Source organism: Calliopsis andreniformis, chromosome 3, assembly GCF_051401765.1.
Source record: "Calliopsis andreniformis isolate RMS-2024a chromosome 3, iyCalAndr_principal, whole genome shotgun sequence".
NCBI lineage: Eukaryota > Metazoa > Arthropoda > Insecta > Hymenoptera > Andrenidae > Calliopsis > Calliopsis andreniformis.
Window position 1 is genome coordinate 7,820,773 of NC_135064.1, and position 121,711 is coordinate 7,942,483.

Sequence of the window (121,711 nt, forward strand, 5' to 3'; positions counted from 1 at the left end):
GAGAAAAATGGTGGGATGTATAAAGGGAGTGGGAGACGGGGGCGGGAAATCAGGGGAAGTGATGCAGCTGGGGACAGGCTTTGTTTTTCTGGTAATTTGCGGAGATTTATCTCGACTATACGAAAATTGCTTTCGTCTTTTTTATTTCCTGCTCGAAAGCCTTCAGGTATAACCAATCAGAATACTCCTCTGGTAAAGGGAGCACCTTACAGATCGAAATTTCAGATCGCGGTGAAAGAATAATTTCCATCGACAATTTGCAATTTTCTACTTTCATTATCAGATTCGGATATCGAACGCGTCCCATGATATAATACCATTTCCGGTTAGTATTCAATCGGATGGTAGGCTTGCATGGTAAATGGACGAATGAAGCGTTCGGAGCAATAAAGTTAGAAGTCACATTTTAACAAAAATCTATGTAGAAAATATTTACATAAAAACATGTTCCAAGATGATTACAAGCCACCTAAGAGACTAATAATTAAAAAATAATGAAGTTAGCGACATTGTACTTAAAACTCTTGGTTTGCCTCATTTAGATATTTATATTTTCTGACTCAATAACGTTCGAAGTGAAACATGATTCAACATGGCAGATGAGTATGAAGCTGCTTGTACACAGATTCTATGAAAATGCGTTATATGGCACAAGTATAATCAATTTTTACCTGATTTCAGAATTCAATGAAAACTTTTGAAGTTGATTTTCTCAATATAAGTCCAATATGGTTTATGTTCTTATTGCCCCGAACGCTTCAAATCTTGTACATAGGAGTGCAATTTCCGATTAAGGAAATTTAACTTGGTTCATTAAGACAATGAAATTTCTCGCTTCGTTCTCGCAGAAGATTGTAGTAACTTCGCGCTGTTGTTCCACTTTTCTGTTCCCCGAGAGAAGACAGGTGCTGAAGCAGCAAATAGAAATAGGTAAACGTGAAAACGACGAAAGGCGCTCTCAGGAAGTATCAAGCCACGCGTTCTCTCATTTCTGCATTCACAGGCAGCAGTGTTTGCGTTTTCTGGTGCTATCGATTCAGTTCAGCGTGTCGTGTGCCTTCTTTTCGGCCCGTATATCGCGATATTGTCCTCTTGAGGCTTTAAAACCACCCACGCTTCGCTATTAAAGTTTTAGAAACATTTCGTTGACGCCAAAATCATACATATTCTAAATTCAATAATTAATACGTAATGTGAAATTTTGAAGAACAATTCTTTTCTTCTAATTTATGGTATCAAGACATAGGACTGAATTTTTCACTTGCATGTAAAAAAAAGTTCATTCTCGTCATGTTTTACCTTTTTTTTTCTTTCATTTTAAAGCTTTCAAAGAGACTAATTAAGTATCATGCAAATTTCCTCAATGGTGAATTGTATGTATTTAAAAGATGTAACTAATGTTTGGATAATCTCATTGTTTCAGCTTCCTCTATAGCGTGTTGCTCTTATTACTCGTTGGGGAATTTCATTGTAAATTATGTGCACATTTAAAAATGCAACGTTGTATGTTGGTTTAATTACGTAATTTGCATTGTACGAAACACATTTTTTAGCATTTGAAAACATGAAGTTTTGATTTGATAGCATATCTACTTATATGTATGCAATTATTTTTCTATAATATTTTAACACATGGATTAGCAATTTTAAAATGTTATATTACTTTTCAGAGATATTTAGGATTTAATATCTAACAGTTGTAATTATATAAAATGTTTAAAAAAGTTGTACCAAAGTTCAGGGACATTATACATAGTATCTACTTATTAAGGTAACTCTGTAGTTTAGTAACTTTTCCCGAATTTTGATTATTTGACTTCAATTTTTAGTTTAAAAACTTTATTTATCACTAAAATAAAAAATTAATCGAAGAGCCCCAAAACATGAGTATATATTTTATCAAAAAAAAGTCGTCAAAAGAAAACATTCAGTAATTATAGATGAGTCCACACTAGAGGTGCCCAAATAGCTTGAGAATACAATCTGAACTAAGCTTACTTAGTATGAATCGTTCAAACTAAGTCAAATACTTGAATGCTCAAGTAAAATTAATCATTTAAGCAAACTTCATTATCCAAGCTAACTGATTATGTTCTTACTTAATTTAACCTACTTAACTTGATATATTCTTGCTTAATTATAATATTGAACTTTAATAATAAAGTTTGCTTGAATAAGACTTGGAAAAGTTTGGATAAAATCAAAAATGATCAAGATTATTCTAAAAATTAGAAAAAAATATCAATCAAACTAAGCTTGAATGCAGTTCTAACAACTTGAATGCAACCAAGCTGTTCAAACATTCGAACAGATTGAACTTTTTCACGTTTGTTCAAATATTCATGCTATTTAGATAATCAAATACTTGGTTTGATTTCAAAGAATGAGTTTTGTTTTGCTTTGAATCTCAAATACTTTATTATTTTAACTACTTGTACAGGACTAGTACACACCTCACCCATTTCAATGACATTTGAAATATGTTGTCAAGATTAACATTTTACACAACTTTTCTTCATACACTTGACTGTCGTTTGACTTCAATTTCTGAGATATTCGCAAAAAACTTTGCTGGATGTGTATTGGATGTTGTTAACAGTGGGTTAACACTGGATGGTGTGTGTTGGATGTTGGGTGTGTTGTTAACACTAATATGAATGGATATGGGGTATCTGTCCACATATCACGAAGTGGTAACCACACACCAAATATCCCTCATGAACCACCTATGTTAACCACTTCATATTATTTCAAAGTCATCAAATATAGTATTTTTGCGAATTCCTCCGACTGATTTCTTGAGAAGTCACTAAACTACAGAATTAGCCTTATTGAAACGGTCAACGTATTTGTTAACACTAGCATGATCGATAGATGTTTTCCAACTCAATTGCAGAAAAATGTAAAACATTTATGATATTCAAATTCCTGATTTCTTGATATTATATTAAAAGCTCTTTCAGCACATTCATAATGACGTATTGGTAACAAATATTGTTTAAGCATGGATCTAGAACTATCTGCTTCTGAATTGTAAGAGATTCTTTCGTCCCTGCTGTTTAACTTATTTACAAAATTTGTATTCAATAGTATATAATTTAATTTCCTATTAAACTGAGTAACAAATAATTTCTGAACCTACATATACGCTTTAATAGCTTTTTTACTTAACGTTTAATATTTCCACGAATTACAGAAGCATGCGTTATACATGTGATGTATGTATATAAAACGCTGAGCGTGGTCCTTCATATCTCGATTAAAAAACAAAATCAAAATTATTATACTGCACGTTTCCCCTGATTCAATACAATTTTTCTTTAAACTCTGTTTTCATACAACATATTGTTTTCAATTAATTAAACCTTTATACATTGTTCAAAGAACTATTACATATAATCTATAATAGAATCTATTTCTATCTCATAAAATAATATAAATTGTACTTCCATATAAGAACTTTTACCTTAAACACTGTTATTAAAAGTTAATGAATTTTACGAAAATTTAATTCTTATTAAAAAGACAATCAGATCAAAATTAAAATTCAGATTAAATTGACTCGAACACTGCACAAGGATTAAGGTAATCAAGTTAAGTTACTCAATCTCTATACATAGGTGACATTCTATTAATATGGTAATATAGTAACATCTATAAAAATATGTTTACATATAAACAATTTCATAAACATCCACAGCCCACTCATAATAAAATTAGACTCTCCTTTGTTAGCTTGGCGCAGTTCTGTCACTTAACGTTGATTTATCGTGCATTCTTTGGTATAGGTATCCCGGAAGCATTGAAATGAATCATGATACATGGACATACTTAGCAAGCTTTTCGCGGTTATCCGTAAGCTTGGCTGAATTTACGAGACAGCAGGCGAACATCCATGGAATACGAAACCCGTCGCGATACAGTCCCAGTGTTCTCAGAAACTTGTAAGGACGGATAGAAAAGCATAACAATGGGGTGGGCTGCTGAACTAGCGCCCCCAGAGTCGGTCTCTTGGCTCTAGTTCATAGCTTAATCCTGGAGGATACCTTTATCCTCTGCTATGCCAGGAACGTATGAGGAAGGGACTCATAAAACTTTCCATTGGGAACGAATGTAGTTGTTAGTAGAGAATACTATTCTGAAATTGCGTGGAAAGACAGGACAGGTTTTTGTGCGCTTGGAAGGGTTATCATCATTAATTAACCTGACAATTTTAAAATAGAGTTTAGTGATTCTATGGTATGTCAGAAATGTTTTTTTTAAATTTTTACTTGTCGTAATATTATTTTATTTTTTTAATTTTGCCACCTCTCATATTTTCTTTTTCTGTCTTGATATCTTTAGTTATTTTAGACCTACTGCAGCTTTAATTTTATGTCTTTTACCAATTGTTCTGTTCTTAATTTTACTATTGGTAGTGTTTTATTTTTTTATTTCTCGTGTTCCATGTCTTAGTCTTTTTATTTTTTATATAGTGGTCTTCGTTTTATTTCTTTCTGCAATAGTATCCTTTTATTTTTCATATGTGCTTATCCTTAGTTTTTCATGATGTATACCTCTTATAATTTAATTGTTTTTTATTTAGCTTTAAAGCTGCGTTATATACTTTGTATTCCTTCTATTTTTGTCTTTGAACATCTTAGTTACTTTTTCTAGTTTTCTATAGTTTTATTTGCAATCATGATGTCTTGGATATCTTCCATTTTTATCTGTACATATTTCCATTCTTTTCTTTTTCTGCTCCTGGGATACCATTGGTTTTTATTCTTCGAACAATAACAGTTACCTTATCTTTTCTACTTGTTTATTCTTGATTTTCTCTGACTTCCATTTCTTGTAATTTTTATTAGCTCGTGTACTTTTATCATTCCAGATTTTTTATTTCTCGCTTTGGTATCAGTAGATTCTGTGAATCTACATTTTTGATTTTATTTCTTCCTCTAATTTTACTATCTTAATTATACTATCTTAAGTCCTACTTTTTCTTATAGTTTTATTAGCTATTTTGATTCATCGATTCATTCAACTTTTTTTAATCCTATTCTTATACATTCCTTCTTCCAAACTCCTTGCAAATCTCTTCTTTTTCTTCTTTTTCTTCAGACGATGCCATTAACCTTATCTTTTCTACTTGCTTATTTTCGTTTTCTGCTCAACACTTCTATCTTCTTTCTTTTGCTTGCCTTCAACTACAGCTGTCGTCATTCTTTGTATCCTTGAATCTTTTCTTATGCAAGTATTTCACTTTTACTTTTTCAAAGCTTGTATCTTTTACTTTATATTTTTTTTTCGCTTGCAACTTTTCTCTCTGATTTTGTGTAATTGCTAACGTAACATCAGAGAGCATCATTACAAAAATACATTGAAAACTCTGTTATAAAGGCGAATTCGGTCAGTTTAAAAAATACCTAGAAAATGGTTCAAAGCATTCCAGATATCGAGCACGTTTCGAACTAAAAATTTTATGGGATACGAGAGAGCATTCCGCGTTTGCAACGACATTTTCGAAAGCCTGTTATAAAGTCGTATAATTTTGCTGTGGTGTACATTACTATTCGGAAGAAAAACGAGATATTTATCATCCGATACGTGACATCTTAAAAAAGGGAGAAGCATCGAACATTCATCATTTCGTATTGAAGGAGCGAAAATATGGAACATCTAATATATTCGCTTTAAACTTAAGAAATAAGAATTACTTTATTGTGATATTAAAGAATGTAAATAAATATTCACTTGAATATCTAAAAATCAGTAATAACCAACAAAAACGATTGCTAAATTTCATAATTTACATTGAAGTTTTGATATTTACCAGGGGCAACTAAATTTTTACTGAAGTATACTTTGAAGTAGGAAATGATAAATCTTGTATATTCAATGAGTGATAACAGGAAACATGGCTGTACAAGTAGCAGAGTGGATATCCCTCAGATCCCAGAATTTACTTTACGAAGTGAACTCGAAAGCCCCTCCAATTTAACACGACACCCATCTGGATATTTCGCTCGTAGAAATATGCAGGGAATACTGAAATATCAGGATAAATAGTGAGCTGTCCTCCACGTCTGTCCGTGAAATACATTTTTAAAATATGTCCCCGTATCTACTCTGCGTGTTTTTACATCCTTCGCAGAGTGATCAGATGATGAAATATGGAGGAAAGCTAAGGTGAACTTCTGTTAAAGTTCTTGTTTCTAAAGTTTCATACACATCGTCGTGGAACGAGCAAATTCATACCAGGCTTGAGCATTATCGAAATAACCTCTTTGAAAACTGATCACTAATATAATTAATAATAATAATTTTTCGTTAGATTATTTCGTCACTCGTTTTTTGTGCGATTATGTGGACTTTTATTTTTCACCTAAAACTAACTATGTATAAAATTATCAATTATCCTTCAGTTCAGAGTGATTTTAGTTTGATGAAGCGATATTAGGTGTCTTTCCTCTAGTGATGTAAGATATTCCTCTAACATGTCAGGAGCATAAACGGAAATTAAGAATTTTTTATTTCACCGACGTATCCCGAGAGCCAAACCGAATTTACGCAGCAATATGATCCTTTTATTAATAGCTAGATCGATTCTTCTCGATTGGATATGCATAGTATGGGGCCCCTGTGTACATATAATCAAAGTAGAAATCATCTTGTGCGTCACGTCGTATCCCCTGACGTAAAACTGAACAGATTCGTATTATCCCTTTATAACGTGTACATTCAATGAACTAAATGCTCAGAATTCCTTCAGGATAGATCGATCTATTTATGGTCTCGTGCCCTTTGACTGAGTTCAACCGAGTAATCCATTCAATTATCACTGCCTTACTTCATCGATGTGCATAATTTATTAATTTATGTCGAATCAAAGGATAATCTTGTGCTACACGGTAACTGGAAAGAGATAGATATAAGGTGCACCCTTGCGTTGACAATTTCTCACCTCTGATTGTTAAAATTAGCTCATTCAAACTTTAATAGTACAGTCAGCATGATTTCCCTATTCAGCAGTACATTCAACAGTCAACAATTTACGTGCGTGGTCAGTACAATTCGGTGTTACAATTGACATGTGAGAGCTGTACTGTCCAACTATAGAGGAAGTTAGTAACTATAGAAAAATGTAACATTCAGTTTTCTGCATTTTTGGATATTTTTGAATATTTTAGGTTTTGTTTTAGTGCAAAATAGGAGTAAAATAATGGAGTAAAAATAGAGGTAAAATATTTTTAATACATTACTGCTTTTCCCATAGTTGGGCAGTATAACAGCTATTACAATATTTGCCATCTCGCAATTCAACAGTTTAAGAATTTGTTCTTAGATTTTCAATTTACCTCTTATGATTTTCTCTTTTATCTCTCATAAGTAGTTCTCTTTCTTTATTTTTTGAAAATTAGATCAGTTGCTAGGTGACTAGCGATAAATTTGTCTGCAGTGGTGACCAAATTACTATGATTAGATGAAAGAATTAATAATATTTTATTTTACCAATGGTACTATCTTTACTAAAATACTGGTTTACAAAATTAAAGAATCACTAAATTCGTCGAAAAATGATCGATCTTTGACCCATGTAACTGCGTGAATAGAAATAGTATTGCAGTCTATTAAGTCTCCTTTTAAAGGGTGAAGTACTTTCACATCCCTGAATTAAATTTTTTTAGAAAAAGCCTCATATTTCTGATTAATCATATATAATCATATATAATTATAAAATACATTACATTAAATCAATATTTCTTCCAATTCTGTGCAAATCATACTATCTTAAGTATGAGGGCTATTCCCACTTTGAAAATTCGATTTTAGGAGGATTTTAAAATAAAAAATTCTTAGGTAATTGCTAGCTAAAGATTTTTGCCCTATATATAGAGAGATAATACAATATATATTTTATAAGATCATCTTTATCATTCCCAAAGCTATCGCACAGTTTCTATACTATGTCATTTTAGATGGCTGCCATGATTTATGCTGTTATATTCATCCGAAATGGACAAACCAAACAAAATTTTAATCAGTATTAATATACTTATCTTCCGAACTAGAATTACGTAAATATCTATAGTAGTTCCTTTTTTTATCGCTCACAAAAATAAAAAATTTTATGATAAGAAAAATTGACTTTATATAACTGTCATTTTCTTAAAATACATTCTTCTTTTTATACTAGTCCAGAGGATAATTACATTTATACTGATTAAAATTATTTTTTGTTTGTCTATTTCACAAAAATACAACGACATGAATCATGGCACCCACCTAATGTCATAAAATGATGTATTACAGAAACTGTGCAATAATTTTGGTAATATATTATAAAAATCACCCAAAATCGAATCTTCGAATTGAGAAAATCCTTTTCACAGAATCAGCAAAAATTGCGTCTTTAAGATCAAAGTTTCGCAAGTATCAACTCATAGAGTATCATAAATGTTTCACGGGCAACATCTCTTAACCACGTACAATTCGCTAACTTTAACCCTTTCCTGTTGCGCAGACCCGCTGGAGGAAACCCCGTGGAGGTTCCTGTAAGGGGTGGAAACTGAATCGGCCGAAGCAGCAGAAGGAAATCGAGTTTAACGTAGTCCTGAAGCTGTGGCGTCCAGAGGAGAGGACCAATTTCTCACAACGATGATTGCTCGAAATTCAAAGCCACCGCGACTTGAGCTGATCGAAGGAAATCACGATTTATTGGCCAGACCGCTTGACACGGAGCGAAATGAACGTTTCAGCATCTGATAATTCGATTCCCCGGCCGCAGAACAAAATTAATTATGGCCTGGAGCAGTCGCCCGGGCCTGGACGTGCGAGTCAGCCATCTAACGAGCGCGAAAAAAGCTTGCCGAGAGAAGAAAGAGGCCATGCACAGATCGAAATAAGTTTAGTATTTGAACGCCAGTGATTCAGAGGTATTAAGACTCTAGTGACGTTCGATGGAATGGTTCGATAATAGAATCACGTTCGAGTAATCTATTAAATAGCTGGGATCAATGTTCTGATAGTATGTAAATTACTTGGACCACGTGTTGAAACAACGAGGGACCATCGGTAACAAGCACATCGAAATGAAGCTGGGAGACAACATAACTATGGAAGGTTAGTAGAAGCATGCTTGCTTTAGAGACAAGTAGATTTATGATCTGTGGACTTTGAAGTCGGTACTTCAGAGTTAGCCGAACATAAATCCAGCGTGGACTTAACCCAGACTTAATCTAGATCTGATTCAGACTCAATCTGGATCTAATTGAGATACAACTGGATTTCAAATCTAGATTTGATCAAGGAGTATCTTAGTTGACGTGACGACATGTTGTTCATAAAGATGCTTAATAATCTGTTGACGTGCTATCTCGTTTTCTATAAAGCTTTCAACTTTTTGGAAGCCTGAGTCAGTATGAGAAGAGAACTGGAAACTAATTGGAAACTAGCTATATATTTTTGTGAGTAACAGTAGCAACAAAGGAATCAGATGTAATAGTGCTAATCGATTCTAAGCTGTTAATCACTATCACTTTTTACTAATCAGAATTGACTAATTAAGAGTTAATTAAAACCTTACCTTATCTATATTCAGACATAATTTCGAATTGATAGAGTCTTATGTAATAGATCTCATTTAGATTTCATCAAAACCTATCCTATAGCAAGTATAGACGTAATTTAGACCTAACTAAAATTTAGTTCAAATCAATTGAAAGCCTAAGCCAGACCTAGTCCATACCAAATTGAGACTCAAACTAAACATTTCAATGCCTGAAGTTAAATCTAATATAGACTAAATCCAGAGTTAGTGGTTCTGATTTTAGTTAAAATAAAGATGGGGTATGAGAAATTCAACATCAGTTGGTGACAACGCTCACATGACGTGTCATTCGTAAGGAAACAAAATTTCATAACCAGACAAAATTCTGTTTCGTTTCTTAAGCAGGCTAAAGTTCCTTTTTCAAATTATCATCGAAAGTGAAAGAAGAATAAAATTCTTAGACGCAAAAGGGCTTATAGTAACAAGTTGTCAATATTACCGATTACATTGACTTCTTTTTACTGATAAGGATCTACTAATTGACTGCTAACCCAGACTTAATTTTATCCGTAGTTAGATTTCATTTAGGGCTAATGGTGTTTTACATAATAAATCTTACTTAGACTTCATCTATACAGATACAGACCCAATTAAAGTATAATCCATACTAAACGATTCTACAGATTACAGAAGTATCAGGGACCACCTATACAGATCACGTTGATATATTATGTAGTATTAATCCAATATATTCTGTGTAATAATCAAAGCAAATAATAGCTATGGATACTAAAAATATGTCATATGCTGTTAATACTTTTATGTAAGTATCCATGAAATTAAAAACCAAGAGAGTTATGAAAGTAGCGAAAGGAATATCCTACATTTTGTATAATAATGTGATTAGAGGAAATAACAATATCCAAGTATTACTTTTTTTGGTATAAAATATGAAATACAACAAAATATTCGTTACCAAAAAATGAATGAAAAATGCAGTTTCGTATTGTAACTTCATTAATACATTTCAAGAACGGGAGAGTTCAAGAAATTTCAACAAATTTTGAAAGGAGACAAATTATCAAAGAGTAAATTCATTTGAATACTTCAGAAGAGAAAACCAGGCACTTTAAAAGAGACCTATTTCCTGGTTTCATTAATTTCGAGCAAAAACGTTTCTTCTTTAGTGACGATCCGCAAATTCCGTCGTTTGCCTCATCAGAACTTGGTTAACACGTTCTCTTGCTTGGTAACTAAATATCTTAGGCAAATACTAATGAAACAAACTTCGATGTTTGCGAAATGTTGCCAAGGCTATTGAAAATCAGACTATTACTTGACAACGAGCTTCAGAAGCTTGAAAATCTAGTCATCAACGTACCTTTGCCAAAGGTAGTCAGTAGCTTTTAACTTACTTGCAGATTAGTATTTAATATTTAACTATCGACATTTCTCAGTGTCATCAATTCACTAAATAAGAAAATACTTAGAATAAAAGTTGTATTGATTGAATAAACAGATCTGCATCTGGGAGAAGGAAGACTGTTTTCGATCTCGCGAAGGGCGCTGAAAACGCCGTCGATTCTCGTAGCCCTGGATTAATTAATATCATTTAATTGGCGTGCTAGGGAGCAATGCGTGCTGCTGATTGGGTTGCCGATAATCAATAACGTCGTTTCATTACGTTTGAATGTGCGTGTGCATAGTCAGAAGGGTGCTACTTGTATCCGGACCGAACCGGCTGTAGTTGATCATCTCGCGATAATTTCGGCATGACGATACGTTGAAACAGACGAGCCAGCCAGTTCCAGAACGGCGGTTTGCCTTTGTGGAAATAATATCATCGATTCTTCTGATCGAAACTTGTTTAGGATCGGTTGGATAACGAAGTAGAATTAATTTGGCTTTGAGCTCAGAATTAACACAAACTCCACGTGCTTTTGCGTGGGATACAATTTGCAGTGAGATCTCGTTGAACGTTGTCCTGCGATCTGCTCTCCACGCGGAGCACGTTCGATCATAATCGGTTAAACCGATGAGAACATGGGTACCGAATCGTCATCGATGCCACTGTTTACCGCTGACGCGCGTGCTCAGTGGGAAGAAGGATCGAGGCTTCTGGGATCGACAGGTAGAGCTATTAATCAATGTAAAGTCGATTAAGAGTCACCAAACAGCTCTCCCTTTTGCCCCGTTCCAGCTGAGCTTGAGGAACGAACGAGTGGATGGCAGTAAGCATGCGTGATGTATGTATTGGGGAGTTAAGAACAGAGGAGTAGCGAGCTTAATTAAGCTCTAAAACTTTCTGAGTGTCCGGTGTACGTTTTTGCTACTCTATCCTGTAGCAGAATTAATTGCCATGATTAAGTTCTATCTAAATGATGGTAAGGTTGGTATGGTTTTATACCTATAGTTATGAGGGAAGTTAGTTGGATGCTGGAAGTCATTGTCAATGAGAAGTTGTACTCCCACATATCTGTCATGGCACGTATATCCTTACTAGGAAGCTTAATTGTTTTAGTTAAGGGATGATAGTTGCTTTTTATGATTGTTTACATTTGTGATTCAAATTATGTCTGGAAATATTGATGCAGATGGTATAGCAGCGTCGATCTTGGTGAAAATAGAGAAATTATAGAGTCTTTGAGTAGTTGATGGTTGTTAATTTGAAGCTAGTTTTAAATAGATTTTGGCACATATATATTTCTTTTATTTAACCCTTTGAGAACATTTGTGTGTTAATATTTTCATCTTCTTGTATCATTAAATTACACATAGTATGCACTGTGTTACGGTTCTGTTTAAGAGAATTTCTAAATGATTTTTCAGTAATTCTGAAGTTCGTAACCTTTTAGTTAGGAAACTCAAGCTTTCTAATAATATAACTTTCATTTTGTATAGTCCTTTTGAAAATAATAATGCTCTACTCTTGAAAGATTAAATTAACTTGACTATGCTAAAACATTTTTAATTCTTTGATGTCATACAGGATATTCGATTACAAATGGGAGGGAATTTCAGAAGTCTCTCTGAACATAAAAATTTATAGAAAATCACGGATAATGAAATTGTGGTTGTGCCTTCAGTTGTTGATTGTAAATGCTAAAAAAAGCAGTTGTCATAACCACTGACAGAAGAAAATATTTTCCTCACACTTCTATGCTAATATGCTATGACACTTGACCCAGGCAGTGTACGTGGACAATCACTACATTTCTATGACCTGAACTTTACTATGATAGTGGTTCAGGCAATGGTATTAAATGGTTTGTTAAGTTGCAGGCAGATTTTACTAATTTTTAAAAGCTTTTAACTCATAAACAAAGATTCAATCACAATTTTCTTATCTTACATTTTTGACATCTAGATCCACTACTTAAATTTTATTCCACCTGTAGCTGAACAAGCTGCATTAAAAATTCATTAATATGGAAGTATAGCTTCATACCAGATTATCAAGAAAAACATAGCAGTTATTAAAGACGATATTTCTACCCAGTAGAATTGACATTTTGAGTAATTCTCTATGATAATGTCATCCCTCAAAAAACCTATGAGTTTACCGATAAAAGCCTTCGTTTTATTCTTCTCTTTTGTATTTTTAATGAATAACGTTCCAGAACTAGTTTTCACTTGGCAAGCTTCCAAATATTCACTAAATTTCTCGCAAATAAGGAGAGGATAAACAGGTCTGGTGGAAAGAGTAAAGGGCGGAAACAGATGTTGTGAAAGAGGCCAATTATTGGAGTACGTCTAGTCCACGCGTTGAATAGAATGATCACAATCTCGGCAATTATTTTTCCATCCGTCGTTCCATGGATCGATAACCGCGTGTCACTGGAACGATTCCAGCATCCAAAGTTAGTCACTAGTGCATGTGGACTGGAAAGAGGATATGACCGAGATTACGCGGTACGCGGGTCTGGTATCAAACGATTCGTGGTCCCTTGGCGATTTAGCAATTGACTTGTGGCTAGGAGTCGTCTGCAGAATAATTGGAACTGACCTGTAGTCAGTAAACCACTGAGAAGTTGATCGTAGTTCTTTCATTTTTCAAGGAAAAGTTTGTGGACTCCAAGAAGGTCAACAAGATTTGGCGGTCTTAAATTGACTAGAAACTTGTGTGGCGTTATATCTGAGAAATGTGAAATCGGAACTTTTAGGTTCTATAGGTTTTTGATTCCTCATAGTTCTTCATAAAGTTTATAACTTTTATTTAGTAGGTATTTATACGAACTACATAAAATTGTTTTATGTATTTTTTATTACTGATGGAGAATTACTGCATTATAAATTCCTAAAATTTATTGCTTAGAATTCTCAGCTAAGGTACCCCTATTTTATATCTATATTACTTTTACTATGGAACCGATAACTTTCATCACTCTTAATGGTTTCAACTTCCAAGATCTCCGCCCTCTATCTGGGTCGTCGTTTTTAGTATCAGTTAATATCATCTGTACCTTTCCTAAAATACAATCTGTTTTTGAGGTATTTGATGATTATAAAAGCAAAACATTACATTAGTGAAATGGTGATTTTCGAACTTTGAAAAACTATTTTACAACTTAAGATTGAAAATACGAATTTCTTAGATTTTTATACTTAACAACAATATGTTAAAAGGAGAAAAGAATCAGCGCCAGACACTTCGATAGTGTCCCTTATAAAAAAACTTATGTATTATTTACATCGCCTTTTTTAATATTTAGCGGAGGATAAGCATATCAATTTATCTAACTTACTTCAGAGACATTCTTAAACTATTAATAGTAGTAAAATGTGACAAATAAATCTTCAATTTTCATTCAGCTGCATCTTGGAGTACCTTGTAAAACGTAGATTATTATAACTTATTATTTTAAACAATACAGTTTTGAATCAATTCTAGTTGACGTACATATATTTTATAATACTTTAATTAAATAATTCTGCAAATTTTTCGAAATTTCAAAATTTTCTTTTAGCTCCATTCAAAAATTTTGTGCTTCTGGATGTTGAATTAGCTTTTTGCGATTCTGTAATATGCCTCTATATTACTTGTGGATATTTAAGAACTTAGGAGTAGAATTTATAATCGTCTTCAGGTTTTGATCTCAGGATTTCAAAGTTAATTTGCTTTCAATCTCAGTGCTGCAAAATGTGGAATTGCGCACAAATAGTTTCTGGTTGCCGAGTAGTAGCATTTTTTTACTTCTCTGAATAAAGCGCATCAATTTGTATGGATGTGGACTCACACAGATTATTTTACTGGAGTGATTAAAAAACCCAACCAATTTTATCATGATCATAAGGCAGCTACTGTTATATCAAATCGAACAAATGCTATCAATTCAATCTGATGAACCAAGTAAAAAAGGCTCGTGCGCTCTGGTGCTTATTCTCATTCACAATCAACATTACTTGCTACAGTATTAACTTTTGTTCGGAACGAGGTCTCTTATAATAGTAGTTCTTATTTGCTGAACGACCACCTACACTCGTTAGTGATTTCCTGGTGATAGACGTTCTGGGTAACGAAAGTTAATTCTGTGGAAAAAGAAGTTAAGCAATTTAGATGTCATCAAAGGATTTATATATATCATGAACCAAAAATTCTTGAATCATTCTCTAAATTAGAAAAATAGAGAAAATTCTCTATTCTAGAGAAAATTTCTTTATTAAAAAATATCAACACAATTTAAATTACTATACAAAATAATTATATTCGTTTATTACATTATGTTGCTGTAAACAATATTATAATTATTCCTGAAAGCATTATCTTCGAACCAAAGGTACTACATCGTACAACATAACTTTAATGAGAATTGATATCTCCCTCGTTAGCTGCAACAATGGCATACACAACTAAAAAATCATTACTTTCCCAAAACTGAAGCAAATAACTTGATTTCTTATATTTCCAATTTGTGAAATCCCCAAAACTCTTGAATTTGAAAATAATAGTAGCATCAACTTTTCAAGCTACAAATTCATTTTCGACTGCACACATCCCTTGTTCACGATGTAGCTACTCAAGCGTCACGTGATACAGAAAGGTAATTCAGAGGATGGGAGTCGATTTTCCTTCCATTTCTGTTGGCAAGCTTCCTTGAGCAGCCAAAACTTGCGAACTCTATGTAAACTACAATTTATGCATACAACACCTTTAAAATATCGTATAAAATAATAATATTTAGAATTTTAAGAATACATAAATAAAGCAAACAACTCAAAATACTTCCTGCAAGTTGCAAAACAAATAGTCCTTCAAACTGAACCGTTTATTAAAATCGAATTTAAACTGGCTTACTGTGGGCCTCGATGGGGAGTCGAAACAAGGATGCGACGTACAATCACTGTTGGCTAGGACGAGAGCTCTATCTCGAGAGACGGTGGCAAAAATTATCGACGGATGAAAGCACCCTGGTGGGGAGACGTTAAAAAGCTTTGTTGAACGTAGAGGATAGCAAAATTGAGGGATGAAAGGATCCATTTTAAAAATTGAATTCTGTGGAATGAAAGAAGGGCTTTTCCGTTGAGATAACATGGCGCGGTCCACTCAGTTACAATGGTAACTAGGTTTTAAATCAGGGCGAAGGCAATTATTCATTAAAATATTCATGCAGAACGTGGGATGTAAATTTCTTCACGCGGCATACTGCTTTTGGGGAAATTAATTCAAAAAGGTAGATCAAATTTGCGTATTTGGGTGGTACGTGGAATCCATAATTCTGAAAATTTGTAATGAACTTGTAAACAATATATAGAAATGATTATTTATAATACAGTAATATCCCGACTTGTGTTCTCTCGACTTATATTAATTCACACTTATGATCTACTAATTTTGTTATTTTGATTAATGATTAATTTTCTCCTCAAATTATGATCTCATTATTTTGTATTTTTCTTTAGGTTTTATCGGTACATATGTAAAGACAACATTAATAATTTTGTTAATCATAGGAAGTACACTTATGTACTATGAAGCAATAATTTTCGTGTTCATATACATTCTAAATAAAAGAAATAGAAAAAAGTTTTCAATATTAAATCGTTCTGGTTGGATAAGTGTAAATAATTCAATTATTTACGGTAGTTGTTAACCAACTTTGTTGGTCAAATGGAAGTTCGTTACTAAATGATGAATATAAAATTGGTATAATACCATGTAAATTATAGTACTAATTTTTAACACTATTTAGATTTATTGAAATACTGAAAGTATGGTATAATGCTTGCAAAGTGCAATATAAAAATAAGATATTCAATTGACTAGTGTTTAGCTACAATTGATTGGCTTTATTGCAATTGACAGACAAATTTTTGTATGAATCTTTTTCCATTAGCAACTACGAAAAAACTGTACGAACACTTTTATTGAAATTAATACATTCGCTTCACAACATTTTAATATAACTTCATTTCAATTTTAGTAATATGCTCGAATACATTTTTTCTGTTTTAGACATAAAAAGTGTCTGAGAAGCAGTTTTTTTTATTCTACAATTATTACGATATTAAAATGCATCACTTTGATTAAGTTCTCGATAATTATACGGTAAATCTATTCCATATTTTGCACAAGGATTTGCTGTAATCCAAATTAGTTTTGCTCAAGATTTGAACGAAGGCTTTAACATTTGCGTTTAGCTGAGAAATTTCTTTTTAGCTTAAATTCTATAACTTGTTTAAATCTATAGAGCGTTTCTTTTCTCTATTCAGTTCTGATATTTCCAGACAATTTCTAAAAATTTCAAGAAATTCAATAGAATATAACATCTAACACAATACAAAATTAATAGCCAAGATGTTCAAAATTGTAAAGGTAATGGTAAAAATACGATGTGGATATAGAATTCCTACAGATGGAAGAAAAGTATTACTTAATGTGAAATATTGAATGAATTTTTTATTCAATACAAAGGACTCCCATGTACAAACCGAATAACTTGTGTGTCATACTATTATATTTGATAAAACATTTTGAATTGAAAAGGTCATATATGTACAATGTCAGTTTTGATACATTCGTTATTGATTTATTTCAAATAATAACCATTATAATCTCACTAAATAAAAAGCTTAAACTTTTTTTATAATCAAACGAAACAGTTTATAAATCATAAGATCTACAAAGAAAACTTTAATTGAATGTTTTATATTTATTCTTTAATATGCAATTACTTTCATTTATTGTTTGTTTCTAAAATCAAGAAGAGGAATTTTTATTATAACAAGCACATGAAAACTTCGCTTTGAGATAGGTTAATAGAAAATGCGATAGCGATGGGCGTCGCTGATCCCCCTAGGGATTAATTATTGTTTAATTATCGTCTAACGAGTGCGTCATCACGCCTAACCAAATTTCACGCGACGTGAAATGAGGCAAAGGCTATTTTCTAATCGTCGGGAATCGGAGCGAACATCTTTAACTCAATTAGTTGATAAATCTCGTAAAACGACGAGGTAATGAAAATGGCCGTTCTAGAATTATATTATTAGACAGCAGGCTACATTCTAAATTCCTGTTTAGATTTATTTTATATTGACTTTCAAGTATGCTCGATGTACGAAGCAAGTTTTTCACTGTTCAAAATTTTATTCAAATTTTTCTCACTACTTCGTTTCAATTTCAATTTTTAATGGAGTACGTAACTTCGAAGTTAGGGTTAGTAGCATTTTGTCTTTACGTGTTTCGTGCACGCCTGTCTGTAATGTACTCGTGATTTTCTTTTATCTAACAGACACGTTAAAGTAGCATATTTTGTGGCTGTGGCCTTGTCACTAATATTACCAACAAATACCTGGAAATATCATTTATAGGAATGCGGACGAAAGCGTGTCAGATACAATTCGATACGGTTGATTAATTATAATTGAGAATTTCGCAACGCGGGTATTTCATCGTTACGTTCTCTTAATTAATTATTCTAAAACATGACACGATAATGACGTACTAAATGTTTCTTTTGAAATAATAATTGCAGTCTCTCGAATTTTGAGAACGCCAAGGGTAGATATTTGCACTTTTTCTGTGATAAAATTAATGACCTCAACTTTTCCACGTGTTTTTTTTGTGATACATACTATCTTTTTTCACGAATACTTGAAAAGTTATATTAATTTCAGTTTCACAGAAATTTGTGGAATTTTCTCTTTCATAGCGAGAAATACGAATTTTTTAAATATATTTTCCTTCATGTACCATATATGAAATTATTCCAGAACTAGTGGTACAAGAGGAAAGGTAGTTATTTTACATGGCAAAATAAGTAAAAAGTATAGAATGATATTTTTGATATCATGCTTCGTTTACGGGAGAATCGACGAGGTGATTTTGACAATCGATTGAGGTGATTCTATACAAGATATTCGACGATAGGTGTCAGAAATGATAAGGGATGACATTCTGAAATAAAACGAAAATAAGGATAGACAGAATTGCGTTTCAAGCTTCATTTCTGATTTATTAATTGTTGAAAAAACATTTAAAATTCATGTCAAATATATCTGACTTCGGACTGATTCTACTGACTTTATTGTATCTGACCTGATTAATGCACGTCCGCAGTAAAATTAGGCCTAAGTCAGATATATTGCACACGAATTTTAAACGATTTTGCAACAATGAATAACTCTGAAACGCAATTTCGTTATAGATGATTTTCATCCTATTTTGACACATAGAATCACACCTTAAAATTTTTAACACCTGTTGTTGAACATCCTGGCTATTGCAATGAGACGAAAAATAAGAATGATAAAATTGCGTTTATACATAAATGTATACGTATACTGCATTAGTTTAATCTAATTTAGTTAGACATTCTCCTATTTCTAGAAGGAAATGTTTCTGATTTGAAGCGTACCAATATGTTTCAGCGACCTAATCTTATACCCGTTAGTTTGAGCTTTCGTTAACACCGTGTGGATCTAAAGAAACGAGAGACCATCTAGCTTTGATCGACGACCTTTCAATCGATTATCGCTTAGCGTACAGAATAACGCTGCAACGAAATCTATCGATGCGCAGTAGGAGCAACGAACTTATGTATTCTTGATAGCCGTAATAGATACAATCGTAAAAACGAGGAAAGCAAATGATTAAGCAATTCTGCAAAATTGCTTAATCTACCAATCATAACTAATCTTCTTTTTTATTACGAGCTTGATTTTTTTTTATGATTTAATTATATCCATCGAATGTGATTGCATAGCTTGAGAATTGGTTGAGCTTTGATTGCTAATCCATCGAATATAGATTTCTGATAAACAGAGTGATTATTTAATCTGTGCGAAACATCTGAAGATAATCTAGTACTCCTTTTATAAACATTCTAGTAAGATTATTAATAGTAGAAATTACAGTTTTGTGTAGGAACATTATTAACACTCCTCCTTAATTATTTTCATCGAAGTAACATAGTAGTTGTAATAGGATTAGAAGGCGTGGTGTTCCCGTCAATAGACCTTTTAATCAATTATCTCTTAACGTGTGCAATAACGTAGTAATCAAGTTTCTCTGGCCTTTGATGGAATCGATATAGAAGAAGGTATGATGCAGAATGTAGACGGATGGCGCTGAGAAGTGTTATTGGGAGGATGACTGCAATCAGACTGTCTTTTCCATTCAGTAATATTATAGTACTCACACACTATACCTACCGTGTTCTTTTTGAGGAACAAGGTACATAACATTGTTTAAAATATCCTCATACACAGGTATCCTGATATTTTTACCTTTTGCATTCATATAGATCTTAAATAAATCTTGAACTTTATCTTGAATATTTGTATACGTGATACATTTAATTATTTACTAAACCTGAATTGAATATTATGTACTTTGGGTATCATGCATTTTAGTCGCTCAAAGTCGTCTCGTGGAAAGAAGATCAACTTCTACTCTTTGAGCTGGTGAGGATTACTACTCAAAGGCCTTTACCAACTAAAACTTGTGAACCTCTGTATAGTTCAATCGGTTATGGTCTAATTATGTCGATTGCAGATAATATGGTTCATTAACATTTTAGTATAGTTAATATTTCTGTGCTTGGATTAGATTTGAAATAACTTGAATCAGATCTACTTTAAGTCCTGGGTATGCCTAAAAATCTACAGTAGATCGTTATTAAGTTTAAACTCTGGCTATACTTCTGTTAATACTGATAGCGAGTTAAATCCTATATTACATTGAGGATAGGTTTGGTCTGCTAAATACTGACTCTCTCACTACTATATTCACTTATGTTCCACGAAATATTTTGCTTCTTTATTTCGCTTCTTCGTACTTGACGTACAAAAAAGTTTCAATAAGCTGCTAGTAATTCTTATTCCAAACTTAGATCGGAAAGTTTTTGTTATTGCATGCTAAGTGATACAGAAGTAACACGAAGAATTAACTAAGTCCACTTTCCATTCTTTTGCAGCGTATAATATATGGGGAGATGTTCCTTCACGAAAATGTCGGCCACCAAAAATCGGTGACATTCCAAAGTGAGTATTATATGTTTATTTTTTTTACATAATAACTTTCTTTAAATATTCGATATTTACCTATTCTGGGCCCAAAATACACAATCTAACAAAGAGTACTCTCCATGTGTCCCCCAATCTCTACCCAGTGAAAATACCCTATTTGAAATTACTTGACCAATAGTTCACAAGATATTAATAATTCTTATGTTTTCAAATTTGCAAATTTTTAACTTCTCAGACGTACACAGCAACTTTAATTATTAATAGCACGTAACTAGTGAAAATATCTACGAAAAGTACATATTGGCGTATTATAGTTAACAAGTTGTACAAAGTGGTAAAGATTCATTAAAAAGTGAGCGTTATACTCAGGCAGATCTCGTAAGTGCCAAAAGTCTAAATTACCCTTTGCATGTTCTGTTCAAAGTCGTTAGCTTTCACATATGTATGTGTAAGGCAATCTGAGTCCTGCCTGTGTAATTGTACCAACGACCAGACATTCGTTGGAAATTCCGGCTTTGATTTCTGGGACAGACAACTGTTGCCTTGTTTGTAAGTTGGTCGAAAGACACGGAGAATCGGAGTCCGATAACGTTGGACTTACAAAGCAGACGTCGAAGCAGGGCATTCCGTCGTCCTGGACAGGAACATCAGATTTTCGACCCATGTCGAGGTTGTCGTGGACTTATTTTGTCTAGTTCTTAGCATACAAAAGTGGGATCACTCAGAGATACCAATAGTATTTCTACAATACGAATGATTTAAAATGTTTAAATTTAAAGTTTCTAAATTTTTTAAACTTTCGAATAATTACAATACAAATCTTCAATTTCTCTTTCTACTTTTGAATTTTCAAACATTTAGAGTCTTAAAACTTTCAGAGTATTACATTCTATATATTTAATCTCTCAAATTTTACACTTTTAAGCTTTCAAATATTCAAAGCCTTGAAAGTTTCAAATTTTCAAGCAACAAAATTCCAACCTTTCATTTTTTAGATTTTCTATTTTTGAACTTACAAATCTTCAAAGATTCAAAGCATTGAAATTTTCGAATACTCCAACCTGTCATCGCTGAAGGTGCACTCTACAAACGGATAGAATTTTTCAGTATTAGTATAGGTACATGTGCATCATAGACAGTATACGAAAGTAGTTCACAGGTTATAAACATTATTAGAAAAAACGTTTACAATTTTGCAGGAATATAACATAATTCAGTCTCACAAGTCAACATAATCAGCACAAATATCGAGATACACAAGAACATTCAGAATCGCATACATAACTCATGCCCGTTATGGACTGACTTTGATTATGTCGTATGCACGACATAACCGCTTAAAGGGTTATTGAAAAATCTTCCAAGTCTTTTTATGTATTTATTTCCATTTTTAGTTTATAATTCCTAGAATTCTGCATCTGAATTCTCAAAGCTCAACCAAAGTGATTCTTTGGTACGATGAGTTAATGAGGATAGTTTGAGATAAAGTTTCGAAAAGACTGCAGAGTTCACAAACTCTTTCTTGAAATCTTATTTCTAGTCCAGCTGCATATTGCACTCACGGTGCCACGCCATCCCATTAAAAATTCAGCTTCCCAGAATGAAATTCCCTTGGCATCAGAGGATCGGGAACCTAGAAAAGTCTGTCTGACGCTAAATTTCACTTAGACCAACCCCGACCTTCGGCCTCTATCGTCTCGCTCTAGCCACCACGCGTGAAAAAAGGGGGTGGAAGCAAGAACCACTGCCTAATATGCCATAATGCAGGCCAACATGCAAATAGATATTTTTAACCTTGTCTTGAAGACGATCGATAGACACGAAGGCGGCATAGAGCTCGTCTAAATAATTGCTCCTCTCCGACGTCAGACACAGGGAACGGTCTTTTCGTGTTCTTTCCCACAGTTTGCATTCAGATCTCGAATGTTTTTCCATAGATTGTGCGAGCTGTCGAAGCGAGGGTAGAGGGCGTAAAAGAAATGGTAGAGTTTCGTTCATGAATAATGATTACTTGTCAATCGCCCCAATCATCTACTTGCTTCTCTTACCAATAATGAAAAGGAAATTAGGAGACTTAAGAGAACGAATTCATTAGATCCTTTGAATTTTTAATTGCCAATTGTTAACCCTGCATTATGTAATACCGAAGGAACATTGCTGGGTGTTCCTTCACGCATGATACATTAGTTTACAACAAATGTGTTGTTTGGATTGAAAAGGGCCGTATACTTGTAGATCTACTACTAAATAATAAAAAAAAATAAGGATTATTTTTTTTGAGAGACTTAGTATTCATTTCTCTCTTTGATGAATATAATAGTCTTGTATTGTTGTTGATGACAGGGTGTGTAATTGGTAAGTTAAATTATTTTTAGAGGAGCAATATTAAGTCCAAATAAATGGTTTATCCACACTAAGATTAAGTATAATATTGTTGTGATACAAGCTCGATGGTGCACTCATGTTTTCTTAGAGGTATTGCTTTACGTTACCTAGTCATGAGTTTTAAGGCAAATTTGAATAAATTCGTTTCTCGATGAATTTTATACGATGTGTACGGTTCTAACTGATTCCAAGTCACACACTTGTATCGAAATAATACTGCACTAGTTTTGGAGAACTATGGGACTACAAGTTTGGATATTAAACTTGAGGTGGGCGAAATATGAAATTCGTATGTAGATTGAGAAACGTCTCTCAATGGAGCATAGTTCTACTGGACATTATTATTGAGAATTCGTGAAATCCCAAAAGCATACTACTGTATTATAAATACTGTATTTATAATAGGGGCTTTGACGTATTAGCTTAAGATCAATTTCAAAACTGAAGAGTGTTCTTTTGACGCTTAATTCTAAACTTTTTTATACTGTCATTAAATTATAGTTTGAGTTCTGTTCTTAATTATATTGTATCCTTATCGTCAGTGTATTAACTTTTATTTTTATAGCAAAGGTGTTTAGTAGGTATAAAAGTATCTGCGAGAGTATCAGCTTTTCGTGATTATACCTTGACTACTAAACATAACTCAGAAGACGCAGTGTTTAAAACAAATAGCATAATGCATGATGTACTTCACTATAGCTATACACATATCTGAATTTTGTTTGGTTAGAAGTTTTTTAGGAAAACTATCTGATCCTAAATAGCAACTTTTTCCCTGGCATACTGCCAAGTTTACGTATTATAAGATTCGAGTGATTATGGTCAGTACATTGAATAATCGAAACCTTGAATAACAGAGAATCTACATAATTAAGGTCTGCATAATTATGGATCTACTGTACTGCAAATGTATAATCTCCTTGATTACGAGTTAATCTACATTAAACCAAAATACTATCTACAAATAATCTCTAATCTCTTAACACGTTGAATGCAGCAAAAGTCACTAGTGATCGATACATTAAATATTCATACAGTATTCGTGTGAATAAGAACAATGATAAATAAATACCTACTAAATGCATCATTGTATTCCGAAATTTCGTTCTTCTTGAAAATATATACTTGATTAAATAAACGGGTGTGAAGAATGTTGAAATATTGCATAGTGTTGAACGTATTAAACAGCCAAGGAGTAGATACATCAATGTCATCAGTAACTCAAAGTCTTGATGCAGAAGAAACGTTCAATTACGAAATCGAAATGCACGCGTAGGCGTTGAATTATTATCTGCAAATGCGATACATCACGGAAGGCGGTGCTTGGAACTTCTACCCTCCTGAAATTCATGGTGTACGTATGATGTACGAGGGGATGTACATGACAGAGAATTTTGTCCCAGCTAAACCGTGTGAATTACTGCACTGTTAATGATTAATGCGCCTCTAACTTACGCCTAATCTGGCTCCTGTTCCAGAAAATTGGCAAATTTTGGCCCAGAGCCAAAACGACTCGTTCACGACTAGCCTCCAAAGGATAATACGCTTGAGAATTTTCGCCCGTGGGTCCAGATTCTAGGTCATCGAGAATGAAATTCCGCGATATCGCAATACGAAATTTGATTTCACTGTTAGCTGGCTCTGTAATCACCTACATCGCCTCCTCGTCACGAAAGACAGGAGCTGCTTGTGACAGGTTCTCGGAACAATAACGCGAGCCAGAAATAAGAGGACCCATCGGTGTAGCGCGGATGAAGGCCACATTCGGTGTATAGACGGGTACGTCAATGAAAAACTCGCTTTTCCACGCTCCACCAAGCTGGAAGCTTCGCGAGCCCAATGCAAGCTCAGCGAAGCAGAGACTGACGATCCAGCGCGTACACGCGGTTAATCTCGATGTATTTCGTCCTCTTTTCTATTTGTCCTCTCTAACCGAGCACGTCTCCTTTTCCCTCTGCGCCTCCAATAATCTTTCCGTTTCGTGATTAAAACCATCAGACGGTTAGCTTCAATGTATTCCTAGATCGCGCAACGTAAACGTGATGCTATCTTGAGGCTGCGCACAACTCAGCACGTAAGAAAGGAACCCTTGAAATGGAAACAAGAATATATATATATATGATGGCAGAACCACTATGATATTCTTATATATACGATATATATAAGAATATATATATAATCTATATATGTGTATATATATATATATATATATATATATATATATATATATATATATATATTTTGGTTTAAATAGTTAGGTACCGAAAGTAAGTCGATTCGAAACCGGGTCGAACAAAGAAAGTCGTTTGGGTTAATTAATGTGGTCTCAACTGACTCTGAAGGTGACCACTGTTTAGATAAGTCTAAAGATGTAATGAAGATTAGGATCTAAACTTGGCCACCTTCCGACCCAGAAACTTTGTTTTGTCGTCGCTTCTGGAAGAGTTAGCTCTTAGCTTAATTTGACGTCTTTATTTTAGGCATATTATTAACATCGCTTTTGAACAGACTAAGGTGTAGTTTACAAAGTTTGATGTGAGTGCTTTGCTTGATTAATATTATAAAGTAGGCTTCAGAGAGTAGTTCTGATCTGATCGTGTATTGGGCGAGTGCAGGTTCTGTCAGTTGTATACATACAATGAAGTCATATTAAGCGTTTTTAGTAACTTTATTAATTTTCTTAGTGGTTCTGCCATCGTTTTTTCGATTAATAAATATTTCTTGCGAGAAATTTTTAATCCTTAAAATTTGCAAAATTCCTAAGTTTTTGCTTAACTAGTTTAATTATATTTGAGTGTTTGAGGGTTTACAAGATTCTGTAATGAGTTAAATAAATAAATATTTGTTTCGACGATATCCGATGAATGTAGAAGGTAAATACCATTTCTCATAAGAAACACCTAATTGTTTGTTGAACATTCATCCCAATATAAAATAGCTTAGTCAAAGTTAAACAATACTTTTTTCTGGTTTCTTTAGACCATTATTTAATTTTCAATCTTTTTTTAGATTGGTATGCTATAAACGTCTATTACCACTGCAATTTCTTAGATAATTTCATGCTTATTTAATTGAATTACAGTCAATTACTCGCTCCTGTCATACTTTACAAACGAAAGATCCACGAAAAAGAGTGAATATCAATTTTAACGAATTTTGATTTTAATATTTTTTCGTATGATTCTGTGTGTGCTCTTTATCACTAGCTATGCTATATTGTAAATTAAATTTGATATTCTTCCTTTTTGACGAAGACCTTTTATTGCTACTTTTTATAAAGCTCTTCAATTCACAGTGACATAGATAAAGTTTATACACTCACCATTTCTCGTTTTGATTTCCTGCATAAAATAAACAGGAACTTGATATTTTGGTATTTCTTCTTAAAATAGGACACATCTACAGTTATATAGAACTATTACGAGTCTATCTACCCAAATTTGCTTGAAAGAAATGGAGCTATTTGTCGATAGTAAAAGAAACGAACAGAACTTTAGCGCTCGCTAAATATTTCGTCAAAGAGGTCAGCCGTCTTTAGCCACGTTCTCTCAGAGAATGAGCAGGAGGGTTGTAAGTGCAAAGGGGAACGTTTCAAGTACGTAGTTTTTCTCTTTCGGCAGCTTGAAAAGTGGCCTACAGAGAAAACTTCAAAGAACTATGATGCACGTATCGTGAATTAAAGATTTTGCCAGTTTTCCGCGAGAAGGTTCGCCTTCTACCGTGTTACTTAAGCGTCGTTGTCCCTGTACTGGGATATGACGCACTTTAAAAGTTTTCTCTTTGCAATATCTCTAGCAGAGAGTAATTTCAGAACTTGAGAACTACTGGAAGTTATTATTTCACTTTAGAATTTTTTTTAATTGAAAAGTTGTTATCAGACAGATTTCAATGTTTTCTAACGCGCGAGGCTAACTCACCCAAGTAAGTGATATGAATGGTATAAATTCATTAAGATTTACGGTCTATTGCATTTATAAACCCTGTTAGATTAAGATACGTGTCAAGATTGCGCGAAACGCATGGAATTTTATAAATTTACATGTTGCGTGACAATCATGCAAATCCCCTACAATTTCCTTTTGAGCTTACACAGTTACGTATACACAGTTAGAAAATATATGTCATCTTTAGCTACCCCAGTCCCAGATATCAAGATCATCTAAACGGCTATAAAATTTGTTATTCGACTGGCGTGATTTTTTAATTATGTCGCATGCATCAATAATGAAACGTATGCTAGTGTTTGTTAAGTAGTTTCACGTCTGTAAACCTGAAAAATTGATGAATGTTTAACTTTTGAATATTATTCAGATCATAGGATTCAGATTATAGGAAAATACAATTTATATTATTTTATGGAATAGAAATTAATTTGATGATGCTTATGTGTAATAATTATTTGAGCAGTGTATAAAAATTAAAGGGAAAAGAAGCTTATTATTCTTCCTCGATCTAAACCATATTTACTCACGCCTAAAATAAGACGAAGCACAGAACTTACGCGTAGGTTCATTTAAGATACATTTTGATTAAGAACAAGTTTGATTATGTTTAATTTCAAAACTGATTGAAATTTACTTATATTGTAATTTAATGTAACTACATCTTACCCTGAATTAACCTTGACTAATGTTGCCCTAATCAGTTGTAGCATTGACTAATATCTAATCTTAATACGTTTCTGAGTTATTAATTCTTGAGGAAACACCTGAACTACGTATGAATTGTGTCTCACTTGTGCTTATTCTACTGAATGTGCTGTGTCTGGCCTAATTCACATCGACAGTAGATTAAATCTTAAGTCAGACACATTTTACACGAATTTTAGACGTTTCTGCAATAATTAATAGCCGTTAAATGAAGGTCCAAATCATCACTTTCAATTTTCATCCTATTTTAATGTGTACAATCACCTCTTAAATTTTCTCATATCTGTTGTCGAACGCCTTACATAAACAGAGAGTGTCACCTAACGTTTGCACCTCAAATATCTTTGTTGTTTTTAAAGATACGTCAAATATTCAGGACAAAGTTGAATGGCACAATGGAGCTCACACAATGCCAAAAAAATTTTTATTTTTTGTCATTCTTTTTAGAGATATTAAAGTGACAAAACCAACAAAAACTGAAAGTAACGTATGCACTAGAAGTATACCTAGTATTGACCTGGACAGATCTACTACTGGTCAACTATATTTAGTATTCATTAAACTACATGCAATACTAATCTAATAATATATCAATCAAGACCAACTTAAACTCCCCAACGCTGATTTACCTAGCACAATTTAATTAGATGTGAGTACAGCTACTTGGCCTTGTCCATGCCTAAATATGACCTAGCTTATACTTTATCAAAATCTGATTCAAACATACATACCTTAATTCTTAAATGCCAACACCTGAACCACAGGACTAGCGAGAATTGCCAAGTCAGTGTTTACCTATTTTTCATGCATCAAGAAAGGATTCTGTACTTCCATAAATATTGTTATTAGAAAACAAAATTTTGCCCATATACCAACAAATCCTTCTAGAGTCAATCAAAGAAAGTTAAAAATAAAAAAAGTTAGAAGTTAGTACTGTGTCCTAATACTGATACATCGGTGACTTAGTACTAAAAGGGTTAAAATTGTTTAATTGTAAAATAGCAGTGTGTTGGAATATTTGAACAATAATTTACCACGTTCGTTTGCCTGCATGTACTTTTTACAATTGCAAATCCTCGTTCGCGCAACAGTATCGCCCTCTGTCAAGAAAGAGAGGATGACTGGCGGATCGAGAAATAAATGACCAGTTCGCATTACGGATTGTAAATTACGCAAAGCCCTTTCCATTAAGCAAATTGTGTGGAATCCTTCGTATGAGACGCGAGCTTCGTATGGAACGGCCTCCAGAGATATGAATAAGCATTAACCATATCTCAAGGACGAGGACATTTCGTACAGAACGTGCAACATCCCCTTTATCTTCATCTTCATTGCTGCTTTGAAGCCTGATAAGTCCTTGAATCTAATCCTACCTTGAGTGAAGAAAATTGTCATTGTTAGGCATCGGCGCCAGCTGAGAAGTCGCACACTCATCAAGAGTACTCGATTACTGTTCTACCCGTTTTTGCGAGACGTCTAGTCACTGACTAACGAGAATTTGAAGATATCCGGGTACAAGCGTTTTTTCGATTCATCGACGATCAATTTGCGGGATTGATGGGCAGTAATTCGGCCGAGATCAGCTCGAGGAATCTGCCTCAACCTCTTTTTTCAGGAAACTCGATCCTCGTAATATCTTGTGATTACCCATCACTTTGGGCAACTGGAACCCCGACGTCTATCGATTATCGGCGATGTAAAACTCGTAAACGTACATTATCGAGATTCTGACATTAATCACTTTTCCGCATATTAAAAATTCATCTATTTGTTCGTGGAACTTCTATCAATTATTTCTAACCGTGTATTTAGTGGCACAATTTATTTACGAAGAGTGCATCAATCTCTCTGTCTCTGCCCTCATTGATGGTTAATTATAATTAGACTATCGACACTTCTGGCAGGAGTAACGGATGTACTATTTCCAGGTTTGTACACTTGCGGCCATACAGAACACGGAATTTATTAATCTGGATAATAATCAGTCGATAATTAGCATCGTTGATGTTATCTGCTACTAGTAGCTACAGAGCAGTACGTAAATAAGTAATAATCGATCAGGTAATGATGATTAGAATGGAGTTCATGAATTTTGATCGCTCAAGGTCGTTCCGCGAACAATAAATAAGAGGAAACGAACTCTCACCTAATATTACCCTCCGAGACTTCAGTCACACGATTTCCAAAATATAAGAGATATTTCTTCATAAATGCTTCATACATGTTTCTTTAACCCTGAACAATTTTTCGAATTATCTGTATAAAATAATGTTTACATTTGTTATATTAATATTGATCAGACATAGGGAAAGGTTCCCGAATTTGGACCACCAAAATATGTTTTACTCCAGTAATAAAATATGTTTAATATTTCCCAAGTATCAGACTAAAAATGCTACTACTTATGTCTTCAACATAATGTAATTGATTTTTCTAAAACATAATATTCAAAAAGTTAGACAAGTGGCTTTCTATAATTAAGACGTTAGTCCACTCAAAATAACAGGTGTCTGAGAATGGACCTTCAGTTTCCTAGATTAGGTCGCTGGGTTAAAGTGTAAAAATGATTAAGTTTTCTTAACAACAAGTTTACAAAATATATTACATGTCAGCATACCTAATTTGAAAAATCTTATACTACAAGTCAACAATCTAAGCAATAATATTTTTGTAATTTCATATCTACTCCCATACATAGTGTATTTTCAATTTATATCATTAGATTTATACATCATATATAAATCCAACTATAACATTTTATGCACTTTATCATATCTTATTTCTTGATTTTTTTACATAAGGTACAAAAGCTGTCAGAGTCCTTTTTTGCCTTTAAAAGTGATATTGCTTTTGTAAAATTTTACTATGCCTATATTAAACTGGTCCAACATAGACAACTATTTTTGATCTAATACGCATATTATTGAGATACATTGCTAGACCAACTTAGACATCAATCCAAATTCGGTAATCTTCTCCTAAATGAACATAATAATTGTTCCAAATTACAAAGTAATTGAAAACTACAGATAAGTCGAGGCTATTGCTTAAATTTCTTTCTTTCTTCGACGTCAAAGAAGGTAGCACGTTCGTAAGCAATTTGTAACAAAGGAATCCAATGCAAAGCGATCACACGACACAAGATTTCCTCGAGACAAGGTTTCAGAGCAAAATTCGTGCAAGCGGAATACGAATGAGCGCATGTATCGGCAGATATCAAAAGAACTTTCCTCTGGTATTTCCTTGTTTGTGGGTTAGGATACAGTGATCCGTGAACAGAACATTTCGCAACGTGCACTATTTTTTAACGTCACTGACTGAAAGCAAATGAAGCATGATATTGAGGATTCATTGATTAGTGGCTTCGTGAACTTTAACAGGAAGAGCAGAAAATTTGCTTTCCTAGAAGATGGAGTTTAACGGGTTGAACTGAAAATTAAGGGAGACGTAGACTCAGCCTAACTACAGACAGAACACAGTTAAGTGGCTGCTCAAGCTTACTCTCCACTAATTTGTATTCTCTTTCGAATATGAGGGCGGAATGAAGAAAATTGAGGTTAACTAGTGGGCGTAAGTAAAAAGTGTGACAGGAGAAATAACTGTTAAGTGAATCTATGCAGTTGCTGGTTTTACAGGTATTAGTAAGGTTCGTTATCGACATTTATGTTCAACTGACCAAGTTTGTTTAAAATAATCAATATCTGAAGAATATTTCAGCTCCAGAAAAAATTAACCGTTACTTCAAGCTGATTTTCTCCTCTGTGAATCCAAAACAAAATAGAAAATAAGAACAAAATTATGTAATAAGAGTACAAAATATGGGTTTGTAAAAAATACGATACAACATATCATTTTTAATGATTAAGGAAGTTTAATTATAAACTATACATGAAACTCTATAAAACAATTTGTAATTGTTGTAAAACAAATATACAGGGTTTTCCAGATCGAAAGCAACAAACTTTTTTTAGCCAGCGTATTTAGATCATTTTGAACAAAAAATGTTATGTAGGTATACCATGGGTGGATTTGATTTTATTTTCGAGATATAGACAGGAATACTATTCCCATATTTATTAAGATTGTACAGAAACACGAGGTGGTCATTTTGAACAATTTGTGTAAATCAATTTAAATCAGAGTGAATCAATGTAAAACATACTTTCAAATAAATAATAATTATTAAAAGTTGAGTAGCTTGGATACATCTAATTATTTGTGGTTTATGTCACTTCACTTTTCATATCTCGATAATGAATATAATATATTATATACTATAGTATGAATATAATATATTACATACTATAGTATGAATATAACGCAATAATTAATGATCATTTAAAGGTATTTTTTTTCGCGACATCAAGCTAGTAATTTATTGACAACTCAAAGTTTTTTATTCTCGATCTTCGAAGAGGTACATAATACAAAAATTTGTTACCAATATTGTTTCTACTTGAGCCAAAAACTCGATAGAATAAAATTTATTGTAACTTTAGTCCGCTTTGAGATGTAGTATCCCGTACCCCGCATCCCTCCGGCCCTTGACAAAATTTTTTGAAAATTGAAGAACATCAATGGTCCATACACAGAAGCTACCATATCAAACTTCGTAAAATTCCGATAACTGATAACCCAGGCCAGAGATATAAAATAAACAGACGCAACATACGTATACATATACACAAACATACATGCATAGATACGTATATATACATACACACGTAAACACACATGCATACAGACTTTAATTACTGGTTTTTTGGTATTTTAGACTCAGAGGATTTCAAAATTCCAAAAAACAAAAAATCGGAGGGGAAAAAATTTGACTAATAGTAATACTTTTCCTCTATTATATTTTAACATGAAGGAAAGTAACAGCTGGTATATATCATGTACCTATTTATGCACTGAATGGGATTAAGAGGTTAACAAAATGGGTGGAGCAAAGGGGTATCAGGTAAAGTGGTAGGAATAGCTAAATAACCTGATGATGAATATTGCCTCGCTGAGCTTCTTCAGCCAATTAATTTGTCTCCGACTATAGAAATCATGGCACTAAGGAAGCAAGCTTTCGTGTAACATGAAACTTCAATAAAATTTTGTCAATAGAAAGTCTCTGATTACTCTCTCTTCAGTGGACGTATGAATGAATGAGTTCGACATGATATTCAAATATACATCCAATAGCAATCGCGCTTCCTCTATTTCATTTTTCGCACGATTGATCGGTGCACCGAAAACAATGCTGAATAGAATTCAATAGAATAGGAATATATGTGACAGTCAAATAGCTTTACAGATAGATTCTAGGTGGTATGTGGTGGCATGTAGCCAACGGGGTCAAAGTTGTAAATTCCTTCCCCTTTTTTATCTACCGAAAGAGAAACTCTGTAGGTGAATTCACTAATTTACAGTCTCTCCGAGACATTTAATTTCCCTGGCACACCGCTAATTTTGTGTAAATCCTGGAAACTAAGAGTAACAAAGACAGAGTTATACAGGGTGTCCCAGCATCGATGATACAACCGAGGAGGGGGTGATTCTACATGAAAAAACAAATCCAAAATAATGAATAAAATTTTTTCATTTGAGGTTTGTTATCGAGAAAATCAACTTTGAATGTTCACCGAGTACACGTGCATTTAAGTATGGCTTAGATGAATGAATATCGATACAAGTCATATGTCATTTATAAATAGCATCAATATCATTAGTATCGACATGCTTTACTGTGTTATCTCTGTTTTTTGATTGAGAGTAAATTTAAATGAAAATAAGGCATGTAATTTACTTAATAAACTTACTTTATTAATGCAAACATTGTTGAAAGTGTTGCCCATTGTGCTGCATGAACAACTGTACTTTCCGAATTAGATTTGTATGAACGCATTCTAATGCATTCTCTACCCTTAATTCTTTAAATGCTAAAATAATCTTCGCTTTTAATTGAGCAAGGTTTAAAATATTTTCCCCATACACTTTTGTTTTAACACATAGATAAAAATCAAAGGGTGTCAAATCAGGAGGTAATGTCAACACGAGTGTACAGAAGTGGAAACATAAATAAAAGTCTGTATTAAGATCGACCATCTAAGTTAAGTACACACGTACTCAATGAACATTCAAAGTCGATTTTCTCGAAGGCCTCAATTATTCTTTATTTTCAATTTGTTTTTTCACGTAAAATTCACTTCCTCTCTCGTTGTGCCACCGATGCTGGGACACTCTGTATACATAAAAGGAAAATGAAGTTAACATCTACGATTCGTTGAATTTTTGACGAAGCTAAAAGCTTCAAGCCTTTCACCAGCATATTATTAATTTAATGAGACTTTCAGTGCATGGAATAATTCATTATTTTCTGGCACTATTTTCGCTAGAAACCTTAGCTACGTTTCCAGGACAATGGAGGATCATGAAATTAACGTGAAAACGATTTTGTGTAACTCTTGCCAAAACAGTTTTACAAGGCTATATAATAAAATCGTTTTATAGCTCCTTGCCTTTCTTTATGTAAGGTATTTTCTGTAAGCTTTCTATGAAAAATTTCATAATTCGTGAGTCCTGAATTTTAGAAGCTTAAACCACGATTGGAGCCGTAAACCCTGAAATTTTCTAGATTCAAATCTTCAGCTATAAGAGTCCTTCATGGTTTAATCTTTAATCTCGACATCTAAATTGCTTTGTACATATGTACATACACAATAAACATACACGTATATTGTGTATGTATATTTTCGTTGATGCCAGCGACAGTCTGTGGTTCTATGTATACATAAATACCTATACATATGCTATATTCAACGTTTACATCGCAATAAGAACAACATTCAAACCAGTTAATAGTTTTTCTAGTAAAAATTCTGGCAATGGTCATTTTCATTGCAATATCAATAAAAGTTCATAGAAATTGTTAGAAATGGGATTGCTTTAAAAATGAATAGAAAAATAAAATACCTATAAAAAGGCAGAAGTAGATGAAAATGAATATATGTATGCATACGTGTATTAATACCCACGCTACAAAAATTTGAAGATGTAGACTCATTTATATTAGTGAACACTTTGGGTGTAACCAATGTCCTAGTGGAATTATTTTCCCACCGTTTCGCAAGCATTGCTGCTAGCTTCATCAGGAAGTCAAAAGACACACTGATACTGGTGTGTGCCTTGTGGTGTTCTATTATTATACCGAAGCTTGTTCCTGTTCCGGATCACTGCTTACCTATCAAAAGACATTTTATTTGGTCAGCTGAACAATTAAAAGCCTGGGAGGAGGGAGCTCCAGATTGGGTTCAGGTGGTAGCCTGTATCTCTATTGAAGTTGTTAGGGCGTTTCATTAAGTATCCTTTAGTTTTAGCTGTAACCTTAGCTTGGTCGAAGAGTATTCTATTTCCTGTTGTCTTCTGGTGTTCGGCAGCAGCTGATTAAATGTAGCCCAACTTGGTGCATCGCTCGTGTTCCTTGAGTCGTGTACTCACTCTCCTAGTTTCGCTTTTTCGCTTGAGCAGGGTATTTTGTAAACCTTCGCCGATGACAGCTGCGCACTTGTTTGATTTTGGTGTCTGTGATGAAAATGGTCCTTATTTTGTGTTTTTTGAGGAGTCTGCTAATGCTGTCAGTAGTGCCTTGTATGTATGTAAAATAGGAAAGTGGTCTTCTGTTTGTTCTTATTGTCGGAGGTGGATGGTCTATCTACTGGATGCAGGACTCTGTCTGTTGTGTGATTTATCTTACTTTTGGAGAAACTGTTTTGTTGTGAAATACTCTTGATACGAGTGAGTTTCTGAGGAAGCTGTTCCTTTTCACTGATGTTAATAGGTTGATGTATTAGGGAGCTGACCACCGAGTTCTTTTGGGCTGGATGGTGATGGGAGGAGGCGTGCAAATATCTATTGGTGTGAGTGGGCTTCCGGTATATTTGGTGTCCTAGGAACCCGTCTGGTTTCCTTGTGACTAGTACGTCGAGGAAAACTACCTTCCAGCTATAAATCTATGTGAAAGCCACAGAGAGCTGCTTTATATTGATAAGACTAACCATATTATCATGCTTTCATATTTGAATAGAGTGTAAAAACTTGCAAAAGTATATACATATATATATGTGTATACACAAATTGAAGGGTCTTACAATTGAATTAAGCTTTTTTTAAGTTTAAATCTAGTAAATATTTTTTCAAAAGTGCATATTATGATTACGAGTAATTTAAGCAAGTACCAATCTTGTCCAAACATTATGAACGTATACTTAACACAAATAAATAAATTCATAATTATCATGATTTATGCTTATTACAAACTTGTTTAATTTTATCAAAAAATAATAAAATAAGCTCTCTTGTTGTTATATTATATTTATGATGTCGAAGACTCATTTTTTAAATTGTAATGTTTGTTTATTTTAATGCACCCCCATTCTCTTATGATTGATAAATCTACCTTGTTTATATTATCTGTTGTGGGTGTCTGTATTCCCTAACATGTTTTATGTGTATTTATTGTTCAATAAAACTCTTCCATGAAATGGAATATAATGATTAATAAAACTTAAGTAATTTGTTTTACCATTAATTTTGAATAAATTTACTTCGTTATATGATTTTTAACTAAGGTTGTATAAAAGTAATTAAAACTTCCTGACTTGTTGATTTTAGTTATAACAAAATTCATGTGCACATATTGTGTGTTTCTAGGGAAAAAACTGTTCGGAAATTGTAAATTTTTCGGAAAGTACGAAGTTAAAATAATACATTAATTATTACACTAGTATTAGCTAATTATTACTATTAAGTAATTACAGTACAAGTACATTAACCAGCGGTACATAGTTACGCACAGATGCATAGATTAGAGGTATAGTACTATATACATTAAAAGCATTTGTAACGAGTACACTAACTGAGACAAAACCATTCAGTTTTACCTTAATTTTTGGTTTAAAAATTTTTCTTAGATTACTTGCATTTTAGTTCATGCAAGCAAAAGAAAAATACATAAATTAGTTAGTTACTCAAAATAATTCATTCAACCTAACTTTGAATTAAATGGCATTAGCTATGCAAAAATTCTATAATTTTTTCATTTTCGATAATATTGACGATGTAACAACGTCTGCCCCAATATTTGTATTATAATTCATGTTAGAGTTATCTACAACTCATTGTTAAAAGGCAGTAAATTAAGCACTTACAAAATGGTCGACACATTTGTACCATTCTTTGGTAAAATTAATGGTCAGTAGCTTCAAACACAAATATAAGATAAGATGTCCCAAGTTACATATTTTTGTTTTCGAGATATTGGCGTTCAAAATTATCAACTACAATACTGTGTTATGGAGTCCTGTTTTTGTGAACCTTTATTTTTAAGTGAAAAAAATCATTTTAATGTTCTTTCTTCCTTCTGAAAATAATATATATTATATATTCCAGGTTTCAATTAAGACCTTAGCTCAACCTTTTTGAAAATGTGACAGATCGTTTTGGTTTACAGTCAGAGATATAATCATTTACATATTTACTAATAATTAACTTTTCCAACTAGTGCCAATTTCCTATTTACAGCATAGCGTCGTGGTTAAATGGCTAAAATTTTTTGCAGAAAGTTCTAATTCAATAACCAGGTATTATAAAGTCACAGAATTATTCATTCATTCACTAGTCCTTCATAAACAAACAGGTTGCCTTGATGGTACATTACTAGGTACCAATACCGAGAGTACTTATTCCTTCATACATAACTAAAATGCTTAAATGAACTGTACATGGAACTTCTTTTCCATCAGAACAGCATCAACAGTCGATTACCCTCAAACTGATCACAAAAATTGCACCCTCCACCATGTTCCATAAGCTCAGTCGCCTGATCTTTCGAAACTGATTCGCTTGGAGCGCAGAGTTCAAGTGTCCTCTATGCGCCAATTACTCGACCTGCTGATTGAACGGCCGTTTCGCGGTTCAATAGAGAAACGGAGCGAGGCCTAACGCAACTGGCCTTCTGTCGTCGAGGAGAAAGATCATCGACGCCGTATCATCCATTCTTTCCTTTCCATCGTTACGCAATGGGCCTGTAGGAGGTTCGGTCAGAGGCTACGATAGGCCGACGCCGCGATACATATTGCTGACGGCAATGATCGAATGCTCGTGGTGGGAAGAGCACGCGGTCGCTACGAACACCGCAACACGTAGTCGACAGGAGAACACCACGAGTCTGCCTCCAGTGCGGCTGCTGGCCGGAAGTGTTCGGTGCGTCTCGACTATAAAGCGTCGCGGTATCGAAACACCAGAAGTCTTTGACTAGGTTTACTTGGGAAAGCTGAATATTGAACCTGAATCAATGATCGATTCTTCATATTTAGCCAGTTTTAATAATACTATCGGGTTTTCCTTGGAACTAGTCAGCACTGTATTTGGACAAGTGATCTTTGAACTCCATGATCCAGTTTTTCGTGATGCTGTCAGATTTGATTGGATAGTAGCGAATGCTGAGACTTAACCAGTGATAACTGATCTGTTCATTTTTTATTGTTTGGTTTGAAGTGACAGGATGACTAGTAGTGGACTGAGACAAGTGGTTTTTGATCTGTGGTTTCTGGTTCGGATGAAGACTGTTTTGGCATGGAAACAGTAAATACAGAGCGCAAAACACTTGTGATTGATCTGTGTCCTTCGATTATGGTGATGTTGACTTTCTGAACTTGGTTATTGTGCATTGTAGACCTCTTCGAGTGATTTCTTGTCAGTTTTCTGGAACTGCTTGTAAGGTGTGCAGACTGAGTATCAAGATACTTTGATTGTTTGAGTTTGGTGAAAGGAAATACTAAATGTCGATAAAAAAGTGATGAATTAATGTATAATATTAGTTGAATAGAGGAAACGTTGAATATAAGCAAGAGATTTATTAATGAACTTTCAAAACTAATCATTAATTCAGAGAATTTATTTGAAGATCCTCGATATCTGATAGCTTTTTGCCCACTTCGATGCGGCGAATACTCCTGTGGCACTGATTCTCGTTTACGAACTTCTCGATGCTCATTAAGTGAGTATTTCTATAATTTAAATGTTAATTTGTAAAACTACTATTAGCATCCTAAAGCAAATCATATTATTTTAAAATTCGCACTGAAATGAATTTTCAAAATTCATTGAAAAATTTCTTTTTTTTACATATTTTAAATATTCTTCTGACTTCTATTGAAATAATTAATTATGCTTCAAAAGGACTGTAGCAACGAAAGATATATTGCATAAATGTCAAGATTGCACTGAGATATAAAACATTTCTAGTATCTCTCATAGCATTTCCTTGCATACATATCTCATTTCTGTAGGTTATTTTTGTTTTTGAGACCAGCTATCCCGTAACTCAAACAGACATTATTGGTAACATATGTCTGTTTACATTAATATCAATTCCGCAAAATAAAATGATATGTAAAATATTGTTTTGCTGGTTAAACACTTCTTCATGAAGGACTTTATGTTTGCTGTATTTTCTGTTTTCTCCTTCTTCTTGGTATAATGCTTCTTCGGAAAAACTTGCTGCAAATTCATAGCGTGGGACTCATTATGGTAATTAATTCATGCTTATAGAATCCCATTTTAGTCTTTTCAAAAATGGTGAACGACAGTGCTCGTAAATAAAGTTCGTCCATTCTAAATAATTTCAATGTTAGGGAATGTAACAACGAGACTATAGCTAGGAAATACTGAGAAGTCTTGAAAAATTTAATAATATTAATTAAATAACGGTTACCTCCATATCTATTATTTATTAAAAATATGTAAAAAAATGTACACTATGCTCCTAAAAAATAGTAATAAAATTCAATATGTATATATTTTCCGAGCGCTATCGATTTTCCATACAATCCATGAACAACCACCAAATATTTGTATACATAATGAAGTCGGAAGCTTCACGATATAAAGTATAAAATATTTCAATTACGTCACATTCGAGAGTCTGTTTAATCTTTTTTTTGAGATTCCCAAAAATACGCCATCGCGTGTGCGATATCTGCAATGCAAGTGTCCTATGTCACAGAGTAACGCCAAAGCTTTAGCTCAATTATGTGTACTATTTGTTACGCGTAGCGTATCATGATATTAAAAATAAATTAAATATGTGATAGTTTCCATCAATTAAATAAACCACGAGCGTCACCGAACTGATACCGCGACGTTAACAGTTTGTTTAGTTTTCCCAACTGTGTTTGACGTATTCCGTATACATTTGCACACGTGCTGCAGATACTCGCGGTGAAACGATGCAAGAATTCAAATTCTAAAGCGGTACAGCCCTATCTCGCTCTCATTTCTCCAAAATAATTCAATTCCCCTGGTCCATGACGCTACAACTCCTGAAAGACTATACTTCGTTGAGCACCAATCTGAAGTGGAATCGATAATTGGATTTCACCATCTTCCGAACCCCGAGCATCTCGAGCCTCTTCCTTTCTCTCCCGTCCTTGCATACTTTCCCTTTAAAATATTTTATCAGAATGTTTCCCTCCAGTATAACAGACTTTGCTGTCGTCGAGTTTTCTAAAGGAAACAAGAACGGTTGGTATTATACTTTTCATGGGACTCAAAGGAAACGTTAACCATTTTTTCCCTATTTTTAGGCTGTTTCATCTGTTTCAAAAACACTCGCGAAAGCAATCGTGGAATAAAATTTCTTTTCTGAAGTGGAAACATTGGTTGTTTATTGACCTCACAGTATATCCAAGTTACGTTTGCGTGAACATCGACTTTCGAATGAAAAAATGGCAGTATGTTTTTTAGAACGTTTTTTGCTTTCATAGTAGAATATTTATCAGAAAATGTTGCGCTAATGGAAGGGTTAAAGAAAAGTATTTTCAGCGAGCAAATATTTTGAGAAGATATCCATTATCTCACGATTACAGTTTCGTAGCCTGCATTAATTAAACTTGAAAAGCCGTATGAAGTTTCCGCAGCCTCTGGCGTCGCCAATACATATTAACTTATCTATGTGAATACAGTCCCATTTATATGCAAAAATATTTTCTGTTTTTGCTGAACGTTGAAACTTGCAGGTGTAGAAATTTTGATGAGCGTTTTCAGATAATGTACAGAACATCCAACTTCCACGAGTACGCTTCTTTGAAACTTTCTTTTAGAAGTTTATAAGGCACGCTTCGAGAGAGATAAACTCTCTTGTTGGTGGGATGCTTGTCGAGAAGGACATCATGAGTAATTCATTAAACCGACGAGGACATTAGTATCGATTTGATCGGTGTATCTACAGAGCGTTATTAAATCTGTCCAGCAGCAGGAAGGACACTACGAGGAAAGACAAACGGTGGCATATGCAATCAATACTCGTCGTTCTACCTGTGCAAGTTGCTGGCTTTCATAACGTATTACAGACCCGATAGATTCCGTTGCATTAGACGTGACGATTGATCGATTAACAGTTACTGAATCGTGTGTAATCCCATTGAGATTCAATCTTGTGCGTGTAAAACAATTTGCTGATAGCTCCAGCAAGAAGTAGGTGAGGTTCGAGATAAACATCTTTTTTCTTCGACTGGGAGCAAGTTGATGTAGCTCCGAAGGATGTCGTGAAATGAAAGAAACATCTGTCAACTTTGCAGAAGGCGTTTTTGTGTACAGTCACAAAGTATCAGACCATAATTGTATTTTTTAAATTATTACGTGTTTCAAATTTTTAAGGCCTGAATTCTATTAGCATTATTTATTACTGAAACTTGTGTTTCAAATACTTGGAAAGTGTTTAAATAACACATATGAGTTTCATATAACTGAAGATTGCGCTGTATCGAACTTTTTTCCTTCGAATGAACTCATTCACAGCTCAAAATCTTCTCATGTAAGGACGAAAAGTCGCAAGGCGTAAATCCATATTTTTATCTAATTTTGTTGGTAATATCGCCGTACCTTCCAAAATCCATAAGCTTAAGTCAGTTCTGTGTTTACCAGTACGCCATAAACGTTAATTTCGTGCCCTTAACAACCCAGCTAGTCTGTGGCGTTAATCTTTTCGAAAGACAATTTTAATTTTGTTGGTTTGTTCATAATTTTTAAATTATTTATTAATAGAATAAACTCTTCTAACATGGAGAAAGTATTCTTCACATTAATAGTAATAAATATTAATAATTATTGATAATAAATAAATTTATTACTAATAAATTTATTGCTAATATTACTAATAAATTTATTACTAATAAATATTAACATTTATTATTAGCATAAATTGTTAATATTCTATATGTATTGTACTACAAAGAAACAGGATTTTTAAATATCATCAGGGTTTTAAATATACTTTGTTTATAATAGGATTTTCATGCAAGTGTGTACTGCAAAAAGCCGTCAGTTCATAAAAAGTTAAAAACGAAATTGTATGAACAATTTGTTATTACACAACGTGTATTCGGTAATAACATATTAATACATAAAGATAACAAATCTTTAAGAATTTGCAAAAGCATTGAGCCAACACTAGTTTTCAATATAAATCATAAATAATTTTAAATGCAAGCAAAATCAGAAACTAAAACTGAGGAAAATCATTAATAAAAAGTTGTTAAATAGTTGAGGATAATAATTGTGAAGACTAAAGCACATTTTTCATAAAGTAATATGATTAAAAAATTTTGACAAGGAAAAATATTAAAACAGTCCGAAAAATTTGTGTCAATAATTGTTGATGAGGAAAATTTATTTAGGTTACTTATAACTGTTATCGATGAAGGAAATTCACTTGGATTGCTCAGAATCGTTATCAATTCCAGAAAATGTTTTACGGTTGTACTCGATCAACAAAACTTTGTGCTTTTCCTTGAAGTTTATGTTTTATCATTGATAATAGTATACAACTTTCCATTAACATAACAAATAATAATCAGTAAAGTAAAATAAATAAAAGTAAGGAAAAGTCGTGAAGTTAACATTAACTGCTTCGTATAGTACCCAATGCACCATTTTACTTGTTGTCATTACATGCCTACTTGCAATTCTCATTGATATTCTGAAACTTTAATTATTATAGAATAACTCACTGTTGTCATTTCTTTGGAAATTACAAAATAAATCGATGTAAATTCCTTTTTAATAATTATTGAAGAATATTATAATCTTCGTAACACCTAACTTCCAAACATTGTTAATGATGTCAGTATAAGTAATGTTTAGATTTTATATCACATTCCTACTTTCTTTTTTATCCTTTATTTGTCTATTTATACAGATAGAAATTTTAAAAAGTTTGGATTTTGGGATAATGCAGTTTCATCACTTTTGGCTCAAAGAGCTCTATGTTTTCTAAATTTCAAACTCTTGAAATGCAAGGTTTATAATTTTCTTATAATAGATAAACTTCTAATAAGAATCTTAAGCTTTTGATATGGACTATTAGAGATCCTATTCCTAAACATTGCAGACCTCCAACTTTCCAAATCTCAAGTATTAAGCTCGTAGAATTTTAGATTAATTGGATACCAGCATTACAAACTCCTAATCTCGTAGAACTTTTGACTAACGGAGTTGTAGAATTTCAATGTACTAAATTTCTACAACACTGGACAACTAATTCTCGACTAAAAGTCCTAAGCTTCTAATAATCTAGGTTTCCAAAGTCCAAAATTATTAGAGGTCTAGACTACCGATGTTACAAGCTCGTACAATGTTAAACTTGCAGAACACTAATACAGGGTGTTTGATAATAAATGTCAAAAAGTTTCAGATGTAATTCTACATGACAAAATACGACGAAAAAATGATGAAACTTCATTTGGGGCTTTATCTCGGAATTATTAATTCTTGGAAAATTGCTTAAAATACAAAAGAAATATGTCTGACTTGAAACTTATTCTACTAACGACGCGATGTGCACTAGCCACGTCAGACACAGCGAAGTTAGTAGACTAAGTACCAAGTTAGACACATTTCTTGCGAATTTTAGGCGTTTTCTTAACAATCAATAACTCTGAAATGAAGCTTTAAGCGCAATTTCGTTATTCCTGATTTTCGTCTTGGCTTAGCATGTAGAATCACCTCTTAAAATTTCTGTACATATAGATTCTAGGCATCCAATACTCCGAAACTTCATTGATATCAGCTATCACACAATTTACCATAACCATTAAACTCAAGAAATCGATGACCCGCAATTAAACCACGACTTGGATTAATTAACGAAACCAATTATAATAATATAGAACAGCTGTCGGATCGATAAGTCATTAGGAAGGTGTGAGGGCAAACTTGTCGCTGTTCAACCTTTCCCTCACGTTATTTTCATCTTCAACCATCGCGCGAGCGGATCAATTAACGAAACCAATTAACGTCGATGTCTACGCTCGTTGCGAGCATTGACGCGTTCTTTTCGAAACCAGACAGAGATTGGCATCGTCATAGGTTTCCCAAGAGGAACTTTATTTGATGTGACAAGAAGGTTATTTGGGAAAGATACCCTTCATACTGAGCAACATTTTTTGTGAAATTGTTGTCATGATAATAGCGTCAAAAATTAATCTTGGATAAGATTAAAATATTCATTTGTTTTTCTTTTAACCTATAGATTGTGAAAAAAATATTCTTAACGAGCCTCGCCTGTAGAAATTCTTGAACTACGTAGCTACATAGGGTACAAAACCATAAAAAGCAGTTTTTCTCGAAACTATTGCGAATATTTGCACGATTCTTTTCTTTTTTTATGTAAGTGAAACATGGTGGCTAATCCTTTAGATGGTAACACACTTTTAACATAGGTACTTAAGGGGCCAAAGAAAGCATTATTTATATTTTTTACGTGTAATAGTATGCAGATAATGTTTAAGAAGCCAATCTTTCAAAATACGTAAAAACATGTTGCATAGAACATATGCTGTAGCAAGAAATATTTCATAGATTAATTTTTTCGATATTCTACTCTTACAATTTTATACGTAGAATTTTTCGCAAATTCAATTTGTATGATAGCAAATTTGCAATTTTATTAAAAATAAATATAAGTAGCCTCTTTTGCCCTTTAAACACCATTTATCAAAAATTTAGTATACACTGAATGGTTACTTCCCATGTCCAATTCAATTAAAAAAAAGAATCATGTCGGTATCTGCAATAAATTCGGAGAAAACTGCTCGTCATAGTTTATGTGCCTCACCCATGCATACGTATAGATGCATATGTATATTCATCACGCATCATGTATCCCTGAGAAAACTCACAAGTCGAAAAGATGACATTCTTAGTGACAAGAAAATTTGTATTATATCTACAGCATTATATAACATACATCAGCTAATATTTGTCTGTTAAAAAATTTCACATAAAGAAATAAAAATTGAAAACTTTATATTTGATACAATTTTTTCGGAGGGTGCAATATATTTGCTAGGTACTCAACGAACACTTTGTACCGATTTTCAAAAAATACTGATAACTAAATACAGAAGTTTGCTGGCTATGCAGAAAATATGGAATATTTTTGAGAAATAAATTCTAGATACCAAGCTAACGAAAGAAAAGTCATATTTACATACAACATCGGACAGCAGAAAGTTTAACATTAATATTACGATATACGCGCAAGAACAATTTCTATTATATTCATTCAATTTATAATAGTGAAAGGAAAATTGTTTCTTGTCTGTTTTGTTTTAAATTTTCTCTTCATTACCATCGTATATTTGCAAATATTTATCTTATTAATTATACTCTATTTTATGTAAAGGTATCACGTTTTAGATGTCATGGATCATTGTAATCATCACACAAAATAAATATATAACTAAAAGGCTAAGCATTTTTGGACGCATGTGAACTTTTTTCATGCTTGTATTTAATTTCTTTTTCATTGCTTTGTATTTTAAATAACACAAATAGCATATAACTAGATTGTGAATATTTATATAAATTCCAAATTTTAAAACACAATTAGGAAAATAGTAGAATTCTATACTTTCGATATTTTTTTCGTTATATTATTTTCGATATTTTGTACATATTAGTATATTACATGGATTCTGTATATTGTTAAATATTGAAAATTTGAAGTATATCAATTTTTTGTAATGTCTCCTCGTCTAGAGTTTAACTTTCAGAAATGCCCACGTTTCGTATAACACCCTATACATGTATGTACATCTATAATACTCAGAGTTAATTTCTTCAGAAATAGAACCAGTGAATCCTGAAAGCCTAAACATCATCTTCATGAACAGGATGGATGTGGTTTCGAGTAGCGTTCTACGTCAGCTCTAAAACTCGACTGCAAGTTGAGGGAACGATAAGCGTATTACGACGCGACTAATCCACGCTGTTACTTAGGCCAGAAACGAAAGTCTTAAGAGTTCGAAGTTGAATCCTACTCTGCTGCCCTCTATAAACACCCATTTTGTCGATTTTTCACTCGCTTGTTTATAATAAAACTTGAAATTCGAATAGAAATACTAAAAATTTAGTGTACCCCTGTGAAAGTGATTAGTATTAGGGTACCATGAACTTTAGTCAAAATATAATAATAGTTACATGGATCGAAGTAGCTAAGGAAGCTTTGGAAGTTTCTACAAGCCTTAAACTCGCTTCCAGAATATTCAAGTACACTTTTGTGAGTACCCGTATATCAAGTTCTTAACAATAAAAGGGCGGAAGTTCTGTTGGTACCGGGGAAACCTGATAATGGCGTAACCAGGCGTAAAGTTGCATGCACGTGAACTCTTCCTCCAAACTGCCTCCCAAGTTCAGTGAAATTCGCAGAGCGACGCGACGATAGTTAACTTTGTCAGTCCTAATATGAGACGACGTACAAGGTGCTAAATTTCACTTATCGTGGATTTAGAAGACGCTAGTTGATCTGAAATTTGGTCTCTGTGCATATTCAATATTTAGAGCTAAAGTTTGATCTACCCACCTTTCACGAGCAAAGTTTATGGAGACATGAATATTATAAATTGAATTTCTAAGGTGACAAATTTTTGAACAAATACGAGCTTTGGATAATGCATTGCTATGACTGGGTCATAAATTTTCAAGAGCAAAGTGCAGAACTTTGAAACCAGCTTTATGAAGGTACCCTGAAAGCAGCCATTTGTCGGTAATAAAGTAGATAGTTTTATGAAAGAGACGCATTGTTGGTATCTTCAGAATCAATTCTTCGATTATCATTCCTGTACGTTATAGTATGTGCTGGCAATGATGAAAGTCGGCTAACTTTTCTTTTCTTTATTGCAGAATCTAATTATTTAGAATAATTATATCAAGGAAGCACAATTCCTTCACTTAAAAAGTAACAAAATATCAAATGGAACTTAAGTATACGAAGTAATACATTCACGTTTCTAATATTGAGCTTCTTGTATTCAAATAAAAATCAACGTAATTGAGAATTTTGCAATATTTAAAGATTTCATGGTAATTGTGCATAAAAGGGTACACCTCACCGATTTTAATGAAATTAAAATATGTTGTAGAAATCAACATTATGAACCACTTTCTCCTATACATATAATCGCCGCTCGGCTTTAGTTTTCGAGATATTTGCAAAAAACTGTTGCTACTATCACATTGAATTTTGCTTATGCATACGCGTCCGTGGCAGTGCACGAGACAGTATACATCATCTGCTTTTCTGCTATTTCTATAAACATAGTTTGGACCCAACAACCAATATTATAAGGGATGAACTAACTGTAACTATCGAGATTGAGGTATTATCGAGATAAGGTCTTTAAAACCTTTATTTATTGTCAGTGGTATAAGTTAACTCAGTGGACAAGTCCGAAAAAAAGTCCTCTAGGCGACCCAACACCCTATAAAGATCCAGTGAGTCTAAGTTGACCTAGTGAACGAACATAGAATGTAAAGGAGTTCGGTTTAGGTTACCTTTGTCCAGTGGGTCAACTTAGATCCACTGAGTCCTTATAGGATGATTGTTGAGTCCTTATAGGGTCGCCTGGAGGATTCTTTTTAGACTTGTCCACTGGGTCAACTTATGCCAGTAACAATAAGTAAAGGTTTCGAAGACAAGACTAGATCTCCATAGTTACAATTAGTCCACTCTTCATAATATTGGTTATCGGAGCCGTGCTATGTTTATAGAAACAGCAGAGAAGTGATTGTCGTACACTAACCTATGCGCTGTCACGAACGCGTACGTATAAGCAAAATTCAATGGATAGTATCAACAGTTTTTTGCAAATATCTCGAAAACTAAGGTCGAGTGGCGGTTATATGTATGGGAAATAGTTGTTCAGAATATCGTCCCCTATAATGTATCCAAAGATTATAAAAATCAGTGAGGTGTACCCTTTTATGCACAGTTACCAATTTCATACTTTCTTGGCTGCTAAATTACATTAGTGTTTTAACATAAATAATTCTATATAGTTACTTTCTCACTTATCGTGCCTCAAACCATCGAAGCTCTTTTTTAAATGTCACGAATGCTTCATGTTAGAACGCACATTTTCAGCATCACTTCTGTTTGCTGTATTACCTTATGCAAAATTTATGTGCACGGTATATCTCCATCATATCACTATTATCGTCTGTATCGCAGGAAAGTGCATGCATACTACGTAGTCTTGACATTATGAATACAGGAAATTATATGTAAATACTACATATTTTTAAGATAAAAAACCAAGTTTGTGAAGAGACGCTTTAATCAGATAGCAGTATAGCAGATAGCTATACTTAAAACTGGATTTTGCACAAGATATACAGGATGTTACCTCTAAAGCAACACACGATTTTTCGCCCACTTGCAGCCACCTGGCAAAAAAATGTTTAGAACAAAAGCTGTAGGATATGGGATGTACAATAGATACTAGTAAAAAAATTTGAAAACAGTTTGTTTTTCATGGCGAAATCAAAGTTTCCTTGGGTTTTACAAATAGGAGTACATATTTTTTTTACTAAAATGTGAAATATTTAACTTTTCGTTGTATACGCCCAAAATTACGTAAACGCAACATTATTGACAAATATAAACTGTATATTAAATAAACGTATATTATACACCTTATGCATTATTTCGCCGAAACAAAAAAGATATTTTATAATAATAGACACTATATAGACGCTCATTAAATGAAAAAAAAGTCTAAGACTTATATTGTATAACTGATGACTGCTATAAATATTTCAATTTTTTCAATTTTTAAAACATTGTAGAGTTTTGATAGGAGAAGAGAAACAGTAGAAACAATATTAAGCTAATCTCTGGTATTTTCTTTCATAACAGCAATATGCAAAAGCAGAATTCAATAATGCAAATTCACTACAAAAAATAGTGAATAAAATGATGCGTTTACGCAATTGCAGGACTTCATGGGTTAAGGCCTTAATTGAGATCTAGAATACAAAATTTATATTTCGAGAAATGGATATTCAAAGAATTTCTTTACTTAAAAAATAGGGTTCAAGAAAACATAAGACAGTCTTAAAGTTGAAAACTTTAAACACCAATATCTTATCTCAGAAACAACAGCATTTGTCGTTTTGCCTTACAGCCACAGATGTTTTGTTTCAGACCACTATGTACTCGTAAAATACATACGGTCCCATAAAATGACGTATAAATCTGCATCCCATGGGTGCTTACGTCAACGTTCTTCAAGACGTAGAAATTTGACTCTAACAACCTCATGGAAAATTTATGATCGTGACGCCTTATCAGAAGGTCTCCCTTTTTTGCAATGATTATCTCAATGTATCTCATGCCAAATCAGGACGTTCATTTATCTATATATTGTCTGACATTTATTTCTTCGATCCTTCTGGTCGAGGATTCGACTTTGTTATGTCGTGATTAACGACATTTATGACACTACATGGAAAAAGTGACGGGCTCTGGTCTATCTCTTCAGTCCATTAAGCTTCGATATTGACCACATAAATATTTCTTGATGCTATTTCGGCAAACGAGAGTGTCCTTTATCGACGCTGACATGGGTGACTGTCAACTAATACTTGTCCTCGATCAAACACTTTTTGGCGATATTACGTCATCATCGACCTTGCGGCGTTATGATTGGATTAATATCGGCGCCATTACTTGAAGTAATAAAAAAGCCAGTAGCGGCGGAATCTGAATGACAGGAATGATAACAGGTACAAAAATAATGACAACAGTGATGTAGTTGAAGACGTTAACGAAGGGACAAATAATGGGCTATATAATCATTACGATAATTGTATTTGCAAGAAATTAATCTTCGTCCAAACCCTTTTTGCCAATATGAAATTGTGAAATCGTTCGAATACTTATGAGCAGTAGTCTACATCGAAAAACCAGTATATGTGCATGTATATATGTGTGTACATTTCACACATTGACAGAAATGTGGGCTTAGAACACTATAGTCGATCCAATGAGACGAGTCAGTAAATATAAACGTGTTGTCTCTGTTCTGCGTGTTGTGTCGAGCATAGAATGTTGAAATTTTGAAATTAATATTGCATTGTTAAAGTGTTTTAGTGATTTAAAAGTTTTTGAATTTTAGATAGCGAGGATATCACAGGTTTATAATTAAAAAAATTCGTGAACTCCTAACATTAGCTTTTAAAGCTTTTAAATACTGTAAAACATTTTGTACTTAAATTATTAGGGAAACATAGTTCGAAAAAAAAAAAAATGTTCAGATCACTTTTCACAAGACAATCACTTTTCTGGTATTCATTTATTAGAATAGAAGTTAAGAGAATTGACAGTTTATTTATACAGGGTGTCCCAATTTTTTCGCAACACTTTTCTAGTGTATTACTTAAATGTAAATACTTTATTGAAAAATTATACCAACTGCTTTCTTCTTCAATACTACCATAGGCATAAACTGTTAACTTACAGCGTTTACATTGCAATTTTATTTCAGGATCTTGTTCGTCTTTATGAATACAGAATCGACATTTGCGGAAAATTGAATTTATTGAACTATTGAATTAATTGCAGCAAATGAATCGTATAAAATCATAACAATATTTTACAGGGTACTAAATATTATTCGTTTCAACAAAAAACTACAAATCAAGAATCTCAGCATGTTAATATAAAGTTTGAGTAAACATATAGAACAGAAATTGACCAAATGTTCGTGGTGATCTATGTAACGAAACACCAGTTCGTTGCTATTTCCAATTTTTGTTATAACTTTCTAATAAAGCATTTATAGACTTCTCGTTTATGATATTTCAGTCTTATTTTTATACATAGCACACATTTATGACGTTTGTTCGAAAAACTGTAGAATACGCTCTATAACTCCGCAGAGTTGCACTCTATATTGGAAAACCCTACGTGCTCGACAATTTGCTAATTTATATATCATATTCATTATTGATAATTTTGTTACATTTTCAAGCTTTTTATTTATCTATTTCTTTCTATGGAAGAACTTAGAAAGACAAGTTTCAGCGCATTGTTAGTTGCTATTATCATACTGTATAGCATTAAATTTATATTGCATTTTCAAAAAAATCTTATTAAGGCCTTAATTGAAATCTAGAATATAAAATTTATATTTTCAGAAAGTAGAAAGAGCATTAAACATTACTTTATATAGACTTGTATTTGTTATGCTTATTGTAAATAAATAAATAAATTAAAAGAACTTTTCCACTTAAAAGTAAGGGTTTATAAAGACACAAGTAGTATTGAAGTTGGAAACTTTAAACACCAAAATCTCGAGAACAAAAACACGTGACTTAAGCTTACCTTATAGCTATAGATATCTGTAACAGGAAAAGACACCTGCTACTAAGAAACCTTCTGTTCAAATAACAAAAGTTCGAATACTAGGATATTCGAATAATGTGCTCGGATGCACGAGGCTTTTCACTACAATTGCCAGTTAAGAATGAAGTAACAAGTACCTTCATTATAATGCTTGCATTGTACTCGACATTACGTTACACACTGTGTTCTGAAGCAAACTACTGAAAGTGTATATACTCACATAACCATTCTCGCGTTAAACCTTGAGAACGTTCCACACCGTGTTACGACTCTGAACGATTTACTGTTTATTTAAAAGGAAATTGCATCGAGTGAAAACAAACAAAAAATGGATTGCACAGAAAGATTGCACCAGGGGCCTTTGATGATAAGTTGAATTGAACAAATACTTTTTTCACGTTGCGCTTCATTAAATGAGTAAATATCGACGTCCACGTGCTTAGAACAATTTATGTGCTTCTCTGTACGCAAATGTATGAATGCATGAATAAGAGGGGGAAATATTATCTTCTGTCCTAGAAAGTGCTAAAAAGATGGATAGTTTGTAATTGATATGTCCATAAAGAAACTAATTAAGTTTGTCCTTAAGCTGTCTAGTTAAGGTAATCTGAGTAAGTCTTCTACTACAACTTTTCCTAGTATTAAAACTTAGGATTGGTTGAAGCTCTGTGCATATATTTTCTTGCAAAACCGTTTTTCTTCCTTCTTGACTTATCCGCAAATTTATCATAGTCTTCAACGTCCATGTTGACACCTGTTAATTAAACGCTAATACTCTCAGATGATGAACGAAGTTTCTACAAACATTCTTTTTAATCTGAACTGTGTTCGCAGATCCATGAGTAAAGGGGCCCATGCATGATCTATACTATTGTCAATATTTTTCGATATAGACAATAATATCATTGAGCGTTTGCAGTTGAAGCTCAATATCTAAAATCAATATTCACAGTTTGCGTTCAATTGTCTTTCCTCATTAAATCAATCGATAGCCGCACGATTCGTGGAGACGTTTAGTCCTCTCACTCAGTCTTCATGTTTGTTCATCCTCCACGGCAAAAGAAAATAATTTTGTCCGTAATATTGATCGCGTGTAGTCTGAAAAAGATTGAAGCCGATTGACAACATTACTGTCAATATTATTATCAATTTGAATTAACAATATTATTATCCATTTGAATTAACAATATTATTATCCATTTGAATTGACAATATTAAGCAACAATATCATTGTCAATATTATTATCAATTTGAATTCACAATACTATTGTCCATTTCAATTGACAATATTAAGCAACAATATCATTGTCAATATTATTATCAATTTGAATTGACAATATTCATGTCAATATTATCATCAATTCGAATTACCAATATTATTGTCAATACTATTATCACTTTTAATTGACAATATTACTGATCGTGTGTGGGCCTTTAAAGTGATGCCATTTTATTTGTTTCGACTATTCACACTCATAAGTCGAAGATTATTGTGATATGTTAGAGTGCACTAAAGTATTAACTATACTTCTAGTTCCAAACAGAAAATGAGAAACCGATGACCATTTCCACCATGTGAACTTTAGGAAAGTTCATTTGAGAATACAAATCCATTTGGAACAACTTGCTTCAAAGGTCATGTGTCATAAGTTTTTAAAGAGTTTCTCACTTCTAGAAGCTGAGGGAAACCAGACTTTGCACTTGCATAGCTGTCATTCACTGATATGATAAACTGTTATACAAGAGTATAAACAAGTGATAAATGGATCGTACTGGGCCAAACTAGTACTGACGCTTTTCTTAAAATTATTTCTTGAATAATAACAAGTGTATCTGTGAATCCCAGAATCACAGTGTATTAAGTTCCACTTTATTATAGACCACTATTAAATTACAGCTCAAATCTAAATTGATATTTAACTGTACTCTTATAGTCATTACACCAGATAATATCAGCTCTGAATACAAAAGCCTGTGAATAATTGATACCCGATTAAACAAGAGTCTAGTATATTCGAATTCAGCTAATATATGCTATTAACACCTAAATGCAGTTAAGTCTGTTACATGATTTCAGTTAATTATAAATAAAACCTGCAAATAATTTTTCTTTATTTTTTGCATTACAATGTTCCTGCGCAAAATCAAATTCTGTCTGTAAATTCAATCAGTACATGCAGTAACACTCAAAATCCAAATTTCGTTGAAAATGATAATACGTGGTATTAGAATGAAGATATTGATATCTTATACGAAGGGGTCAAGTCATTACCCCTTATTATACTATCATCACCGCGAAATTCCACAGATTCTTTGCAACAATATTAAAAAATTGCTGAATTTACGATACGATCTGAGTCAGTTTGCAAAGTGTGGAGCAGCTAGCGTGGGTTACGAGTCCTCTGGCAAATCCTAGGTGATATTATTTCACGCGGGAGTGCAATGCGTTCCGCGGCATACACGTACATGCGTCGAAATCACCGTTAAATTTCCTGAGGGTCTCGTAAATTGTTGTCAAGCGATCCAATTTCCGAAAGGGCGTCGGTAGCTTCCAGGGCTGTCCGCGTTTCGAGCCTCACTTTCCAACTCGTTCCACTAACGCTGTTAAGATGCGGGTGGTGAAGGATTTAGTCATGAACTTTGTTACTGCAAAAGTGTTAGTGATTCGCGCACTTGAAACTTTATTAGAGTGGAAATGCAAGGTACATTGAGGTTAGAAGAGCGTTTTGTAAACTATAACTACAGCTGTTTGTGAATAATATTTCTTATTGCGGATAATGAGGGCATGATGTTCTATATTCTACATGTGTAATCGTTAATGATGCACTGTCGCAGCGTCGCTCTCGCCTCATTTGCATCAGACGACTTAATAATCTCAACAGACTTAGTCGTCATATCGACTGTCTTACTATACTCAATTACGATAGTGTTTGTAATATTAATTTTTCGATTTCAAATTGTTTCTTGCCTACAAAGAAAGTAATTTTGAAGGATAATTGTAGACGTTAATATAAGGTAAAAATCAAGAATCTTCGTTTATGAATTATACGTAAGCATTTAGAGAAAGCAATGACTCTGAGAGCCACTAATGTACCTACTTACATCACCAACCAATTATAGGTACAGACATACTTGTACATTTGGCGAAAGCTAATTAAGATGTTCGTATCTCTGATACTACTGATATGTTTTGTATGTTCAAAATCTTTTTAGTAACATGACGACTATTAATGAATTTAAAATTATAAAGTGACTATCACAATTATGCGATGTAAATTCGATTAAGAAATTGTAAGATGAAATGAATCGTAAAATGAGAGACCAGTGTACAAATTCAGAAAAAAAACGGTAGATTTATTTGCAAAACACCTGAAAGGAGATTCAAGAAAGACCATTAAAGAAACTCACTGCTAAGCTACAATATTTAACAATTTTTATCTATATTTTCCGCATATAACTTACATTTGTTTTTTTAGATATCGATAATATTCGTTCATATCAAGAATAATATTCACTGAGGAGGAAGCTTTTATTGAAAATGAGATATGAATGTTTTAATAAAGGCCGATCACTTTTAACAAAGTGCTCAAATAGCTATGAAAAATAATGTAAGAGAGTACTTGTTTCAGAGAAGGTGGATTTTACAACGTTCGATCTAAAAATAGTGGATATAATAGTTGCTACTCTCCGTAGACTAATTCCACAAACATTAACTATGATTCTGTTCGATTTTTCAAATATCAGGCAATTTTTGCCAATTTTTAAATTCTTGTAATTCAATAATGGCCAATCCGCGGCTCGCGACTTCTTTTAAACATTTGCTGCAACTCCCAGGTCCACATTATTAAAATTAATTTATAATACGCTTATTCTCTAAGAAAGGTACATCTTCTATTCTACAGCAAAGTTAGTAGAATGAATCTCAAGTCAGACAAAGTAAAGCCAGTAGAATAAGTTCCAATTCAGATACATTTCACTTGAATTTGGAGAATCTTCTCAACAATCAATTACTCTAAAACAAAGTCTCGAACGCAATTTGGTTATTCTTGATTTTTATTCTATTTTGACGTGCAGAATCATCTTTTAAGATTTCTGATATTTGTTATTAAATTACCTGTACTACTCTATAAAATCTTTTCAATGTAGGGTGCAGTTCTCGAGTATTTCTGATAAGCGAAATGTGGCTCCTATCGTAACAAGGTTTGGCCATCACTGTTATAATTAACTTTTTAAATTTGTTTTTTCCTCCTGTAGATCACACACAGTAAAATGTTCAAATCCCCAAACCCTGAACTTTGACATAACAGCTGTTTGTTAAAAAGATTGGACAAACTGATATACACGACAGCGGATCGGTTGTTATTGTGCAGGCATCCCAATTCTCTATTTTAGAGAATACAGAATAGCGTATGACTAAAAAATGAAGCGTTATCTGGCACAGATGTACATAAATTTTCCACATACATATATGTACATAAACTTTCCCATTTTTTCTCCCCGTATACCAGGAACAGAGGTTTTTGTGCTCGGGGGAATATCGAATTAGGATGCCAAAGTTTGCATTGGATTACCGATCCAGTAAACTCCACTTATTCACAGTGATTGACGTGATCGTTCACACTGAAACAATATGTTGAAAACTGATTACTCGGCAATCTAATCTATTTATTTCGCAATCTAATTCCCTCGAAAACTGTTTCATCGGATTTGCTTGTGTTGATTGAATTAAACAGGGGAACGAGCAGGGTGGAGCCGAGCTGACTAACACGCGAGTTCGTCGAACAACCGCGTAACTTGTGCGCTTTTTCTGTCGGGTGGGTATGCCACGTTCGCGTGCGCACGTGAATGACGCTCGTAAATCAGGCAGGTGTAACAGGCGACGACGACGCAAAACGCGGCACGATACACATTCCATTCCGTTACGTGCTCGTCGTATGTAAACGCGAAAACCACGGGTGAGTATCGTTTTTCTAGCCATCGACGCGATCTTCCGCCCACTCCTCCTCCCATCCAGAGTAAGTACCACTTTTCCTTGGAATGTGAAATCACTCTCGTGAAAATAGATGTGAGAAGCATTTTATGGTAATAAGGAACTGTAATATTTATGCAGCTAGCATATGCGGGTTGTTCTTGAAGCTGCTCACACATGAATGAGTCTCAGATAAAATGTATTAATGAGGGTCATTCATCATGGATTCTCTACGTCACAAGGTAGCTACAGTTAGTCACGAAGTATACATAAATTCAGTGTTGCGTAAAATTTATAGAAAAAATGTTTCAAATACTGTTTTTAGCAATTGTCATTCTATAGTTTAAATAACATCGTATTTTAAATAGGAAATGAAATTTTGTTTAATACAATTTTTGTAGTTGAATAATCTAAAGCACGAATTATGTAGGATGTTTTTTGACAGTGAAAATAGATCTAGAAGAACGTTAATATTACAATCGAAGAATTTGTAGTTGCAAACTAAATTTCTTTTTTAAACAAAATAAAGTTTTTAATCCTGTTTTTTAATACAATTATACGTATCTTTCATTAAATTTCTTGACGAAAAAGTAGTAGAGATAATTTTTTATCGTAACGAATAAATAAAAAGTAAATAAATAAAATATTTCAAATCTAAGTTTCAGTCTTTTTAGTGTCCATTAAATAAAATATTACTTTAAATATTATTTTCATAACTTTTTTGTACACGTACAATCTAAACTAAAATAAAATAGACTATTTACTATTTGAAATAATATTTTACCCAGTTCTGCGTAAACTATATTACAAGGAACTTCACTTAAACCGAGAATACTGATTTTAATATAAGTTTGTGAGCACGTAGAGCTTAATGGGTTATACGTGGACCAATATTTTGTTGATGGGTATCTTCTTTGAGGGAGTGAAAGAAATACCCAAAGTGTTAGCACTTTTCGTATTTCAAATTCAATTATGTCAGGGAATTTTTGTACAACAGGGTGATACAGTACGAAAAATTAAATATGTCCTACATGTGAAGTTTTGCTGAGTTTTGCAGTATTACAAAGGTATATTTCAAAAAAATGGAAAAACCCTGAGATTATGTGTCGATTTCATCTACTTAACTCCTATTTTAATAACAAAAACTGTTATCTTATGAAGAGAATGGAGAAAAGTGTTGACATAAGGGTCAAAGTGATATTCCACTAAAAAAAAATTGTGTGATATATGTGTAATTCCTTATACTCCACGTGTGCGCAAACTTTCATTAAAACCAGAATTTTCGGACTAGGTGACATGTATAATGTATGTAGCATTTTGTGACTGACTGTCACCATTAAGCAATTAATGGTTTGGTTACATTCAAGTGTATTTTTAGTAGCAGATGTGTCAACCATTGTGCTGCACAATTGTTTGGTGTGGAAACGTCGCGAAGACGACTACGCATAGATTATCACTGTCTGAACGCGTGATTATCAGGCCTGAAAGCATTCATTTGCATTTCTTTTATCACATTTGCGATGTGCCCCAGCTCAAGGCAAATTGCATTCTAATTTTACGCTAAACAGCGCAGCTAGTTACGTCAATACACCCAATAAATTCTTTTCCTGATAAAGCCCGTTCTCGTCGTGCTTTAAAGAAAGCTTCATTGTTGTGGAAATTATTCGTTCACCAAACGCAGCAAAACAGAGCATACAAAGAAAATTTTCACTTTTTAAACTCGAACTTGAAATGGTTGCGAGCCTTTAAGTTCAAAGCACAGTCATTGTAATACAACAATGATGCACTGTATCTTTTTGAACATATGCAACTGAAATACATCCAAAGGTCCTTGATTCAGTCATTTACTGAATAGAAAGAAAATAAAATATGTACATCTGTTTAGTAGATACTTTTTTCAAATTCTAGTATCAATTTTAGTGACGTAAATACACTCTTATACATACTTCACTTAACTTTTACTTTTCAAATAATTCTACTGACTACAACTACTAACAAGGAACATTATCCAATATTAGAGATATGTGGGTATCCGAGCCTTGGTTAGAGATAGATATGGTCGGGTAATGGTCGAGTTAGGTAAGCATTTCGAAAGTGTGTAAATTGATCACAGATAAAAATAGTACATGTAGACTTTTATTGCTTTTTTATGAAGGATAATACGATGTAATCGGAATTTTTACAAAGTTATAGATGACGCTAATGTAATTTAAATTACCTACTTCTATTTTTTTTTGCAGAAAACTTGTAGTAATATAATCTCTATTTAATGAAAACCAGTCAGTATAAACAACCATGTTAATGAACGTATACTTTATCCAACATTTGTTAAATTTTTTACGGGTGAAAATCAATGTTAATTATTTTCAGTTCATTAATTATTACTTTATTTGTTGCTAAGATTGTTGGACGTATAAAGTACTTGTACTCATTTTTTAGGTATTGTTAACATGTATCGATAACAATCCATTTAAAAAAGTTTTTGTTAACGTAGGGTAAGTGTACCTAATATTGGATAATATCTAATACTAAATATATCTTTAACAAATGAAACATAACAAAGTGACCAAATTGCAAAAGTAAAGAGGAGATTCCCTGCTATCGCGTTTGCAGCTTGGCTGCTTTGTTGCATTTCATTTTTTAAATATATAGCTAATGTCCAGTATTAAGTACTCTTACTCTACATATACGAATGTTTTAATTAAATTCCATCACGTATTTAAATATAGTAGTGAACCCGAAAAGAATATAGTGTAACAATATAATATTTCGGTTTTTCCTACAAAGCTGTCTTAAATCTTGGGTTTTATTTAAATAAAATATTTAGCAAATATATAGTTACTTAAATAATGTATCATCTTATTTAGCCACATATTATTTTTAAATAATTACACGTTATCGCAAATGATCCTTCTTTCAACTATTTCGTTACTTGTGTATTAAATGAAATAATCTTTTATTTCTCTTGCTATTTCATATTTATATAAATGTTTCCTAAAATAACTCCTAATTACGTCAATATTAATAACTGCATCAGAGATAAATATTCTCGCAATGTGTTACGTACACGAATTCAGGCACATACATACATGTACTTGTATTATTTACTTGAAAATATTATTTACAAACATGTTTGCAGCGAGAGCAATTGTGAAATAAAACACGGTTACATTTTAAAAATCCAGAACTCTGAATTTAACAATTTATTGTAGTGAAATAGAAACTAGATCCTTTAATTAAAATATTAGGTAATTTCATTACAACCTCTTGTGATAAAATTACCTGTTATTTTACCTGAATGAATGAATTTAAATAGAAAACTATTTTAAAGCAATATATTTGTTTTTAATTACGTGAAATTTGTTTTTAAAATAACAATATAACGTAGATAATTGAAATGATTCTTTATTTCAAAATGTTGTTCTCCATGTTTGTTCAAAATAAAATTTTGTACTTATAATTGAAAATTTGAAATAAAAAACTTGCAACAACTCAGTTCCAAGACCTGACGAGGGCATGGAGCCATAGCTAACAAGGCAAAAATCGCCGCAATCTAAGAGGTAGTACTGTAGCAGTGTACGGTAGTGTAGTTCTAGTCCCAGAGGTGTATTGATTCCACTGCACAGGTACCTCTTCTATCCGATCACATTTAGCTGTTCCATTAATTTTTATGCAACGCAGCGAAAAACTGATGCCAAGCATGACTTCAGGCAATTCGTCGGTGCAGTAATGGTTCCATTTTTTGCGTCCTGTTGCGCGCTGATCAGTTCCTGCTCTACACGTCCGTTCCATCGGCTCTAGTATAAATATGTTACGTGTCTCGTGACCGTATCGAGCGCAAAAACCATGAAACGACGCACGTTCCAGGTAGAATTACGTGAATATACGCGAAACGATTCACGTGTCAGTGCATTTTTTCGCTCTTGGTTACGAACCTGGTCTCGTGTGTTCACACTGATAGTCGGAAATCCGGACGGTCCTATGACGTTGAGTAGAGACACGTAAAAATTGTGATCCTCTCTCATTTTACGCGCAACAGATCAATCTCCAATTTACGAAACTTTTTCAGTAAAGCTGCGTTATCGTGTTCGTTCGTTATCCCGACTGTTTAAACCTGAGGTACACTCCTCTTAACTCTATGTAATCGTATTACTGTTGCTGCATTCCGATACTCTCAAAATCCTTCAAGACATTCATAGCTTTAACACTTAACTTTTTCGGTACTGGCAATGAGTAGGTAGTAATACTACCTCTGACAAAAAGTTTTCGGTTAAACGCTGGAATACGAAGTTATTTAAAAATATTGTAATTTTTGAAAATGTAAAATACTACCGTACTAAACCCATCTAATTTTGTCATATGTTTTATATACATACGATAGTATTTTACATTTCAAAAACTAAAATTTTTTACAATAATTTCATATCGTTGTACTTGGCCAAAACCTTCTTGCCGAAGGTAGTATACAAAATGGTTCATCTAACCAGGTCATAAATTTCTGTTCCTATCATGAAGATATAAAATATATCTTACATGGAATTTACCATTACATTGCAAAGAATAATTCTTTTTTAAGTTCAAATCGTCTGTAAATTATGATCTTGATGGACACAAATTATGTGCAAAAAACATCTATTACTTTTAAAACTCCCGAAAAGATAACCTTAAAAAAGTATTCTTTCCAACGTGTATTAGTCTTTTGGTACCATTCAGATTGCATATTAGATATTTATTATATTGTTATTATATTGTTACAGAATCTTAGGTGATCTGGTTTAAGTGGACCATTCTGTATATTGACCTAATAAGGTTAAATTCCAGATGGTAGTCTTTGTGTCAACAATTATATGCTACTGCTGTGAAACTTAGAGTTACATAGAGTTTCTTTATGTAAGCATGTTCCACAAATCCTTCGCGGGTGACTGATCAACTTACTGACTAAATCCGTCAAGTTTCTTTTTGCGGCATGTGTGTTAAATAATCGAATCAATTCTTTGACAAAGGCTGACCCATTTTGGGAACATAGTTCAGAATAATCAGAACACTATTACATAGCTGCGACACAGTATCCACATGTAGCTGGAATTATGCTTGCACTATAAACGACTGATAGACAGGCAAATCGCTCAGTGTCCCAGCAAAGGTGATATCCCTCCATTTATCGGCAAACAATGCAGACTGGTCAATGGAGCGTATCCCTGTTTTCCACCTGCGTCACGGGAAAGATAAGAGTCTGATTTAACTTGTAAATCACTATTGTAACGCTGATCAATTGTGCTCAGCACGAACTGAACCAATAAATGCTAGGAATGACATAATCTCTGGCTTTTATTCGCAGCGTTGCAAATTGGAAGGAGACGTGGCGTAGTCGCGTTGGAATTATCAGAGTTTCCTCTCCTTTGCCTCATCTTTTGATCGAATGGAACTACTGTACTGAACTTGCCATAATTAGTTGCATTCACTCCTATAAACGAGAATTCGAAATTCCTAACTTTGAGTTTAATTGATACGTAGACATATTGCTAACAAGGGACGCTACTGGAATGTCCCGCACCGATTTCTTTTGTATTTTTAATAAGTTGTGAAACACAGAAATCGAAGAGACACGTATTTTTTATGGATGCTCATTAAGGTTCGAAAATCATTATTTTACCAATGCGTCGATTTGTTTCTATAAATATTAAATATCTGGAAAACAAATTGTGTTTAAGAAAAAGTGCAGATTATAAGTTCACTTCATTGATAGTTCGCCTAATTATCCGTACTGTTCCTAAAACACTATATATTTTTGAAATATTTCCTGTTTATAAAGGCAAAACAATGTATTGGTGGAGTAACGATTTTCTATTTTCAAGGACCCTTTCACTCTTTAAAACTGAAATTAGACACGTATGAAAAATACATGTCTCTGCGATTTTTGTATTTCACAACATATTAAAAGAAGACAAAAATCGGAGCTGGACATCTCAGTAGTATCCCTCGTAAGTCAGAAAAGGAAAGGTTAACATCACATGGTATAAATTACATTAATATCTACAGAAGAACTTCATGAACTAGCATCATTTAAAATCATCTGGAGTCATGACAGTTTCAAATAGCGGAATGTTTCATGTACAATGTCTCACTAATGGCGTCAGTATTCACTTCACTAAATACATCCTTCAATCCCTAAAATAACCTACTATCCACGAAATATCAATCTCATAAAATTTAGGCTTCACTATAAAATCAAATTACTGTCATAGAAACCTCTATTTGTAGTAAATTCGGTAAATAGTGTTTTTCTAGTAAAACTTTAATGCATCAATGGTCAGGATTAAATATATCTCTACGAAGGTTAGGTAATTCAGTTGAAAGGAAAACATTCTTCACTCTCGCATCACTGTTACAGCTTCGAGTTTATGTCTCTCAGGGTTAGAGATGGCGAGCATCAATTTAAATTTCATATTTTCGTCATTCTAGCCAGCGTGATCTCAATTGCAAATCACCGCTCTTTCAAGAGGCATATGCTCTACCCTGCAGACGATTTAATGAGCTCCGCCCCCCTGGAGATTAAAACTTTCGTTTGGATTGCTCACGAGGCTCATCGATTCGATCGTGACCTCGCCAGCTCATAAATATGACGCTGATTTCCAGAATTCTGACATCTATTAGCCTTTGGTCATTTGTCTTCTAGTCTTTGCCAGTCATGCCTTTATTCTCTAGGGTGAAATTAAGTATCCTTATCAAAAAGAGCAGTAGGCTATAGCATTCGTCGGAAATAATTGATACAGTTCGAAGAACGTAACAATTAGTTTAATTTGAAATCTCATAAAAGAGTATCAGAAAAACTTTTTCATATCATTGTGCTATATTCCAATAAAAAGGTGTCACAAGTAAAAGATTTTCAATTTTCATTTAATTGCGTGGAGTATTTTCTAATACACAAATAGACCATCAACTTTAATTTTGGGTAATGGGATTTTGAATAAGTTTTAGCTAATGTAGGAGTGTTTAAAAAAGTAGGCATTTTTTTAAGAATTCTGTTTTCAGCTTCTGATAGCTTATTTGCGGAGATCATTTATTTCTTATGTGATATTCCAAATAGTATAACATTATTCTCAGATATAAAAGATAGAATAAATGTTTCCATGTTAGATGAAATCGATATGAAAATAGTTTTATGTTATCCATTTTTGCGTAAGATATACTATAGCATTTTTATGTCAATTTTTTGTCGAATATGAGATTTCAACGATGGACGAAACACAATGAAGTCCACTCTGCGTGTGACATTTAATCGGTGCCACCTACTCGACCTTCTGTCATTCTTCCACACTGTTGCGTCCGACAAGGATCATTGATATGTCCCATGATATCATGTTATTTTTGCATTTCTCACGTGACTTGTTACCGACATATTGTAAATTAAATACACATTATCACTTTGAGTATGTTAAAATATTCCTGTCCTTGAATTATTTGGTGTAGAAGTAATAGAAAGCAGTCAGTTGCAAAATGTGTGGAAACTGGGTGAATAATGTTAAAAACGAAACTGTAGTCAATAGTAAATAGTGATATTTGCTTCTATTTATACTAACAAAAACCATTCTGTTTTGTACTAACAATTCACAAGCGACTATTTTTTTAGTTATGTCATTATTACAGAAAATGAATGTGTTGTATCCTGTATAATGGCTAACAAGGTGGTTAGAGGATGTAGATTTGTAAATGATTAAAAGATTACACTCCACAGGGTGAATTTCCATAAGGTTTTATTGAACAACCAAAAATCAGCACACGTTATCGGACAAATTCGCATATACCTGGCTGATCATTTGGCACGTGTCTCAATATGAAGTAAATATCTTTCATAAGGAATGCTTATGCTGACTTATTGTTAGCTATACTACCTATCGCTTACATATCGCTAACATATCGCACATATTTCAAATGTGACACACCTTAAAAAGCGCGATTTTCGAATTACAACTATGAATCAGTTTGGAAAATTCACCCCAACTCATTCTAAAAATTTTATTAGTTAAGCACAAACATATGTAGAGTTTATTCAAAGAAATCTTCAAATATAAATTACAAATTATTTAAATTGTGACCAGAAAATCATCTAATTCAAGTAAGATGTAACTATTTTTCAGACATATTATTTAACTAAGATAACTTTCATTAAGTAAAATTGCTTCTTATATCAATAGGATTTATTTAATAAACAATTTTCTTCTAAGTTCATAAATAGTTTTTTGTTTTTCCTGAAGAACATACTTTTCTGAGTTGTGTCACTTTTGAAATTCATGAGAGATATGTATGTCCAATGTCCTATATCAAAGGTAACAAGAAAGGGTAAAAAACGAGTACATATAATTAGGGCACTATGATTTATAATCATATTAAAACAGGTAACAGTACTTTACGGTTGAAGCCGCTCGATACAAACCGGTTAAGGTTTCGCATCAAATGATCTATCTACATGCATGAATAATTCACATTGCATCTTTCGTTGTATAATCTGAAACGTAGTAAACAGTCGACTCGTATCAAATATTCATACGTTGCATCAAAAAATATTTTCTTATCGTTGTTCTCATCCACGATCTGGAAAATATTTTCATGATTTTCAACGAAGTTAGATAAACTATAGGTAAATACATTCTAAACCCATGAATGATACTGCAAAAATATACTAAAATCAAAAATTAAATCAAATTTTTTACTATCCATAAACTAATGAAATCGGTGAATTAAAGAACAGTTCAAGTAAAAAGTTAGCCATTTTCAAATAATCTCAAAGTCAAAGTGCATCAATTCACACAGAAAGTAAGTGGACTTAATATGAAATATGGTTTTTGGGCTTCTACTGTTCTTTAACTCACAGATTCAATGCTTATAGCTAATTGTAAAGTTAGAATTAACTCAGGCAAATACTTTTAATTCCAGACACAGTGCAGTTGATGAAGAGTCACCAGGGTCCATCCCAAAGTCGTTAACAGTTTCTCCGTCAGAGTCGAAAGATTCTTCGCTAGATGTACCATTGGAATCCTCGAGAAATATTGTTTTTCCATTAGACTCTAACGCCGCCACGGAACATCTTTCTTCGATTCGAAGTTTCGAGACGAAGCGATCGGTGGTATCTGCTGAAACAGACAGGTTCCACTGTGCACCGAAGACAGAGCAGCTACTATCGTTTGTGAGTGCAGCTCAGGATCCTCGCTTCTTAAGAGAAGGATCAATACTTTCTAGGCAGAAAAGTTTCGCGACAAAGTTGGATCCTGAAAAGTCTAACGATCGCGGGATAGAAAAGTTTAGTGAACTGGACAGCAAAGTGACTATCAAGCTACCCTCTGAAGACTCCCTGAGAACAAAGGAGTGCGAGGACTCGTCTAGGATTACGTCCAGTCCTGAGGACTTGTCGGACCAAGAAATTGTCGAAGTTCGAAAAGACAGTGCTCTATTTCTCGAAGAAGCAGAAGGGCTACCAAAGCTTCGCGAAATCCTACAGTCAAGAGGTCCTAGGATTATCAGGCCAAGAAGCGAAAGCAGTGGTTACGCGAGTAATTTGGGCACCTTTGACGAAGACAGGCGAAGTTCCTCATCCACGGATGTTCTGCAGGATCTTTCCTCGTTTCTGAAAGAGAGAAGACGCTCGTCCACTGGACCTAAACGATTGAACTCAAGGTTTATCGCTGTTAAGGCCAAGGAAAATCTCACTGAAGAGATAGTAAACATTGAAAGTGACAAAATGCCGAGTACAGAGGTACACAGAAATGTGTCCAGTGCAGGACTAGACATGTCGAATATCGATGAGATGAAAGAGATACTAAGGGATGAAGCGTCCCCTGGACAGGAAAACCTAGATAACCTGTGTCACCTCATGAAACATGTCAGTGATGGTGAGTATACTATCTCAGTAGTCTCAGTAGTACGTGATAATAACGACTATGTGCTTGGAGCCTGAAATTCAATCTGCTGCTATTGCGGAATGCAGAACACGAGATTCTAGTTGTAGGAGAAGATTCGGGTTGCCAATTTGGCAGAAAATTAGGATTACGGAAATTGAGTATTCGGGTGCATTACTAGTAAGGAGCTTATTTGAAATTGGATCATGGTATGATGAATGATAGAATTCCTATTAGAATTATCTACTTACGTTATCCAAAGTAAGCGAAGTTAACCTAAAGAAATACGTTTAAGTACTTCGAGATCTCGAATAATACTACTCTTAGCAAAAAATTTTCGATCAAACTTAACAACATAAAACTATTCAAAAATATTGTAATTTTTGAAATGTAAAATACTATCGTATGAATATAAAACACATAGGAATATTAGATGAGTATGGTATGGTAGTATTTTACATTTTCAAAAAGTACGATATGTATAACTAATTTCGTATTATCACATTTGATTGAAAACTTTTTGCAAAGGGTAGTATTTGAATTAAAAATTCAAAAATAAATATTTATTAGGAATCAATAATAAAATAATGATGTACATATGTACAAGTTTTGCAATTTAATTTTTAAATAGGACTTATATTTATTCATTTAAAAATCCTTAAGATGATTAATTTTTATACTATTAACTAGATTATCTTAAAACTGATTATAGGCTAATGTAAATTTTGTTTAGAGAATAATATACGTTAAACCATTTTCTCTATGCGTCAACGTCGGATTACTAATTAGTAGCATGAAGTGTCAATATATTATAAAAACAAGTATTACTTTCTTGTAAAACACTGCTATTCTCTTTGCTATTTTCACTTGTTACTTTCATTGTATTTAGAAATCAGAAACATGCTAATAAAATATAATAAACGAATAGTAATAGTAATAAAATATAACGAACGAATCTTTTCTTTGTCAGAAGAATTGTCCGCAACAGACAGCAACATTTCAATGAAGAGCGACCCAGATGTTTTTGATACTTCAAAGACTTGTATTTCAACGAGACTGAAGAACGTATCTAAAGATGTTATTGACATTCAAACCCTGAGTGAATCGATCAATCGTCTGTCAATGTTTTCAACGTCCAAAAATGCTTTAAATCAAATGATTCATCAACGCACTAGTCCGTCCTCCCCAAATTCGAGCGTTCGAAGTATTACCGCCAAAGAAGCTGCCGAAATCAGTGACCAATCAAAATCTAAAATTGATGTACAACAGTCTGTAACTGTAACCGGTGAATTGATAGAGGAAGAACTTATTGACAATTTTTCAATCCAAGAAACTTCGAAATACAAAACTGGTCTTCAGAAAGACAACAGCCAATTCAAGACTCTTCCCAGGTCGGTGAAGATGTATCAGTTGCTGTCAACCCAGTCAGAAGATAAAACAGACAGGGAGCTACATTCGACAGATAGGAGAATATCCCTGCAAATATCTAAACAGGACGACGCCACTCAGTCTATAATATCATCGACTGGATCCAAGAACGTGTCTTTACTCGAGACAAGGAGTATTTCAACACTTAGCAGTAGCGAAATAGGGATACATACTTTAGCATCCGCAGACATCACTGACGATCCCCCTCTGAGAAAAATATCCTCACCTGGAGATGTGGGAACAAGTCAGAGATTCCTTGGAGATGCTTCTAATGTTAGCGTGAGGCCCATTTATCCTTACTGTCCTTACTCCCCTTATGGAAGCCCCCAGGGATCGCCCAGAAACAGGAGAAGACCTCTCAGGGAAAGCAGAAGGGTCTCGATTGACAACAGACAAGGTGCTTTTCAGTTAAACCAGTACAAGCTTCTGGATACCATAGGACAGGTGAGTTACAACCTTGTTTCTACTACTTTCGTAAGGGAGACATAAATCGAAACATTGATATGGTGAAGATAAAGAGGAATAGGTGAAGATGTGATTGATAACTGTCTTCTTTCTGGAAAAATGGGGAGCAGTTTATGGAATTTTATATCTGATAAATTGTGAAAATCTATTATTTGAATAGAAATTTTTCTCCTTTCTAGAGATCAGTTATATCTATATTATTCTTCGCTGTTATTCATTCTTCCTAAACACAGGTTTTGTTCCAAGCTTTACTTCTTTAGACGTGACTAATAGGAATCATCTTTCTCGGTAATTTGCATGTTACTGTTCTTGCCTATTAAGAGGTTAGTAAGATCGCGGCAATTACAGCTGACTGTCGAGAATTGCCTCATGCCACACTTACAACGTAATATTACTCACCGAGGACGAAAAAATGTTAGCGGATCCTCTTCGACTCAGTCCCCGCTCGATCAAAGCACACAACGCCTTTCACTGCTGTAAATTATTTTAAAGAGAATCATTTACCCTTGAGAAATGTATTTCCCAGAAGTTTAAGCCGGCTGTTCACTAATATACTTTGCACTACGTATAGTAGTGTATAGTACTTCTAGTAGTAGTATAGCACCTCTAGGTTCCCTAGAGGGTGTTACAAACAAAAGGCTTGGATCTATATAGCTCATAATTCTTACTGTGATGAGTACAAAATATGTAGCCAACTGATAGATTCTAAAATCAATTCTTTCAATGTGAAATCAATTTATATCATATACATATGTGCATTATTGTGAAATAATAATACATTTATTTTTACAATTATTATTAATGTTAGCAAAGACTATTAAAATGATACAAAGACACAAACTTGTCTGTAACAAATCGAATTAGTGCTAATGGCCTCCTTCATTAAAATGAAGGATAAAATGAAGGGTAGTAAAATGACTTAAATCTTTTGGATTTCTTCTTTGTGAAAACATTTAAAAAACTTTAGTCTAGTTATCATGGATAAATAATGTGCTGAAATTATGAATAGAAAACGAGTAACTAATGCATGTTGTACAAAACAAAACATAGGATGTAAGTCGACGTATGATCCACGAAGGTAAATTTGCATTAAAATCCAAGAACGACATCGATCATCTATAACAAACGTGGAAACAAACTTTTGTATTTTTTATAAAACAATTGACTCTAGAACCAATGTTGCTTAGACATTTTTTACTCCATTTGATGAATATCATAGATTCTTAAAGTTTCAGACTCTTTTTTCTAATGGGTTGTACATTATATGTATAGCTTTTAACTATCCTTTCCATTTTTTCTACAAGTATATTTCTTTTCCTAGGTATTCTAACGTAAAATTTTGTAATGATTTATTTCAATTAACAAAGCAACACAATACAGAATTCTGCTTACGCAAAATTTTTCCAAGAAAGTTAGCAAAGAAACAGATAGGTCAAAGAGAAAATATAGTTTGCAAAGTTCGTCCCCGACGGTTGATGTCGTAGAGGTGAATTCAAGAAACCGTCTCGAGCGGTTGGGAGAAAAAAGTAACTCCTTTCAAGTGAGAACGCGTCCTTTCGAGCTTTTAAGTTTCACGTCGACGATTCAATCTTTCCTCTCTGATCGTGTCTTTTCAAACTGTACTCCAAGTTGAAATTGAATCGTCGCTACCGGGCTGCCAATGAAAGATTTGGAATTAATATTTATCGGTACATTTGTATTTAATGTTATTTAAATTATGCCATGAAAATCATACTTCTGGGTTCTTTTTTTACGGATAAACTTTAAATAAAAATTACGTTGATTTGTACAATTATATTACGGTTTTAATTATATTAATAACGAAGAAATGACGATTAAAATTTATTAACACTCTGTAACCTGTTCTTTTTACAATCCAGACCATTTTTGTTTTTGAATTTTCTCTATGTTGAGAAAGGTACAAAACCTGAGACCATAAGCAACACATGAACCGCTGATTTGTCAAATCGATTAACTTCATAAAAACAAAAATATTTATATTTATTTTAAATATAAAAATGTAAACATCGGTCAAATGTTTTAACCATACAATTTTTAAAAATTCAAAAAGTTGAGTTAATCACTTTGACCTGTGAACGGCTCATATAACAACAAAAACTATTAGATGACATTTTAGAAACTTAGAAGTATACACAAATTTTTTGGATTTTTTGAAACACAAAAATAAACAAACTGCATGGACTTCCCAGTTTACATGCGCCAGCGTTGATAAAAATAAAGTTGCAGACGAATGGTTAAAGTACATAATTAATTACTATTATGACTCATTTTATGGAAATTATAACCAGAAACAAATACATTCACTCGCAAAGCATTCTTTATTCTAACATTCTTCATAATTTAACATTATCATAAAAAAATCCAAAAGCCTTGAGAATAATTAATCCACTTAGGGTGTGTTTATCCTGCTAAAAATAGGCGCTCATAACAGGTGAGACATCAGACTAAAGCACGCCCGAGAGGTAGTACAATCGCTTTTCATGTGCAATCAGGGTTGTTATGAACTTTGTTATGATAATATTGTAAACTATAAAATTATATCAAACGTGATGATTCACGTGACCTTTTGTATGAGCTTCTTTGTCGTTGTTAGAGCGTACATCTTAATAATGGCAGCACTTGAGGGTGATCACACGGAAAGAGAAATGGAGGGGTTGGGAAGAAATGGGCAGTAAAGCGCGATTACTTTAAAGCCGTTCTCGGGGGGGATTGTTTGAGCACCTCGACGTCTTATCTTCATCATCTAATGAAGGTATAGCACTACGCTTTCCAAACAAGAAAGTGACTGTTGTATCGTAAGATTTACTTCTCTGCTTATCATCAATTTCAGCACAATCGTACACATTGGCAATACGTCCCTTGAAATTATCTGTCACAAAATAGATCATCCAACGACTAATTACAAGATATAGTTAATATGACAGACCTCACGTGTGATGAGTTTTCGAGAATAGCATGAATGAGAAGCAAAAGCATTTGTGGAATCGGTTCTTCTGTTAGTTAATGTCGAACTGTCCTTTCTTTGATATCCCTTTTCCTTTTAATTCTCGCGCATCGTTTATTTAAGTATGACAAATTAAATGAAGTGAGAGATTCAATTCTGGACATACTTCATTAGGGAAGTGTTATAAATTATGTTTCTCATCGCTCGCGTTTTGGTTTTACGGAACAAAAGCGGATGAAACATTCTGAATTCAGTTAGCAAGTGGGATTGGAGAGAATTCATCTTTCTTAGTTCAAAAAGCAAAACAACGAGGAAATTATGTTATTTGCGGTCACAAAACGTTAATTATGTTTTTGAACATTCCTTTTGTCGCAGGGTTCCTTTGGTATTGTGAAACTGGTTTACAACGAAGAAGATGAAACCCATTACGCCATGAAGATTCTTAGCAAGAAGAAGTTGATGAAGAAAGCTGGGATTTTTGGTAGAATGGCTCCGGGAAGAAAGGGAACCGTGAACCCTTTGGCTAAGGTTTACAGAGAGATAGCTTTGTTGAAGAAATTGGACCATCCCAATGTGGTAAAGCTGGTAGAAGTCCTTGACGATCCAGACGAAGATAATTTGTATCTTGTCTTCGAGTTGGTTCAGAAGGGTGAGATCCTGCAGATACCCACTGACAAGCCTTTGGACGAGGAAACTGCCAGGAAGAACTTTCGTGATGTTGTAATGGGCGTGGAGTATTGTAAGTATGATTGAATATTCGTAGTAACTAGGCAACATCAATAGATTGACTACAAAGAATAATTAAACTTTAGTATTTATTGGGTGGTTTCCTAATTCTATGTACATACAATACTATATAGGTACTCTAGGTGGAGTTCCTCCAGCTGACAAATCGAAAGATATTATATTTGAGCTATTTCTTTTCTGTTAAATATTCTGTATAAATAAAAGTTATATTTACGAATTTTTCTGTAATCGAAATATTCAAGAGAGTATTAATAAACTAGATCTATTCAACAATAATGAAGGTGGAAATGATAAAAATGGTAGGACTTTTGTCATCGATAACAACAGCTCTAAATCAGATAGGAACAATTTCCCTAGGATAAATAAATACAAAGTCTGAGTTCGAGGAACCGCTCTTTAGCCTTCCAAATCTTCAAAGCTGGGGTTATATTAAATTCTTGAGTCAGCCTTTAACACGTGTTAATATAACTTTTGCTACAAAGTCGACAAATTGTTCGTCTACTTGTGTGTTTCGAAACTGCTGATCTTTTTATTATTATGGCTACCGCAAACACACACAGGATAAGTTTAGAGAACAGATTAGGCGAAGGTAGGGTAGACAACTGAAGAAGTTGGAGAAGAGTTTTATTGGATGAAGTGTCTCTAAGTTTAAACATCACTTACAAAACTTCAACCAGTTCTCTTTCTACAGCTGACCTGCCTCGAAAGATGAGCACGCACAGTTTATTCCACAAATAGCAAACACATCGTAGTCCACTTCGCAATGATATCCTTCGCAGACACTCCACCTACATTTCGTTTCATGACTTATGGTATTAATGTCAGATTCTGAATACGTTAAGTCTTAAGGTAGCTTTAAAGTATATCAAACTCTCCTTCATCCCATTTACATCATCTGCTCCGCTGATCTCATGAAATCCTTCTCTTTACGACATAACTTACTAACTTTTCACATCTTATATTTTTCTTCCAGTACACTACCAAAGGATAGTGCACCGAGACATAAAACCCAGCAATCTACTAGTGGATAGCGACGGACGTATCAAGATCGCTGATTTGGGGGTTAGCGCTGAATTGAGGGCGTCTGGAGAATTATTATCCGGACCAGCCGGTGCTCCAGCTTTCGCGGCACCCGAAACAACCACACCTGGCGCCCATTATTCCGGAACTGTAAGTACTCCTTGCTGTATAAGGCTATCGTTTAATCGATTTTCAATTTCGGCCCAGTTTAGTTAGCACAGTCACGATGCAGCGTAAAAACTTATTGATGACACTGGTGATATTGTTTACAAAAGAACTTATAGGGCTTAAGAGCTTCACATATCTTTAAAACTTGATTTGTGCCCTTCAAATAAGTTGCTACATAAGTTCTGTTCGCTGGGATACGTCTATATTATGTAAATTCAATTTTTTAAAACAACTTATATTTATCTGGAAGTACTTATTCTTCATCATTATTTGTAACAATTTCTCCTTTATGTGAAAGTTGTATTATTTTTAGATTTTTCATTAAAAGTAGTTGTATATTTTTCAGCTCAAGAGGTATTGAAATTTTTTCTCTAAAATGGTTTGAGCGGTTGAAAAAAATAAAACTCTGTTGATACGGGTCTAGAAAATATGGTAATTGAGGAATAAGTTCCCATTTTGTTGATATCTTCTTTGTGTTACTATTGTGATTAAGTTAAAACACTTATAGTAACCTTTTTGAGTGCCTGATTACTACGAAACTAATGGAAATATCTTATGTTAGTTTTCTTCAGGTTTAGGCATTACTATTCTATATTACCAGTTTCTTAGAAACAGTAACATTATCGCAGCAACTTAATATTTTACTATATTTTTCGGTTACAGCTAATAACGACGACCTCAAACTTTCACTAAAATTAGTGCAGTTCAATTAGTTACACAGTTAACTTCAATTACAGTAAGCGTTGTTTATTGATTTTCAATTTCAGAACAAGTGGTTTCTCTCTCATCAGGCAATTACGCTTATTGATAGTCACTTTCGCCCTTGTCCTTGGACAATAAGGTTCATGTCAACAAGATGATTCATTATTTCAATTGAACAAAGTCTAATGATCTCTCTGAAGGTCAGGTTCTTGTGTTTTCAACTTCATTTACCAATGATTTGTGGTACGAATCTTAATAGAGCATAATTTGAAGCAATCATTCACTTTTCTTCAGCTAAAGTAATTATCTACGCTTCAGTTGTTAATGAATCAATTTTTGTCTTATTTCTTTTCTTATTCTTCACAAATTTTTCATATTTTCGCAGTATTACGCGCTTATATTGCTCTGTTTCAAATAATAGGTATCCCAAGTTCTGCGTTCGATTGGCTTTCAGGAACTGCAATTTCGCAATCGTTCCATCAATAATCTCACGGTCGATCCAACGTTATGGCCAAGTGATGGAACAAACCGACCCTCTATTGAAAAGTTTGAGGGCACGCTTAATGTCCTCGCGCATGTATTAGGGGTACAATGCAAAAACTTGTGAAACGAATCGCAAACCTCACGACGCGACATCGATTTCTCCTCGGTATCGTGAAATATGCAAGTGAACTTGAAGTAGGGAAAGTTCGAAGAATGAGGTTAAAAACTTGGTCAGCATTCCAGTTCATTAGAACGTATTAACCACGAAAAAAGTTCGTTCAACGTCAGTTACACAACTATCTGGTAAATTTTCAGGGACGAAACAACTATAAAGAATGCAATAGGAATAATAACACATTGTATAATTGATTAAAATCATTTTTTATTAAACAACAAAATTACAAACATTAAACACTTTATTTCCATAAGGAATATTCTTTTCCTTATTTCATTCCCTAAATATTTCTTTTCTAAACACTCTTTAATAATTCCCAATGTATGTGTCTTATAATTTCTTCTTAGAAACAATTTTATGTTTACTTACTGTATCTCAAAGAATCATTTATGATTTCTTCACAATACAGTACCCATTATATGTAATCACTGTCGCTACAGAAATGATTTTAAATCGTTAAGTTTGATAGCTCATAATGAAATTAATTTACGGCGAAATAAACGTGCTTTGATTTATTGCGAGATAATGTGATGACAATATCTAACGAATGGTAATGCGAGGAAACGATACATATCTTTGCTGGTTAAACGTATAACAGAATTAACACAGACAACGCGTTGTTATAACTTTACTTGAAAGCTAGTTCAAGAAGCGTATAATTTAGCTTATGTCAATGTAATTCACTCTCGTATGTATTTCGAAAATTACGGTCAAGACATATCACGCAACCTCATCGACAATGTGATCGATTTAATATATCCATCGTATTGATGGCAAGAAACTTGTGCTTGTAACAGAAGCATTGTGCAAACTAATTAGCAGACTTATGCACATAATCAATTACTGGTGCTATTACCACAATTGAAAAATCAGAAACGGTATATAAGACCCTTTTGAGTTCTTTAGTAGTAGGATTTTCAAAGCACTTAAAATTTCTGATAGCATTTAAGTGTACTGTAAACTACAAATTGTATAAAATATTATAGCTAGACGTGCAAGTTATATTTCGTACCCATATACGTATACCAAGGAATGAGAGTCTAAGATTATATTTTCAGTCGATAAAAAAAGATTTGTAGTACACCAATAACTTCTTAAACCCACACACAGGTGTCATTTAGAGTAAAACACGACTCCTACAGATGTTATGAAATTCCTTAATGAAACAAACAATCGTTTTTCCTTCTTATCGTCTGAATTTTGGTTTTTCTTTTAATATGTACTATTTGTACTCAATAATCAGGTAACTATCGACAATTGATAAAAATGTACATTTCAACCCTCTGGTGGTAACTATCCAACTGAGAGGCAATTCATTCAGTTTTAGCCAAGGCTTCACATGTTTGTCATTACGATGCTTTGATATACGCGAATATTCCAACGTAAATAGTAAATATTTCTTAAGTAATTATTCGGTCAAATTAGATCATCATAAAATAAGAAACTGTGGTTGTGTAAAAATATGAACAGAAATCACAAAAAGAGCTTTCTATAAAACGTACGTGGTCCGAGAAGTTTGTTCAAAATGGCTAAAGGAATACAAGCTCTAATTAAGAGCGCAGAACTCCCCTCCGAAAGCAGTAACTACATGTGGGCCCAAAAGATGCGTATTGAAAATAGAAAGTGGAAGTTTCTCAATAAAACTGTGGAAGACGAGAACCCACAATTAACTGACGATCTGAAGTCAAATACCGTAAAAATTGGAATAACATAAGAATGTAAAAATGGTTTTAGCATTATATCATATAAAATACATGAATAGTATTTCCAAGTACCTATGTAACTAAAGATGGTCTGATCGAAAGTCATGATGCATGAATAGTGTTATTTTCTTGTTACACATAAAATATAAGTTGAACATTTTTCACGAATATTTCCTGCGAATAATATTACAACTTCCCTCACTTTTTACGTTTCAGTTATGTGACGTATGGTCTATGGGGGTGACGCTTTATTCTCTGGCAACTGGGAGGCTTCCATGGGATGGTGCCGGAAGTATAATCGGTGTCCAAGCAGCTGTTCGCTCTGAACCATTGAAATTTCCAGAAAAGCCTATCCTTTCGGAGAACCTCCGTGATTTGATCTCAAGAATGTTGATCAAGGATCCAAATGAAAGGATCAGGTTGGCAGAGATCAAGGAACATCCTTGGATAACTAATTGCGGCACTGAGCCACTGCCTAGTGAAGCTGACAACTGTCGGCTTCCGGTCACCGTTACAGATGAGGAAGTGGAAAGAGTCGTCACGAGGATACCAAAATTGGATACCCTGATTCTCATCAAAACTATGTTAAAACAACATAGTTTTCAGGTAAAACGATTTCTTTATATTAAGTAGACCACCTTTTTTATAAAGATACAGTTCTATTTCGAGAAGAAGATTACCTGTTGCCGAAAATGATCACACCTTGAGACTCGCTGTAATTTTCTTCCAACATGGGGAGTCTATTTAGCCTAATTTGTTCGATAGTGTCGAGTCGATATTGTTCATTTTTCTTAACGAAAATAGAAGGTTATAACGATGATCTTCTTTGGAGACAGGAGACCTGCTTATCTTGGGAGATAACACAACACATAGTATAATGTTTGGGGCAACCGTTAACACCTTTATGAAGATCTTAGTTTGTAATGAGTAGACTGCAAACTTTTATGCATTTAAGAGAAACTTCATTATGCAAAAAAATACAGATTCCACATAGTTCGCAAAATGTTTCATAGTTCATATGCTTTCCTTTACTCGTTAAAGTCAAGAGATTGCTGTACGACTGTTTCGGATTTAAATCTTTCGTAACTCTTGCAAATCATTAGAAGCAACGTTTCTATTCTTTGCATATATGTAGATTCAGTATCTACACGGAATCTTCATATAAAGGAGATCTTATTGTTAAACGGCAATATAAAAACCTAACATATAATATCGCAAATGTTTTTCATTTCAGAATCCCTTTCTGCCAAAGAAAAGCGGTAAAACGGTGTGCGCTGACACTGTGGCTAACAGTATAGAATTATCTCCAACAAGAGAAGCCGACGACATTTTATCGAGCAGAAAAACGACCAAAAATATGAAGACAGAACGATTTCAACGAACAGGAAGGAGTAATTCTGCTCCAGACTCTTATGACTGGCAAACGAATGGAAGGTAAAGGCGTTTAAAGTACATACATATATATCTTTTATAATCGAATTATTTTTCGTATGAAAGTGTGAAAAAGCGGAGAAACTTAAGATGTAATATTGTTATTTTAAGTTAATTTGTAATACGAATTTAATATTTCCTTTCTCTGTATCATTTTCAGACAAATGTCCGTGGACAATCCTTTACCCCCAGTTACAGAAGTGATCAATCAAGAAACCGAGACTGAGAAACGGTGATATTACAGACAATTCTGAATCAATACCCAAAAGAACGATCAACCGATTGATCGACAAACACGGTATGAGCTGAATCAGTGTGGAGTGAATGAACGAAATTAATTGGTGGGTCATTGAATACTTAATTGTTATTGACTATTAAACATTCATGATATACTTTAAGAATAATTCACAATCAAGGAACTAACAAAATTGGTTCTTCGTAAACCTGTACTGAGGATCCGTTGGATTGTATAATACGTATTTATGAGGTATTCTTAGGAATATGTATTAAATTACTACAAACGCAGTGTCCACTGTGAATTCGCCTTGAATATTCCAGAACGTACTTATTCGATTCCTAATATTTGAAAGTAATGAAATCGTAAATATTCGTATAAAGATTACTTAAATGTTTTATTTCCAACTAGGGACATTTTCGAAATGTTCGATATCGAGATTTTTCTTCTTGAAATATGTTACCGATTACTAAAACTTAAGGGGCAATCTGTTACTCAATCTAAAAATTTCATTGTAATTAGATGGTTTAGAGGTACAGTGATGAGACCAGTATGAGAGATCGAAATGATCAATGTGATACTGTAAGATATATTTGTTAAGAGAAAAAGACTTGGTGCCAGACACACAAAAATTTCTCTTGTACTATGTAAATAAGTAAACGGTAGATATTACGAAACTGTTAGCACAGATTGTGGTTTTAAATGAAAGCAAAACAGAGGTATTTTAAATGACCTTAATTAATCTTTTCAAGCCTTTTCTGACTCTTATGTACATTAACCAGTATAATGAACCAGTTTGCAAAATCTTTATTTCGCAAATGTTAATATTGTATAGATATATAATAGCGATTTTACATTAAATTATGATTATTATCGCACATTTTTCTTCTTAAACGTGGCATAGTGACTATTTGAAAATCTATATGCTCCTTTCTTCCAAATTTTTATTTTAAGAAGTTTTATTTTCTCTCATTGCTGAATAGTCATTTCGACTTATTTTCGTATAGTTTTTTCTATGAACGAATTTTAATATTTTCCTTCCTTCATTCTTTGCTTTAACAAAGGATTTTCTCACGTGCAACTATCTTTTCACTGTGACCTTTGCAGTTAATATAGCATGCTCCTTTCAATATTTGAAACATATTCTCCTCTTACTTTCGTACTATTTCTATAAATAGCAATATTTATACCACTGTGTCGTGTTCTACTCTATTACTTTTTTTATCTTAATTAATATTGGATTACGCTCTTGGTACTAGTGTTGACCATTTCTATTAATCTTCTTTCCAGTCCTTCAAACCTCATCGTAACTTGGTGTTATCTTTCGTTCAAGTTCTTCAATATAATTAAAAATTATCAAATCAAAGTCACTATGTCCCAAAAATGAAGGACAATGTTTCATTTTGATTTGTCTTATGTCAACAAATACTTTACTTTAATAATTACTAGCCACTGGTGGTTTATTTTATTATTTAGCTTCTGTTAATATATATAAAACTTAATGTATAAGGCCAAAAGAATTAATACAAACTTTAAAAGCCATATGGCGTTTTCGCAGTGGCATTCTACTTACGTATTTTAGGGAATAGCCCATTATGGAACAGTTTCAAGGTGTCTGGTTATACTTAATATATATACTACATATACTTAATTGTCTTCTAAAACTAATCTCAACGTTATGCATTCAAATAATCCATGCAAATTGAAAATGGTAATTTCGCAAGTGAATTACTCTATCTAAATCTAAAATATAGATACTACCAGCATAACGATATCCCATCAAATTTGTACGATACGATTCATCGAAATTTCTTTCGGTGCAAAAATCACACTTAATTCTCGTAGTGCAATAATGGTTATAATAAAATCGCTATTAACTTCGAAGTGATAAATATCGACACCAGACACCTTAAAAGTGTAACTTGTAAGTAGGTACGACGACAACAAGTTGTACAAAAATTAATCTATTTTATATGCACGCCTAGCTGTATTTTGTAAGAGGCTTAAGCAGCCTGTGAAACAACGACGTTATTTTATATGTATAGGTTCGCATTACCACAGTACATGAGCAAGTATATTACATATTTTAATTATTCTGTGATGTAGTTAAGCATCTTTCTGTATTTTTTACATTTGATGGAAATCTTTTGTATGTCCAACTAATATCAAGGTTCGTAATAGACGCTCAAGTCTCAAATAATTTAAGTTGAATGATGGCTTTAGCCTTTCACGTGGGAACGTAATAGTAAAATTTTATTTTGTCTTAACTGTAATGTTATAAAGAGTCATATATGTAAATGGTTTAATTTTATTCAATGAGAAGGGAATAGTATTCACAATTCTTTTCTTAATTTCACAGGTTTTGTAGTCAGATTTTATCAGGGCGGTGGAGACGGAGGTCAAGGAAGAAGAAAAGTCGAAATGGGAATCGGAGTTGAGATTTTTGACTTTCGACTCCACGGCCCTGGATTTCGTAATATTAAATATAATATTCCTCATTAAAATCCAACGATAAAGGTTAAACCAATATACCTTTTTAATACTTGAATGTAAGTTCAAAGTAATATAAATCCTTTACTGTTGTATATGTTTCTTTTTTAGAATTTTTGTACAGGGTTCAACGAAATTTTATATCACAGGAGAGCCTGGTACGTACATTCAATTAGATTCATGTGACAAAATACTCGCGTGGAATTTAAATAGTTAATTTTAAGTTTTACATTATAGTGCAAAGCACGTGACCAACTTAACGAACGAAAAATTAAATTTGTGATTTCGTTGGACCTTATTGATATCCGGGGGACCATAAAAGAATGTATTAAATTAAATCAATAGCTTTCCAATTTAACCGGATACCTCTATCATATCATGTCCAGATTCATGAATTTCTCATTAAAAAATGCACAATTTACAAATATAATATAGATCAGAAATCAAGCTTTTAATAAACATTGGTAACCTGTTCACAATAATAGAATATTTTTAGCAATGGTACATGGAAATATCTAATGGCTTTGTAACAACTGACATGAATGGTTTTGAAATTACTTTGCTAAAGTATCATGGAGAAATGATAAATGAGAATGTAAAACGAAGAACAGAAATGAAATAGGGGCTATTCTATAAAATATAAAAAAATGTTATACTTTACAAAACAAAATTATGTGTATCAGTTGTTAACTTCAATTATTAACTATCAGTTGTTAAAAGCTAATATCAAAAGAGAATATGTACCGTCAGGCAAACTATATCTGGGAATTTGAAATTCATTGTTAATAATTATTTGAAACAATGGACTGAAATGTAGATTCTCTATACCTCTATACCTAATCAAACTGTTATGGGTATGTGTATAATAACAAAAGAGCAATCCCAAATCTTGTACTTAAAGAATTTCTGATGATACGTGATACTTTTAGTTAACATAACGTTTACAATCAACATTAGTAAAATTTTTATATTCATGTTTCTTTCATGTTATTTTTTCTTCTACTTGTTAAAAAAAGGTAATATTACACTTTATAGTACTCTAAATGATTGACTGTAAATCACATAATAAAATTAAACTTATTCATTTATTTTGCTAGAAAAATAAAAGTCAATAAAATAATTCAAGAAATGAAGATCTAATATGTACACTAACAAAAATTTCTTTTCTTGTCTGAATTAAAAGTTTTACGTATCTCTAGACATCTCTTATACGTAAAGTCAACAATGAAAGTGTTTCATATTGACATCTATATCCTTAAATACTTTTGTCTTAATATGTAAAATCCAATCTTATTACTTACTACATAATATATTTATTATTACAGATGTTTCTCACACACGTTATAAATATTCTTATGAAATGCACAAAATATTTTGTATCTTTGAATTAGATACATACCGTTTCTTAATCAATTACAATAACATAATCATACAATATGTATACAATCTTACAATATGTGAAACTAGCCCCCAATTGGTAACTTGTTTTATCGTTTAATCGTGCATAAAACATTTTCAAAGGAAACCGCGATGTCAAGTGATAACAGTACTAGAGGAATACGTTGTTTCTGTTATGGCTACATACAGTAGTTTTATGAAACAAACTCCTCGCATGTACGAAAAGTTTATCTTACCTTTTCGCATTAATATAGCTAAAAATTGAACACCTGCAACCGTTGAAACGCGTTTTTTCACTTTAATCTTCTGAACACAGCGATGGCTAGCAATGGCTGTTCCTTTGTGCGTGCGCAGGAAATAAGACTGACAGCGCTAGTCATATATGTAAGTAGAAAAGTATTAAAAGTAATCAATCATTGGTACACGCAACTACAGGTTATGTTATCGAGAAGGATGATTAAATCCATATGAAATCTGTGGCTTGGTGACGTTATGAGGTAGAGAGGGAACTTTTCGAATGAGGTGGGGATTCCAAGCAATCACTGATTGGTGAGGCAATCCCCACCTCATTCGAAAAGATCTCCCTCTACTTCGTAATGTCACGAGGCAGCAAGTGTCATGCTAACATAACATTCCTGGTTGTTGAATATTCTGGGTCGTATTTATCAGGTTAAGTGCAAGCTGGGACTTCATTCTTTAATATTCTCTACACGGTTACATTTTGAAACATCGCTCCTTACAAACAACAATATAAGAAACAATATAAAGTAAGTAGTTTCCAATTCCTTAAAATATTTCTTGTTACCTCAGTCTTTTTATCAAATAGATGGTATCTTTTTTTACCTAGGCAATTTAGATATTATTTTGTTAAATTTAAATTTAAATTGATTTATTTCTATACTTTCCTTAATGCAAATATGTAAATATATACAGTAATGTTGTGTTATTTTATTAAAATAAGTTATTATGGAAACGTCGACATATATTTTCGCTAAACTTAAAAAAGTCTGTATGAATTTGATTAACTGAAATAGACTTATTTCTTTAATACTTCATAATGATATTGCATATTCATAATGATAATGAATATTCAATTTGTAGGTAGAACAAAAAATATAGATCGAAATTAGATTACTTAGGTTTAGAGCAAGTATTATTTAAAACTTATTTTTCTGCATATATTCTCCCGCTTAGAGAAAAATAAACGCTTAATTTGATCGAGCAATCACTGGTTGGAATATTTCTATTGAGAAATTTTATAATTCTATATCATAGTCAATTGAGGATTTACTGTTGTCAAACGGATGTTGTATCAGTCAGAAAAATCGTCGAAAAGCGATTGTGGAGACTAATTGCTCGAATTACCTATATTACATGAATAATTAATACCAGTTTTTAAATTGTACATTCAGTCTTCTCGACAATCAATTTAGCAGACGATTTTCTTTCTTTGATTAATATAGTTGAAGACAGCCGTAAGTGATTGCATATATGAAGGATTTTATTGGTTCTCTACTGCCACAATTTTTACCAGTGCAGAGCAATGCAGAGACATAGGCAGCGATGCTGAAAATGTGAGTAATTTATTGTGATTCAAGGTACTTGTATATCTACGTGTTAATCATCATATCTTTTTATAATCTGTATAGATAAAAATACGATTTTACATGCGCTCTTGCTTGTCTTCAAGCCTTTTAAATCTATCATTGTTATTTCATTCTGTAATTCGATACTCGTAGAATGTCCTCTTACCAATAATAATTATCTTTATAATTTTATTGGCATTTGAATTATATTTAAGATATTTAATACTTTTTTGCTCATTTAACTATTTTATATTCGCGGTGAAATATTTGTCGTGTATTCTTTCAAAATTACTTTCTACTCTTTTCTTTCCTACTATTTAAATTCTCTGTTATCCAAAGTGACTTGTTTTCATGTTTGGATGATTTATACCATTTGGATAAAAGTTTTGTGGCTATATCGATACAGTCACCTGTAAAAAAGGTATTGTATTTTAAAAATTAGTAATCTATAACAGAGGAATCAGTGTAAGAAAGTAATAATGCATATTTAAACTAAAAAATCAGAAAGCTTTGATCTTGAGATCGCAAGAAGAAATGCTACAAATTTTAATGCTATAAATAATACGAATTTTGTACCTTTTATTTCTGTAGGATAAAGTTTTTGAGAAAATGTAAAAGGCTTCTCAACTTCTTGGAATATCCTCTCGTTAATATCTGTCATATTCAATTTCGTTCCCTTGGTTAAGAAATTATTAAGTGCATCAAGAAAAATAATCCAACGATTTTTGTAATAGTCCTGAATTAACCCAGACCATTGTTTATTTCCATAGTCTCGAATTTCACCTCGTGGCCCCCACAACGTAATCTGATTCCTGGCGTTATATTCATATAATTGTTTTTCCGCGTCATTGGTGGCTAAACTCTTAGCATCTTCTAACCATGTGCCCAATAGGAAGTCTTTCCCAGAGGCTAATATCAGTTCCATATTGTCAAAGATTTGTAAAAGTATATCGGAATATAATCTAAAAAAATTATAATGAAACATAATTTAGTTCGGTAATAGAAAATCATAGTCTATTGTCATTAAATTTTAATGGATAATTACTTAAATGCAGTAATATTTTTTCTATTAAAAGAGTCTACAGCAGCGGTGTAAACTTCGTCTGCTTTTAACTGAAGTACTTGTCTCGTTAGATCAACTACATCGTGCCGATAAAGAGTACTATTTTTTCTTCCATGTCTGGCTTGCATAAATATACTCCACGTATAGTACAACGCATTACGATTATACCACGTCTGTACAGAAAAAATGAAACACATATTTAATTCATATTGTAGTAGAAACGTGTAGGTTGTCATATAACTGATGGTTCAAGAAAAATGTGATTTTATATGAAAATCAGTTGTTGAGAAAACGCCTAAAACGCTCATGAAATACGTTTGACTACGGACTTATTCTACTGATTTCGCTGCATTTGACCTGACTAATGCACGTCTACAGTAGAATAAGTCTCAAGTTAGACATATTTCACGCGAATTTTAGACGTTTGGTAACATTTATTAATTTGAATTTCAAATACTTTCAAACGCAATTTCATTATTCTTTATCGTTGTCGTATTTTGACGTGTAGAATTACCACTGAAAATTTCTAACACCTATTATCGAACACCCTGTATGTTCATAGCTCGAGACCAGGCAGGAACATACATCACGCTTAAGGCTGGCACCTCTCACATCCTTTCAACTCAGCCCGATTGTTTCTGTTAAGAAATACTTCTGATAAATACTTTTGATAAATATTTCTGATAAATAAATAAATAGAGAATGTTCACGAGCGTAATTCCGAATTGATCTACATTAAAAACCTCTTGAGACTTGAATCACACTTGATAGGTAGCACATGTAATTGATGAAACTCCAAGATCGTTTTTCTCGAAAACAGACTTGATGATCAAATTTTATTCCATATTTATAACTTACGTTGTTCATATAGAATGTAGAATCATCACCTTTTCAACTTTACCATCAGTTACATGACACCTTCTCTTTTAAATTGAAAAGGAAAAATCTATTCACCCATGGTATGATATTCAGATTTGGCCGCCGAGTAATCACATAACGTCCTCTAATTTTCAATGCACCAGCATAGTTGTAAACTGTTCTCCCCAAATTCTTCCAAGCTGCAACAGCGTACTCATTCCACGCGCCATATCTTCGACTGGCATAGTTTTCAAACCTAAAGAATTAAAGCTGGATGTGTTGATTTACTTAAGGGGGTATTCTCTCTTGGAAGCATTGATTTTAATCAATTTTTAAAATGAAGAATTATTGCATAATTACAAATCGAAAGTTTCGAAACTTTCCGTATATGGTTAGGCATTTTTCAAGATAATATACTGCAATTCTCATACAATCATCTTTATTATAATTCAAGCCATTGCATGGCAACTATTTGAGAGTAGTTTTAATATAATTTAGAAATAATTTGAAGTCTCACCAATTATCTAAATTGACAGATTCCTTACGATAAGCCATTTCGCTCATCAGCTCATAAATAACGTAGTTTTGATTGATGCCTTCTGGTGTTAGACCCGTTCCAACCATGGTACTTCCCTCCATGTTTCTCCCTTCAAAAGTTCGCTATAGAATTGCAATGACGATAATTAATATATTGTTTGCATTTTTAATTTTTTGTTATAATGAAGACACAATTAGAAGTAAAACACTCACGTGGTTAATAATTTGTGCGGAACCATACATCCCAAGTGTTCCACCAAAGTTATGTAACATGCACCATATGAATGGCTGACCATAATACGATTTCAGTCTCTTATACTGTGGGAATTGTTCCGACTGTAAGTCTAATACTATCATTCTACCCTGAAATCGCAAAATGGTTGCTTATGTTAATCTTTATGCGATGGTTTCTTTTTTGTAGTATATATACATATAGAGGGTGTTTCAGAAATACTTATCAATAGTTCAGGAGCTGAATCTACACATTAAAATAAGCGGAAAATGTCATATAAGCATGTGTCCTAGGTACCTTACTTTTCGAATCATGGATAATTGAAGAAAGTGTTCGAAAATGTCCACCACGTGCCTCAGCACACACTATTACAAGCTTTATTACATCTTGACTTTACTTAATTTATTTAATTTAAATTATTTATACTCTTGTGTCACACACGATGGTTCTCTACCACATTTCCTTCTTACAGTCCTGAGCAACAGCATTCCTAAGTGACACCTTCACAAAGAAATGGATAGGGCGCGGCAAATCCTCTGCGTGACTACCACGGTTTTCTGACCTCACCTCATTAGATTTTTACCTTTCGGGCGATTTCTAATCTATTACGTATTTAACGCAAATGAGTTTAATATTATTCAATATATTATACAAAATAAGTTTAAGATTATTCGGACGTGAAACTCGATGCTAAAACGTGCAGTAGGGTGTATTAAGACACGCGATGGACACTTCGAACATTTTCTTTCCTTATCCATAATTCGAGCAGTAAGGCATGTATTCATATGACATTATTTACTTATTTTAATGTGCAAATTCAGTTCTTGAAGTATAGACATGTATTTCTGAAACACCTTGCATGTTATAAGTTTACATACTACTTTCTTGAAAATACTTACGATTGGCACTGACATCAATAGAGCTTCCGCTCTAGGCTCAGTCCAGAATGTGATCTCGTGAACGAATAACCAGCCTTGCATTAACCTTGAATAAATATTGTATTCCTCTAATATACAGAAATTGGACGTCTAAATATTGATACTATTAGTACACAACATTACCATATAGCTTTAGTATCAGCATTATTCATGGCTGAAAACACGGAACGTCCAACGTTTCTCAGATACTTAAGTTCGCTAGACTGCGGCTCGTTTTCATTGAATGTGTCGCAACTGTAGACATGGTCAGTACCAAACTCCTCGATATACTATAAATTCAAAATAAGTGTATGGTTGGAAACCATGAACATATCTTTTTTGAGCTAGTAAAACTTAATTTACCATTTCCAAAAATTTTTTTCCAATTATCTGGAATAATGGATCTGTAGGCTCCAGCAAATAAGGACTGTAATAACACTTTGTATGAAATACTCAAAATGTTAGATCAGAATACAAATGTTGTGTTATTGCAGGGACTCTTATTGTTATTACGCTGAATAGACTTAATTTTGATTAAAGAAATCTCATAAGAATAATTGAGACTCGAGTAATCGAGTTCTACTATAATAATATAATATATATACTTGAATATAGTTTCTGTAAACAACAGCGGTTACAATTAAATATTAGTCTAATAGATTCAATAAGATATGAATGTTGTCTTTAAGATGTTATATTAGGTCTTAAATAGACTAGCTTTTGGCTATCAAGAGAATGACCGAAGATTACTAGATGAATAATTTTGATTCTATACAAATTTACATTTTGATATGGAAAGCGTGATGATGTGTAAGCTATTTTGGAACAAATGAATCCACTCCTAAATTATCTCGTAGATACATACATATATCACAAATAGCTATTTATTCTACATAAATGGCATTATACTGCACCAAAAATTAACTGGGTACATGATTTAAAAACTAGAAACTTCAAGCTAAAAAATGGCTGCTTTCAATATTTTTTATACTTATTTGTCACGAAGATACAGCCACTTGAAAATGACCAAATTTTTCGCAAAATTTTAGTGGACCCTTAATTTTGTACACTAGTGTATATGTATAAATAAGGTCTATACCTTTCTCGCATCTTAATATTAATAAGATCGCTCACCAACAATATTTGTCTGAAAAATAATTCCAACGGGAAGTTTTAGTCATGTTTGTTTGTGGAAAATATTTAGCAATGGCATTAGGCACAAATCCTGCAAATGCTGGTAGAACTGGAATAATTCCAAGACTCCTCATCCTCTGAAGAATTTGATGTTGCAATCGAACTGATGTCTCATGCCATGAATCAGATAAGGGACCACCGAAGCCGCGAATATTGCCCATCCTAACCCTGCAGGAAAATGAACAATTGTTAACTAATATAGTGATCCCTGAAAACTCTGATAATTTTCTGATTCGAACTTTCAAACCGGGGTTGATAATGATTCGTGTTTTTGCTTTTTGCAGTTGAGACTAATAGGCGCTATAAGAGAGGAAGAGAGACAATATCATTCCTTGTGTTTTTTCAATGAAAATGATGCCAAATACGATATAATTTCGATTATAACCGATAAAATGATACGAACAATTATTTAGAGAGTTTAAAGCTAACTTTGTAAAAATAAAATGATTTGTATAGTGTTTGATATCATTTTAATCAGAAAACACAAGTTGTTGTCACTTTCTTGAAAATTCATTTTCCTTTTTAATCTGTTATTTCTATCTCCTGTAGCGCCTATTGCCTTTAAACGCTCGATTCGAGGTGTTTCTTACATCACAGTTAAATAGGAATTGATCATTTGAATAGATTTTATATCAGTACAACCCGGGAAAAATGTGATTAGCTAACCGAGATCTATAGTACGTAAAAGCTTAAGTGTATGTATGTAGACATAAATCCTATTTTAAAAATATGTTGATTGCCAATTATTCTGAGAAGTCAACGAGATAAATATTTGATTTTAAAAGCGTCAAAAGAAGAAAGAGTCACTATACCAAGGCAAAAAAGCAGGTCCCCCGAAGTATTCATTAATTTCATCTCGAGTTAAATTCAATTCGAGATACACTCTTTTCCAGATAGCTTCTTGGCCATTAATAGCAAGCACCAAATTGATACCATTAAGAGCCATCCAGTCAATATGCCGTTCCCAATCATCCCATTGCCACCATGCAAATGTGTAGCCCATGGTACACACGTTTTGATAGTATCTGAACCTGTTTAAGGATTCGAAATATAAGTATAATCGGAAAGTAACATCGGTGATTTAGAAGAGTCAATGACCTGTCATTTGATGTAACATTTACGTAAGCGTCTGGCAGTGTATTTGGAAGTTCAAGTTGGTTACCCTCCCACGATATGTGAACGTTGCAGTAGTGTTTTAAATAGTAGTGTAGGCCCCATGCAGCTGCTACACCAGAGGTACCAACAATTTCAATTTTTCCAAGGGGAGTCTTACTAATCTACCAAGAAAAATGGAAACAGATATTTCTTCTTAGTGACACATGGAAAGATTAGAATAATAACGTGAATGATTTATATTAACAATCGACGTTAGCAAACAAAATTCTAGGACTTCAGAATGGGAATTACAAGACTTCAGATGAGCAGCACTAAAGGATATAAACTTTTGGAAGTCTAAGAGTTGAAATCTTAAATTTATTAGATTCCAAAACTTTTTAAACTTTTAGTGTTAGTATTATAGAGACTGAAAACACTCTCGTAGAATCAAACCACCCATAATAGTGCAGTAAAGTCCCCCATATCTCGTACCCTGTACTTTTCCAGTATTTGGATAATAATCTAATATCCGAACATTCTGGTGTCCAAATAGAATGTCTCCTTTTCCGTTACAAATGCATATGATTCACATACAATGTATAATATACAGAGTGTTCCATTTTAATTTCCCAAGTCAAATATCTACCAAAATACGAAAGTTATGAAAAAATAATTTATTATTAGACAAAAGTTGTGTGGTTTCCCTTTCGTCTAAATCATTTTTTCATATCTTTCGTACTTTTTAAGATATTTGCCATAGGAAATTAAAATGAGACACCCTGTATACATACTGTTTCCTGCATTCACAGTATCAAATATAATACGGTATACATATACATATAAAATTAAAAATGATAGTAGCGACGAAGATATCGTACATATAAATTTTACACAAATTAAAATAATAAATGAAATTGATATGAAAAAGGGATTCAATGCTCTAAAGCACAAATAGAATGTACCTTTACAGAATTACATAGGTGTATTGATCAATCTATATAATTTAACAGTTAAAAATATTACAACAGTTCTGTGTTTCTTTCATTTCTGTTTGAATAAATGAAATTTAACATTAGAGAAGCTATTGTTCTATGACTTAAAAATTCCCTTATGTGAATACTTTTGTCGGGCATGGGAAACTCTACTATATCTAAAGGACTGCTCACTGCTGCAATGATAACTATGTATAAAAATTAGTGTCCACTTTCTTCATTCAAGACTCTGTTCTTATTGTTCAATTACTATTGTTTACTAATATTATCGTAATACATTAAATATATTAGTACAAGATCATTTTATAGATCTTGTCAAAATAATGTAGAACTAATTTATGATAACAGTATCTTTGTCACATTTTTATCTCATGAAGTCCAAGGTTAAGAACCAAGGGAAAATGGCTTACAGTCTTATCAAATGTATAGACATAATCAGAGTTCAGCTTCTAGGGTCAAATTGTAAGTGCATTACTACTAGTAAGTGTAGCTTTCTACAACAATTACCTATTTGTATAATAAGATAAGTGTTCTAGTAGTCGACCATATTCAGATTCCCAAATACTAACGTTTATTTTATTTTATTTTAAGCTTAAATTCTAGTGTAATTAAAAACAAAAAATAGTATCACAAAATATTGTACTCAGCTACAGGGACATCATAATTCAAACATTTTTAAATTGTTCACTTACTGAGATATTTGACACATTAAGCGTTCGGGTATTGGTACATTCACCTCACCTCGCATCCACTACGCTTAGGAGAAACTCTTTTCACGTATTTTTTTTTGCGAATAAGATATTAGTTACATATACAAATTACCGAAAATGTATCTTTTCCTATGGGTCCGTAATTAGGATCTACCATCATTGTGAACAGTTTGGCTCGCTCTGCACCAAGCAATCTCTCAGCAACACCATTAGCTGCTTTTGCTTGTGCTTCCGGAGGAGATTGCGGCCTTATGTGGCCCAGAGTCTCCTGAAAAGCTATCACAATTTTATACTTACTTCTCAATATGAACATTTTCATACCTTCGTTGTTCTTAGTGGAAATTTTGTTTCATAATTTACATTTACTTACCATCCTGCTTTGAATGCTGCCCGCATACCACGGTTATCCCTAATATTGCAATGCTCCATGTGAATAATAACTTCAGCGTTGACATTGCACGCGAGCGTATGACGACAGACTGATTCAGAGTGAATAATGACCGAAAGAGAGGCGTAATATGAATACCATGATATCCCTACTCTCATCTACCATTTCTCTTTATCTGATGAGGCCCTTAGCCACTATAGTCGTCGATGGTTTCTTCACTGCAGTTACGTTTCAAAGAGAACAAGCTTTTATCCAGATTAGCTTGAGTAGGTAATACTCAGTACGTGTAAAGTACAGGTACAGGTACCAAGATTCGGTTAAATTCCTATAAATGTGAATTTCTATATCTATAAATAGATATATTTATAAATAGAAACTCAATGATAAAGATAACTGAATGAACATTGTTTAAATCATATTTAATTAATTCAGAGCTAAATAGAAGCACAGAAATATCACAGGAAAAATATAACGAGATTCTCATCGCATTTGGGTTAGGTCTGAGGTAGATATAATTATATTTATAGTGTTATAATTATATTAATAAAACAATTAAAACACGATACCTTCAGCCTATAAAAAAAATAATAATTTATCGGTACATATCTATAATTAAAAATGTGTTAAAGATAACTTCACCTATAGTTTGTATAAAATATTTTATTTTATAACATATAAATTGTTTCAAAGCTTTCGTAGCATTTATAATACGCATTTGTAATAACAGGTCTTTAATATATTGATTAACAATAACACTTCATTAAAAATTGTACATTGTATTGTCATTAAATACCTGAGTTTCTTTAGGTAACATTTGCAACAATTTCTTTGAAAATTCTATTTCAACAATTGTTAATAGCGAATTATTAATTTTATCTAGTTTCAACGGCGAAGGCCATTGCAAGCATATTTTTTTTATAAATATTAGGCTCTAACTTTCACTTTCTCGATGACATGATTCTTCAGAAGATTCTTGAGGCACATGAACGAAAACTTCGTCTCCGATTTTCACTTTTCCAGGAACATACAGTCCACAGTATATACCCATAACTGGCGCGTCTCCTTCAAACGAGCTGAGTTCTGGATCCGATAATTCTCGGAAACTAAAACAGAGAAAATCAAATTTTAAAAAATTAATTCCTTATTAATAAAATAAGTCCACTTCTCTACCTTTTTAAAGTTTTCAACGGTTCCTCCTTATCCGCAGTACCAGTTTCTGGGTCTACTTGTACAAATTTGCACCTAAAATAATAATAATCATACAAAGAGAAAAGGATCTTTTATAAAATAAATATTTACTCTTGCCTACTGTAACTAATAGTGACAACAGGTTCGAAGTGTTTATATTCGTAGAATTCTGAATTGTAAGATTTTGTTGCAAAGTTTTGCTCCAAAGAAAATAATTATCTCCACGTGTACAATATTTCTCTAATTCATATTGAAATTCACAAATTTTAGTTAATCAGACCTATTTCACCATCTTTTGAGCGTTTTATCCTGTTACTTTTTCTCTGCCAGTCGTTTGTTCTTCAACAGTTAATGTATATGTGTACTATACAATAGCACAATTTATTGTTAGTAAACGTATGAGTATTGTCTATACTCTATTTATCAGGTCTGTTCAACTGATGAGTTTGAAAGCTAGAACACTTCTCTTGACTATTAGGATTAAGGTTGAAGCAGATTATACATATTACAAACGTATAAGGCGTACAATAATGTACGTTTAGTATCTTTATATGTTTAACACATATGTTTAATATTCATAAATTATGCTACTACAATTATGGCTTCCAGAAGTCTGAATAGTTTCTCCATCACAGTAACTGTTCAATTGGCTCTATGCTCACAGAAAAACGAGTTGAACAAGTCTGATCTGTAGGTACGTATACCACGCAAATTTGGCAAACCTGTCATAATTCCATAATCGAAACTTCAGTGCATGGAAGAACCATCGACCACTTCCACTTTTATGTTTAGAGGAATTCTCGTGATCATGATTGCCTAATCTATAATAACTCAATTTTTAAATGCTTTGATTAAATTATGATTAAATGAGGGAATAATGTTAATCATCGAAGGATTATGAAAAGTAGTGAGTGACAACCTAAATAATTGGGTAGACCTATAACTAACATATTGATACCAAATTCGTCTCTAGCTTCACACTGATAGGGTAAGATTAATCTGTTCTACCAAATTTGTGTGGCATACCTATTAGTGTATTGCATAAAAGTATTTTCTTATACCTTGTGCAAGGTTTGACGTTTCTAATCACAACATGTTCACCGATCCTTATCCACTCCCACTGGTCTTCCTCGAATGGTTCCAGCGTGGAGACTAAAATATTCGGACGGAATTGTAATGCAGGTACAGGTCTCTCCAGTTTCTCGTTCAACTTCTCAACTGACTGTGTAGTCATCAGCATATAACTTGCAAGGTCACTGAACAACCCCTAGAAAGAGTTTCTTTTTAGTGAATCGTACCGTAATTATTAAAACTTAAGATAATTTATCATTACAGTGTCCTCGTTCCTAAGTGTCTTATACACTTTCGTGAACGTATCCCAGGGTTTTTTGAAAACATTTCGTCTGTCTGTCATGGCGCACCCCAAACGAAGTCCAGAATTTGTTCCAGTTAAGAATCTTAAAGAAACAAGGTTCGATTACTATTTGAAGTACATATGTAGTAAAAATAATGTATACAGGATGGAAAAGTAAACAGGTTCATAACTTTCAGGATAAGTACCACTTGCCAAATGGGACAGGAATGTCCCAATGAACATAGGTAAAAAATGCATATTTTGAAAGTTATAAACAATTTCTTGTTTTCATTTAACTTGCTACCTTTATTTAAAATGTTTTGTAGTCAGAAAAAGAAGAAATGATAAAGTAATCAATTGTTTCTATAATAGCTCTGGAAACGAACAAGTCACTTGCTTAAACAGAAAAGAAAATTGTTTAAAACTTCGTAAATATTAATTTTTCAGTCCATGTTTATTAGAACTTTTCTGCTCCCTTTGATGGATATTATTTATCATAAAAGTTATGAACCCTTTTTACCTTCTTTCCTGCACATGTACGTAGTTTAAAGTACCTCGATAGCCATTCAGCTGGTTCGGGGCCACAATCGATACATTTCACTGTCTCTCCCCACCACAATGTACATTGAATGGCTTCTGAGCTCTTCTCTGAAGATTTTGGCACGCTGAAGATCACACTAGGCATACCTACAGCTTCTAGCTTCACTCTGGTCTCGTCCACTGCGGCCAGACTCACTAGGATCAGCGTCGGATATTTTCTACCCGTCTGGAAACGACCGGTCTCCTCGTTGTACACTAAAAACATTCTAATAAAGAATGAAGGTTCACCATGAGTACCTTCATAAGAGATTTCTAAGGCGTCATGTTGTGAATTTTTATTGATCTTGTTAAACAAATTTTGAAACAACCATTTTGTTTTTTGAAAATCTTAATTTAGGATAACATTGAAGATTGCGAAATAATACAGAGACTTAAATTGACGTATGTTTCATAATATGAAATGCTAATGAACGTTAAGTAATAGTGAAGGTTAATTATGTGCACGCGTGCAAGCATTCTGATGATAACAACCAAGTTCTATACATCTCTAAATCTTAATCATAATGGATATTATAATTGTAGGCATCTACACAGGTTTTACGAAATCGTTTTTCGCTTTTTCAATACTATCGTTTCTCGAATTGATGAAACAGACTGGAAGTACATACACTATTTGTTCTTATATTATTTTGAAAATGTTTATCCCATTGTCGAACCTATACGTGTTATAGAATATATAGACCATGTTTTAGAAGTAGTTCCTAAGCAGAAAAGTAACTAAGAAAACAACCATTTTTGTACATGTATAATTTCCTAGTTATACATCACTTTGTATAGAAATACCTTCTTTAAGATATAGACCATGAATGAGTTTAAAATAATTTAAAAACAACTGCGAAGGACGCAAACAAGTAGTTTACAAATTGCAAAATACTATTTATATTATTCTATAAAACTAAGGCACATGTGAACTTTTACGATACGGTTTTATGACTAGAACATTTTTTTTTCACATGTCTTCTCAACATCTCTTAATACAGTGAGACCTCGATTAGTCGGGTCTCAATTATTCCTTGTCCTCTTTATTCAGAGTTACGTCTATTCGATGTAATGATAATAAGAGTATAGTAAAATTTTAATTCAGACTTGAGCTATAATTTAATAGTAGTTTACTGAAAATATTAAAAATAGTTATCTATGAGATACTTCGATTTTGACATTCGTGTTAAGCTAATTAATCGAGATCCTACTATGTTATATGTATAATCTTATTCAACATCTTTTTGCCCTAATTTTTGCTACCAAAAACGTCCCATATTTTCTACTACATATTGTATAGTCATCTGTACTAAAGAAAATCAAATGAGCTTTCTATATATTTATTATATATATGTACAAGGAAAGACGTGTGTAAATAAAAAGAGTATTACCTGTCTCGAAGAGTGAAATGTCCTTTATTCTCAATGCTTATGCCATATTCAGTAAAATCGCCCTCTCTAATGCCTTTTCCACGTCCAGATTTTAAAGGGTACACATATAGCTCCTGAATTTGGCCTACTTTTCGCCATTTTGGTTCAGATAATTCGGGGATGTTGCACTTGTTAGAGCATCCTACCTCATTAACTTTGTGATTTATGTTGTTTTCGATATTCTCTTCGCTGATGACAGTTTCGTCACTCTTCTTGTCTTCCTTTGTATCTGTTTTACTCTGTTTTCTTTTTTCCGATGAATTCTTTCGCATAGTCCAGACGACTACCACAAAGATTACAGCAAAACTGCACGTTATCGCTGCAGTAGATTTCCAGTCCTGAAAATATGGAGTGCAGTTCCTTTAGAAGTCTATTTCAAGCGACAGTTCTTTGAAAACAATGAACATTCATTCGCGTGTCTGTTTTCAAACGTCCTGTGACGTTGCAATGGACTATTGTTGCTTCGTAATTGAATTCTCTAGGTAAAGCAGCTTAAGCTGGATTACTCTCTCGTACGTACTATTCTGATTTGACAACGAGTTGGAACTCGATTTTATGCAACAGAAAAGTACTTCTCTTAGTTGATACAAATCCTAAAATTTGTGAGAAACTTTTCTTCAAACAGCGCATAATGAGACTAGTACTCAGTGATGTAAGTTTCTACATTAAGTAGGAAATTATGAATGAAATTTTTTGCAACAAATTTTCTTGAACAATTTAATTCATATTTAACGCTTCATTAAATTAGAAGTCACCTTTCTATCAGCTGAGTTTCTATCAATTACTAAAGTACTATTAACCCTTTGAGTTTCGTTATCAGTGTGGGCTAGGTATACACGCGTATTTGTCTTTCACAATTCTCTTCGATTCTTAATTCAGATACAAGCACAAAATTATCAGCATTTATAATAAATACGTATATTTCCACTCTTGAAGAGATTCTATTTTTCTAATTCCATTTATTACCGGATTATTTAGTATTCGATATGTAAGAAAATATTACCATTTTTGCGAAATATTTAATCGTAATTCCGAAATGCGAATGAGTTTGAGATATACCTGAATCTCTTTTTACACAATTCACATTTAAAGAGTTTTTTAACACGTTTTTTCAAGATTACACGATTCTTTTAACAAGCTTTATTCACATTTACACGATTTTTTTCACACGTTTTACTTACTTCTGCACGGTTTTCTCACACAGATTAATTACTTTTACATGCATACTATAACTAATTTAAAAAATCAATAAAATCTTGTTAGAATTGTCAAAAAATATTTAAATAGAAGATATTTCAAGAAGTAAATAATAAAACAAATTTATTGTAGGTACTGTATAATAAATAAAATATCGACTTTTTAAACTTTTCTTTTATATATCTATTGAAGAAAATATTTTTAATGAATGCATTTCTATGTTTTAAATTACTTTTTATATATTTTCAGTTAGTTCAACGCAAGTTTTGCACTTTTCTGCAAATCAGTTTTCACACAATTTTTTTGGACAATACAAGTCCACCATATAAAAAGAAATTCAAGGTATTAAACACTCTAAGAATTACCTTATGAAACAAGTCAGAAACTTACCGGATGTCCTTGCATGATTGGCACCAGATCCTCACCAGACACGTTTCTTTCCAAGTCTGGCAGGTTCACCAACGTTTCTCGCTCATTTCCGACTCCTAGCGTCACTGACACTATTATGCAATAGTCCCTGTCACTCCCCTCCTTTCCAACAGCTGGACTTATCAGGCGCAGGTCTTCATCGTCGCCGATTTTGCGCTGTGCGGCAGTCTGCGTCCAGAAAGTGATTGAACAACGCCAGCAATATCATCGATGTTCAGGCCCACGATGCGCTACATAAGCGCAAGTAGCACAACCCTGGAGCCAAAGTAATGCTGACGCAGTTCCAGCTCCAGGGGTTAACTGTGGTCATGGAGGAGGGGTTTTAGTGAGTATAACCGGAAGCGAGCACTTGTTCCCAGGGGAGTCCCACACTACCCTGATGTGGTGCTACCGTCTTGGTAGCCCTCCAGGTGTGCCTCAGCGCATTCCCCCTCCTCCTGAAAAAAACAAAACCAGCACCATCAATATTCGTTCTTATCGTCCTCCTTCTGTTTTTTGTCTCTGGTGTGATAAGCTTTTTATCTAGTTTAATCGCGATCTTGCCAAGGACACATGCTTTCTATGAGAATATTTTAACGAGCTACTTTTTGTGGAATTGACATTATAGAGGAAATATTAACGTGGCGATTTTCAGACATGTACGGCAGACATTACTAGACATTACTATTGGTGGATATAAAACTACAAGTTTTATTTTTGATAATTGAAATTTGACGTGCTATGAAGGTTTCTTTCTCTTGAATAGGATTTGTAGTTTTCTTGTTGATCTTGCACGGTTTTTTTTATTTAAATCTTGCATGTACTTCATCCAGGAAGATAGTAGGTCTTACTCTAAAGATTATTATTTAAAATTTCGTGCACAAGATTTTATCTGAATATTCAGCAGGCTACAAGTTTCTAATAAACTGTTTGTACAAAACTTAACTATTGATTCCTGATAAATATAAAGTATATGCAACGTGGAAGCTCATTTCCATGTATCACTGCAAACTGAATATTTTCGCCTTCACCTACTTGTTACAACTTTCAGTTCCAATGCCATATTTGAAGAACTACATGTTATATTACAATGTCATTTTTGGTATGTATATCGAACAACAGAAACACAGTATACGTATATGTATATGCATATACCTACTTTATTGAACAACTGAATAAACATGAGTTTAAACAACATTATTCAGTGAGTCCAAAACTGATATTACTAACAGAAAGGTCGTGATGCTACAAGCAGGAGGATGATGAAAATGGGGTGATTCTACACAAAAAAAATGAAAAGAAAATGTAGAATAAAACATTTTTATATCATGCTTCGTTTTCGAAAAAATTGACTTCGAATTTTAACTGAGTACAGGTATGCAGAAGTACAGTTTTCGAACGGGGTAAGGGGAATGCTTCTAGTTTACTAGCTTTAAGCACCCAAAACTGCACTTCCATATTCTTGTATATGATCATAATTCAAACTCAATTTTCTCAGAGACGAATCACGATATCAAATATTTCTATTCCATATCTTAGACTTATTTTTTGTAGTTTAACTATCTTTTCGCTTAGACCAGTTCTTAGACACTCTGTAAAATAGTAATATTATGTGAGCTAAAATAACGCAGTTGGTTCCGGTAAATCTCTTTTAATATAATTTAAAAAGTGATTATAATATTTCTATCATGTAGATATGACAATAATAGCATGTACAGATACAAGATCCATTAGATCTATGTTTCAGTATATTTTCGTATCATTAACAGATCTAACAGATCTATCATGCAATATATTTTCGTGTTACTCGTTTGGGGGCCTCACGAGCTCCCTTATCACTCTCGTGTCACGCCCACAATTATTGATTTAGACTCAAGATAACAAAACACTTTCTTGTTCTCTTCTCTTTCTTACGTTTTTATCGATCTCTTGAAAAATTATTGACTTTCGAGCGCCCTCTACATTTTTCGAGTGGCAGAAGTAGGAAACACAATGTGTCTTCGTCATTGACGCTGGTAAAACTAGTATATAAGAAAATATTCCTACCTCATCACTCAATAAACATACAGGATGTTCTACAATAGATATCAAACCTTTTCAAAAGCGATTGCAAGTTAAAATAAAACAAAAATCGAAAATGACGAAATTACTTTTGAGGCTTTAGTATCGAATATACCTACAGTCGGATACAGCGATGTTAGTAGAATAAGACAGTAAAATATGTTCACTCAGGCGAATGGGGACCTACCGTCAGCTATTTGGGAGATGTGTGACGTGCAGGGGATTCGCTTTTCCTCCTTGATCAGTAATTTTTTAGTAATTCTAACGACGAATTTCTCAGTCGCTCCGACGCCTCAAAAGAGTGTGGATTGTGCTGGCGATTCTCTAGATTCCCTGGTGCCTCGGATCACCCTGGCCCCTGGACCACCTAGGCTTCCTGGACTACCATAGTCGTTGGACTGCCACCATTCTTTGAAATACACTGGTCAGTGACCAGTTTGACCATTTATCACCATTGACCACTAGTGAGCTTCATCCAAATTTTAAATGAAAAGTGAGCCGCTGGTTTCATTATTGCTGAACTGTTTCTGCGCATTCCCTCGTACATCTGGCTATAACCACCCAGGCTCTCTCTCGAGAAAGAACACGAACTCAAAACAACCGTGCACAGCACCGAATACCGACCATTGGAAAGCAATTTGAAAGTGTTGACTTGTTATAAGTACTCTGTAATTGATTACACAACAACATTGAGTAACAAAATTTATTATTTATTTCGCAGTTTACTTTGAATATTTATCTAATTAACATACAAGTCATAAATTATTCCTACTATTATTATTTTATCGGAAATATGAAGTATTCGTAAATACTTAAATAGTTGGTTCACCAGTCTATCCCCAAAAAGGCATAAATACGCTGCGCAATTGGTACATTCCTCAGTCGCTCCCGAAATTCCGAAGGGTGCAGATTGTTGTGGTCCTCAGTCAGTTCCTAGGTCAGCTCTCCTGATCTGTATCAAAGGCCCATGGACCTTTGAGGGTGCGTCATCCCTAATCAATGGTCAGACCATACACCGCAATATACAATGTCTAGCGTGAGACATTATCAAGTGTCGTTGCTTAAGAATTGAATCATAGTAAGTTTAGGATAATATCTTCAATTTTAAATTTAAAACAGAACTGTTGCGTAACTTTTATCAGAATTTGGTTTGTTTGATCTGCTTGTGTTCTTTTCTCGTATTTTGTAAGGCGATTCTCATCCTATGTTTGTTTAGTGATCAAGTAAGATAGCTCAGGTAGTCGGTAGCTTAGTGCAACCAAGAATCTCGATGATGCCAAACGATCTCTCGAAGATTTCATCTGAAGATCCAACTTCTGTCCCACTCTTGTCTTCTTCAAGTAAACTAAAATTGCGATTCGACCAGATTTGTCATTAAAATAAGACAAAACTTAACGTATTTTCAGAAATGACACTAACAATTTTTCCAGTCAGCCCATGCTTCTAACTATAAAATATCTTAATAATTAAAATTTAAGTAAAAGAATTCACATGTATACTATGTGTGTTATTTAATCTATAGCAATAAAAAGGCAGTAAACATGCATTTTACCTTAATATTAATGAGATCTCCAAAACGTCCTACCTCTTCGCCTGACATGAGACAAATAACGACCTTACTGTGCAAAGGTATTCTGGGCCCCACTTTCATACAATATGAAAAATTTGAAAGTCCTATCTACCACTACTTTTTACTTAAATATTGAAGGCTAAGGTCTTAGAGAATTAAAATAAGCCATGAACATGTAATTATGAACAAACTGAGAGATGAAGTGAGAAATTAATTAATGTTAAGAATACGTGTAGCAAAAATAATTGTAACAATCACTATTTTAATTTCCTCGCTTCAGTGCAACAATTTATTTTGAGGTGTTTTTGTATATGTCTCACACACGTATCAAATACGTGTAATTTTACACGATTAACCAGATTTTAAACAAATACATGTATACGGTATATTAAGATGAGTCTTGTAAACTACAGTTACTTTTATATATTTACATAATCAAAAGATGATTTGTAGATTGTAGACAATACGCTAAAAACGTAATTACTCTATAAATATGTTCCTTATGTTCGAATTAAATAAAAGAATTTTCTACGTTGGAATGAGACTAAATTTGTACTATTTTGTAGAATACGACGTCATTATTTCTGTTTCACATTCACAGATTTGTCTAACGACTCAATCATAGGATACAGCATTCCCAAGTTTGGAATGAAAAAGTCAGGGCTCACACCGACTTCCTTCGCATTCTTTAACTGATCAAGGCCTGATTCGACAAAGAGCTTCATAAATCCACCCATAGTTGCGAATTTCATGTCGTATTGTAGCCTGATATTATAAAAGAATAACAGTTCAGAATCTCTTTAGATATTCAAATATAAATATTCTGGAAAAAAGACAAGCTACTTACGTGTCACCGATGAAGAGACATCGTTTCGGATTTTGTATATTGCACTTCTCTAGAACATGATCCTTTAGCATCTCACTAGGTTTCGCACATCTGATTGGTTTTCTACCACTATATTTCGTAACAATATCCATCAGAGGGCCCGAACCTAAAAAGAAATGCTTGTCGTATTAATTTATTAATTAGATAATAAGTATTAATACACGCAATTTATCTTTCAAACGATTTATTTTAATCTAACATAATTCACACGACACTTGTTTAAAAATTTTTGTTTAAACTTAACTCTGTAAAAATGTCTGTCAAAAAAAAATCTATATCTATTACAGGTACACATTATCTATTAAGTGCACATTTTGTGTACTAAAATCCGTAAAATAAAAACTGCTAATATAAAATATAACTAAGTTTTCCCTTATTTTTATTGTCGATTGCATGAAAAAATTGCCTCATATTTGTTTGCTTATAAATAATTATAACAATTGAAATAGAGAATATAAATTTTGAAAATTTATTATATATAAATCGTTAAGCAAGTAATTAACCGGTTACTGAATATTAATATTCGGTTACATCATAATAACAAACTTGTGCAAATAACTGATTACACGGTTTTGGATATAACAAATGTGACGTTCGTAGAAACAAATTATATGGTTGGTTTTTCACGTCTGGAAGTAATTCTCTATTTTTTTATGTGTAATATATTTTTTACACGATTCTCTCGTTACTAATCATAATAATCAATAGAATTAACCAAATACCTATGACTCTTCTGTCATGACCAGTACTGATCCATTCATCCTCCACTCCTGTGATGTACAAAACATCTTTATTCTGCAGACAAGATATTGCATAGGCCAATTTAACCCAGTCAAAAAACAAACTGAAATCGATGACTACTGCTTTCACCCCTTTTACGTCTTCTAGAGACCTTACTATAAATTTCGGATTTTTTTCATCTATTGATGGCTAAAAGTAAAAGTTAGAGTTGGTAGGAACAAATATTTAAAAATCAATAAAAATTCGTTTATAATTAAAATTCTTTTTCTCATAAAGAAATCCAAGAAATTAGTTACTTGGCTAATTAGACTTTACTGTACTTACAGCTTCCGCTGTCAGCCGAATATCGCTCTCGACTAAAGTTTTTCTAAATGCTGTGGAGGCGATCACAAACGCCTGATCCTTAAAATTAATCTTATTTAAGTACCAAGAGATCACTGTCGCTGAGTTTATTATTTGGTCCTGAAAGAAGAGTACTTAATAAGGGTAGTTCTTGACATGAGGACGTCAGAATGAGTAATGAAATAATTTCAATACTTTAAAAAGGCATCTGTGGACTGGTATTATACATATTCGTATCTCAATCCATGTAATTGTTAGTACACATATACTCGTGTATATACGAAGTGTCCAACAACTGATGGTATAAGCGAAAAGGTAGTGATTTTACTTATATGAAAAGATAAATTGAAAATATATAGAGGTAATAGCTATATAGCGTATTTTAAGTGACAGTGAAACATTCAATAATTCAAATAAATAAATAGGTTTCGCATGAATCAAGTGACGTGCAGAATTTAGGCGAATGGGGACATAAAATGGCCATGTAAACATAAAATTTTGCAGCGCCCCCTTCCCCTCGTTACGTTAACATGATCTCATGAAAAAAGAAAATGTACTCACCGGTTTCATGATCAACCCTTGCTTCGCTAGTTTATGACAATACTGATCCACAGTTATCGTACTATTGTTTGACACAAGATACACCCTTTTACCTAAATCCTGTAATGTCTTTAATGTGTCCAACGCATATGGTATCGTCTCATATACATGCCAGAGAACACCTGATATAGTAACGAATAATAACGCCGTTAGTAATTAAACAGATCAGTATTCAGTGTCTTGAATACTGAATCTTAATGAACCTTGGGAAGTTCTGGGAAGAAGTGAGATCTTGATTCCAAAAAGAATGACCACAATTCATGTGAACACATTTATGCAATTTGTTTGTTCATAACTATTGACTATAATTACAAGTATTACAATACAGACATAAATTATTGAAATATTTTGGGCAGTTTTTTGTATCTCTTGGGCTTCCTAGATTAAGAGTGTAGAAAAGAATGAAACAAGATTTTATTGGAAACTCACCATCACAGTCTGAAAGAACTACGTCGAAGGAATTTAGAAAATCCTGTGTTTGTTCTGTCGTCATTTCGGCCAAGTTCCTTGTATGTATCATCTTGATAACCTGCAAATAATTACTGTAACTACAAGTCACTTGTAGAAAAATCTAAGAGTAATGTAAATAAGGAATAATTGTGGCTCCCACAGATCGATGCCAATTTTTTGCAACAGAAATAGACATACGAATTGATATTGGTACGAAAAGAGTGCCACAAAAAATTCACTGCTGCTTCGAAAAATTCGGGTTGGTTTGTGGTAGTCTTTAAAAAGCCAAAGAACTGTTATAAACTTTTAATGCTTTTATTTAAACGTAGTGAGTTTAAACGTAATACAAGTAAGTTTAGTACCAACGTAGAGTCACCCAGTGAACCCAATAATATTTCCAAATCCTGGTTTTTAAGTTCCCAAATGCTCCAATTTCCACATTTTCGAAGTCGAAATTTAGAAATTTCCGAAACCTTTTTGTATATTTATTTCAATTTTCTTAATTCCAATCTTGGAAGTCTATGTGTGAGCTTTGAGTAACTCTACCTTGGTACGCTTGGAGTTAAAACAGTTCCTGCCATAGTAAAGAATGGTTCAAAGTTCAAGCGGTTTTAGAAGTTCGCAAAACAAAATTACTTTCTAAAATTTCCGAAAACAATGCCACAAAATAAACTGATCATTTGTTGTTCACAGATTTGCATAAATTATTGAAAAAATCGAATCACGGAATTGACACTGAGTAGTAAAATATCACTTGTTACTAAACCGTTTCAAATGCGAATGAACACTGACTAATTGTTAGTAGCTCGATATAAACAGTATACACCAGCAAACCAACAATCTCAGAACCTTTTATAAGTCGACGATGCAAACATCAATCATTCGAAAATCCTTCAAGATATGCAAATATAACAGATAACGTTATCAAACAAATGCAACTATAATAAAGTGAAATGTGCTTGCTAATACTTTCCTTAGTAATAATTCTTAACAATAATCCAGAGGACTAAGGTTTATGATGAAAGGATTAAGCACATGATAGTATAAAGTTATTCATAATAATACACACTTGCTATACGCAATATTACTCATTATTCGTTACAATATAAGTGTACATATCCACCTGAGAGAAAATTATCGCAAATTGCTCTCGAAAATATTCTCAGTGTATCCATATTGAACAGTAACTCTCAGTTTCTCTCAACACAGTATCTGATAGTGAACATACTATTTGAAAATACTTTCAAAAGTAGCTCACGATAGTTGTCTCTCAAACGAACAAGAAAAAAGTAATTTAAAGAAAAAATTCCAAGAATACGGAGAAATCAGATTTTATTTTTCGAATTGTAACAAATTAGAGAATAAGATGGGTTCCACGTATAATAATCACGTAAATATCCATTTCTACAGTCATGAACTTTTTACTGACACACAAGAATGTTTATACAGTAGGTTATCCATTTATCGTTAATTACTAATTTTTAATCTTCTTTAAATTTAAGTTGATACAGTTCTTTTTCTTAAATTATGTTTACTAATCATATGCACATATACAAGGTGTTCGGTTATGTTTGTAAAGAAATTTAAGAGATAATTTGAGATATCAAAATAGGAGTAAGCGTAAAACCATCCTGCAGACAAGCGTCTTTTTATTGCCGCAGTGATTTGCCGAAGCGCATTGTAGCAATAAGGACAATTTCCAATTTTGTATTGTAGGAAACAAGAAAAGACACAGGAACACGACAACTTGGCGGCACATTTGCAGCAAGTTGTAGCGGCAAATTCATGCAAAACGACGAAACAAGCTCTGCATTCTTTTGAAAATACGCAAACGTGCCGCCAAGTTGCCATATCTCCGTCTTTCCTTGTTTTCAGCAATTGAAAATTGGGAATTGTCCTTGTTGCTACAATGCGCTGCAGTGAATCGCTGTGGTGGCAAAAAACGCTCGTCTGCAGTGAACCTAAAACGTGGTAAATAATATAACTCCCTCGTGAGCGTGAAGCATATAGTGGGGGTCAGGCCATGGAAAGCAGCGACCATAGTCACACAGTGACACAGTGACTATGATTATAATAGCTGTATGAAATGTAGCAATAGCCACTAGTTTCTTTAAAACTTTATAATTAATAAAATTTACAGAAAACTAATTTTCATGCTGGTAGATACATAACGCATATCTATCGTTGTTAATTTCATTTACATATTTCAACGCTCATAAAATTATTTATTTTTTTCAAGTACTGTATACCTATTAATAAAATATTATTTCTGTTGTACTCTCATTTTCAATTCTGATTTTGAGCTAATTAGTAAGTCTGTGCAAAATTTGATGTATCTTTTACTATTTGTTGTACGTGGCATAGTTTGCATAAATGCTATGAAAATATATGTAAAACTGTGAATTCATTTTCTATTATCTCAAATGTATCGACTTATTTTAATAAGATAATACTTGCAAATGAAGTTTCCCTATTCGCTTCTATACTATGCAGCACTACACAGATACCACAAAGACATCTTAATAACGTCACAAAAATATCTGTGCCTAACATTCAAGACGTCTTAACAACGTCGATAATATCCTCCGAATTCACAGGTCATGTGAACATCTGTTGTTACAAAACAACTATCACTTATATGATTACAAATAACCATATAAAGTGATATCTTTAAGACATCTTCAGAACGTCATACAGATATCTTAATGTCTTGAAGACGTTTGCTCCAGACATTCAGGACGTCTTATAAATGACGGTATTGTCCTACAAATGTCGTAGACATGTCTTCCAAACGTCTTATGTTATAAAACGTGACATCCTGAAGACGTCTTCAGAACGTCATACAGATGTCTTAAGCATGACTTAGAGACGTTTGTTCTAAACATTCAGGACATCTTACAAGTACCAGTATAATGACATCCACGCAGTATATTTTACAGTATGTCTTAAGAACGTAAATTTCGAACATCTTTAAAACATCCATGTATTGTGTCTTTAAGATGTCTTATGGATCTAAATTTCTGATGTCCTTAAGACGTATGCTGTGGGATATTTTTAGGACATTTAAATTATGTCGTAGGACGTTCAGACATAAAGTAGACATAAAATGGACGTCTTCAAGACATCGTGTGCTATCTGGGTATAACCTGTTATATAACACACATTATAATATAGAATTTTATTATGAGAGAATAGCACTTCATAAAAAATGAAGTCGACCTTCAGAACAATATTACACTATCTAATAAGTAGCAAATACATATGTACATGAAAATAAATTGCAGAAATAAACAGTGAAATTGTGTTGGAAAATACACATTAGTCTACACTTATCGTTAAAACCGTTTTGGTCTAGTATTAAAGTCTAGTGCTTTTTTGGCACGCGTGCTGTCACACTATATTCTAGAAATGTGTGATCAAAAATACAAATCGATAATTCTTAAATCTGGGAGTACTTACCATTGAGAGATATCGATAATTGGATGTAAATTAATTATAAAAAATTTGCATATTGCAATCATTAGATTTATTTACTAGTAGATAAGAAATTGATTATTAACATAAAACTTTTAAAAATAGAAGTGAACAATCTGTGGTTTTGATTATGATGATGTCAAATTATCTAATTTACGTAATTCTTGTAAGACCTACAGAAAAGAGAGACTTTCTTGCATACACTTGTTACAAATTATAATCATTTTTGACAAGATTTAACAAGAGATTTCCACTAAATTTATTTTAATTAAAGGACGTGGCGTAGAAATTAGTTAATTACATTTTTTAAATTTTGTAGTATTAACAAGAAACTACTGAATACAGAAATACATAGAAAAATGGAGTTGACTGGTTTCTAATGGAAATGAAGTTCTTCAGTTCTTGGTCACTCTACAAGCAGAGTGCTTCAATTCTGTAGGCAATGATGCTGCTCTGAATTACAAATATTGAAATAAAAATTTGTTAATACGATTTTAAGCTACAATTTTAAAACTCAATAATTTTCAGTAAAGTTCTAATTGGAACTACCTACGTATATAAAATGTCTCATATTTAACTTTGAAAGTTTTCACATTTATCAAGTATACTGTAACACTATGATAAATTATTATTGGTAGTGCAAACTAAGCTATCAATATCTTTCAATAGTAATAATTGCTGATAACTATCCCTAGTGCTGTCAATACTTATCCACTACTACTAATTAGAACGATGGACATTTCCAAGTAAGGTAGATATTTCAATACTCGAACACTTAAAATGTTAAATGTCCCAGGAAGTGAACAACCTACAAATAAATGTCCCGAAACTTGAACTGTATCCCAGTAGCTGAATATACTATTTTATACCATTTATTATTTATGGCTTTTAATTAGATACATTAGAAGTTAAACTTAAAATTAAGTAAAATTAGCTTTAGTATTCAGGTAGAGCGAGATGGTCAACTACTAGGACATTTATCTGATGTATCTATTCAGGGAGGTCTCTCGAATGATAGTATAGGAATGAACGTAGCTCAATATTTACTAGCATTGGAATTTCTTACAGAAAAATCGATCAACTGGTTGATGATTAGAATAATAATGTTGTAACTTGGATCCATGAAGTAAGAGAATAATTCAAAGTTGTTTACACGAATGATCGATAAATTCCAACTAGTAGTATAGATGGAATATGATGTGTATGAAAGGACGTAGTACTGTAAGGGGCCCTGCCTTCGAAAATTGCATTAGAATAAATAAATAGAACAATTATATTACAATGATAATAAGCCGGGCCTTTTCAGTTTCGTTAAATATTATGAATACCTATACTTACATATAGTTTCAAAAACAAAAATTTCTTTCTTCTCCATTTTCAAAAACAAGCCAATAGACTAGTATAAAATTGTCTAACAATACTTCAAATTAATCTGTATAGGAAGAAAAGTATTTAAATAGCATATACGACATCCATATGTAACTTAATTATTACATATTGTATTATTCGCTACCCTTATCGTTTCTTGAGCTATCGAGTGTTGAATATTTATAAAAAGTATTACATTTTCTTAAAAAGTTGGTAGGATTTCGATAACAATGTAAATATTACATTAATTCCTGTATTTTGTAAATAAATTGTTACAGAACATGTATAGTATGCTAACTACATATTACCTAAAACACAAATATATGAATCTAGTTCTTACCATACGCATACATGTTTTATAGACATATAACATAACTTTCATATTTTATGTGAATAATGCTACATTGGACGATTAAATCTTTTTTATTTTATACAGTACATTTGGTTTAAGTAAATATTCAATATTTGAATACTCAATTATTTGTGTAGGTCTCTAAGATATGAGGAAATTGCTTAGAGGTATCTGATTCTAAAAAGAAACTTTTAAAGAAATCTTAAGATGGGATTTCAAATATGTATTTGAAGATGCAGTTTCCTACAGGAAATTCTACCTATAGCTTAATCAATGTATAAAGTGTTATTTTATTATTGTATATTGTTTATGTTATATAAAAATATATTTGCTATTTAAAAAAGTGTAGGTACTTTAACTTCTTTGCGTACAATGTCGAGTTTGGTCGCAATCTGAGGCCAAACGTGATACCAGTACCAAGATCATCTTTCTCCATCACTTTGGGCCCGCATTTTCCTGAACTAATTTGTATTGCAAGGGGTTAATCTAACTATTAATTAGATTAACTTTAACTTCAAAAAGGGTCTAGCCAAATAAGGAGGTCAAAAGTGACTCCAAACCATCAACTAGTATATATTACTAGTGATTGTGTCAAGCTGGTAAAAGACAAGCTGGAGGAAGTAGTTCACAAAATAAATTCATATTATGCTGAATGGAACCTAAAGATAAACCCTACTAAATGTGAAACTATATTGTTCTGTAAACCTCTTCACAATCTTTCATACAAAACTAAAGAAGGCAGTAACCGATTCCAGATATCAACAATAAAACCGGGCACTAATGTCAGAACATCAATTCCCCATTAAAAAAAGTTAAATATTTAGGATTCAATATTGATTATTATTTGTTAAGAGGCAGTACACATATTGATGTACAATTATCTAAAGCCCAAACAGCTTTACATACACACAGTCGATTATTTCATAATAGATACCTGTCAGCAAGGTGTAGAGTAATATGTTCAATATATTGTTGATTAGACCTATTTTGTTTAAACCTATTTCATATGCACCTAACCCATATGGTGGAACATTAATCATAAAACTATGGAAAAATTAAGAGAATTTGAACGCAAATGCCTTAGAGCACGTCTGGCCATGTATCGCTCGGCTCATACTGACTAGCAACATTATTCAGCTAACCAAAATATCTATAACACAGCTAACATCCCTAGAATAGATTCGTTCGTTATAAAACTTACAAGAGACTACTTTAGTAAACTTTCCGTTACTCCTAACATTTATATACAATCATTTAAACTTCAGCAACTGGCTGTTGCCTGTAGACAAATGACCACTGGCTATGTCGTCCCACAAACTTTTATATACTGTAATAAACAGGGCACATTATAAGGTAGTTCTAATATTACAATTATATGTCATTGGAAACGTAATAAAAGAAGAAGTTCATAATAATTTTAAGTTTTCTACTACGCTACCTGATATAGATTATTATAATTTTCATAGACTTAATTTTAAAAAATATTGGTGGACTGTGACTTCTGATTCAATTATGTCTGAGCTACCCAAATAGCACAGAGACAGCTTAAAAACGTCTTAAAAACATCCAGTAAAGTCTTAAAAATGTCCAAAAGACGTCTCTGAGACGCCTGATGTTACAAATTAGTATGTCTTTAGGATGTCTTAAGAAACATTTATAAGACGTTTTAAGGACTTCCAAATAACATATGTAAGACGTTCAGACAAAAATTAGACGTTTTTAAGACGTCAAAAAGTGTAAGTTTTTAGGACGTCCATGTAGTGTGTCTTTAAAACGTTTTATAGACGTAAAATTTGCAAGTCTTTAAGATGTACGCTCTTGGATGTTTACAAGACGTCTAAATTATATTGTAAGACGTTCAGGAATAAAATGAACATAAAATAGACATCTTCAAGATGTTTTTTAACTATGACGCACCAAATTGAAAAATCTGAAAAAAATCAGGGATTCTAGTAACAACAATACATATTTACTGTAAAAATATGATTGTAGTTCTGCGATTGCTTTATTTCGTCGAATTTGTTATTCAATAGTGTATGAATAATTTCCAAAAAACGTGATTTTATATTTACTCCATTACTACCCCCAAAGTAAAGAGAATTAAAAAAATTATTGTATTAAAAAAACACGCGATCACATTTCCAAAGACTGTTTGACTTCGTGATAGTACTCGTCTTATTCTGCACAGTTCTAATTAACTATTTCAAATTATTACTTTTACTTTAATATCTAAGTTTATTATTTTAGTCAGTGTTAGGATTATTTGCACATCGATTATACAAAAGTAATTTTATTTTCAGCGTTCTGGCACAAATACCAGCCACAACAGAAATAATACTCAATCCTTCGTGATCTATTTTTTTCTTGAACAATTTTCTCGCATAATTCTTATAACCAATCTTCTTTGCGTTTCCCTTTCCTAAATTTCTCAAGCTCCTAATAAGAAATATTGACTGAGATTCAAAAGAAAAGTAAGAAGCTACTTACCTTTCGTAAGCAAAAATTACACTGATATAATTTTGTATAATAATTTTATGATTCAATGCTAATAAAGTATCATTTTAAGACTATTTACCTCTATTTTCAACATTCTAGTTATCTTTGAACCTCAAATAATACGTGTATGTACAATTCTCCAAAATTAGCACGAAAAATGACACAAGTAAATGATCTTCTGGAATCAAAGTGCTTGCCCATTCCATTTCATTAATTCTAACCGATTACCCAGTTAATTATATAAACTAGACCCTTAACACTATCTGTTTCTCTTTTTCCCAATTAAATTGGATGCATGGTTTGCGTTTTAGAAACGAGTGAAAAAGTATCACAGAGTAAACCATATCACGAACTAACCCAAGTTTACCCTATACTTAATACTAGCAACTACTCAAATTGGATGTACTATACGTGTTGACTCTTCAGTTGTTTTCAATTATAGTCAGTCATTATATTGTACGTACTACATCTATCAGTATCGTAAGTTAATATCATGTATTATACTTGCGAGATTCCTGTACCTGTTGATTTTGCCTAATAAATGGCTTAACGTTCAAGCGTTTGAAAATTAAAGATACTTTTCGAAACATTGTCGTAGGTTTAACTAGTCAGGACACAGCTTCTTTGAATTCACGTCAAGCACTTCTGTCACCTGGAATGTGTCAAACTTGACTACTCAACACGATTTGACTAACGTTCAGTAGCAAACTATTACAGTACACTGAAATGAATTCGTGTCCTTGCCCCATGATATTGTTATAAATACGCTGACGTAAGTATACTTCTGTTCAAAATTTATTATCTGTTGTGGCGAATGATATGTATCCAAATCAAGATAGCACTCGACGTCTTGAAGACGTCTATTTTATGTTGATTTTATGCCTAAACGTCTCACGACATAATTTAGATGTCTTAAAAACATCCAAGAGCGTACATCTTAAAGACTTGCAAAGTTTACGTCTATAAAACGTCTTAAAGACACACTACATGGACGTCCTAAAGACTTACGCTTTTGGACGTCTTAAAAACGTCTAATTTTTGATTCAACGTCTTATGTAGGTAATTTGGACGTCCTTAAAACGTCTTATAAATGTTTTTTAAGACATCCTAAAGACATACTGATTTGTAACATCAGACGTCTCAAAGACGTCTTTTAGGCATTTTTAGGACTTTACTGGATGTTTTTAAGGCGTTTTTAAGATGTCTCTGTGCTATTTGGGTTAAGACTCCAAATTTCCTAGATCTGGGAATGTATGTTATACATACTCTTGAGGATTTATTTTCATAAAATTGAAATACTTAATTTAGTGCTTGAAAAAATATTCTAAACATATTGATTCCCAAATAGCACACGACGTCTTGAAGATGTCTCTTTGATGTTCAGTTTATGCCTGAACGTCTTACAACATAATTTAGACGTCTTAAGAACATCCAAGACCGTACATCTTAAAGACTTGCAAAGTTTACGTCTATAAAACGTTTTAAAGACACACTACATGGACGTCCTAAAGACTTACGCTTTTGGACGTCTTAAAAACGTCTAATTTTTGTCTGAACGTCTTACATGCCTAATTTGGACGTCCTTAAAACGTCTTATAAATGGTTCTTAAGACATCCTAAAGACACTGATTTATAACATCAAACGTCTCAGAGACGTCTTTTGGACATTTTCAGGACTTTACTGGATGTTTTTAAAACGTTTCTAAAACATCTCTGTGCTATTTGGGTTAATAAAAGATCTTAGTCACAAATAATTAACGTAATAATTTTTGCGTCAATCCAGGATTCCCGAGCATTTCTAATTGCAAAATAGATGGATTATGTCCAAGTATTTAAAAAGTTGCTCACAATAATTAAAATACTATGAATAGTTTATTTGCATTTTCCAATGTCCAAGGAATAATCATGAGCATTTTTAAACAAATTATTCTATGCCTTAAAAAGAAATAGACATTACATTTAACTAAAAGAAGATATTTGGAGCTCGACATTGAGATTACGTATTTATCACAAAGCACAGATGTCATGACCTAACAGACTTCATGAATCGGCAAGTCTTTTAGTAATACTGGACAATAGTCAAGGTGTAGTCGATAACCTGAACTGATAAAGCTGCATAAAAGAATGATAAAGAAGCAAGCTTATGAGCAACTTTGTTAGACTTATCGTACCATGCGTACTTACATTAGCGGATCGCTGATGAAACAATTGGCCAAACAATAGTTTACTTGTAGAATAGTTGTGGTCCTCTATATCTGCCATTTTCATTCGAAACAGAATTTTCGCGTTCAGGAAGTTGACTTACTGATGGCGAACGGAGAAAAAAATCGAAGTTTACAGAATGAACAATTGAATGCCTTTGGGTTAATAGAATTTAAATTTATTAAGTTTCTTCCCCTAGCCGTCAGTGTCTTGATTCTCATTTACAAAGGTATTTTATGACTGTAGTGATAGTAACTAATAATCGACGATGATAATAATCAATAATAACCATAATCATAATCATAATAGCTCGCAATAATAATAATAATAATAATAATCAGAAGAAGAATTCGTAATTAGTACATTAATTGAAAACGTATCTCACAAACATCGTTTTTGTCGTTTTTTAACGTATGTGTAGATGCATGCGTGCATATTACTTAGTTCGCTCGTCTGTCGATGGCGAGCCGCGCTTGACTCAATGACGAATAAAAAGTAAAAGAACTGAAAAATAAAAGAAGAAAGAGCGGAAAATACATGTTACATATTCACAGCGATGTAAAAGTTACACGACCGACTGCCACTCAACGTAAAATTACTTCTTCGTAATCGTACCTGACTAGAAAATCAACTCCTTTACATCCTTACACGGTGGTACCGTACTATAATTCGTAGGCGAGGGCAGAGCCAGTTGATAATAGTGGGGAAAGGCGGGAAATATGAAAATCTACAGAGAAAAACCGATTGAAAGTAAATTTCAATACCGTGAAACAATCTGAAGATTTAATTTACGGGAAATAAAATTATTTCTCGACGTTAGAGTAAATCAAAACACGCGATTCTCGTACCTTTCCCCACTTTCTAGTTTCTCAAAGTATCTGGATCCGTCCCCATTCGTAGGCTATCAAGTTTAAGTTGTACACGTACATGGAAACGTTCGTCGCATGACAAGTATGAAAAATATGAAAAATGTTTAATATGAGTAAAAAGTTATTATCAATCGATTTATAAAAGGCAAATATAAATTCAGTTTGCAACAGTTGAACAAATGCATGTTGTACTCTAGTTACATCTAGACTAAATTTAAAATAGATTGTGAATTAGGCCTAGATTAAATTTAGGCTACGAATTTACAATAATTGGGTAGTACTTGTACCAACTCATCAATAGTTTGTAATCTACTTCATTTTATGCGGGAATTTCTATATCACTGTTTAAACATGTTTTAACAAAATATGACTTCGATTAATTATGGATTGTATTTTTAAAAAGTAACTTAATTGAAGTAAAATACGTTCACATTTACAATTATTGTACATTAAAATAGAACAAAAATGATTAAAATGGAATGACTGCTTTGGAATAATGAAGAGACTTGCCTGTGATATTCTCAGATTTTCTAAAACTTTAATTTTTTTCACAAATTGTGCTTTAAAATTTTTGAATTCGTGATACTTTTAAACTCTCAATGTAAAAAATGATCCTTTCCATTCCATTTTAAAATGGAATTTATACAAAGAGGTACAAAGTTAGCAGTTGTTGAATATCTACATCATTTACAATTTTTCACTTTTTCTCATATTTCTGTAAATCTATTCTCTATTAAAGTAAGTAAACTCTCCTGTTTCTGTAAATCTCATTTTGAAGTGATCTTGACAGAGAGTCCAATAAAGTTCAATGAAACAAAAGAATAAAAGAAGTATATTAAATCAATAAGATGAATATTTTTTGAGCGTCTCATGGCAAGTTCAGATTTTAACAGCTTAAATACCTCTATAAAAGTCAATCATAAAAAAGGACAATTCTGACTCTATATGTACATACCCATAAACTAAATTATAACTTCTAAGTTATAAAATGAATCTATTTTCATCATTTCAGTCATGCTTAAAATTTCATTTCGTTAAAGTACTCAATAGAAGGAGAACCAAAAGTGGATATGAGGTGATCTATCCAGTGGTCTATTCTAAGGTCATCTGACAAAACAGCGACGAACGTCTGAATGTACGTCAGTCGAAAAAGGGTTAAACTACGCTGGAAGAGCGAGGTTCCACGTTTCCCAATGTGTCGACATCACGTCACCAGGCAGCGTACACCTGTACAAAAGGGCGGCGCAGACGTGGCACTAGTGTGCTCATCCCTCCAAGTCACGCTCGTGTCGAACCCTCGTACGTGTGTCCCGCAACGGTTCTTGACAAGTGTACGAAAACGACCATAGTATTGCGTAACAGCGACAGTATCCATTATTAGTACACTATAAGTAACGTTAGTAGCATTGGTTAACAATTAGAAACGTCGACGTCCACGGATGTCGGCCGCCTGTACCCTGATCGGATGATCGACTAAACAACGCATGACGAACGATAGTCCCGGCAGTGACAATAGCGCCGGCTGCTAGTGAGTATATCGATGACAAACACTGGCAGCCCTTCGCTTAATTCATTTCTTTTGCGTCGTTTACGACGCTCGATTACACAGTGGTCTGACGGCTGCTCCCCTGGTTCCACTGCTTCGACAGACGTGAAAGTTGAAAACGTGGAGAGAGGTTTCGTTGAGAGGGAGACAGTTTCACAGTTTGGACAGCTTAGCATTAGATTAGGCCTAGCGTTAAACAGTTCTTCGTTATAAGGCTCTCCAATAAGCTGTCTCCCGCTAACATAGGAATATCAATCGCTAATCTTGATGAAGTTTCAGGCGACAGGATCTTAGGGAGCAGCGCGTAGATCACTGGCCACACGTAATGACAATCGAACGAAACGGTGACGATGACAGTAACATTAGTGCTAATAGATAGCAACGTTAGTGATGTCTACGGTTAGCACAGATTAAACTGGAACTAGGCTGGCTGCAGTAGATGTTCGTTAATCTCATTCAATAAGCGCTTACTAGTAGTCGTTGTAGTAGTTATCTCGGTAATAGTTATTAGGCGTACTAGTAGTAGTCAGGAGTAACGATAAACTGTTATTAATAATTAGGTAACACTATAAAAGAAGTCCTCTGACTGATCTCAGTATTCCTTAACTACTTTGATAGTCCATTTAGAGTTCGCTTTTTAATTTCTTCATCCTTATCGCTTTCCATGTCCTTGAGGTTTCTTTCTGAATTAGGTTCACCATCCTTCCTTCACTCCACTTTCGGTCGTTTTCCATTTTTTTTTTTCGATAATGTTTTGTGTTCTGGTTTTATGCAAAATACGAAGATAACGAATGAACACTATGCAATTAGTTCCGCTATGTTGCACGACATCGGCTCTGCCTATCGCCGCCCTGCTTTCAGGTATCTACCTATCTATCGATCTACCTACCCTACCTACCTGTTTACGAGACCTGTCTCTCTATCTTGTCTAATCGAACGAAGAACAATGCGCAGATGATCGGGGGAATGGCTCGTTGCCAGACGAGGGTGTCAATTCCTCGCAAAGGTTCATGATGATGATGAATGTCCGTGGCGTTCTGAAAATTCGAGAACGACGATATGACCTAATGAACGAAGGCGCGACTATCTTTTCACATTGACTTTAGAAAAAGTGGATGTCCTCAAGCATTCCGAAAGATAGACTTCATCGAACAGACTTTCTCGTTTCGTTGCAAAGTTGAATGTCCCTGAAACGTGACTAAGAATACCTTAAACTACGATCGATCGTCGTATCAAAGTGCAATTACAGGAATTTATCGATTACGCGAGGTACTGGCAACGAGACACTCTGACTCATCGTCTCCTCTTCTCGTCCGGGATACGCAGCGTTACGTCTAGTAAGTTCTTATAATTTACAGTATGCGTTAATCTGTGACGATTTTCTCACGTGTTCTTTGTGCCAAGCGTGTCCCATCGTCTCGTGCATGACAATCGGTAGTTAGTGGACCTAGGTGTCGCCACTGGGCGACGCAGATGGCGCCATGGGCGACCTCGCGATCTCCCAGCTCTCCTCACGATCCTCGAGATTAGTCGTCCCGTAAATGCTTAACACGATATCAATAATACAATGGATAATACGATCTATTTATTCGTTAGTTTAATTGTATGCTATTTTACGATACGATGCGCCGAACTCTTCGCAAGGAACGCCGCGAAGGAAGAGAAGTAGAAACAAGGGGGAAAAGAAACGATTAAGAGGGGAGAGTGAGTAACAAAGGGAGAGAGGTGGTAGCTGAGCATTGACTTCAAACTTTATCTAAAATGAAACTTTTGCCCGACGGTTTCCCCTGGACTTCGATGCGTCGTCGAAGTATCATCGACTAGAAAGTAGATCTACAACAACCAGGTCTACACCCTCTCTCCCATTGTCATTATCGTCGGCATTATCCTTCCGTCACTCGTCAGTGAATTCGCGATACATACGTTGCTGTTTAAGTTTATTCGTTCGTTAAGTAGCCAAAATCGCACGGCGAATAGTTTCAATCGTATAATAATATGCGTGTTATGTATAATATGTATAATGTACGCCGTTCCGCTAATGGTTGTTACTATTACAACATTACTCGTCTATATACAATATCAGAGCAACAGCGTTATTAATCATTTATTAATTATCAGTTAATATGATTTACTCAGGCCGATGCACGCTTATCGCCCATATTCCCGTTATAGTTTTTTACGTGTGCAGGTTGTGTGCACGTACGAAGGGTTTTTAAGGCGGATCATCATCGCTCAAGCTTGCTCCAGCTTCGCTCCCTTGACCATTTCCTGGCTCCTTCGTTCTTTTGTCGTTCTTGGTTCTTTACATGCACTTTCATCTGAATCTGTCCAGCAAGAATCAACACTAACTTTTTTGTCTTTACTATTTCAACGCCAATTTGTGTATACATAACGTCTCGATATAATCATGATGTACTTAGACGTTCTAAGAATTTTAATTTTACTTCACCTAATCGTTGCTTTGAAATGGCAAATTCAAATTTATTTTAGAAATAGGTTGCTTGCATTCTGTAAAATCCTCACTGATACCAAGTCATGAACTGAATCGAAACAATACTGTAAATAGTATAGAAGGGAAACTTACCATTTACAGTTTTGCCTCGTTACAGTCCTAATACTCAGAGGAAAACTGAGCTTTTAATAAAACGACTTTTAATGAATATGCTGTTTGGCTAGCTTTACTTTTTGTCACAGGACTGAGAAGGACATGTATAGAAGAAGTAATGAGAATAGAAAGTGTGCTTTTAATATACCACGACATCTGAGCTTATAACGAGACACCACTATACAAACGAACATTGTAAGACTTTCTCATGCGCTGGCTGCCTTCAATGAACTTTTTACACTTTTTCATTTATTCTTAACTATAAATGGGACTATTAACTGCTGTAATGTTCAGAGCTCTATCCATGCACAAGAAGATGGTCGAAACAAAGGGAACGAAATGTTGGTATTAACTTTAGGATCGCGATGTGTGCGATAATAGAAAATCATATTTCCGCGTATTCACCCGTGTTAGACACAGCTGTAAAGGCAAAATAAATCACCACTTCGTACGTGCCTGGAATCTGGTATCGTGTGGCTGCTAGGTAATACATTTCATTTATTGCTTAACTTAATAGCTACTAGTATTTCAAATAAAAATGTTTGATATTACGATTACAGAAAATTATACAAATTTTCCGCAACTAGAAAAATATCAAAATCAATAAATTTCTTATCAAACGAAGTAGAAAATTAACTGTTGGAGTAATGCCATTAGATGAATCAATGTTAAGTAAATTACTATTAACGAATTTCTCTTCACCGAGTCTTATCAATTCAAAGGTGATTTAATAGCTTAAACAGCTCGAATATAAAATACTATTTCACTGAAAAAAATTAACATTGTTGTACCTGAGAATAGTTGTTGGAGAACCCGTAGCTCTATCACTGAAGGCTTCCTAAGTGAACTTCAATCATACTCCCGCAATCAAAGATAATCAATATCACTTCCAATTATTGAGTAATAGAAATATTTAATGATAAATAATCAATAGATAAATAATCACGCGAACAACAGTCACACGATACAGGCGATATACGGTTGTTTCTTAACAAAAGTTTCCATCGGACGTAGAGCGCCAGTGGATTCGCGCTATTAATAGAAGTCTCCTTTACAAATTAAGCCGTTACCGTTAAGTTATTGCACATTGAACAAACGATTACCGATGAACTCTCGAATGCATTGTTATACAAGCCTCTACACTTTTCGTTTTCTCTTTTCTTTCGTCAGGAGATTGGTTATAACCTATAGTCACTCGAGTACTTCACCGTTCCCTTCGTATATGTATACATACATACATATATATATATACTCGTGCTCTCTCTTTATATATATATTTATATATATATTCATTTATTTATTTACTCATCCATTTATTTAGTTAATTAGTTATTTATTTATTCATTTCTTTCTTTATTTATATATATATTTATATTTATATGTTTCTCTCATTAGTGCCTACTTATTGTTAATCAAGGAGGAATGTAGTCGTAGTGGTCGCGTTAGGTTGAGCGAGATAAAGAATCGTTCGAGCGAGCCGGCACGTTCATCGTCCGGTGTATAACTAATAATTGAACAGGAAACCTAATTAGCAGGGTAAAACATCAGACGTGTCAGCGATGCAAGGAGACTATTTTCTGTTCGTGGATCTCAACGATTTGTAGTCGAACTAAGTCTGGTTTAGATTCTCAATGGGGCCATTAGGTGTTTGCCAGATCTTTACTAGATGTCTAGTAGGTTTCTACTATTGTCAATCCTTTTTGAGTTGCTCAATAGATTTCTAAAGTGTATTAAAAAAACCTCTGTTTATTTGCTTGAAAAGTCTGCACTAGGCCCTTGCTGACCTTTTTTACATTCCCGGTGAATTCTCAATGGATTCATACTAGATTTCGACAGATCAGTATTAGATCTCTACTAGAACACACCTCTTGGATTGCTACTATTATAATTAAATCTCTATTGACTCTCTTGTGACATTTCTGTTATTTCCTTAATAGTTCTGACTACACTTCTATTAGGACACTCTTACATCTATATTACGACACTCTTATATTCCTCCTTGGTTGTTTAATAGTGTTTCTATTAGCCCTTCAAAGTTTTCGTTAGGTCCACTTTAGAATCATATTAAGTACCCACTAGATCCTTAGTAAAACCTGTAGGTTCACCATAATTCCCCAGTAGTCCCTTCTCCTGGAATCTACAGCCACAGATACGAATCAGATACTGCACTCAAACTGTAATGTAATAGAGTTCCTGGATCTTGACTAGTTAAGGTCATGAAAGGCTAATCTTCACTACACTTCTTACCTCTCCCCTCGTATATCTTGGGAGCCATGAAATTTACCCAGCTAGAGCTGACACATACGCGAGCTCAGGGAGTTGATTTAGCCTTGATATCTGTTCATAAAGTGACCCTGAGTAGCCAAAACTCGTGACAGTG

The 121,711-nt window shown here is 33.3% G+C and overlaps 4 protein-coding genes across 5 annotated transcripts; 1 reads left to right on the plus strand and 3 right to left on the minus strand.

Annotated features, from left to right (window-relative positions):
* The first annotated feature begins 9,055 nt into the window (after positions 1-9,055).
* On the plus strand, positions 9,056-79,077 carry LOC143177266 (uncharacterized). Its single transcript, XM_076375129.1, has 10 exons — positions 9,056-9,105; positions 20,950-21,016; positions 56,503-56,724; positions 65,673-66,625; positions 67,602-68,503; positions 71,865-72,228; positions 73,210-73,406; positions 76,704-77,093; positions 77,722-77,921; positions 78,079-79,077. Exons 3-10 carry the CDS (start codon positions 56,615-56,617, stop codon positions 78,152-78,154), a joined length of 3,192 nt encoding a protein of 1,063 aa, XP_076231244.1. The 5' UTR covers positions 9,056-9,105; positions 20,950-21,016; positions 56,503-56,614; the 3' UTR covers positions 78,155-79,077.
* Positions 79,078-83,521: 4,444 nt separating this feature from the next.
* On the minus strand, positions 83,522-91,680 carry Naglu (N-acetyl-alpha-glucosaminidase). The gene is made up of 14 exons (XM_076375130.1): positions 91,596-91,680; positions 91,338-91,501; positions 89,527-89,705; positions 89,241-89,459; positions 88,369-88,596; positions 87,598-87,661; positions 87,379-87,524; positions 87,217-87,301; positions 86,299-86,448; positions 86,066-86,208; positions 85,645-85,804; positions 84,673-84,863; positions 84,204-84,589; positions 83,522-84,037 (listed from the first exon to the last, which is right to left on the minus strand). The coding sequence occupies exons 1-14, from the start codon at positions 91,678-91,680 to the stop codon at positions 83,916-83,918; spliced, it is 2,322 nt and encodes a 773-aa protein (XP_076231245.1). The 3' UTR covers positions 83,522-83,915.
* A 583-nt stretch (positions 91,681-92,263) lies between these two features.
* LOC143189002 (mitochondrial amidoxime-reducing component 1) lies at positions 92,264-97,862 on the minus strand. 2 transcript variants are annotated; one of them, XM_076393589.1, is made up of 7 exons: positions 97,752-97,862; positions 96,126-96,502; positions 94,710-94,961; positions 94,135-94,258; positions 93,863-94,068; positions 92,784-92,855; positions 92,265-92,716 (listed from the first exon to the last, which is right to left on the minus strand). In XM_076393589.1, the coding sequence occupies exons 1-7, from the start codon at positions 97,764-97,766 to the stop codon at positions 92,545-92,547; spliced, it is 1,218 nt and encodes a 405-aa protein (XP_076249704.1). In that variant the 5' UTR covers positions 97,767-97,862; the 3' UTR covers positions 92,265-92,544. The 2 variants fall into 2 exon arrangements, with proteins under 2 accessions (XP_076249705.1, XP_076249704.1); XM_076393590.1 differs by lacking the exon at positions 92,784-92,855 and having other exon boundaries at positions 92,264-92,716.
* A 3,804-nt stretch (positions 97,863-101,666) lies between these two features.
* On the minus strand, positions 101,667-112,735 carry LOC143177069 (uncharacterized). The gene is made up of 7 exons (XM_076374842.1): positions 112,631-112,735; positions 104,399-104,498; positions 103,931-104,091; positions 103,352-103,489; positions 103,009-103,216; positions 102,248-102,392; positions 101,667-102,165 (listed from the first exon to the last, which is right to left on the minus strand). The coding sequence occupies exons 1-7, from the start codon at positions 112,697-112,699 to the stop codon at positions 101,979-101,981; spliced, it is 1,008 nt and encodes a 335-aa protein (XP_076230957.1). The 5' UTR covers positions 112,700-112,735; the 3' UTR covers positions 101,667-101,978.
* Between the last annotated feature and the right edge of the window lie 8,976 nt (positions 112,736-121,711).

Bases quoted from the DNA above. Each gene is read 5' to 3' on its own strand.
- LOC143177266 (XM_076375129.1), top strand. From the start codon at position 56,615: ATGACGCTCGTAAATCAGGCAGGTGTAACAGGCGACGACGACGCAAAA. The intron at 68,504-71,864 runs GTGAGTTACAAC...CTTTTGTCGCAG, and splicing joins TTCTGGATACCATAGGACAG to GGTTCCTTTGGTATTGTGAA. The intron at 73,407-76,703 runs GTAAGTACTCCT...TTTACGTTTCAG, and splicing joins GCGCCCATTATTCCGGAACT to TTATGTGACGTATGGTCTAT.
- Naglu (XM_076375130.1), bottom strand. From the start codon at position 91,680: ATGTCAACGCTGAAGTTATTATTCACATGGAGCATTGCAATATTAGGG. The intron at 88,597-89,240 runs GTATAGTGACTC...ATTTTCCTGCAG, and splicing joins GGACCTGCTTTTTTGCCTTG to GGTTAGGATGGGCAATATTC. The intron at 85,805-86,065 runs GTGAGACTTCAA...TTAATTCTTTAG, and splicing joins TCTGTCAATTTAGATAATTG to GTTTGAAAACTATGCCAGTC.
- LOC143189002 (XM_076393589.1), bottom strand. The intron at 94,962-96,125 runs GTAATACTCTTT...ATTCTTTATTAG, and splicing joins CATTTCACTCTTCGAGACAG to AATGTTTTTAGTGTACAACG. The intron at 92,856-93,862 runs GTATAAGAAAAT...TTATTATTTTAG, and splicing joins AACGTCAAACCTTGCACAAG to GTGCAAATTTGTACAAGTAG.
- LOC143177069 (XM_076374842.1), bottom strand. From the start codon at position 112,699: ATGTTTCGAAAAGTATCTTTAATTTTCAAACGCTTGAACGTTAAGCCA. The intron at 104,092-104,398 runs GTGAGTTTCCAA...TTACTATATCAG, and splicing joins AGTTCTTTCAGACTGTGATG to GTGTTCTCTGGCATGTATAT. The intron at 103,217-103,351 runs GTAAGTACAGTA...TTTTACTTTTAG, and splicing joins TTCGGCTGACAGCGGAAGCT to CCATCAATAGATGAAAAAAA.